The sequence below is a fragment of the Manis javanica genome, unplaced genomic scaffold (genome assembly GCF_040802235.1).
Source record: "Manis javanica isolate MJ-LG unplaced genomic scaffold, MJ_LKY HiC_scaffold_24, whole genome shotgun sequence".
In the NCBI taxonomy this organism is placed as follows: Eukaryota; Metazoa; Chordata; class Mammalia; order Pholidota; family Manidae; genus Manis; species Manis javanica.
Window position 1 is genome coordinate 1,829,289 of NW_027332170.1, and position 144,179 is coordinate 1,973,467.

The 144,179-nt window shown below is 36.7% G+C and overlaps 1 protein-coding gene across 1 annotated transcript; it reads right to left on the reverse strand.

Moving 5' to 3' along the window:
• Positions 1–25,053: 25,053 nt before the first annotated feature.
• Positions 25,054–94,753, reverse strand: LOC108396645 (ALG13 UDP-N-acetylglucosaminyltransferase subunit). Its single transcript, XM_073228310.1, is given in 31 exon segments — positions 25,054–26,432; positions 29,252–29,435; positions 30,976–31,016; positions 35,028–35,270; positions 41,946–42,111; positions 42,579–42,650; positions 45,953–46,008; positions 48,270–48,390; positions 48,755–48,911; positions 49,101–49,190; positions 49,661–49,895; positions 50,584–50,711; positions 51,553–51,653; positions 51,994–52,058; positions 53,187–53,295; positions 54,288–54,363; positions 55,962–56,121; positions 56,321–56,402; positions 60,515–60,587; positions 61,984–62,030; positions 62,760–62,810; positions 64,786–64,869; positions 65,434–65,649; positions 65,651–65,728; positions 65,730–65,771; positions 65,774–65,807; positions 85,580–85,718; positions 93,084–93,246; positions 94,121–94,161; positions 94,164–94,206; positions 94,688–94,753. Coding segments are annotated over 31 exon segments (3,426 nt in total). The 3' UTR covers positions 25,054–26,169.
• Positions 94,754–144,179: the final 49,426 nt, after the last annotated feature.

The window sequence follows — 144,179 nt, forward strand, 5'->3', positions numbered from 1 at the left end:
TTAGAATCATCTAGTTTGATTTTTGTTATTTACTACTATAATGGTTATTTTGTAGAGAAAACAAAAGACTCAACACACCATTGCTTATTGGTTATATCACAGATTCATGCCTGGAAGACCACATCAAGTAACACGCTCCAGAGTGCATAGAAACTCCCAAGTATAAGCAATAGAGTGACTCGGATTTGTTTCCCTTTCTGAGGTCAGACGTATCTAGGAAAGAACTCCAGGAATTAACATCACCTCCAGTGCCACAGCTAGGAGAGACCCCCAATTTATCTTTCTGTTGAACAACTGGGTTTCATTTATTGAGTTCACTTAAACTGAGATAAACCCATGCAGGAATTGCTACATGCTTATACATAGTACCCTCTGAAGCTCCCATAACTGACTTTCAGTTCTCCCATAAGTGTGACTCTGATTAGTAGGAACAGTGCATTTTAAAAGCCAACTAACAACCCTGGAAGTTCTGTCTTAATGTGCGGTGTGTCATTTTCCCTGACCCCATGTTAGCCCCACACTCCCTTAGTGGATATCAGGAGTTCTGAGAGTAAGTGACCAGTAAAGCTCTAAAAGGTTTATCTTGTGGGTGTGGTTAGGTTGGTTTTCAATCTTCAGTGAAGTAGAAAATTACCATCTTTTATAAATATTCTAGGTAATATTTCCTATTTTGTTTACTTAAAACAATTATTTAGATCCAGAATATAGAACATTTTTGGAAAGTTGTGTTGCAGATAATGAGAAAATAACATCTACTCCAGAGACACTACTAGAGGAAATAGAAGCAAAAAATAGAGAATGAATAGTTAAGTGGGCAGGAGGAATTAAAGCATTATTTTTCCTCTGAAGACCTGTGTGACTCCCACTTCCATCCTAGCTGTGTGGCCACGGGGAAGGCGCTAAGTTCTTTGAAACTGTGTTTCTTCCACTGTAAAATGAGAATGATAATACCTGCCTCACAGGATTATGAGAGTGCATTGATAAGAGGAGAGAAATTCTCTGTGACCTTTATTTAGTGCCACACAAATGAACATAAGTGTAAAAAGATAAGAGACTCACGGGACCTTTAGATTTTGGTAAACCTTCGAACATCAATTGGTTTTTTCTAGTAATAAACATTCCTAAAAAAATTTTTTTTACCTGAAAATATCAAAAAATGAAATTAGGTACTGCAAATTGAAAACCTCTTAAGAAATTCTAGTTTGGATGTTGGTTTCTAAAACAGTGCTGCTAATGTATCAGCTCTAAACATAAGCATAGCCTCTGACGCAGGATTTCCTCTCCTAGGAATCCATCCAAAGGAAGTGTGTTTTCAAAACGCTAGCTCTGAGGCTAAATAGCATTGTTCAGAATATTGAAAAATGAAATAAATATTATTCTAAAACTTGGTTTTTATTAATGGATGCATAGTATAAGCGTATGTCTAATATTACAATATATTTCCAGAAATGGAAAGAGGTGTCAAAAGGATATTTTAGTCCCTTCCTCCAGTTTCTTCCCAGTTGAACAAATTTATAGTGCCATCTGAGAAAAACAATGTCCTTTGCACCTAACTCTCACTGACACTGGGAATTTCTCTTTTGAAATATTGTTCTACTGTTTTCATATGAATTTCTTCACTTTTTCAAAAGTATTTTAAGCCTTCACAATTGAAATAGAATACGGTAAGACATCTGTTCGACAGTATAGCCATGAACTTTCTGTTAAAGGGTCTTATTTACCCAACTTGGTGGTTGGCAGGGAATGTCAGAAAATGGAATCCTTTCTAGGGGTTGATAAGCATTATTAATAATCTGTTTAGATTTATATAGCTAAAAAGACAACCCCACATTTGAGTTTCCTGAAAAACAAGTAGGTAAACCTTTTGTTTTTATAGTTTTCTCAATACTTTTATATAGTTTGCATTCTGTAAATGTAAGGGCATTGGGATCCTATAGGAGAAATAGCTTCTTTTTCTACCATTATTCTGTAAAGATTTGGCTCATTGGCTTCACTCTCTGGCCTTTTCCTTCACTCTGGTTGTTGGACCAGGGATTCACTCTGCAAACCCAGAGAGTCCAGACACTCTCTTGATTTTCTGAAAATTTCTGGAAATAGCGCAAGGCAGCAGTAGGAGACTGACACCAGCAGGCCTTGGTCTTAATTCTCTCTCATGTTCGGAATGGGGTGGGGAGGGGGTAAAGGAGGTAGAATGACACTTGTAGAGCATAGGAAGGAAAGATGATCCGTTTTAGTGGCTGCACATACCTTTGGGATAGAGGTTTTGGTGGTGATTATCTTGTTTGAAGGCTTGTGTTGATATTTCTTTCTAGAGAATGAGAGAAAAAAGAAGAAAGGAGGATATGAGAAATAGAAAGAGAAAGACAAAGAGAAGAAGAGAGGATGAACTGGAAAGAAGAAGAGAAACAAAAAAGGAAAGATAGAGAAAAGTTAAGGAAGATTGAGTTTCAGAATGGGACGATTTAAATGATGGATCAAAGATTAAGGTATGAAAATAACTTAAACTGAATGCATGTTGCTGAAAATTGCATGTATTTACTTCTTTAAATACGTATGCACCTTGTATTGGTGTAAATAGTGTTTTGGTTTTGGTTTTGTCTTTTGGGGAGGGGGGAGTAAACCAATAGAAATCTTTCCTATAACATTCTTTTTTTTAGTTAAAGATAATTTTAAAGGATTAAGTAGTTCAGATATTAAGTGCAGATCTGCATTATTTTTACCATTGAAAATACTCTCTTTTTGGATTATTGTTCTCTGTTCTTCATAAATAGAGGCTTAGGGCTGGCTGGCATGAATTACGTGTTTTTATTCAGCTTTTCCTTCACAGTTGATACATGAAGTTGCCTCATCTGTTTGTTTTCCACTGTCTTCAGGTACACAGCTTCTGTTACAAGCTGTGAATCAGAAAAATGTAAGGACCAAGTACATGATACAGAGCACCTGCTATCATGCCTCACACCCAGGTCTTAGTAAAAAACCCTTTTGGTGTTGATGGTAGTCTTACCCGTAGAAAACCCATTCTGACTGACTTGAGTCTTCTTAAAAGCTGAGCTGTTACAAATTTTTAATTGAGAGAAAGCCCAGATGACTTCCTGATGTGCTGTGTACCCAAAAGCTTCACCAATAGACAGCTAGAGGACAACCATGCATACACAGCTCTTTGTCTTCTGTTTAAGCGCCTATCATAACTAGCTGCCCTGTGGGAATACTAGGGATAAATATCCTGCATTCCCTGCTTTCTCCACTCACGATTCCCCACACTATCTTCTTGCATCTACCTGGGAATCTGTGAGCAGCAGACTCTGAATAATGCATTGCACGTAGGAAGGGAAAAACTTGTAGAAAGCTCCCAGCCTTACTGCTTCCCTTCTAAGGGCATGGCTTAGGCAGCTCTTGCTCCAATAAATTTCCTGGGGAAGTACTAAGACCTAGTATGTCAAAAAATGAAAAAGTGCCACAGAGATGGTAACAGGGTCTCCTACCTTCTCAGAATATAGTTTATGTGGCTAGGGTTCCCCAAGGCTCTCCAGGACTCGTTGGTGGCAGGGTGCGGAGGTTCCCATTTAATTCTTTCTAGCAGTCGCTCTGTCTGCCGTGCCACAAGTGACCTGACTTGCTATTCCTAACCATCAGCAAGACAGAAGGTAGAGCCAGCCATGCTACAGATGTTTATTAATGTTCTTATTAGCGTAATGAACATCTTGGCTTCTAACAAAGATGTTCATTACAGAAATAAGAACACTTCCAGTGAAACCTGCACACGGTAGCCTCACCTTACAATGGTGCTTTTTTAGTGTTGGACTCGTCATTTGCAGTGGCTCTACTCAAACACCTCGTGCTTAACTCTTGTGTGCTTTGCCTTTTGCTTGGTGACTCATGTGAAGCCTTCACCCTGAGATGAGCCTATGTATGTATGTATGAAGCCTTCACTCTGAGACATGATATTCTTTGATTTTGCGTAAGAATCTCTCTGAATATCCAGCACTTGGGGGTGTTCTAGAGAGATTTAGAGCAGTGGAGTGAGAAAATTTTTCTTAGCAATTTGGACGTTGTAAACCATATTTACTTTGGAATTTCATTTTGTAATATCTGTATGACACTGAATATAGAGTTCCTGCTCAGTACTGATGGGACTTCACTGTTCAGTTGTTGAGGTATTTGAATTTTTAAACCAAATGCCAAGTAATTCTTGCTGTTCACCTCTAATAATACAATTGTGCCACCATAAGTATGTTACTCTCAGGCTCAAGGCAGAATTATTCTTGCAATGGATCACTCCTTTGGTGACAAGGTATTTGTCATTTCAAGTACAACATAAAAACAATCTCAGAGTAGTAACCTGCCCACCCTTTTAAATTTGTGGCATATTTTTGCCTCAAGTTATAGAAACATGTTGGTTTGGAACAGAAGCCATACTTGGAAGTGTCCCTTGGTTCACTTAAAGGTTAGCACACTTCAAGCCAAAGGAGTCTTGATCCTATTGCCACAAAGTGATTAAACCACTTCATTTGAGTGGGTAACACTTTCACATTAGCAGCGTCCTTTTAGTGAACTACTGCTCTTGTGCACTAGTTGTTCACCTGAAAGTTTGAGTACCTGCACAGATAAAGGCCTTCAGTAGCCTAAATTTAGAATATTTAGTATACTGTTCTCTTTGGTGGAGTCGAGAGTGTTCCACCCTTCAAAATAAAAAATTTGTTTTTCTTTAAGCTGCTTAAGACATCAGAAAAAGGAGATGAAAAAGAATTGGACAAAAGAGAAAAAGCCAAGAAAGTGGACAAAGAGAATCTGAATGATGAAAGAGCCAGCGGGCAAAGTTGTACACTGCCCAAGGATTCTGATGGCCAACTTAAAGATGAAAAGCTTAAAAGGTCATTAGTAGAGGGCTCTTTGGTACATTTGTTTCCATGTTTCTAGATACTAGTTTTAGTGCTATGTCCTGGACTTGTACATGAATGAAGATACTCTGTTTTACACAGGGTAGGGGGTCATTGAGAAGGAAATATTTCAAATATTCTAGTATCTTAATATGGGTGAATGACTTTTGGGTTTTGTTACTGTTTTTCAAAACATACGGTGTTTTCACTGTGCTCCAAAAGTGCATGCTCATTTATAGTTGCCAGGTCAGAATGAGTGTTCCTGCATTTGGGATTAGAAGATCTGTGAGGGTACATTCTCAGATTTGCTTTTCATGCAGATGAGAGTAGTAGAGACTACAGGGATAGGGAACGGGTTTATGAACGAGATCAAGAGCGCATACTGAGGGAAAGAGAGAGGCTGAAGCGGCAAGAGGAAGAACGCCAGGGGCAGAAGGAGCGCTATGAGAAAGAGAAGGCTTTTAAAAGGAAGGAAGAAGAAATGAGAATAGAGAAAGACACACTTGGGATAAAGGAAAGAAAACCGAAAGCAGAGAATCAGTAGGCAGTGCAGAAAAAATTGAAAAGAAAGAGGAGGTGTTTAAAAGAGATCGCATAGAAACAAGATGCTGCTTTTTGTTATGCTTTTTTATTTTCAAGACAAATTTTTTTCCTTCCTGCAAGTGTGAAGGATGGGCTAGCTCACTCTTTACATAGAAATTTGAAAGGGGAACTTTTATCTGCAGGATTTTTCAGTCTTGGTTTGGTCATTTTATTAACTTACAGAAATGTCACACATACACAAAAGTAGGGAGAACAGAGAATAATATGATGTACACATCACCCAGTTTAAAGAGTTACCGTCTTGCGGCCAACCTTCTTTCCACTCTGTCCAATCCCTGCCCCTACTAGATCATTCTCAAGCAAATCCTAGGTACAGAATTTCTATAAATGTGACAGTTTTAGAGATAAGGATTCTTAATAATGTAACCCTAATAGCATTTTCACACCAAGAAACCCCTTAATAATTCCTTAATGCCTACCTACTCAGTGTTCAGATTTTCCCAATTTTCATTATCTTTTTTACGTACTCTAAACAAGATCCACAAATTGCTTTTGCTTGAAATGTCTTAAGTCTCTTTTAATCTGACAATTTCTCCTCTTTTCTTTTCTTATCATTTATTTGTTACAGAAACCAATTGGTCAGGTAGAACTTCAAATGATCTGTATTGGCGTATTACATACTGTGGCATCATTTAACACATTACTATTTTCTGTGTTTCCTTGAAAACGGGGTCAGCAATTTTTTTCTGTATGGGCCTGATGGTAAACATTTTACACTCTGTGGGCCATACGGTCTTTGTTACAGCCACTAAGCTCTATAGGAAAGCTGGCATAGACAATTTGTAAAATAATGAGTGTGGCTGTGTGCCAATCAAACTTTATTCACAAAAGCAGGTGGCTTTTTTGGCAGGGATACTTACCAGATCGTGGTGTTCCCTTCCTATGGCATCATTAGGAAGCATATGTGTTGGTGACCTTTTTTAACTCAAATATTGTTGATATACAATCTTATGTTGGTTTCAAATGTACAACACAGTGGTTTGTTATCCATATTATTAAATCCTCACCCGCTGTACTGTGGTTACTATCTATCAACATAGTAAGATGTTAGTGTGATGTTAGGATCAGTAGCAATTGCTAGGCAATGGTTATGTAACAGGACATCCTTGTTCTTAGCATATACAAGGGATGAAGTGTCATGATTTCTGCAACTTACTCTTAATTCTGCAAAAATAATGTGTATATATGTGTGTGCACACACTAGAGACAAAGTGTTCATGTGACAAAACGTTAACGATTGTGAGTCTAGGAGGGTATTGGGTATTCACTGTACAAGTTTTGCAACATTTCTGCAGATGTGAGCATCTGAAATCAACTTTACCAATTGCACAATTCCTTCAATGGCCAGCCCTGCCTACAGTTACTGATATTTTTTTGTGTGATGGAATAATGTGAGATTTTCTGGTAGCTCTGTACTTTATGGTTTGGTATTAGGCAAAATCTGGAACATTCCAAAGGATACTAAATGTGCCTATTTTGAACAAAATTTGACCAAGTTTCTTAACATAATGTGTGTTCTCTCCTGCCCTACGAATTAAAACAGGACTTCCCCAGCTTTCGATATGAAGTGCTTGACCTCTTAGGAAATAGGAAACACCCACGGGGGCAACACTGAACTCTCTCAGAGGGATGATACCAATGATAGTGGTGGGGCGCGGGCCAAATCCAAGATGTCGTTCAACTTAAGCTGCAAGAAAAGGCCTGCCACGGGCCACCTCTCATCAGAACCATGCCAAGAGTCAGTGGTACTCAAGGGAAGTCAAAAGCTGAGTCACTGAGCAAGCGCTCCTTCATGGGTCCTCCTCTCAAGAAACTGGGTCTCCTGTTCTCCATGTTTAATGGTCATATGTCCGGACCCAGTTCAGAACCAATGTACACAATTTCTGATGGATTGTTCAGCGGCGCTGTATGTGGCAGAACATCAGATATTCTCAGAAGGAGAAAGGGAAAGCAGAGGCCTGTTCTCAGAGTGAAATGAATCTCAGTGAGGTAGAATTAGGTGAGGCCCAGGGTGCTTCTCAGAGCAATGAATGCCCTCTAGCGTGTTCCAGCTCTCTGCACTGCATATCCAGCATCTGCTCCCCGAACTCTAAACGTTTAGACTCTTCAGAGGATGTACTTGAAACTTGGGGAGAGGCTTGTGACCTGCTCATGAATAAATGGGGTTATGTACAGGAAGAACAAGTTACAACTCCGCTCTAAGTCAAGCCCCTATCATCTGTTCTGGAACTCAGGAAGAAATTTGTAATTGCCTTGCTCTTGGAGGTGACATAGAATATGATTCCCTTACCGCACGCCCCCCCCACCCCCCAAGAAAGGAGAGTGAAACTCCTCTTATTTTCACTGTCTTTTATAGCCACATTCTTAATTTTTGTTCTTATATTATTAATTCTATTATTTGCCTTTTTATACCTATAAACACTAAGTCCATTTCACCACCAACTGAAAGGGTGTTTGCCCCTAATCAGCGGAGGTGCAGTCGGGTGCTGAGCCCTTTGGCTTTGCTTTTCACCCTTGCTTCCTTGAAGCACCAGGTGCCACTCTGCTACACAGGTTGCTGCCACACAGATTCCTGACCTTCCTCAGGATCTCACACCATTTCCCCACACGGCTGAAGGATGTGGTCTGCAGTCCCCACCAGCTATCAGATAAAGCAAACTAACCTGCCTATCTCTGTTGCTCTCCAGTGCTCTATGCTGCCCATTCTGGTTCACTGAACAGACTCCAAAAATTGTCAACTTGTGGTTTCTAGGTATAACTGGCCATCTTGAGTTTTTGTTCTTAAACACTACAACTTCTTATTGTGGTGGCTGTGACTTTTGAGTTTTTGTTTCTTAAGGATATGTTAGTTTCCAAATGTGTGCCAATGAATATTTACCCATAACATATGTCTTATCTAATTAGTGAATTCCTCTCCTGTGTTTCTGTATTTCAGTTAACTTACATTTTAAATTTTGATAGCATTGAGACTAGTATTTAGGATGTGTACTGTTTTTAAAAACTTCTGTACTCCAACCAATAGTCACTACATTTCATAAAGTGGCAAGAAAAAATAACTAGCTGATATATTTATAGGGTCCTATCTACTGTTGATAGTTTTAATCGTTATTGCTTTCAAAAGCATTTATAAAAGCCTGGATTTGAAATTTTTTTATAAGAAAAATAACATCCTGTTGAGGTATTGAAATCTAAAAAGAGCATCTTCATTTTAGTTAATTGCTTTCTGATAAAAACAACAACACAATTTTTCATCTAGATAACCTGATTCAGGTTGCACTTTTAGTGTTCATTGGAGACAGTGGAATTGCACGTGTAAACTTATGTTACATATATGACAACAAAGAACCCTATGTTCGTATTGCCTTGTGGGTGAGACTCAAATGGTTTGGCTAACTCAAGTGGTATTAAGTGGCCCAGACAACAAAGAACCCTATAGTTCTAAACCCATGTTTAGAACTATAAACATGATCCAAATTCAGTCTTCAAAGAATTCTGCATTTATACATCCAAACAAATTGTTTTCTACAGCTTAAGAGAACCTCATCAGTATACAAAAATGCAGGTTAGAAATGAAGTCTGTAATGTGTATGGTCATCACATTTAGACCTAATAACAACTGTGTGATGACCTACTGAACAGGGGTGGCTTTTCCAACGTTAGCACAAAAGTATCCCCAGTTTACACTCTAACATTTGACCTGAAACAGCCCTAGGTCTGGGATCTGGGGATTAAATTAATAGTGTAAAGCTGAGAAGAGTAGGAAAGCTAGATGTAACTCTGTTCCTGTGAATGTAAACAGCTATAGAAATCCATCTAAGTTCATGTGTACTTTCTAGTAGGAGAGTGAAATGAATCATTTTAAAACAATGTAAATATGCCTCCAAACATATTTTTTGACAGTGTAGTTTCTGTTATTTGAATTGATTCTCATTTCCAGCCCTAGCTTCATCTACTGATGGTCAAAATAGTGCACATGAAAAAGAGACAAATTGGGCAGGGGTCGGGGAAGAGAGGGAGTTGAAAAATAAAGCTCAGATCTATCCAGGGAAAAGTTGTTAAGAGAACAAGCTGAATCAAGACCCATTTGGCAAGAGATGGTCCCAAAATAATTTCTTGCTCTTATCTGAATGATCATTTATTCAAAAATACAACTTTTCTCTTGCTTTGCTAAGTACGGCTATCATAAATTTCCCTGACATAAAAAACAGATTACTTTCCAGAAGGAAGTTTTCTAAAGTAACAGATCCAACTTTTCCAACTGGCAAATTCACTCTGAATAATAAATAGAATCTGGATTACATTTCTAATATTGATGGCACCAAAACCTAATACATGGCCCTATTTCATCAAAAGAGAAAGATGAGTGTTTCTCCTGACAGCAATATACTTATGATAACCTAAGTATAATTGTTCTGGCAGCTTATCAACTTGTCAGGAAAGAAGGGCAGCTAAGTATACAGTCATGCTCCCAGTTATGTTCTAAAGAGAGAATGTATACAAATCACAGCAGCCAGTCGCTACTACTGAAAGAAAGCAGTGCCATATTTCATGGGCAGTACATTCCTTTTCAGATCTTCTCAGGGTTATCTTTGTAACTTGGGATTAAAACGTCACTAGCTGTGTGTAGGTCTAGCTATGTTGGGGGCTGGGCCAGTTAATTGTTAAAGCTGAACAGCTATTGTCCTAACTTCTATAAAAAGAATTGTAAAGTCCTTATTGAAAAAGTATTTGATTATTATTTAAGTCATTCAAAAGGCAGAGGGTCTAGACACTCGCCTCCCAGTTATGTTCTAAAGAGAACATGTGTACAAATCACAGCAGCCAGTCTCTACTACTGAAATAAACAAGTGCCCTATTTCATGGGCAGTACATTTCCTTTTCAGATCTTTCTCAGGGTTATCTTTGAAACTTGGGATTAAAACTTCACTAGCTGTGTGGAGGTCTAGCTATGTTGGGGGCTGGGGCATTAGTTGTTAAAGCTGCACAGCTACTGTCCTAACTTCTATGTTGGTGACACCAACATTTTTATTAACTCTAACTCAGTAAAACATAGGCAGGGAAAGAGATTTGTTCCACTCTCCACCCTCTTGATCAGCTACTATCAAGAAAGGTATTTCAAATCCAATGCTTAAGTATGTCCTCTGACCCCAGATAGAGTATAAGCCATCTTGAGAGTAAATTTATAAACAAAAAATTAGAGCTAAAAGAGAACCTTAGAGACGATCTACTCTATTTAACCTCTTCTTTTACAAATAGGAAAAAAAAAAACACCCAGAGAAGGATGACTTGCTCAAGTCACACAGCTGCCAATAAATGCAAATCTCCTATATCATAAACTTATACATTAGTAAGCCTATATATTTTATACATAGCAGATGTGGAAATGGGATGGCCAACACATATATTTTTGTTCATTTGTCCAAATGCTGTGAAATGCACGAATTTCAAAATGACATATGCATTTAAATGCAAAATTAAAAATGTACTCCTCCAAATATAATAGTAAGTGGCACAAAAATTATTTACTATTTGTCTAAATGTCTATAACATGGTTCACCTCCATTACTGTTGGCTTTATCACTTCTAGACACCTGTATTCATTTGCTTCCTCAAAGTCTCCCTGATAATTAGTAAAGGTAAAAATGCTACAGAGAAAATGTCTCAATTATATTAGAAAATGGCCATTGTTAAAATATCTCCTCTACTTTTAAGTCCTGTGGAACACAAAGGAAAGACTGCAAACTCAAAATCATTTTTGGAAGAAGCCAAAGTTTACAGGGAGATAAACACTCCAGGTTATACTTCTGTCCACTTATATGGGAATCTTGAAAATTTTCTGCTTCCCATACTCACTTTTCATTCCACTCTGACCTAATTTACGCTATTTCAACGAGGTCCTAAACATCTAAGTATCTACACAATTTGATTAAACAACTTACAAAAAACTAGACCGTCTGCCTTTTGAATGACTTAAATAATAATCAAATACTTTTCCAATAAAGACTTTATAATTCTTATTACAGTGAAAAACCTCCCCTGCAAAGCTGAGAATTTCAGTGAAAATTAAGAGTTGATACATTAGCAAGAAAAATAAAATCATTTGAAATTCATATTGCCTTGTGGGTGAGACTCAAATGGTTTGACTAACTCAAGTGGTATTAAGTGGCCCAGACCTTAGATTGTTAGTTCATCTGTTAAAAAGTACTTAAGAGCAGATGTATTTTTCCTGTTAAAAAGGACATAAGAAAAGCTGATATTATTTTGGTGACAGAGTTTTCAAAACAGTACTAATAAACATTGCTTGTATAGACATAGCCAATATAAGCTGATGTGATTGTTCACATCATTTAAATAATCCCAATATACCAACTTGTCAGCTCCCTCCAATCCATGCTGTGTATCTGGGCCTCAAGTTTATGGGTATTTTAGATGGTTTCTTTGGCTTGCTTTATCTATAAAAATTTCCAAAAAATCCATTTCTTTGGTATAGAACCAGCCATTGGGATCCAAATGCCCAATACCCCAATTCAATGTGGACATACTTTAGTACAGATAAATGCTATCTTCACGGTATTTCTGGTGATCTTTTCCATCAACTTTTCCAACAGGTGTGGGTTTGCATTGATTTTTGGAGGATATTTGTAAAAGTGAGAACTCACTCAATGAAACTTGATAGAATTTGGTTGCTCTGGCCATGGCCCTTCATAACTTTTGGTAACTACAAGATCATTTTGAAGGGAGCAGGAGCAGGAATAACTTCAATGGAAAGAAACTTCACAAGATGTAAGGATTTGCTAAAATAGTCATTACAGCATCCCCTGTGGCACAAGTGCTAATATTGAGAGTTCCCAGGACTTGGGGTACCTGGTTTGAAGATAAAATGACCAGTTAGGTCAGAAGAACCTACCTGTAAAAATATAAATACTTTTGGAGAATTAAGTCTGCATACTTTAGGCTTACTGCATACTTGAGATATTACGGTATGTATGCTGACATGTGGCCTAGGATTTCTATCTGTATGCTGCATGGTGGTCCAGAGAAAAGGGAGCTGGTAGGGGATTTTGAAAATGGAATATGCAAGAAGAAAAACAGTTAATTACTGGAATGATTCAGGCAGCAGACCAGGATGTTCTAGGATTTTTTTTTTATATTATGAATCTACAATTACATGAGGAACATTTTACTAGACTCCATCACCAACGCCCCTCCACATACCCCATAACAGTCACCATCCATCAGTGTAGTAAGATGCTGTAGAATCACTACTTGTCTTCTCTGTATTGTACAGCCTTCCCTGTGTCCCCCACCCCATTACACATGCTAATCATGGTGCCCCCTTTCTTACCCACCTCCTTATCCCTTCCTTCCCACCCATCCTCCCCAGTCCCTTTCCCTTTGGTACCCTTTCCCTTTGGTAACTGTTAGTCCATTCTTGGGTTCTGTGATTCTGCTGCTGTTTTGCTCCTATGGTTTTTTCTTTGTTCTTATACTCCACAGAAGAATTAAATAAATTGATACTTGTCTTTCTCTGCCTGCCTTATTTCACTGAGCATAATAGTCTCTAGCTCCATCCATGTTGTTGCAAGTGGTAGGATTTGTTTCTTCTTGTGGCTGAATAATATTCCTTTGTGTATAAGTACCACATCTTCTTTATCCACTTATATGCTGATAGACACTTAGGTTGCTTCCATTTCTTGGCTATTGTAAATAGTGCTGTGATAAACATAGGGGTGCCTATGTCTTTTTCAAACTGAGCTGCTGCATTAATAGGGTAAATTCCGAGCAATGAAATTCCTGGGGCAAATGTTATTTCTATTTTGAGTTTTTTGAGGAACCTCCATACTTCTTTCCACAATGGTTGAACTAATTTACATTCCCACCAGCAGTTTAGGATGGTTCCGTTTTCTCCACAACCTCACCATTTGTTGTCTTTTGGATGGTGTCAGTCCTTACTGGTGTGAGGTGGTATCTCATTGTGGTTTTAATTTGCATTTCTCTGATGACTAGCGATAGGGAGCACCTTTTCATGTGTCTGTTGGCCATCTGAATTTCTTCTTTGGAGAAGTGTCTGTTCAGATCCTCTGACCATCTTTTAATTGGATTAATTTCTTTTTTTTTTTTTTTTGGTTGAGGTGGGTGAGCTCTTTAAATATTATGGATGTCAACCCTTTATTGAATCTGTCGTTTATGAATATCTTCTCCTGTACTGTAGGATGCCTTTTTGTTCTATTGGTGTTGTCCTTTGCTGTATAGAAGCTTTTCAGCTTGATATAGTCTCACTTGTTCATTTATGCTTTTGTTTTCCTTGCCCGGTGAGATATGTTCATGAAGAAGTTGCTCATGTTTATGTCCAAGAGATTTTTGCCTATGTTTTTTTCTAAGAGTTTTATGGTTTCATGACTTGCATTCAGGTCTTTAATCCATTTCAAATTTACTTTTGTGTATGGGTCATACAGTGACCAAGTTTCATTCTCTTACATGTAGCTGTCCAGTTTTGCCAGCACCATCTGTTGAAGAGACTATCATTTCCCTCTTGTATGTCCATGGCTCTTTTATCACATATTAATTGACCATATGTTTGGGTTAATACTGGTACTTTCTATTCTGTTCCACTGATCTGTGGGTCTGTTCTTGTGCCAGTACGAGATCGCCCCTGCTTTATTCTTCCTTCTCAGGATTGCTTTGGCGATTTGGGGTCTTTTGTGATTCCATATGAATTTTAAAACTATTCCAGTTTTTTGAAGAATGCAGCTGATTGAAGAATGCTGTTGGTATTTTGATAGGCATTGCATTGAATCTGTAGATTGCCTTAGGCAGGATGGTCATTTTGACAATATTAATTCTTCCTAGCCAGGAGCATAGGATGAGTTTCCATTTTTAGTGTCCTCTTTAATTTCTCTTAAGACTGTCGTGTGGTTTTCAGGGTATAGGTCTTTCACTTTCTTGGTTAGGTTTATTCCTAAGTATTTTATTCTTTTTGATGCAATTGTGAATGGAATTGTTTTCCTGGTTTTTCTTTCTGCTAGTTCTTTAGTGTATAGGAATGCCACAGATTTCTGTGTATTAATTTATATCCTGCAACTTTGCTGAATTCAGATATTAGTTCTACTAGTTTTGGACTGAAGTCTTTAGGGTTTTTTATGTACAATATCAAGTCTTCTGCAAATAATGTCAGTTTGATGTATTCTTTGCCAATTTAGATGCCTTGTATTTCTTTGTCTAATTGCCATGGCTAGGACCTCCAGTACTATGTCGAACAACAGTGGGGAGAGTGGGCATCCCTGTCTTGTTCCTGATCTCAGAGGAAAGCTTTCAGCTTCTCGCTGTTCATTATGATGTTGGCTGCAGGTTTATCATATATAGCCTGTATTTTGTTGAGGTACTTGCCCTGTATACCCATTTTGTTGAGAGTTTTTATTACAAATGGATGTTGAATTTTGTTGAGTGGTTTTTCAGCATCTATAGAGATGATCATGGATGATCATGTGGTTTTTGCCCTTTCTGTTTATGTGGTGGATGATGTTGATGGATTTTCGAATGTTCTACCATCCTTACATCCCAGAGATGAATCACACTTGATCATGGTGTATGATCCTCTTGATATATTTTTAAATTTGGTTCAAGGGTGGCTTCTTTACTGTCTGTCTAGTTTAACTCCCTTATAAAGCTATTATAAACACAGTCTGATGATTCTTTATTTTTCTTTCTTAATCCTCCTCTTCCATTCTTTATGTTATGTTTTATTCTGTTCTCTTTTGTGTTTCCTTTGACTGCTTTTGTGAATAGTTTATTTTACTTTTTTGCCTTTACTTAGTACTTGGTTGATCCTCTTTCTTTGCTGTGATTTAATTTTCTCTGGTGACATCTATTTAGCCTTAGTAATGCTTCCATCTAGAGCAGTCCCTTTAAAATATCCCATAGAGGTGGTTTGTGGGAGGCAAATCCCTCCAACTTTTGCTTGTCTGGGAACTGTTTCACTCCTCCTTCATATTTAAATGATAATCATGCTGGATACAGTGTCCTTGGTTCAAGGCCCTTCTGTTTCATTGCATTAAATATATCATGCCATTCTCTTCTGGCCTGTAGGGTTTCTGCTGAGAAGTCTGATTATAGCCTGATGGTTTTTCCTTTCTAGGTGAACTTTTTTCTATCTCTGGCTGCCGTTACTACCCTTTCCTTGTCTTTGATCTTTGCCATTTTAATTATTATATGTCTTGGTGTTGCCGTCCTTGGGTCCCATGGTTGGAAGATCTGTGCGCTTCCATGTTCTGACAGACTATTTCCTGCCCCAGTTTGGGGAAGTTTTCAGCCATTATTTCTTCAAAGATACTTTCTATTCCGTTTTCTCTCTTTTTCTTCTGGTACCCCTATAATGTGAATATTGTTCTGTTTGGATTGCTCACACAATTCTCTTAATATTCTTTCATTCCTGGAGATCCTTTGCTCTCTCTCTGCCTCAGCTTCTCTGTATTCCTGTTCTCTGATTTCTATTCCATAAATGGTCTCTTGCACCTCATCCAGTCTGCTCTTAAAAGTCCTTCCTGAGTCTTTTATTTCTGTATTCTCCCTCCTAACTTGTTCCTTTAGCTCTTGCATATTTCTCTGCAGGTCAGTCAGCATGGTCATGACCTTCATTTTGAATTCTTTTTCAGGAAGATTGGTTATATCCGTCTCCCCAGGCCCTCCTCTCTCAGGGGTTGTGTGGGTGATTCTGGACTGGACAAAATTCTTCTGCCTTTTCATGGCGATAGACGTAGTCATAGGCAGATTGCGCATGTGTTAGCTGGGAGAACAAAGTCCTTTCCTGCTTGCTGGTCACCCTGCCCCTCTGCTGCCTGCTTCAGTTCCCCACACACTGGGAGCAGCCCTCTGGGTATCCCAGAGCCCTGCGGGGAGAGGAGGTGCACCAAGTGTGCTCTCCTGCCAGAATGGCACCCCTTTGTGCCTCTGTGCTGAGAAGCTGCTCACCACTGGCAGCCCCAGGACTGGCCTGGGTGGCTGCTCTGACTGTGGCTGCTCTCAGGCTGCTCACCTGCTGTGGCAGGGCCATGCCAGAGGGGGAATGAACAGCAGGCTGCTTTTGCTGTGAGGGGCTTCAGGGCTGCATTGCCTCCCAGGGGGCTGGGGTGCCTGTAGTTCCTCAGGATTCCCAGGTGTGCCATGACAATTCTGTCCAGCTGTGAGGCCCCTGTCCCTTTAAGACTTTCAAAAATCACTTGCTTTACTTTTATCCCAGGGGAGCCAGCTGCAGGGACCCGCTCGCAGATTTTACTTTTCCGTTTCCCTAGTATCCAATGCACCATACATTGTGTGTCTGTATTCCAGGTGTGGATTACTATGGCTGGTTATTTAGCAGTCCTGGGCTTCTACTCCCTTCCCACTCTGACTCCTCTCCTCCCGCCGGGGAGCTGGGGTTGGGGAAACGTTCGGGTCCCACCAGGCCGCAGCTTGTATCTTACCCACTTCGTGAGATGCCAAGTTCTTACAGATGTAGATGTAGCCTGGCTGTTGTACTGTGTCCTCTGGTGCCTCTTTTAAGAATAGCTGTATTTTTTGTATTTTCAAAAATATGTATGGTTTTGGGAGGCGATTTCCACTGCCCTACTCATGTCACCATCTTGGCTCCTCCATGTTCTAGGATTTTCAAGCTCATTATATTTGTTTTATTCCCACTCTAGAGTGGATTTGTATGTTTTCATTTATTGTCCGTAAGTTGTGGTCTTTTTCTGAAGCTATACCATCAGTGCTTATGGTATTTGAGACATGAACATATTAATAATTATGTTTAAATATAAAGGTAAGTGAAATGCCTTCATACCAAAAGGTAGTTTTCTTGCCTTGTGAAAACTCTGTAGAAGCGTTCTATTACACAAATGAAAGGCAATTTATGTAATAACAGAATGTGCCTGCAACTTCTGACCATAATCAACCTTCATAAATCCATGATTGTTGCACATCTGCCTTACCCTCATCACTTACTGTCAAAGACGTTACAATTCCAAAAAACCTTGCAAAGCCAAAAAAGATGAAATGAAGAGGTAAGAATGGCCTGCAGTGTGAAGGTCATTTTCACCAATTTGCAGCATATTTTGCCCTTTGACCTTATCTATGAGCAGTTTTCAGGGCAACCTAACATCCCAGGAGCTGTACCTCAGCACATGCACACACACATACAAAGGCATTGCCCGTAGTGGCACTTGAATGAGTGTATGGCAGTGTGACTTTTATTTTAGCATCAAGTGGCCAACCACTTGCACATACATTCAAGAAAGGCTGGGCCATTTTATGTCTTTTCCCACAAAGTTCATTATATTCCCAAAATACTCACTGCCACTGGTTGCCTTCCAACCTAGAAACCCTCTTGGCAGTTCTCTGGTCTTACTCAACCTTTAAAACTAACCTATGGAATATAAGATAAAAAAGAGGCTTTGGATGTTTGTGGGTGAACTTGAGGTACTTATGTGGTGGTAGTAAAGAAACAGAAAAGCTTTCAAAGTAAGGACAAGTATGGATAGGCACTTTAAAACATAAGGCCACCAAATTGTCAAACATTTTAGCTGACCAAATGAGATGGAGGGGAAAAAATGTTTCTGATAAGAACATTATCAACATCATTATCCCCCTCAACAAAACCCAGAAGTGTAACAGTATATAAAAACTAGCTATGAATTGTAAATATTTAGGTTGAATTTCATATCATAGCAAGTTCTCCCCTAGTGATCACATATTCCTTAGTTGAACACATCAGACACATAATACGATTACATTTTAAACTATGCAATATTGACTGGCTTTTCTAAATATGCACATTTGAGCAATTACTGGAAGGACTGATTTCTCCAAATTTTATCTAATAAATAAATTTGCCAAAACTATGATAGGAAACAAAAGGGAAAATTGGTTGGTATGAGAGAAATCTAGATTCTGCATCTGGTGTCATATTTTAACCTCACATATTTGAAATAAACACATGAAGTGAGAGTATAAATGAGACTGATTATTTTCATAAACATTCCCAAATGAACGTTGTTCTTCAGAGCAGTTTACCTGAAGCTGTACCCATATTCAAATTCTGGCCTTAGTCAAATCACCATGGACTTCTGCTTTTGCGAGGACTTTCAAAATCCACAAAATAACCTCTGAATATCCTCCATGGTAGAAAATCATCATCTTATAATATTAAATTTCTAGAAATGGTCAAAAGTAATTTTAGATCCATATTAGGTAAAAATTTGGATGATCAAAATGAGTTCTACTTTTTCTGGCTCAAGTGATAATACACAAAAGGCATTTTGATAGGCACAACTATAAAACAGTGAGACATCCAGTCCTTTTTTTCTCAATACTGAGAAATCAACTTATTTAACTTACTGGTTACAATTACCTTTACCCATTAAAAGGGTATAATTCAGTGAATTTTCAGTTATATATATCCCTGGGATCACCACAAAAATCACAATACAAAAATTTCCAACACCCGTAAGAGTCCTTGTTCCTCTTTGCAGTCTGGAATCTAGCTAGTATCAAACATGCTTGAAATGTGGGAGCCTTACTAGCGTTAAGTTTATAGCCTCCCAAGGAGGACACATGAGAGAACATGGTGTTTACATATAGAGCCTCCACTGATTTGGGAAAGACCGAGTAAACCCTTGAAACATCTGTTTAAACAGTAAAACACATTCCCAGTTTCAAAGGCTTACGTTGTAAACAAACCCAGAATTGGCAACCCAAAGCTTATTTGATCCATAAGATATGACACTGTAACTAGACTCCAGCAGGAAGAAAAGCCCAGCTGTCAAAGAAAAATGGAAGGGAGAGTTTTGGACTCAGGAGTCTTTGGTAGCAGAAGTAGGCTGCTGCTCTAGTAGGAGGATGGCAGCAGCTGAATTTTCAGGTCATTTGAAAATCACATGTTTGGACTAGGTATTTCCTGTATAAGATTTAGTCACATGAAAGTACAGCTTGATCACTTTGTGGACACACCTTGTAGGATTTTCTTTTACAACATATATTAAGTGATCAATTTAAAAAGCTAAAGCAATGTAGCCTGTAGTCCAATAAGCAGAGTGGTAGCTGTATTTAGTATACTTGGTCAAGAGAAGCAGAATTCTCAAGTGTCTGATAGGACCAATGGAACCAAAGGCACTTAAAATGAATGTTGTATCAGTTCATGAGGAAACCTCGAATCCCAAAGGGTTAACACATTAATTAGTCTGTGGTTTTAATGTTAAAGGCAATCCAACTTGACAAATCATTCATTTAAAAAATTTTTACTGTTCAAATTACTCTTTTAGGATAGTAAAAGTAAAGCCGTATGTTCTCCTATTTCAACCTAAACACAAAGACTTTTTCAAGGAAATTTTAATTCAGACAAGGATAAACAAACACACCCTTCTCAAGTGAAAGAATTTTGTTCTTCTTATAAGAATGTGCACCAGTGGTAGTATTCAAGAAAATATCAGTATTTAAACTTTTCACAGGATTGTTTCAAATATTTCTCAACAGGGTTGAAGTTGAGGATGAAGAGTTTCTTCCTATTTGAACAAACAATGTAGTTTGGAGGTGACATCTGATAGACGATAAAGAACAGTAGAAAACCAGTGGTGTTTCATTCACTTTCTTAGCCTAGCTGGAGGCCTCAATCACAAATCACCATACAGAAAATGTTTGCATCAAACTTAAGGTTAAAATTGTATCTCCTGAGCTTAACCATGAACATGGAAAATTTCAAATGTATTTGTGTAAATCACACTTTGGCTTTGCAGAATACCATTTTGAAAACTAAAACCTCCTTGAGTAACTATAACTTTAAATACTTTCTGTAAGAAGTGCAAATTCAGTGTCATTCTTAAATGTGTTCAAAATATCTTGTTCAATAAAATTATTTTGTGCATTTTTAGCTTCAGTATAAACAGAAATAGAGCATTTCATTTTTTCCCCTGAAATGTATGGCTGCTCAGATTAAGGTGTTTTGTTCCTTTTCCAATGTAATCATTTATAGTCACCTATTATTAATAAACACTTATAAACAATGCATTTTACACTATCATTGAAACAGCAGAAACACGTAAAGGAGACCTCCCCATTCCAATATATTTGGAAAAATAGATGATTGAAAATAGTATCATTCTAACTTGTGTTTCCCATTAAACCAAGCTGTGACTATTGAATATTTAAGCATTGATTTAATAAGCATTTATAAAGAACTTGGAGATGATGATGACAGGACCAATACAGCCATAAAGCTATAGCTTACAACATGGAGAAAACTTACAGGCCTTCTCCTGAAATTTCTTATGAGAGTACCCCAAATATGACACATGTTATACACAACAGTTTGAATCTGAGAACACATGTAAACTGGATCAAGCTGATCATTATTAAACTAGTATAATTTGGGTACATTTGGGCAATATTTCCTCAAGTATCAGTTGACATTTCTTTTTAAGATTTTGTAGTAATAGACTTTTCAGCAATTAGCTTTCCCCTCATTAATTTAGATTCCTTAAGTTTTACTCTTTTATTTTACTAATCAATATTAACTTTTAGGCCACCAGAGCACTGGTTAGCATACCAGAATAGCTTATTTCCCTTTCGGTCAAATAACTTACTTCCAAGTCCTGGCCTAATTTCTTTTAAGCATGATTGGGTATGTAACATTTATATATTGGTTAGATAATTCAGGACAATTAAAAATTAATATCTGAAAAAGCTCTGCAACGAACATACACAAATAACTCCTGTAACTCAATAATAGAACACAATTTGAACATACTTCAAAAGGGAATATATACAACTAGCAAATAAACAAGTGAAGAAATGCTAAACACAATCAGGGAAATGCAAATTAAAACCATAACAAGATATCACTTACTACATACCCACCAGAACTGCTAAAACCAAAAAAAAACTGACACCACCAAATCTTGACCAGGATGAAAAGTGGAACTCTCATACATTGCTGGTGGGAGTGTAAACTGGCACAACCACTTTAGAAGAATGTTCTTCAGTTCCTTACAAAACCAAATATACACCTAACATAAAGACCAAGCAGTTACATTCCAAGAGGAATGAAAACAATTGCTAATAGAGACTTGTACAAAAAGGTTCAGTTTTATTCATATCTAAAAACTGGAAATGTCCCAGGTGTCCATCAACAGAATGGACGAACAATGGCATATCTTTACAATGAATGCTGCTCAGTAATAAAAGGGAAATAGTGACACAACATTGATGGGATTCCAAATACATTATGCTGAAAGAAGCCTTATACAAATGAACACATACTCTGATTCATTTACATACACTGTGAAAAATAGAATCTAATCTATGATGGGGGAAGTATCAGAAGAACAGTGGTTGAATAGGGGTGGGGATCACGGAAGCAGGGATTGAGAAGGAGCATGGCAGAATTTTCTTGAATCATGAAAATGTTACCTTGATAAGAGCTTGGGTTCACAGATGTGTCATTTTGTCAAAATTCACTGCATCAAACACCTATTCATGCATTGCACTGCATGGAAACTTTACAAGAGCAAAAAAAAAAAGACCCTTTTAACACTGCCTTCTAGTTAACAAGATGCATGCTGAAATATTTAAGGGTGAACTGTACTTAAGTTTGCAATTTTCTTTGTAATGCATCAAAAATAAGGATTTATAAGGCAGGTATAGTAAATGTTAATTGTAGAATCTAGGTGGTCGATATACAGATGCTCATTGCACAATTATTACAACTTCCTATTATGTTTACATTTTTTCAAAATAAAACACAGGAAAATAAGCAGTGAGCATAGGAAAGGAACTAGGTTAACAAAAGCCAAATCTACATTATGCTTCAAAACAACTAGGAGGAAAACTTTCTGGGTAGCTGAAACTATTTCAGCAAGCTAAAGGAATGAAAGAAAATTGAAACAAAGTTCAACTGCAAAAGCAACCAAAACATCGGAATATAAAATGGTGGAGTTCTTTTTGGTAGGGCTATACATGTGATAGAACATTTTATTTCTATTGTGGTAGGAACAATTACCATGAGAGCTACCCTCTTAACAGATTTTGAAGTGTAATACAGTATTGTTATCTATAGACAGAAATTCGTACAGCAGATCTCTAGAACTTATTCATCTTACATAACTGAAATTTATCAGGATAAAAATCGTCACTTTGATCAGGCTAATATACCAACAAAGAAACAAAACATTAGGTTTTTTGTTTATTAAAGTATCACTGACATACAATCTTACGTTAGTTTCAAATAGACAACACAGTGGTTCAACATTTACCCATGTTATCAAGTCCTCATCCCCCTCTAGTGCAATCGCTATTGGTCAACACTGGAAGACATTACAGAATCATTAATTGTATTCTCCATGCTGTAGTACTGTTCCTGTGACCAACCTATATTATGATTGTGAACCATTGTGCCCCTTGGTCCCCTTCCTCCAGCCACACCCCCATGCTCCCCAACCCCTTCCCCCTTTGGTAACCATTAGTCCCTTCTTGGTGTCAATGAGCCTACTGGTATTTTGTTTCTTCTGTTTTGCTTTGTTGTTATACTCCACAAGTAAGTGAAATCCTGTGGTATTTGTCTTCCTCTACCTGGCTTATTTAACTGAGCATAATACCCTCTATATTCATCCATGGTGTTGCAAAACACATTAGTTTTTTTTTTAAGTCTAAAACTTTACTACCCTATTACTAGGACAGAAATTTTTCTATAATTCTGTAAACAATGTGAAAAGCCTGTATTACATAGTTTGAAAAAGCCAAAAGGTCTCCAAGAAAAGATCTGCCTGTTGATTGGGTACAAGGACTGACCACTCACTTAACACCAATAAATCAATATTGTTAATCAGTAATATCTGGCTAAAATAGATCTTTTATTGACTGGCCTGAATTCATAAGAATTTATTCAGTTTAATATTGTTGAAATCACTCCATTTTCACAAAAGGTTTAGTCAGTGGCAAGAGCCACATACCAAGAAAGAGTTAAAATAAATAAAAAACAAAAAGCTGTTCAACAGTAAAGGATTTCTTGGTTTCCAAGCTCTAAACTCTAGTCTGGCAACATTAGAAGAAAAGTGAACTCAGAGTGGTGGTGATTAGAAAACACAATGAAGCAGTAAGCCTAAAATGGTTTGCTCACTTCAAATAGTTTTAACTACAAATAAATGTCATGGATTCAAAAAATTTAATTTCTACATGTATCTAGTGAATATTCTTGAGAATTACAGAATTTACCAATACCTGCCTACAGTATAGGGTTGCCTTAACCCCCAAGATACATGAACAAGGTACTTACCTATAGACATTCCATGTCACCCTCTCTAAAATCTTATGCTTAATTTTTTTAGTATTCAAACCACCTGATGATGTACCTGGCCTGTTGCTGGGCTGCTGCTTCCACACCTTTAGGCAGTAAGCTATAATTGCGTTATATAGAGAGCTTGGCCCAGTGCCCTGAGTGGAGGCAGAGATGCTAGTGCTCGACCTACCACCAGAGAACAAGGCGGGTAATAAACCCTTTCACCCCAGAGAACGTTTTGCTGTCAATTTCTTTGGTCACACTGAATCCACAGCAAACCTGCCCAGGGCTGAAACCCACTGGCAAGACAACAGGTCACCTCCATCTTCCCTATCCCCAAAACAATAAAAGGATCAGTGTATACTCCTTGACTATTTCTCTGAGAAGACTGTAATACATAAACAAGTGTAGACTGTATTTGTATGATTTAAACAGACCATAAATATTGTGGACTTCAACACGGGTGACAGTAACAATTAAGCTGATCTAGTAGACACCACTGATCCCTGGTTTTTAATTTAACAAGCATCTCATCAAATTGCATTATAGTAACAGACCACAGTCCTACAAGTTTAAAAATAAAAACAAACCAAGTGGAAGCCTAAGACAAGTGTGCTTGTCTTAAAACCAGTTTCCAGGCCCACGTTCTCAAGACAAGACTACAACCCTCTAAAACACCCCTTAGAAGCTAATTTAGTGAATCACTGACAGTTCAAGGTACAGGACAATTCACTTGTTGAAAATCATGTGTATTTCAGAAACATTAGCATAGAAAATGTTAGAAAGAGACTGCTCCATGTTTGAAGCTTGACTAAAGTAAATCTTCCCTTAAAACATAAAACAATTTGTACCTGTATAAAACAGGATATTAGCAGAGAAGCTGAAACACTAATAGACAAATTGTTATGAAGCCAGTACACTCACTGCCTTCCATCTTTCTTTACTAAAGTTGTCACATACTGGTACAACAAGGATTTAAGATCAAGGATGCAAAAACAAAACACAAGCAGTTCCGTGTCTCATGAAGCACAAGCCTTAACTAGGTCACTGATTTGGAACTCATTAATATCATTCGTCTCAAGAACAGCACATTGAAGATATGACACCTTTTTTGAAATTGATTCCAGTTCAGTTCTTTCAGCTGTTATAGCACCTCAACTCCCAAAGTCTCAAATATTTTTTGCCTGGGGTATAACTCAAGGTTGGAAAGGACAAGCATTAATGATCTTAATATAAAGACTTTATTAAGACAATATAAATAACTTTTGTGGCAACCAAAGAATACACTTTAAATAGATGTCTGTCAGGTGAGAAACTGCAAAGCATTCATGCTCAATTAGTCCTCAGAGAACTGACTCAGAAGAATCTGTGGTCTTTAGGTAGATGAAAGGGAGAAGGCAGAAAGACTGATGAAATACATCTCACAAAGTCAGAGACAAGGCAGTCCTGGAGAGATACAAGTCTAAAAACAAAAACTGAAAGATATAACAACAGCTGGAAGTACAGTACAATGAAAAAGTAAGTCTAGATCAAAGTTCAAGAATGAAGTAAACAGATGTAAAAAAATGCAACCTAAAAAGAAACATTCTCAAGGGAAAACAACCAGATATCGTAGTACAAGCATTGCAGTATCTTACGATTGAATAACATTTCAACTGGTCCCATCAATTCTTGCCATAAATTTGTTGTTTTGCAACCAAAGTACAAGTGGAAGAAAACATATTGGAACAATCAAATGTCTATTATCTTTGCTGCCAGGAAAAACTGAAAAGAAAATCACACTAATTTTAGCAATTTTAAATGCTAATTTTATTCACTGCTAACTGCAAAGAACACCAATTCAGTAGTGTGCCGTAAAACACTTACACAAATCCAGAATTAAACAGAGCATATGGGATAAATCTAAAGCACAGCACCATGTGCCTTTGAAATGGTTATCACAGAACACAACTCAGTTCAGACCATTAAGAATTCAATACTGCTAGTTACCCAGAAGCAAAATGCTCTTGGTTTCATAAAAAAGCAGTTGTTGCACTTTTCATGGTTTAATATGGTATGTAATATCTGAACCAAGGATATAGTTCATGTGATTTATTCTTTTTGTCAGTTGGTACCATCAGCTAATACAAAGTTGACAAGCCTGCTGAAAGGAAAACAGTTGAATACAATGAAGTATGCTCAGTATGTGGCTCAATTTCCTTAACACACCCAGAGTAATACTCCTTTATTTTAAAGTACTATTTTAAACCAGAAGATAAAACAATTTTAAAGACAAATATAATAGTAACCACTCTCACCACCTAATTCAAACACTAACATAAAACAATTTTTAAAAACCAGAACAGCAAGAAAAATGGCAGTGTTAAGAATGCTTCATACTGCTGAATCTTACATATTCTGAGGTACATGATGAGAAGCTAATGGAGATGAAGCAATATAGCCATCTGGCCCAGGTCTCATAGTACCATGAATATGACAAGAACCACCACATGCTGCACCAACTGGATGCCAAGGGACATGAGGCAAAACAGGGAGGCAGGATTCAAAACCAAGCAAAGACGGCTTCCCAAAGGGATCTGACATCACTGGATATCACTGACATCACTGTGCTCCATGAGGCACAGATGCAGGGTCAGCATTTGGAAAAGTATCTGAAATAAAGAATGTGAACAGTATGCTTTATATACAAAGATACACAAAACACCAACATAAATGGATGATCTTACAGGTAAAAATAAAATTTATCACTAACTATAGGAAAGATCACAACAATTATGGTGGGAGCACTTTAGATATCAACGTTGGTAATTTAGGACAGGTTATCAGAAGATTGTATGAAAATTTCCTTAAAAAATTTGTGTTGTGTGTATATAATGTGTCAAATATATTCTACCTAGAGACAACTATCTCTCTGGGATCATTTAAGTACCAAAACAGACTAGATGCTACATTCTCTAGAGTCCTTCTAGTCAATTAAATTATTTTAAGAGTCAGTTGCAATTAAGTGATTCAACAGCTTTCAGTTTAACACATATCATCCAAATGACTATTCTGTATTTCTTAAGCAATTAAAACTTCAGGTGTCTTAAAGTAGTGACTCTGTGGCATCTTACTTCACTAATGGACAGTGACTGCAATGGGGTATAGGGGGGACTTGATAAAATGGGTGAATGTAGTAACTACATTGTTTTTCACATGAAACCTTCATAAGAGTATATATTAATGATACCTTAATAAAAAAAAACTTGGGTGTCTATACCATGTAGCCTATACTTTAAGGTACAGGTCTAAAGAGCATCCTAAAAGACCAACAATTTAAGTGTCATGTCTTGAATGTCATAAAGATATTAGCATAATTTTAGTTTTACAGCACTTTAGCTACCTTAAGTCAGTTTTAGTGGACACAGATGCTGTTCTGACCCTGCTATAGTGACTATATAAGTAGTAAACAAAAAGGAGTCCTTCATTACTTGGGATAACATAGATTAGCTCATTCTGTGAAATTAAGACTTCCAGGGTCTCATGGTTTACTACAATTGAAAATTTATAAATGGTACATGGTACAAAAATACATGAAAGGTTGAAACTTTTTAATTTTATTACCACAGGGCACATCACACCACCAGACTAGGAATAAGATTCCATAAGGCTAAAGTTCCAAAACCATTAGTATGTTTTAAAATAAAAAGGGAAGGAAGGATATTCATATTCCTCACATGACCCCGACACAGTATACTTATGCGTTTGGTATATACAGTGTATCTATCTCATTTAGTTCTTAGAATAATCCTGGCAAATCAAGTATTTCCCATTTTACAGATAATTAGGGAGGTTAAGTAACTCAGCCAAGATCGCAACCATCAAGCGAGCAGTGCTGGATGGGAAACAGATTTGGTTAGGTTAGTCTACATCCTTTATTCCACCTTCTGCTGACTCTTTCCAAGGGCGGTCCAAAGATCCTGTTGTAAGTCCTTCAAAATGCCTCCTCAACATTATACTGTGAACTCACAGACAGAGCAACCATCTTTACGGTGTGGTACAACAGTCTGAGGATTCCTTTATGTATTTAAAAATTGAGGATCTGAAATAGCTTTTGCTTATGTGGGTTATAACTACCAATATTTACTGTATTAGGATATAAACTAAGAAAGTTAAGAATATTTAATTCATTTAAAAATAAGCCCACTATTGGTAACACAAAATTTTTACAGAAAAATATTTTCCAAAACAAAAATTGAGACAAGTGGCATTGTTTTACACTTGTGCAAATCTCTGATGTATGGCTGAATATAGACAGCTGGGTTCTCTTATCTGCTTCTGCATTTAATCTATCATGATAATGTTGTTTTGGTTGGAGTATATGAAGAAAATCTGGCCTCATACAGATTTGTAGTTGGAAAGAAGGGAAGTCTTTCAAATAACTAGCCTTTCCAGATAATTGTAGGTAACTTCTGACACTACACCCAAACTAGGTAAGTGGTAGTTTCTTAAAGGTGGGTAGCAATGTGGACTTTTTGTACTCTGTCAGTATTAAAATACAGTTTTATCTTGTACTTTTGATAGATGTTACAAAATCATGCACAGGTGACATTATACATTGGTAAAAGAGAAAATATTATTTCACTGAGATAATACAGAGCTCCCAAATGTTGACACACTTCAATATACAGTGTAAAAAAACTACATTCATTAATAGACCCATCTATCTTATTATGACAGTTAAGTACTAGGAAGCTGTCAAACTCATAGTGGCAGACAAGTTTTCAAAAATTTTAGTTTTTATTCAAAAACTGTAATTGTTACCTTGGACAACAAATACTACCAGTAGTTTTACTTGAAATGACAGGCTCACATTGTTCATTTGAGAAAATGTCTGCCAGATCCCCAAGTCTGAATAACCATAGTCAGTCCATCATTTTTTCAAGTCAAAATAGTGTTCTATGAAAAAAGCTAGTTCAGCTCAGAACTCAGCCTCACAAATCCTTTTAAGGTAGTCATCAATATGCCGAGTGCTTATTACTACTTACCATTTTGTTACACAGAATAAGTACAATTAATCAATGATAAAGATTTAATAGAAATAAGAGTATCTTTGATGAAACAAAAAATAAAACTGGCATTTTTTTGTACTATGGGGTGTGGGAATGGACAAGATACTGATTACTAGCACACAGTTTCATTGCTCCTGCCTTAGTTTGGGGCTTAGGCACCAGCAGTTTTACCCACCACTGATTTTTGCACCCTCAGTGCAAATGTAACACAGTGAAAGAGACAATTAAAATCTGTGTATGATGATGAATACTTTGGGCCTCATGGATCCCTTAAAAGGATCTCACAGACCCTAAAGGACACACATAGCATGCTTTGAGAAACACTGCTCTAGTATATAGACCTAATGAAATACCTGAAGACTATTATTTACAATAAAATCTAATCGTCTTTCTTGCAGGCAATCTTACTATATACTCACCACTTGCTGATGCTTCTGCCTGTGTGCCATCTTGACTCTCCACCTCACTGTACAACTGAGAACTGGTTTGGTCTGCCAGAGAAGGTGTCTCAGTATAGCCTGGGTAATTCTGTACATGAAGCTGCTGCTGCTGGTGCATATATGGCACATAGACCAAGGAGCACCAGTAGTTGTGGTGATAGCACTTTTAGATAAGAGAGGGAAAACACACATGCTTACTGTTATCTCTTGGTAAAATAGTATGGCTACTCACTTAAAAAAAGGTTGGGCCATTATTTTTAGGTGGGGTAGCAATGACTTTCTGACCTAAAAGACATGACATTTATTAAATCTGTTCTCTATTATATTATAACTTTTAGGATATTTTCCAGCATCCCAATCTCATAGTTGGCCCTAGAAATTCTTTTAAGAAAGCATCCTAACTAGAAATACACACAATGACCTGTATACAAAGATATCTTTTATAGCATCATTTTTAAAAGCAAAAAAACAACAAACAACACAACTCTTTGACAACAGGAAACACAATGATGAATTCAAATAGAAGCAATATTAAAATGCTGTAATAGAAAAAAAGTGCTCACATTGTTAACTTAAAAATTTATAAGATTATATAGCAGCGCATATTTTGTAAAGTAAGTATATAAGCTGTAAGGAAACATCAGTGTACAGAAGTTATAATTTGGCTGTTTTAGCATTTTTGAGATTTATGACAATGAATGCTATTACCTTTAATATGAAAAATCTTTAAAATATCTATTCTGCATTTATTTGCATACCGATTATGTGAAATGCAGAATATTTTAAATGCCACACCGTGTGGAATGAGTTACATTTCCATATGTGACTATAATAAACTAACATAACTGAAGGGGAAAATAGTTTATTTTTCAATTCTTGAAACTACATTTAAGAAATATAGTCTTGAAGAACAAAACACCCTCTACTACTCAATTTAAAAATGTGTGACAGTTGGAGAATATAGTTTTCTGGAAATGGTATGTCCAAGGTTTTAGAGGAATCCATGTTTGGGAATACAAACTATTCTGAACATTATCCAGGAGACTGGATCATTCACCAGACCTTAAGATGTATTATTCCTTTTCAGGAAATATGCCATCTTGTTGTATCAGAAGTCAAATATATTTCAGGGAGAAAATGATGGCTGAAATGATAAAAGAGGTATCTCCTGAAATCAGAAACACCTGTCAGTGACATTAACGTATCTGTCAGGAACCCCCCTTAAACAATTCAGGGCAGTGAAATCAGTGTTTGACATTACCTATGTACATGAACACTTTAAAAATAACAGAGCTCCTTAAATGTCTTTGAATTAGACTGATTACTTTTCCACTGAAATGCAGAAATGGTCATAAAAATGTTTTAAGTATGGATAAATAATCCATTTATTATTTTGAGACAGAACAACATAATGAAGGATTGGCATATATTAAATGTGGAGGCCAATATATGCCAAAGCTGGGGTGCTTAGAGCCCCTACTCACCATAACTTAACAACTATTTTTAAGAGAAACTGAAGCACTATGAGGCTAAAGTAGAAAACTGACCTGTATACATTATTCAGAGATACATTATTAAAGACAGGAATAAAACTTTTAGGCCCCTGGCAGTATTCTTGGCTATTAAAGTTCAAGAGTCTGATTATCAAAACAGCTTCATTTTTAATATTGACTTTATCAAAGCAATTTTAACATGACTCTTACCTGCAATCCCAGATTGAAATAGTACTGCAGAACTCTCACATCTAAAATGAAAAATTTTAATTTTAGTGATTACATGATATAAGCAATTAGAACACTTAGAAGCTTTCCTTTGAGTATTAAGGTAGATACATACCTTATCACCATATTAACATCACCCTCAATTCTCCCTTAGTAAATGTAAATGACTACTTACCTATCACTATAGAGACCATTTTCTGATCCAAAGTTTAATTTACCAAATACGTATTTTATTTCTATTCTTAATATTAGGCAGACATTACAGGAATGCCACTTTGGCTAGTATTTAGAAAAAATCCAGTAGAGGTATTTTCTTGCTTGTCTCAAGATAAAATTTTACTTTAATACAAATCTACTACATAAGCAATCATATTGGTCCTCTATTAGTGGAGCTCCACACTGTACAAATGAATGCTCTACCAATGCTAAGATTAGTGATGCCTATTGAGACAAGTGTATGAAACAATTCATGCTGCTTTTATTTAACATGACCAATTTACAACCCCTAGAACTCCAAAAAGAGGAGGCAATTAAGAAGGTAACTCAAAAGAAGTTATACCCTAAGGTGATAAAATTTTTCCAGACACAGAACCTAAAATATTTCACAAGTGAACAAAAACTAGATGTATGGTAGGAGGGGAAGCAGTCATAGCATTCCCATTCTCTCTCTGTATTTATCTTCACTGACTGACCTGGGATACATACACATTCTCATAAATAAGGTAACATCTTCCAATAACAAATGAACTCTCAGAAAACAACTTTCTTAAGATGAAAACTCTAAGTAAAAACATACACAACACCACTTTGAAGAATCAGCTTGTATTTTGACTATTTTGTGGGAGTATAGTATAAAGCCTAATGCTCTAGCTAAAAAATATGAAAAGATAATAGCAGGAAATTCACAAATGGCATGAAATTCTACTCCTCAGCATATATATATATATGTATATATATATATATATATATAGTCTATATATATATATATATATAGTCACCCAGAACTTGTATACAAATATCCTCAGCAGCAACAAAATAAAAAATGAACAAGCGGGACTACATCAAACTAAAAAGCTTCTGTATGGCAAAGGACACTATCAGAAGAACAAAAGGGCATTCTACAGCGTGGGAGAATATATTTGTAAATGATTTATCTGACAAGGGGTTAACATCCAAAATATATGAAGAGCTAGCATGCCTCAACACCCAAATAATAAATATCCCGATTAAAAAATAGGCAGAGGATCTGAATAGACACTTCTCCAAAGATGAAGTTCAGATGGCCAACAGGCACACAAAAAGGTGACCCACATAGGTAATTATCAGGGCAATGCAAATTAAAACCACAATGAGGTATCACCTCACCAGTTAGGATAGCCAACATCCAAAAGACAAGAAACAACAAACACTGGTGAGGATGAGGAGAAAGGGGAGTCCTCCTACATTGCTGGTGGGAACATAAACTAGTTCAACCATTGTGGAAAGCAATATGGAGGGTTCCTCAAAACACTAAAAATAGAAATACCACTGAACCCAGTAATTCCACCCCAGGAATTTACCCGAAGAAAACAAGATCCCTGCTTCAAAAAGACATATGCATCCCTATGTTTATCGCAGCACTATTTACAATAGCCAAGATATGGAAACAAGCTAAGTGTCAATCAGCAGATGAATGGATAAAGAAGATGTGGCATATACACAACAGAACATCTTTCAGCCATAAGCAGAAAAGGAATCCTACCATTTGCAACAACATGGATGGAGCTGGAGAGTATTATGCTCAGTGAAATAAGCCAAGCAGAGAAAGACAAGGACCAAATGATCTCCCTCATTTGTGGAATCTAACAACAAAGCAAAACTGAAGGAACAAAACAGCAGCAGACTCACAGACTCTCATAAAGGACTAGGGGTTACCAAAAGAGAGGGGTTGTGGAGAGTGGGTGGACAGGGAGAAGGGAATTAAGGGGCACTATAATTCAGTCACAGTATAGGTAGGTCATGGGGAAGGCAATACTGCATGGAAAAGACAAGCAATGACTCTACAGCATCTTACTACACTGACAGACAGTGACTGTAATGGTGGGGGTTGGTGTGGACTTGATAATACAGGTGAATGTTGAAACCACAATGTTGTTCATGTGGAACCTTCATAAGATGGTATAACTATGATTCTTCAAAAAAATATCATGAGCAGTATTATTATATCAATAGCAAAAAAGTGGAAACCCAAATGTCTATAAACCAATAGATAAAAATGCAGCATATCTACATAATGGATTATTCAGCCGAATAAAGTAGGTGTTCTTGTAAAGTAGGTGCTAACGTTCAAGTTTGGGGAAAAAAGAAAGTAGGAGGAGATAAGGTTCCACTATTTTACACAAAACTAAACAAACACCTATCTATGCCCCATCAATTCCACTCCTAGGTATTGACCCAAAGGAAATGAAAACATGCTCACAAAGACTTTTATGAGAATGCTCATGGAAGGTTTATGCATAAAAGCGCCAAACTGGAAATAGCCCAGATGTCCATTAATAGAATGGACAACCTGTGGAATATCCATACAATTAAATTATACTGGTAAGCAATGGTCAACCACTGGTACATATGCAGCAACATGGAAAAACCTTAAAAGCATAATGCTGAGTTTAAGAAGCCTTCCACAAAGGGCACATACTGTATGATTATATTTACATGAAGTTCTAAAACAGGTAAAACTGGCAGAAAAAAAAGAACGGTGACTGCCTCTTAAATGAAGTGGAGCTAGGGGTGGGGAATGACTAGAAAGGGGCATGAGGGAACTTTGTAGGATAATGCGTAGTATTTTCTATCTTGACCAGGATTTAGGTTACAGAGGTGCAAGTATCTATTTGTCAAAACTCAGCAAGTGTACATTTAAGATCTGTGCATTTCATTATATGTAAACTTTACATCAGAAGAAAAAATAAATATCAAACTCTAGTTAAAGATATGTATGCTTAAGTTTTTATGCAATAGCACATTGAAGTCTACAATTTACTTTGAAATGCACCAAAAATAAGACGGATTGAAGGGAAAGATGGATACATGAAGTAGAGTTAAATGTTAATGATAAAATCTTGGTAGTGGATATATCAATGTTTATTTTAAAATTCAACTTTCATGTATGTTTGAACATTTTCATAAAATGCTGGAATATGTATAATTAGCATTATGTGCCAACTGAGTAGATCCTGGGCAGGGGTAGGTAAGTGAAAGGAAGGAGTAAGGGTTTAGATACTGGGTAAATTGGTGGAAATGACACATTATTAACAAAACAGGAAACCAAGAAGAGTCAACGTTTTACATGGCCTGGAGAGAAGAAAAAAGGGAGATAACAATGAATTTCATTATAGACAGACTGAATTTGAAAGTAAGAAAGCCAAATGTAGCAAGGGGCTAGACACAAGTACCTGAAAATTCAGAGGGCAGGGCTAGACAGATTTAGGAACCATCTATAAAAAGGTGATAATGAAGTTTTAAGGTAAAGAAAAAGAAAAGAATGGAGCTGAAGATGATCTTGGTAACAACCATAGGGGCTAGGGAGAAAAAAAAAAAAAACAGAACAGAGAAGCAGCTAAAAAAATCAAGATAACGTTACAGTAAGGAAAGTATAAATAAGCTACAATTTTCAACTACAATGCTCTTTTGAGAAACACTGCCAAACAGAGGCGTAAAAGAATTTCCTATGGGAAACTGCTCTTTACTTTGATGGAGGAAACAACACATGGCTGAAATCAAGACAAATCAGACCCCCAATTCCTCCAAACAAAAACATTCTCCAAATCTTTTAAATTAAGTTGGAATTACATCTAGGTATGTAATCCTAAATCCTAAAGAATACAACAATTTCATACACTTATGGTAGGAACTTAAGAAATGAAGAAAATTTGTTATCGACTCCTGCTTTTCAAGAAAAACAGTTGAGAAATCAAAGATACTCAGTTGAGAATCTTCTTCAGGGACAAACATCTCAGACCTGAATAACCCTCACCCAAGTCTCAAAATCTACTTACCTTGAGGCAGATCATTGCCACTTGGATCACAGGAATAAGGTGGAGGTGGAGGTGGTAAATCTGAAGCCTCTCCCACCTCAAGAGGATAAAGAGAATAGGAAAGATAAGAAGGATATGAAGGATGAGGAGGAAAAGGAGGAGGAGGGGGAAGAAAAGTAGGAGGAAGAGGAGAAACAGGTGGTGGTGGTAGATAGGCAGCAGGAATAGGAGCAGAGAGGTATGGGCAGGATGGTGAGGTGATCACTAAAAAAGAAACAAAAAGTAGCAATGCACAACTTACAAGCAATAGCTCACTGTCTACTACTCTTCCACCCCCAATATGGTCAAACAACTCTAATTCTTATGTTTTGACTTAAAATCAAAAACTTGGAAGGTAAGTTGCCCATATTCTCTTAGACAAGCCAGTTAAAAACTAGGATTTATTACAGATTAGTTTTAGTTATGTAAATTACTTGAAATTAAGAGAAAAAAAAAACTGAAACCAAAGAACTTTTACTACCAAAGACTTTAAACATTAGCTAACAGGTACATAAATAAAATACCATTAAAGCAAAATTTTTACTTAGCTTTATATAAAATTAAGGATGTTTTCAGACATCTGCCACTCTTAGATCATTAAGAAGCTAGCTAGTAAGAGAGACTAAATTGCACAGATTACAGATAAAGTAATCCTTGAAGGTTTCTAGTTGTAGCACTGGAGTAACATAAGGAACTCTAAATCATGATATTTCCATTTCTAAGCATGTACAGAATCTAAAACAGGCTAGCTGAAATACCTTATCCCTTTAACTTTCTACACCTTTTACTACATTTTAAGAACAATATTCATATAGGAGTCAGTTTTTGACAATTAAAATACAAATATGTTCAAATATGAATACATTTCTCTATGATGATAAAGGAAATAATTCAGTTCCAACCTAGTAAAAATATCCCTATATATACATAGTATGCCAGAAAATGTGTTACATTTTTGACAAAAGGGGAGTGACAGAACCTTTCAAGTTTAACTGAATCATTTTAGCTGACTTAGAAAGTCAAGTACTAAATTTTATCACTGTTACCTGCCAGAAACAGGTATATATAGTATGCCAGAAAATGTGTTACATTTTTGACAAAACGGGAGTGACAGAACCTTTCAAGTTTAACTGAATCATTTTAGCTGACTTAGAAAGTCAAGTACTAAATTTTATCATTGTTACCTGCACTTTAATTTTAATCCTGAAAAGTATAGAAAATTTAGTCTTGTTCCTCAATAAAGGTTTAAATTCAGTTTTAGAACACTTAGTTCAACTAACAGTCCACACAAGCTGTATTTGTTATCCTAGTAATATAATGAGGAATAAGGCCAAGTATTAGAAGTAAACCACACTGTTTTCATTCACTGACATAAATATTAATAACACACTTATCTATACTCTTTATACGGTTACAGGCTAATAGTAATAGGAAATCTGTGTCTTAGGGCAATATAAAACTTGATGAACAGCTCTTTAGGGGTGATGAAACCTCTTTTTTGGTTGTGGTGTTATACAACTCTATGCACTGTCAAAACTTAACTGGGCACCAAAAGACAAATTTTATTGTTTCTAAGTTAAAGTTGAAAAACTTGCTCCTGTCTTGGAGTTTTGTTTTGCATAAAGAAATATCCACTTGTACAGTTTTAGAAAAGGAATCTAATTTTTAGAACATCTCCAAATGCTTTGAAGACCTCATGGATTTGTTTACTCTTATTCCTCTTAAACTAGCACTCAAATCACACCATTTTAAAAAAGCAAACGGAGGAAATTCACTCAGCTGAAGACAGAATGTGGTGATGATCACTAAATAAAAACCAAGTATTAGACACAGAGGTAGCTAAGTAAGTTCTCATGGGCTTGAGAGGATCAAGGGCAGAAGAGATACGGAGGTTAACTTTATCTGAACTCACCTTACTTGTAAATACATAATGTAATAAACCCCCTAAGAAAAAGCTTTTATAATTTCTAGCTACTCTCTAGAGATCCATGAGAATTCTCATTCACAGTTTTAATAGGGCTCTATAGGCTTAAAGGGTATATAATTCAAGAGGTAACTCCAGGACAAGGGAACTTTTCTAAAGTATTAATGGAAACCAATGTAATGTACTAAAAATGCTTTCCCCCTTGTCTCTGTAGGTGCAGTCTGCTTCAGGACATTTCTGGGGAGAATATGAATATGCATAGTAAGATTCGGCTTCTTACAGATCAGGCCTGGACCTAGGTGTAGCGAGGTGCAAAACTGAAGGGGCCACCAAGTTAACACTCAAAATAACCCATGGTAAGTAAAATATAAAAATTCTAAATTAAGACAGGATCCAAGCCTGCACCTGCTTGAACCCCAAGAATGAATGTCTCATTCAACTCACCCTAAGCCTGACACACAGATTTTATATTTAAAGTTTCAATACTTTATCATGGATATGTTCTGCATTAACCTTTATTTTTTAAATACTGCATTAAAGTACTATCTTGATTATTGTGGGTTTTTGGCACTTCCTTAAATCTTGCATCCAAGGCAAATGAGTCACTAGTCGCAGCTCTGACAAGCACCTTCGAAGTTACCACAACTCAGTTGACAGGATTTAATGCTTATGAGGAGACTAATGTTAAAAGGCAATCATAGCATCTAGTAGGTAAGAAGTGGCTTAAAACAGGATGGAATGGGGTGCCAGAGAAACACATAACACAATGCGAAATATGATTTGTTTCATCTAGAGGACTGACGGGAATGATAAAGAATAACTAAAAAGCAGCCATGAACTAGTAGACTTACAATTGAGGTTCCTAAGTGACACAAAAAAACAAAAATTAAAATAAATGAAGGCAGTATAAATTTTTAGAAATATCTACATAGAACACAATTTGGCATTTAAAGAGTAAGCATTCCGTGACTGTAAGTGAGGCATTACAATGTTTAATTCAGCTGTTACTTCATTTTCTTTCAAGCTCATGCATCTGCTAAAAACAGAGCGGGTTTTCCTTACAATTAGCACAAAGTAGTAAATCAGGGTCTACTTTAACATCTGCAGTGAAAATTTTCTATGGTAATTAACATATACTGCATGGTTCTGTTCTAGGCACTGTGCTAAACAGTTAATTTTTAAGTTATACATAAAGAAAACACATCAAATGAATTATTTTAAAGTGGACACTATGAAGATCAAGTAAAACTTTGCCAGCCATTCAAGAAAAATTCCATGTGCCCCAGCTCAATCATAACCCTCCCTTTCCCACCATAATTAACTGTTATCCTTTCATAATATCATTTCCTTATGGTCTTAGGGGTTTTGTTATTCAAATATGTATCCCTAGATAGTTTTTTTAAGTCCACGTCTTGAATCTCTTTTAAGTCTGTTGGTCCATACTCCACCTCTGTCATTTCCTTTCAGTTTTTTATTTTGAAGAATCTGGGCCCTTGGACCTGTTAAATTTCCCAGTCTGGATTTTGCTGATCACATACCCTTGGTGCATTTCAACATGTTCTTCCACATTTCCTGCAATTGGGCAGTTGGATCCAGGAGGCTGGATCAGACTCAGGATTAATTCCCTTGGTGCTTCTGTAAGTAATACGTGACTGCCTCTGCAATCTCAGCAGCTATTTCTGCTTAATACCCATCCATTCAGTAAGGACTGCAAAATGATTATGTTCTGCCCCTTTTATTCAGTGATTATATATGTGTGTGTGTGTGTGTGTGTGTGTGTGTGTGTATATATATGTATATTAGTATTCTAACTATACACACACACACATACACACAAAAACATTTGCCCTCAACTACTATTTGGTTACACATTGGTTCAGTTCATACAAGGCAAGCAGGATAAATGCTTCTTTCACTTAATTTTGCAGTGTTCAAGAAAATGAACTGGTTTCCTATCATCCTCTTAAGGTAATCAATTTAAAAACATTAAGAACTTTAAAATTTAACACATTTTATTTGTTCTAATCTACTGTAATTATCATTGCTGAGGCTTAAATTATTCCATTCTTGGCCAGTGGGAACCTGTTCAAGACAGCTCCTAAGTCGTTTTGACATGAGTCCAGTAACTCTTCCTAGGTATATCTGCCATGACAGAATGATCCAGGCTCATCTTGAACATTTCTTGCAGCCATTTCTCCACAAAACCCCCACCTTTTTTCTAAGTGAGGAATAGTATTTCAAGACTACAGATTGAGTGCTAAGGTTATTCATCATTTCTAGGCCTTTTCTGTGGACAAAGCTACAAAAAATACACATATATTTAAAGATAAAATACCTTAAGTTTATATTGATACCTTCAAAGGACCACAGAAGCTTTTACTCAGCCTCTTTATCACATCTGTATTACCTTTCTTCCATATTGAGACTCCTGGTTTGCTAGGACACGAGGGGATAAAATCAGAATATTCCATACTCACTCTTGTTTTAGCCAACATTCGTTCTGAAACAACAATCTGAGTGAATTTGATAGGATTCCTGAAAGCATTAAAAAATGCTTAGCACATGGTCTCTCAACTCTTACCATTTTAAAAAATACCTATGCTGTATCTACAATGTCTAAGTATACGGCTGTTGCTATTAAACAGTAAATTCTCAACCTCTAACCTGTTTGTCTCAATTCTTCCAGTAATTATGTATTTAATACCATCAGATCTTATGCTGATGTTTCTAATTGTTTTAGTAGTCTTAAAGTCAAAGCTCATTCTCTAGTACACTGATGTCCATTCAATGCAACTCTCTGTGATGGCAGGAATAGCACTTCTGGGCTGTCCAATATACGTGCCTCTATCTCCATGTGACTCTGAGCAGTTGACATGTGGTTGGTGACTGAGCAACTGAAAGCTTATTCAACTATAATTAACTGAAATTTAAATTGTCACATGTGGCTAGTGATTACCCTGCTTGATGGCATGGCTTTAGTAGGTTCTTCAGGAAGGGCTCATGCAACGAACATTCTCTCAATTCTTATATCTGCCTTTAGGCCTGATATTCAGTTTAATTAGATATAAAATCTTTGGTTTACATTCTTATTTATTATCTCAAATGTTCCTCCATTTTCTTCTGGCAGAAACTATCAAGTTTGATGAATTGCATTTCATTTTTTTTTATGTCCCATAGGCTCTTTCATCTAGATTACAAAAGGACTTTTTCTTTAAAGTCCAGACACTAGAATGTTCTGGTGTTGCTTGCTCCAGGTCAATATTCTCAGGTATGCAGAGTGCTATTTCAGTATACAGTTTTAAAGCTTTTTCAATTTCATAAAAGTTTTCTGAATTACAGGTGTTATCATTTGTTCTTTCTCCTTACTTTGGTTTTCCTCTTCAGGGAGGACTTCTACAGTGCTTAGTCTCTCTGCCTAACTTTAATACATCACTTGTGATTTTTTTAATCTTCCTTTTCTTCATTTTAGATTTCCCTTCTTTCTTACATCTTTCTCTTAAAGCATTATCTGTTGTATATTTTTTGGTCATGTTTGTTATAGTTTTGCCTTCATTACTGAAATTACTTTCTTCCATTTCTAATGCTTTCCTGAGGTCTGCCACATACGAATTTTTCTAACTCATTTGCTATTTTTATACCATTTTATTAATGTCTTTAGCTCATTCTAAAATAGTTAATTAAGTAAGCATATTTCTGACATCCCTCATGCCTTTAAGGATATTATTCTTTCTTTACCCTCAAAATATCTTTGTACAGAATTTTATTTTGCACTTTTCTTCCATTCATTTTTAAGTGAAATTATTTTTCATGAACTTTAGAATGAGTACAGGAAAGCTTTTCTAACTTCATAGGACTTTATTTTCTTGTGCAGTATTAAAAACCATGAATGCTTTCTAGGATGCTTGACTCTGTTCTCAACTTTACTCAGGACCTGCTCTTTTTACTATACTGATCAATTTTGATTGCACTCTCAGCAGTTTCTCCTTGGCATGTCAGTTTTGAGTGTTCTTAGGGGCTAAATTGTTCCAAGCCCTTCAATTCCTTTACCATGTACCCAAAGCACTCACCCAGTATTGGAGAGGTCAAATCCCTTCCCAGTCTTAGCTGCTCCTTCCAAACTGGCTACCTCACTTTCCCATGAATTATTAGCGCTTTTGTAGTTCTTCTGTTCTCAGGTCCATCAGACAACAGCCCCAGTGCTTCTGTTTTCTTGCACCCACACAGACCTGATAGCATGCAAGTCTTGTGACTGGTGGTTTGTCCCGACCTGCTTAAATCTGGGGGGCTTCAGGGTGATGCCTTGGTCACCTGGTTTTGTTGTAAGTATTGTCCATGGTTTGGTTTTGCTATTTCCATTTTTATTTGGGGACTCAGATTGAAAACCTATGCTGTTGACATCACCTTTCCAGAATTCTGAGAACTTTCAATTAATTGACTCACTGGAATTCTACATTTGTAAGTTGTTACTATCAGTATGCCCAAATTCACAGATCAGAAAGGTTCAAATCCTACCCAAAATTACATAGCTACTAAGTTGTTAAACCAAGATTCAAGCCTAGATTTCTTAAATTCTGGAACCCATAATTATTTATTACAATGTTCATGGGAAAATGATTCATTATATGGCAAGTATTTTATAGAAAACTTTTTAGGAATTATCTGTGAAGGGTGAAACATCTCTAATTCCTGTACAATAAAACTTGACTCAAAGTCTAAGAAACTTGTGAAGTCCTCTAAACTCTCAATGGAGTAGCAAAATAGCTATAAAATCATATCAAAGCCAAATCTGCAAGAAAAAAACTGAAACTCTGCCTCTTAAATATCATGGATTCCTCAACTATAGAACATACTTTATTAACTAGCTTAAATTTAATACTGGATATTAAAGTAATCCTATCGAATCAGTGGAATTGTTGTATGTGCATGTTCATGAATAGCAAAAGAGGTTTCCAAAGTAGCAACCACTGACAACCTACCTGGCCTGCCTTGTGTAGGTGGAGATACAAATAGAGGCTGCATAACATTCTCTGAGGGAACTGAAGTGGTATTTCCAGCTTGATTAGCTGCTGCACAGTTTGATAGGACTGAAGCTGGAACATTACTGGCACAGGAAGCTGCAACTGCTGCAGAATTTACCATCACCTGTAAGTGTGGAAGAAAGTTTAAAACTCTAAGTTCAATTTTTCAAACAATGTTGGTCTCTTACCTGAACCTAAATTTCATGAAATAGTATTCTGACAACTAAAACATCGAGAAGTCAATCTTTATGTAAACCCTGTATGGGAAGGAAGTTTTGGGAAGTTTTAGTAAATGACATAGACTTGACAGGTAATTTGTATTAGCTTACTCATTATACAAGAGATCCAGAGTAGAATATGAGTGTAGTCTAATGCCAGCACACAGAACAGTGTCTGGATCACAACAGATGCTCAATTTGTTGAATGAATTTACTACTCATTGTGCCAGGCACCACAAAGTACAATAATACTTAATATAGAAATATAAGCAGCTTCTTGAAAGTATGATGGAGGACAAAGTGAACAAGAGGAAAAAATTCGTTTTCCTCTGTTCAGACCATTGCAACTGCTTGATAACACAATGAAGATTACCTTCTGGGGGTAGTTGTATGAGGTAAATGTGTCCTGAGGAGACATAGAACATGGTCCTCTGTCCTGAAGAGACTTTAATGAATACAGAAATATAGTTACATAAATGGAAATCAAGAAACCAAACAACACATTAATAAAAAAATCTGCTGTGTTTCAACATCTCCTAAAATTAAGTGAATATTGTATACCCTCAAAGTATTAAAATTTGGAAGTGACTACTAAGGTAATATTCCAGAAGGTATCAATCTGCTGCCTGACTGAGGTGACTGCTCTATTTCTGATCTACAGAGATCCTGATCATATGCAACTCTAGTCCCAAAGTAGATACTAAAATAAAATGGAGGACTGTAATGTAAACACTTTCTTAGTGCCTTTCCTTGCCTTAAAAGCTTCAACATCAGTAGGAACAGCAACAGTTTTGCTAGAAGAAAGCATGCCATTTGAAGATGCAACTTAAGACAAAGGTAGGTATCTGGTTGTTCAGCCACATCCTATCCAAGAAGGATGTGGTATAGTGCAAACGCTGCTCCCCTCTGGTTCAAGACCTTGTCTTTGTCAAAGTAAAATGATTTAAAAATGATCAGTTATGCATGACAAATTGTCATGACAGAAAGAAAAACTAGCAGTGGAAATTGGTAATAATGATAATGCAGAGGGAATCAAGGGAAGTAATCACAGGAAACAAGAGGAATCACACTGTGACAAAGGTAAGCCTAACTTACATGGACATAAGATTGCATGTTTCTAAAGTCTGTTCAACTACAGACAAGGCACCAGCCGAAAAGCAATCTTTGGCCCTGGCTCTGAAGATCCAGTATCAATGTTTAACTCTAGGAAAATATTTAGTTGAGAACTGGGCATGGAAATAAGATGTAAGAATAAATGTTCATGGTTTTTCAGAAGTTCTGGGCCCAGAAATCTCTTAAGTCCTGCATTGGTCCTCTCCCCTCAGAATGCTGTGAAAAAATTACTTAGGAACTTGCTATGGATTTGGTGACTACAGGGTAGAAGTGGAGCACATTATGAAGAGATTGAAAGCCACTGGTGATGTATGATAAAGTAAATTCAGAACAAAAAAGAACATGTGGCAAGTGAAATTACGTGAACAGAAAGAAATGTCTACTCTTATTGTCCCTGATGTTAAGATTTTTACTTGTTTTTTTCACTTTTTTGTGCAAGTCGCTATTTTAAGTGAAAGGCTATTTTAAGAGACATGTGATATGAGACTACTAATGAAGGAGGGGGAAAAACCAATTTCTCTAGATGGGGCAAAAAAAGGAAAGGAGAAGTAAGGGGAAAAGACTTGCACATCATAGTTTTCACCTTCCTAAGATGGCCTAAACAGTAAAAACAAAAATCTTGTTCCTGAAGCTATCAAAGTTAAAACTAATCAGTTAGAGAACAGAGGGTAGTTATTCAAGTTATTCACAAATATTCCAGTTCTCCTGGGTACATGGTACTTGCTCTTCTGGCCTCATCCTAAAGTGAGGTATGGCCATGTGACTTGCTTGGCCAATGAAATACAAGCCAGTGTTCAATTTCCTATCTTTAGCCCTGCCAAGGTGACTTTGAAAGCCCAAGTCCAACAGTCTGGGTCCCTGAGTGACTATGATGAACAAAGGCCTGCAACTAACCTGCACTGGACATACAATATCAGCAAGAAAACTGTCCTGTGTGAAGCTGCTGAGATGTTCAGAGGTTGGTACTACAGCTAACCTGACTAAACAGTAGTTGGTAACTAGAAGTAGGGTGCAGCTGTAACAAAAACCTAACTTGAGAAGATTATGAACTTGAAGCTATTAGGGGAAGAGATTTAGAAAACAATGTAAGTTTCATATTGTGATTACTAGTAGACAAGTTTAATAAGGTATCCTAAGACAGACATGTATATAGAAGTAGTTTGCAGGCAAAAATGAAAGGGAATAGAGTCCTTGAATATAGAAACTTGTACGGTATAGATAAAATTGATAGATGCTCTGAACAACAAAGAACAGTTAAAACTTGGCTTCAAAGCAAGAATCCAAACTAAGTATATAGCACCCAATGAATCTTGAACTTGAACAAAATGGCTCACGAAAAAGCATCCAAAGATGGCTCTTCCATCAATTCCTGATAAGCTCAAGGTATCTGCAGTTAGGTAAGAGAGAGACATAGGAATAAGAAAGCAAAGAATTATAGCAAATCTAAGTAGTATATCTATTAAAAAAAAAAAGAACTGGCAGTATGGCTATTGGCACTTGAAACTAACAGGAACCAAAGCAGCAGCATAGTAAATCAGTTGAAGAATCTATAACAACTAAACTGTGCAACTGAGACAAAATGTCCCTTGGGCCCCCAATTTCCTGTAAGTAAAAAGTAGGTTGAGTAACCAAGAGTTCTAGAAAACAGTGAACGAGGGAGCCCCTCTGGGGAGCAGTCCCTATGCCTCAGCTGAGGGTCCTCACAATGTCTGTCTATTGTAACAAACTTGTTACAAGCAGGTAATGTTTCTCCCATTTTCCCCAACTGGGAATTTTTACTGCAATTTTTTCAGTCCCCACTCCCCTGTTATAACCTGGGTGTGTAGGAGGTAAATTACTTTGTCTCTTTTAATTTTAGGCTTCCAGATCAAGAGGAGCCCCATCTGGACACAATACAAAAAGTACTACACATTTCCCAGAAACCTTGGGCTGAGTTAATTACACTGAACAGGATTTTGGGGTTGACACCCTTGAGGTAAAATCAAGTATTCTGCCTATAGGAGGGAGTTTGAGTTGAACTGTTTTAGTCCTTAAGTGCTTTTAAAATATTTCCAACTTTCTGACTTCCAGGCACAGAGAAACTAGATTCTTTAGTGGGACATACTCTGGCTGATGAAAAAGAAATGCAAAGAAAGTGACTCATATCATCTCCAGGTGGAAGCTGTAAGAGGCAGTGCACCATTCACTACCTTTTGGTTCCTGCCTTGGCAATCGTGGATGGAGCTTCCATCAGCCTGAGTCCCTGAGCAGAGCCCTCCTGCAGACCTCCACTGGACATGCAGCATAACCAAGAAGCAAACTTGCATTATATTAAGTGAGATTATGGACCATTCCTACTAATACAAAAAGCGTGATAAAATCCTCTAAAATATCATGCCTGATGTTTTAATTTCCTCTTGTATTGAAATGTATTAGGAATATCTCTAAACAGATTAATTTCAGAAAAGAGGTGTGATCTTGAATGAGTTACTTAATTTCTGGATCTCAGTGTCTTCATCCATAAGATGGGAATGATACCCTAAATACCTTATAGGATTGTTATGATTAAAATATATTTATATGTATAGCTGTTAGAACAGTGCCCTAGTACATAGTAGGAGCTACAGATGCTGGCCATTATTATTAAATACCTACCAACTTTGCTGTAGATTCAGCTGTGCTATGAACATCTGAAGTTTCGTAGTCTGGTTCTAGAGAATATAGCCAAAGTAAAGTAAAAAGTGAGCATTATTTTAGAGTTTGAAATTTTTTTAAATAATGATTAATGTCAGATTACATCTAGATCTCACTGACCTGAAGGATACATATATTCTTTGTATTTATACGTAAGACAGACGGAGGATGTTCGTGTAGGGCTTTTTAGCTCAGCAGAGCCAAATGGCCAAATAAAACTTGCTTTTTCTCAAGTTTTATTGATACGTGTTCAAAGCCAAAATGTATACATCCTTGAAACAAGTGATTTGAGATATTAAAGCCAGAAATTGGCTGTAAACAGTACAAATCTCTCCTCTGAAAATTCCCTTAGTTCTTGGATGTCAAACAGCGGATATAAAAAGAAAAACAGCTATGTCCAATTTTTCCAGTGATTAAGTTCATTGCTCTAGAGTTAGGACTGTCTAGATTTGAATCCTGATTAACTGTATTACTTTAGGCAGATTATTTAGTTTGTATCTCAATTTCTTCACCATAAGACATGGATAACAGTACCTAGCTCATCAATAGGTGGGGATGGGTGAAAAGAACACAGTGCTTGACATAAGAGTAAATGGTGTACAAAGTAATCTGAGTATAACCCACAGTTTGCTAAGGTTAGACATTACAGATATGTCATGCCTCATCTGTTTTTTCCACCTGTTTCAGGTAAATAATACATTTAAAATCGGTTTGTTCTCAAAGGATGGCTTAGTGGACTCAGGTACTGACTCAGGTACTTTGCTTTAAGATTGCTATGCCACTGAAATGCAGAGAAAGTCAATCTTCAACTGGATAGTTTTCCACCAAGCAAAATCCCACAGGTCAAAACTGGATTTGATTCTTAAACACATCACTTATCAAACACGCATGCATGCAACCACTCCAAACATCAGGATTTAAGGTGAGAAACAAAGACTGTGTTATGCCACTACAAGTGAGCAGTACATCTGAAGGAACCCACCAGGCTAAAGAGAGAAGACAAAAGGACCATGCTGAGTAAAAAGAGCAGAGAGTACACATCCTTAAACACATGCACCTAAAAAATCTTCCCAGATTGATCCTGTGCTAGATGTTTTTGTATTAAATTTCTAGAAATATCTATTTCCTTCTACATAAGTAACAGAAAGAGGATCATCACAAGAAAATGAGCAACTTGACTGGTAAGTCATTCAGACTCCTTTGCATCTCTTTAATCACCCAATTCCTCCAGAAATGCTACAGCTGGCATGCCACCTTACAGTAAAATGGTAAAAATAAGCACACTTGTGATGAGAGGCACTGTAACAACTGTTAAGGACATATATATAGAATATACACACACACACACAAGTTTTAGAGCCAGACAAACCTAAATTCAAAATTATCTCTGCCAATCACAAAGAACCACAATTACATGATTCCATTTACATGACATATCCAGAATAGACAAATCCATTAAGACAGAAAGCAGACTGGTGGTTTCCTAGGGCTGGGTGGAGGCAGATGGGGGGAAAATGGGGCGCAGCTGCTAGTGAGTACGGGGTTTCATTTTGGGATGATTAAAATATTCTAAAATTGATTGTGCTGATGGTAGGTATGCAACACTGACTATACTAAACACCACTGAATTGTATGCTTTAAATAGGTGAATTGTGTGGTATGCAGATATCTAAATAAAGCAATTATTAAAAATATAAATCTCTGCCACTTACCAAGGGTATGACTTTGGCCATTCACTTACCCTTTCTATCTCAGTTTCCTCACATACAAAATGAGGACACCACATCCATCAGAGGGATAAAGTAATTTATTAAATTATCAATATACTTACTTAGTACAGTGGATGGTCAATAGGATTCAGTGAATAGTAATGTTCATAAAGTAGATTACCTCGGATGAAAGAGTTATCTCACAGAAGTCTCGTAAAATAATAGCTAGTCATATGAAAAGCCTAAGGTAGTTATACAAATTGTGAGGACAACATGAATAGTGTTTTACTAATAAGGAATAGTTGTTTTCCATACAGGAGTCCCACCAAATCAAATTCACTAAAGACATATGCAGAGACCTGAAAATAAGTTATAACAATTTAGTGGCCTACAGAAATAGAAGTCTGTTCTTCTAAGAAATACCAAAACATCTTCAAAAACTTAAAAAGCTCTAAGACAAGAACTGGTTAACTTTCAAAAACCAGAACAGATACCCGCAAAACTTTGAATCTACAATGCCACAGAATCATCTTCAAAACAAAACATTTATTTAATTGTAACTGACTCACCATTGTCATTCTGGTCATTGCCTTCCTCTGAATTCAAAGTCTGTGTGCCTGAGCTACATCCTTGCCTTGCAACATAGTATCTCGAAGGAACAGGAACCATTGTAGAGGGTCCTCCATGATTCTGTACCAAAGACACACACACACACATAAACATACACATGCAGTTCTCTCCCTCTGTAGTCAGAAGAAAAGAGCTATAAGTATTTTAAATGTACTTGACATTAGAAAAATGAAGAAATAATAATAAAGAAAACAGAAAATACTGCCCAAATTATTTGTCCACCTCTATCAACAAATCTCTAAGCACAGCTTCAAAAAAAGTTTTTCACCTTTAAAAGCTCTAAGATGCAAAACTCATGTTTTCCAAAAGGGCTTTATTTGGTTGTTTGTATAAAAAGCTAAAATACATCCACATAGCCTTTATTTTAAAAAAAAGGAAAAGGGAAAGGTAAACAGCTTTTTGAGTAAAGCTTTGACCTACTTACAGGTAGAGTTGGATAAGCAGTCTCACTCTCTTCTTCAACTTCACAAACAGTAATGGTTTCTTCCAATCCCCTGGGCATCTGTCCATTCTCGGGAGCAAAGCTATTCTCACTCTCCTTATTCACACAATGCATTTGGCGTTGACTACGCCTAAAGGAACTTCAGTATTTCAGAGTATGAGAAGGAGAAAAAAATGACAGAACATGGTAGTATCTTGTTTCTAATTTCTAAATAACAATTCAAACATCTCAATGTTGAAACTTTAAAAAAATTTAGATCACGTATTTGTTACTTAGCAATGAAGCCAAACTTACCCATTTTCTCTCTCAACACAGCATATTCACTTACCGAGATCTATAGGAGAAGTTATCATAGCTCTGGTAGCACCTTTTATCTGGGCCAGGGTGAAAACCAACTTTAGGGCCCTCCATATTGTGCCTATTTATAAAGCGAGATGAATCCCTCAGAACAGAGGGAAGGGAAAATATAATTCTTTATTTAGTAGTGCTTGAGAAGTCAGTTCTTGAAGTTAAACAGAATAAACAACATCTTTCTAAAATCATCCAAATACAGCTTTGCTCTCCTCACTACTGGTATTAGGTCTATCCATCATGCAAGAATATAATGCCACATTTATGGCACTCACCTTGATAGCATTCTATCACCTAGCATCTCTTCCAAATGCTCCATATTTCCCTAGACCCTGAGAATACTTATCTTCCAATACATCTATTAGACAAGAATTTAAGTATACATAACTTCTATCTTCTATGCTCCCTTTAGGCAGATATTATAAGAGAAATCTAAACTATTAAGATATTTCTAAATTCTACAGTAATTCTGTCCAGGAATGATTTACAGTATTTAAATAGAGATGTACATTATTTTTAAAGTCAGTAAAGCCTTACCTGGGCATCCCATCTATCCAACTGAGTCTCTGAGATGAATGCTGAGGATGAGAATGTTCACTAGACATAGTATTGCCAGCTTTCTGTGAGTGGTCATGCCCGTAACGCATACTCCGCTGAAGTCTTGGCGGGAAGGGAGTGTCTCCCTTGCTGTAAGCCATAGTCATATGAATCTCTTTTCCTCTATCTTTCTTGACCGTCTTCTTCCGTTGCTTCATGCTCACGTCTGACGTAGCTTTCAGGCAAACCAAGAAGCAGCAAATAAACTTCATAACCAAAGCAAAAGATGTAGTGTCTCCTCCCATCTCTCACAAATGCCTAAGACTCTCAGATTTTTTTTTAACAAACCAAATAAATACAGGGAGGGAAATTTTGTATTTGGATGGAAGAGCAAAACCAGCAGGTAATCTCTATCAATAGATACCTCAACTTTATCTTTTGTATAGGCAACTTTGCTCCTCAAAAAGTCATTCTCATCGCTTACATTAATATTACCAAGAAATTATGCCTATTAATATCCCTGGCTGCTTCTGTGAGGTGTTTTTCCTCATTCTTTTGAGAAATCTTGTCTCTAAAATCTATTTCAGCTTAACTTTATACAAAATCCCCTAGGAACCTGATTTTCAACTAGGGATAAATTTGCTACTTGGGGCACATTTGGCAATGTCTGGAAGCATTTTTCGTTGGCACAACTGGGGGAGAGGATGCTACCAGTATTCAATGGACAGAGGCCAGAGATGCAGGCAAACGCCCTACAATGCATAGGACCACGTCCCCAAACAAAGTGTTATCTGTCCCAAAATGTCAGCAGTGCTGAAGTTGAGAAACTCTATCTTAGAACAAGACTTATGTTATACCTTAAAAAAAATACAATATAGACAAGTACAAGAAGGGGAAAATAATAAAACCTTCAGCATACAAACCCATTTCTGGGCCATAGATCCCCGAAGTTTTCTGGTAACCTCTTCCTTTCTGAACAGGCACAGGATTCCAGACAGGAACAGGTGACACTGGGGTAACTGGTTTTAAGTTAGCCAGTGGAACAACATGCCTTAAAATTGTAAAGATGTCACCATGAAGCCATTGCAACAAGACTGGATTCTTAGTAGTTACACATATCCCAACCCCTCTTGCTTCATTTTCAAGTGTATTCTACTTAAAACATTGACGCTAGCTATCCGTTAAGGTTTTCTATTCAGACTAGAAAATCTAACAATAGTTTGTACGATTTCATAGCTCTTTATAGTATGTATCCTGTTCCAGAGGAGAGATTGTGGTAGAAAAGTTTACAAATACTTGTTCCCTCTCCTTGGAAGAGGATTGTATTTTCCCACCCCCATTGACTTCAGGCTCATCTGTGTAACCCACTTTGGCCTATAAATGTGAGCAGATACCTGAAGAACCTGCACATGATTTGTCCTGGTCTCATTCCCTAAGTGTGATCATGGGAACATATGCCTAGATAGAGCCTTTGCTGGACTGGGTCCTCTTTGCTGACAGACTGTAAACATACTAAACAAGAAATGAATATTATTGGTTTAAGCCTGAGATTTCTTTGGTTGTTAGGACAGCATAATCTAGTTTAATGTTCTCAACTGGCAGAGGCTCAGTTAGCAAAGCCGCTTTCTAATTCATCTGAACAGTTTTATACCAGAATTCTGTTGTATTAATATTCCTAATAAGTTTGCTAATGCCTAGGATTTAGAAACTTTTATACAAGTAAGTATACCGAAACATCATACTTCAGCATATGCTTTTACAATTTGAAGTAAGTTATCTTAAGCTTCTGCCAGATATAACTTTGGTTCTTTTACTAGCATGCTGGTAATTCTCAACAAAAAAGCATCAAGAGCCACAGATTTTGGTAATTCAACAACTTATTATATTCTCACTTTTCTGCCAGTTCTTCAATGAAGACTGTTACTGAATGGTTCTCATTTCCAAGTTCCTGAATATGAGCATCATAGTATCTTCCACCTGAATCCAAGTGAACCTGAAATGGGAAGAGACAGTAAGAATATATCTAGTCTCAGGTTGACAGACATTATCTGGCTTCTGCCAAATAAAAAGATCACTTCTCCCAAATGGAGTTCAGATGTGTACTTATTAAACCAGTTGATAATCAACACTGGCAGTCTGGTTCAATGGAGGCAGCACATGCTGAAAGAGCCTTATATCTAATCACAAACATTTGTAATTAAAATTTAACACAAACATGAGAAGGCACATTTTTCTAGCACTTTGTAAATTAGTTTTCTAAACTTTATGTTAGTAACTAAAGCCACAAATTATTTGGAGGAACATATTACTAATTCTTTAAAGAAAGAACTAACCTGACACTTGTCTCCCAAATAGTACAGTCTCCCAGCATACTCCATGTAATTAGATTTTTGAAGTTCTATTAAAAAAAATGAAGATTCAAGCTCAAGTGCTCTACATCATTTGATTTTGTATATTTTATCAGTGTCTTTGATAATGCTACCACCATAAGCTAAGTTTCTTTTAAAAAGTTTTAATGAGTCATTCTATTCCTCTTCATGGGTTTTCCTCTAAATCAATTTAAGGAGACCTGCCAGAATATTTTTGTTCTACAAAACACAAATAGGTGGAAACTGGAGGTTGTAATCTTAGAATTGGTCAAACACCAATAAGGTACCATTTAAAAGTAACACAGCTCAATTAAAGAAAAAAAATGTAAAAAAAGTATCACTACACAGCTTCCTCATGCAGTCTCTTATTGTTAACAACATTTTGTGTTCCATGAGGTCATAACCTCATTCTAGATTATTAACTATAGCTAGGTTCATCAAAGTTCAAGTTTTTGAATATTAAACATTAAGGGCTACCTTGAAGGCAGAACTTAAGGCTTACTTTGATCAACTTAGCTACCAAAAAAGGAGAAAACAACGACCTATTTTAAGGGTTGGCAACATTTCTCTGTAAAGAGCCACATAGTAAATGTTTAAACCTTTGTGGGCCACAAAGACTGTTCCAGCTACTCAACTCTGTCATGAAATTTGGATACTGAAATCTAAATTTCATTTAATTTTCATGTGTCACAATACACTGTTCTTTCATGTTTTTCTGCCACTTAAAAATATAGAGACCATTCTTATCTCATGGAACACATAAAAACAGGTGGCAGGTCAGATTTGGTCCACAGGCCATGGTTTGCAGACACCTGATGTATTATCAATGAGGGAAGTCTTAACAAATTAAATAAGCTTATTTCCAGTTTTAAGTTTCTGGTACTCCTAGCTATCTACACACTATCACCACACAGTCTTTTCAAAGTTGATGTCCCAGATAAACATCAGATTCTAAGATCCATCCTCACTTCTAAGTCTATTTGTTTCCTCTTTTAGATTTAAACCACGTATTAAGCTAAAAAGTTCCCGGCTGTTTTTTTTTTTTTTTAACCTAACAGTACATTGACATCTAATAACATCTCTTGTTAGAAACAATCTGCAAAATTATTCTCCTGGATCTGTCAGGATTCAAAAGTATTCTGTTGACATGTCATTACCTTTTTTGCTGTCCAACCAAACATCAAATTCTACATTATGATAGATTTCCGGATCCAGGGCTCTGAGCACCTTGTAAGGGAAGGGCATCTTTGACTGGTTTCCTGGAGACTAAAATAAAAAATAATCATGCTACAAACTCCCCATCCTTAGCTTGAGTCTTCCTTCTATGAAGAAGGAAGAATCAGGTTCTTTTCTTCCTTTTCTTTTTTTAAAAAAGTATGTACATGTGGCTTCCTTTCCTTCTTTATTAAAAGAATAAATGTATGCCACAATAAATTTTATTTATTGCATCTGAAAGGTGAGGAGACTAAAGAAGCAATTACGCAAACGATCTAAAAATATGGCATAAGGGAAATTTTGTCTAAAGCAGCCAACAACTCAAGACATGACACATATAAATCAATGCAATACAGACCAACATTAAAGATTCAATCACAAATATTCAACGAGTCTCATTTTGATATGCACACAGAGGTGCAAGTGTTTCTATACCCTAAAATAACTGGGAAAAAATCTGAAAAGTTTGCTTTCGTCAAAATTTGTTACGATTTCCAAAGGAATTGCCTTCTTCCACTCTTCTACTTCCTTTTGTTCAATTATTTCCCCAAATTATCAGCACTTGAAGCATACACAGTGATTACTGTAATAATGTCCTACATAGCTAGCTTCAAATGGAAGGTCTGCTTGATTTTATGCCTATACAGATGGTAACATTTCTCCTGTTTCTTCAACCATGATTATCAACCATTTTCTTTGCAGAACAGGGTTATTATATTTTTTAATGACAAAAAGAAACCTTAGCATCAGAAGACTGATTACAAACTAATTATCTATTGGGTTTGAAATATAACTTGAAAAGAGCTGAAATTTCTCAAGGGTTTGGATTACTTTGAAAAAAAATCTACAATTCCTGAAGAATAGAAATAGAGAGAACATTAAGCACGTATTTTAGATTTTCAGATTAAGACTTCCACAAAGGAAGACATCAACTTTTCCACCACCCCGTTTAACTAGAATGGACTTATTTGACCTTAACTAGTTTAAGTTATGATGCCATATGCCAAGAATATGAAATTTCTTTGCCCTAGAAAATCTCAAACCTTTGCTTCATCTGTTCCTTCACTGTACTCCTCTGGTATATTTTCAGCATCGCAGCAGGCACCTAACTCTTCAGTCCTAATTAAAAAGATTTAGAACAAAGAGCTTCATATAAATGCAGAAGCTAAGAAGTCTTAAGCCTGACATCTGTACCACCACCTAGTGGTTAAAGTAGCTCAGTTCTAAAAATGAGGCAAATACTATTTCATCCCAACATTTACCTTTATGCTTCCTTTTTTGAAAGTATACTCAGCAGATTACCTCCTATAATCTGTGGGGAATGGCCCCTATAATCATGCCCTTGTGTGATCCCCCTCTCCCTTAGTTTGCTTCTAACCAATAGGATGTGTATCATTACATTAACATAAGAATGTAGTGACTATGTTGCTGGTAGCTCTATGACTCTAAGAAAACAAGCAGCCATGTTCTCCAGCCCCATGTAGTAAAGAGCTGAGGGTTACCTCTAGCTGACAGCCAGCAAATAAATCGTAGTCCTACAGCTGAAAGGAACGGAATGCTGACAAGAACCATGTGAGTAGGGGAGTGGATCCTTCCAGTCAAAACTCCAGGTAAGAACTCAATACTAACATCCTCATTGCAGACTAGAGTGAGACCCTAAGCAGAAAACCCAGCTAAGCTATACCCAGACTCCTAACCCACATAAATTGGGAGATAAGTGTGTTATGCTAAGCTGATGAGTTTGTGGTAATATTGTTATGCAATAGATAACCAATATACCTTGACTTCCTACTACTGTAGTTTCTGTAAGCCTGAAGCCCTTAAGACAAAATCAGTGAAAAGAAACTTTCACCCTGATATATGGCAGCTACCTCCTGCATTCCCATATAAGCTTTAAAACAAACACCCAAAAAACCCTCTTCTACCAAAAAAAGAAAATAATCGCAAGCATTAAACATCCAAGAAATAGAACTTCATGACAAAAAGACAATGTGATACCTGACTGGAACCAAACCTCTCTGAATTTCCAGACAGAACTAGGAATCAAGAATATAAAACTACAATTTTAAATGTAAGTTTTTGACTAAATCTGTTTAATGGCTGCCTCAATCTACATACTTAGGGAGTACGAAAAGCAGACACTCAAAAGCTTCTAAAACTAGTCTTACCCTGAGAGATTCTTTACTAGATGGATGTGTGTCAAGTAACCACTCTGAACCTCAGTTACCTTCTACAGAATGATGGTGGTGGTTCTGAATCAGTTTTTGTCAATATGTGGTCCACAGCTTACCTACATCTGAATACTTGGGTATACTTGTTAAAGGAGCAGATTCTTAACTTCACTCTGACATCAAATTTTGTGAAGGTAGGCCCAAGAATCTGCCTTTCTAACAAGCACCCTAAATATTTTGTATACAACTGAAGTTTGAGAATCATGGGATTTGATAGTTCTAAAGTCTCTTCTAGCAATAAAAAAACTAGATTCCAACTTGCACCAAACCCCACAAAGCCTGAGCAACTCACAGTACAGGCTGCCTTTTTGGTAAAACTTCTCTTTCCTCATTAAAAAAATGTATATCCTTATAAATACACATATACATACATTCATATGTGTAGTCTAAGTCATAAGCTTCCAGGTCCCTTCCACTTTCAAATGATGATGCATAGAAACATGAACATAACGATCTCGTGATTGACTTCCCCTTTCCCTTTATTACCTATCCTGAGCTGAACTCTTGTAGTCAATAAGGTCATCCTCACTGCCAGTCACATTGTTTCTGTTCTTTCTGGAACTACTTCGAAACAACTGAACTGCAGTCTTCAACTTTTCTTCATCCACAACAAACACATCTTTATAGAGAATTTCATACAATATAGCTAAAGGAAGAAATGACCAAAATGCAAATTATCAAAATAAGGTGGTTCTATAACCATGTAAACAGCTATTAACCAGTATACAAATTCAACAGGTGTCAGCAGGGTTTTAAAAGAGCTATTCATGGTGGGTCCTTCAATTTAAAGATGGCCAACAAATCACCTGAAATCACACCAGAACATTTATAAAGTCTTCAAGTACCTTGACAAACAGCAGCACTTGACTGAAACTGTTTTGAGTATACTGAATCATAATGCCCATTACTTGAAGAGCAGAGTAGAATCTGAAGAAAAAAGCACACAGAAAACAATTACGTGAATGTTACACATCTTACAACCATGAACTACTTGAAATTAAGTTGCTAATCAGAAACTGTTTTTTAAAAACAGTGATTTCTAAATTATACATATGAGTGATATCATACAGTGTTTTTCTCTTATTTCATCCAGCATAATGTGGCAATTGTATCTCAATAAAGCTGAAGAAAAATGATTTTTAAAATTTACATATAGATAAATGCAAGCTATACCTCAGAGATTTTCTGGACAGTGACTTTTAAATGCCGAGGTTAAAATTAAAACGCCTGCTAAGACTTCACTGTAAGCCTCGATCACATTCTTGTAAATACAAGAAACAAGTGCTGATGTACAGATTTGCAAAACATGGGAACTTCTACAAATTGGGTAAATAAAACAGAAAGTCTACCAAAAGTTAAAAGACTTAGCTTAACTTCTAAAAACGACTGGAAAAATTAGGTCAAATACTCAAATACCCCAAACCCAGAGCAGAGGGGATTGGGAAGGGACATCAATTGTATTAAATATGTTTTCCACTGTACCAAATAGCAATATACCAAGCTATCAATACTACTAACGAGACTTACTTAATGAATTAAGGCACTGAGATGGCTAAAGAATGAGTTAATTTAATGTTGATTCCTTTGACTTCTAGTTTTTCCCAACACCAATTCAAAGGCCATGTTCACTAACTAAATTATTTCAGTAAAAATGCCCCCTGGTTCCATGTTAGGAAATATGTTTATAAACTGCTCCAAAACCTTTCTGAATTTTTGTTCAAAACCCTGTGTCTTGTGTAAGAGATGTAATCCTTAGTGATTTAGCCTAATTTGAAGATATCTCTGGTTATCAGCAACCTGAAGTACCAAAGGTGGTTCTACGGGAAGATGTTGCCACCAAAGCTCCATGGCAGGAAATTATCTTTTTAATTTTTTTAATTTTTATTTTTTACTTTTTTTCTACCTTCTTACACTACCCTGGGCAAACTTCTCCCAATAATCAAATTCTCTGATTCTAGATTTTTCATTCTTCCCTAGCCTTTTGTTTGAAATCACAACTTTAATCCCATCAGTATAATCCAATTCAGAGAACTGAGGGTAAGTGTCAAGCTAAAGTTACTCACAGAAAAGTCTAACTTTTTAAGTTTTACCCACCCCAAGGGGTATTTACAGTTAAGAGGGGTTTTTTAATACACAAGGAACAGTAAGCAGATTTGAGCAGAGAAGCCTCTCTATTTTGGACTAGAACTGGGAACTCAAACTAAGAAAGGTTAATAACTGAAGGTAGTTGTTAAGGAGTAGTTGAAATAAAACTAAATGTAATAAACTAATAAAACATAATGAAAACGTTGCCAGTTCCAAAACTGATGAACAAGCAGGGAAGAAGAAATATGACTGTACAATTTCTCTATTCAAGTAGCAATGAGTTCAATTTTGACAGAAGAGGCAAAACTAGGCATGATGGCTTTCATGTTGTGGGTGGCATCCCAACATAAAATAATTCTTTCATATAAACTTGTGGGTGGTCTGTCTGTTGGGGGTAGGCGGGTGGGATGTAATGGCAGTAAAGTAGTGAAAAAATGAAGTAGATCCGTATTATTGATGAGGATAGATATTTGAAAAGATATTTGAAAAGAACAGAATGTTAAGTTGAGCCCATCCACATTTAGAAAATAAACGCAAAGAGAATGATACAGAGGGATACTCACCCAAACTAGTTTAAAGCATGAGACTTAAGAGCATGAACGGGGACTTGATTTTTTACTCTACACGCCCAGGTTTAAGTTTTATTTTGTTTTAAATATATTAATTTATTTCTATTCTTTCTAGTTAGACCAATATGCTGAGTGAAGATGGCTAGTTTCCAGTAGCATTTTCTCTGATACTGGATAACTATGTAAAATACAGAGTTAAGTCAATATAGATGATGAAAGGAACCAAGGTGACCATTAGGCATTTATTTCAGAATTTGCTCTAAAATATATTTTATGGAAGGCTCACTGTTTCTGATAGTCATTTTTGAAAACCCAAACAATTCAAATACAAATCTTAAGAGCCTAAAATGAGATACAGTACAAGTTTAAGGCAAATCAAGGTGTCACCTAACAAAAACACTCTGCTGTCACCTGGCTTTCCCATTCTTAAGTTTCAGAATGTACAATCACACTTATACACTCCCAAATTAGACATATATACACAATCCTTTGCATGTAAATACACAAATGCTGATAAGTATTAGCTCTCTCTATGTAAGCTAATAATAGTCTCATCAGCTCAAGGATGAGATTTATACATGCTATTCTCATGGCTACATACTCAAAAGACCTTACATTTTTGTAGTATCATGGCTCCCAGTGTATGATGCTTTCCCCTTAATTAGTTCAATAATATCTCTAAGATGTATAGGACTCATATGAAAATAGAGCTGTGTAACTGTAGGAACTAAGGGCTGGGTATATGGATATTCACTACTCAACTCTTTCAAAACTTTTCTCTATATGAAAATTTTAAGAATAAAATATCCAGGAAAAAAATGAATTGCAGGTCTAAAGAGTCCTAATAAAGATCTAAATGTCTAAATCTCCTCAGGCAATGCTGTGTAAAATTGCTAAAACCAAAAAGCTAACACTCCTTCTCTTCAGACAATTCAGAGTATGTCACACCTTTGTTTAAAAACTGTTTAGGGGCACTTGTACTGATGTATTTTAAGTACATTTCAGACACCAAAAATTAAGTTGGACTGGTAAACAGAGATGGGATAGATATATGATAAAGCAAGGACACGAAATACTGACAGCAGATTAGGTGGTGAGTATATAGATGCACACTGTAAAATACTTTCACGTTTTCTGTATGTTTTAAAAGCTTAATAATAAAATAGTAGAAGAAAACTTCAATTGACTATTCTGTACAATAAAAAGCCAAATTCTTAAGATGGCCTTCTAACACCCCTCATGTAACTCTAGCCTGTCTTTTCAGCATTGACCTCTCCCCACCCAATGATCTCTTGCTTCCATCCCTTTGCGTATGTTTCCTCTAAACAGATTGCTTTCATACTTGTTGGATTCATTTTTTGGTATTCCCCATAAATGTCACAACCACCATGAAACTTCCTAAACTCAAGGAGAGTGAAGGGCTTTTTTTCCTATGCTCTTTGTACATACTTCTTTATAAAATGTATTACTTTGCTGTAGTTAACTATTACATGTCTGTCTTGATAACCCCTTAAGACCCCTGGCAAGGATTTTGTTGTATTTACTTTGGTATCCCCAAAGCCCAGTAAAGTGTCTGGTACACTACAGAGGATTAATGTTTGCTGAGTAAAACAGATGGAAGTACCATTAGTAAAACAATGCGCCCCAATTTATACTTATTTTCCAAATTATCTCTTGCAGCCCACTTGGCCTTCCCCTATTCCTAATGCCAAGTGTGTAGTTCACATCTTTTATCTAGATTACTTAAACATCTTAACAGTTCTCTCAGTGTCTGGTCTTCTCTCACCATAATAAAAACGTTGCCTGAATTTTGCTCCATGGAACAAAACAACTTACAAAACTCAAATACTGTGCAGTCTATATTTACTAATCAAATAATCAGGATAAAAGGGCTTTTCTTAAAATCTGTAATCAGGACAAAAGGCTGTTCTTAAAATCTTTTTCAAATAAAAATTGTATGCTGAAGAACAATTTGTTTACCTGTTGAGAGTTCTCAACCAACAAAAGAACCTACTATTTTACAAGCACCCTACTGATTTAATAGTAGCACACTCTTCAGACTAATGAGATCATAGAAATGAAAACAATACAATGTGATAAATATTATAATTACTTCAGGTCATGTTAGAGGAAATCAAAGGGAGGAAATAACTCCAGGGGAGCTGGGAAGGTTTCAAAAGAACTGACATTTGAGATACAAAGGAAAACTATCTGGAAGCATGGAGGACTGACTGGAGAGGAAAAGGCTGGTAGCAGAGAAAATTCTCATTTAGACTATGCTTATTTTTTCCATTAATTAGGTAAAAAAAAAAAGGATTTCCGATGCCCTGGTAAGCCAGCAGTATCATTCAGTTTATTTTAGTAAACACTCACTCATCTTCTTACCTTGTCTTCATAGCCATTATCTGTGACATAAATTGGAGGCTTTCCGGGATAGCAATAAAGAATGAAATCCCGTCTACGTGAGTAGAAAACAATGGTGGGCGAGAACAGGTAATTTAGTATATAAATGAGAAACTTCTAAGAACAAGTATTTGTGCTTTTAAACAGCATACTTCATTTATATAAAATAATCCAAATGTTTAAAAGACTAAAGAATGCTAAATTAAGGTAGGTCAAGTCCAGTGGATTGCTTAATATATGTATCTTAACATGGGAGAAAGAGCAAAGACAGATTAACAAGTGTATGTATGTTTTTGAGTTTTGGGGGCTCCTATTTATTTAAGGTAGGGGTTGACAAATTTTTTTCATGGTAAAGACCAGACACTAAGCATTTCAGTTTTTGCATGCCATATGGTTTAACTTTGACATTGTAGCTCTGAAAACAGCCAGAGACAATGCACAAATGCAGATAACTGTGTCCCCATAAAACTTTATTTATGCAGACTGAAATTTGAATTTCATGTAATTTTAACATGCCATGAAATAGTCTTCTGATTTCTTAACCATCTAAAGAAATTTTTTAAGCATTCTTAGCCTGAGGGTCACACAAAAACAGAAGCAGGCCAATTTACAAGCTGGGTGCCAGTGAGTTAAAAGCCAACAACTGACATCAGCCTGCCCAATGCCTCTTCAATACTACTTATTGCTGGACTTACTAAGAAAGGAGCAGATTGCAAAATACTAACTTGAATAACTCCCCAAAACAGGGTTCTAACCCTACCAAAGTTTATGCCATCTCACCATCTTAAAATTTTTTAAGGAGTCAAAACAGATTAAACTTCTCAAATGAACAAGATTTCCACACCTACAACCTACATTATGTAGCTATTTTTCAAAATTGCACAACTTTCAAAAATGCTTTTTCAGTTCTGAAGACCAAAATAGAACTTGCAAAAGCAGTAGGGCAGTGTTTCTCAAATTTCCCATTATCACCTCCCTAAAAAGCCTTTTTAGGCTTTTCTTAATTTCCCTATGAAATTTTAATACCAGATACACTGTACACTTACGTATTGTAATTCTTTGAAGAACCACAAACCATCATTGTAATACCTAATATTTTTGTCCTTAAGAACAAATTTATTTTAGAAGTGATACTGTTCCACTGAGGATGCAAGCAAAAGAGGCACAAAGTTAAATACATAAAAACTCTAAGATAAATATTCTGACTTTCGACAGGAATAATACCAGCAGTTCTTAAAGTCCTTTATTCTTCCATTCAAATGTACAAAATGCTAGAGGTTCTCCACCCCAAAATTGTACCAACTGACTTTCCTTAGGTTTCTTCATTCTATATATCAATACATCAAATCTCAAATTTTCCCAATACTAAGGGGACTTTAATAGAAATCTTACACACACACACACACACATACACACATTTTCTCTTTTTGAAAAAAGGAGGTTCAACTTACTTATAAATTAGAGAAAGAGCTCTTATTTCCAGCTGGCCAGCACTTTCCTAAACATAAACAGTGCATAAAGTTTTAAGAATGTTCTGCAGCTAGGAGGTAGTTTTTCCAAGTTTAACAATTGTTTTTTTAGATACTTAGCACTACTTTAGATGAAGAACTTCTATAACTTGCTTTGAGGCTTGGGATATTGTGATAGTTAATCATTAACATAAACTTAGTCTGAAAAAAGTAGACCTAAAGACAACCTTAGTTAGTTATTAACAAGGACAATTATTATGGAAGATTTAAAAGGCATAATAAAAATGGAATTAGCATAAGAATATGAAGTCAGCAGGGTATTTAGCACAAGAGTTTTAAGTCCACAACTATGGAACTAATCACATAAATTATTTTAAATAAATGTGTTTATGGATCTTACGCCCACATAAAAAGATAACTACAAATCAGAAGAGTTCTAAGAAACAACCTGCTAGTAACATTCATTACCAGTCCCCCTCCCCGATTAGAGTGAAAAGGCTTAGGCTTGTCCTGTTGCCAGTGTGTACTCTTTCACTAGTCTATGGAGGATAAAATTCTTAACACACAATTCTCACTATTCGACACAATTTAACAGTTCTGTAGCCAGATTCTAACCTTTTGCAAGAACTATTTGATTCAAATCAGCTGGCTACTTAAGAAAATAGGTTGAGTCTAGCTAAAGTGACACAGCTGAATGAATATTTAGGTTACTATTCCAAATACTCTGAAAAGTGTAAACCCCCATGTTTGAATCTTACCTTGGGATCTCCCAACTGTTCCAGGTATTTCTCAAAAGATCCCTCTACATACTTCAAAAATAAAAAAAATCTTGACTTAAACAATTACATATTATTACCAAAATCTGATTATATTCTTCAATATTATCCTCCAATAGATTTTTGTTCAACTCAACAATCTCAGTATTCAATTATGACTTTGCACAGCATCTCAAGAAGGTTTGCACATACACAAAGTTTTGAGTGGAGAAAAGATGGACTATACAATCATCTTTGGAACTGATCCTGGCTTATTCACCTACCTGTGCATTTCATCCAATAGTATGCCTTTTAGTTTTGAAATTCCTATTTAAGTAACCTGACATTTTCATGAATCAAGCAAGTCCAATAATTAGAATAATTTCATACTTGACAGGAGACATGCATTTACCAAGTTAAACTGAGGAATCTTAAAGGAAATTTATTTCAAAAAAGCCCAGGGCACAAGTCAACTTTCTGGGGTGATGGAATTGTTCACTATCTTGATTACAGTGGCAGTTATATGACTGCATATTATTGCCAAAACTAGTAACACTTAACTTAAAATGGCCAATTTTACTGTATGTAAAGTACCTAAATAAAAATAAAAATTCAAGGACTATATGACTAGTCCCATGCAAATATATCACAAGATGTGAAATCAAATTTTAATTTTTCCTCAAACCCTTTTAACAACTTTTTGAATCACAACTGACATATAAACTGCAAATATTTAAATGCAGTTAAGTTTTGACATATGTACACAGTCATGAAACCACCATGATATCTTGATAGTGAATATTAAGTTTCCTTTTGCACCTCTTTAGCCCCACCGACCCAAAAGCGATCACTGATCTGCTTTCTGTCACAATAGATTGGTTTTCATTTTCTAGAGTTTTAATAAAGGAAATTGTATGGTATGTACTTTGGTGGGAGGGTGGTTCTGGCTTCTTGCACTTGGCATAATTATTTGGAGATTCATCCTCATAGTTTTAAAATTTCACACACACATCTCTGTTACTCAAAATGTCATGCACAAATAAGAGCAAACATCACTTGGGAGTTTAACTATGCAGAAATTATGGGCCCTGCTCAGACCTACTCAATCAATCTGTATTTTAACAAAATCCCCAAGTGATTTGTATGCACAAAAGTACTTGAGATGCACTGCTTTACACCATCGTCTTGCATTTAAAGTAATTTCACGAATAATCCTTCCCCAGGTGGGGTGAAGATAGTGATTAATTTCAAGGTAATAGCTTTAAAGTAAAAAAGCCTTTATGTAGTTTTAAAATTCACCAAAACCTGTTGAGAAAATTAAGAGTAAACCTCAAACAGCAGGTAAATACGCAAAATTTGGTCAGAAGAAAACAAATAGTACTGGAAAAGCTAAACACAGTAAAAAAAACAACACAACACACAACAGCCACACAAGACACACTTCAAAAAACGCCTTGATAAAACCTAATTTTGTTCCAAGAATTCAAATGCTTCAACATATACAAAGATGTCTTCTAAGTTGTTTTAAAGTCAATCATTAGTGACAGTGCTTCAATTACCAATTTGTCACATGAAAATAGGTTTCCTAATTTGTTTCCTTACAATTAAGTTTTATAAGAATAAGTTGGCTGGCTGAAGAGCATTGTGCACAGAATTAAAGCAGAGGAGGTTTGTATTTGTATATATTTTTAAATATACAGTTGCATAGCCAAACCTTTGTGAACTATGATTAATTGTTCAAGAAAACAGTGGTCTGGATAATAAAAAACAGCAGTCTTTGGGGAATTTTTGGTGTGGGGGAGAAAGTAGTTCAAAGTATACAGATTAACTGTTTCTTCTCAACTTTTAACTGGAGTACAAAACAGTCTAATTACAGAAGGAGGTCCAGCGCATGGCTAGCCAGGGGGAAGGAAGCCAGCTGGAAATTAAATATTTGCTATTGAGAGAATGATGTAATTTTCATACATAGAAGCTCAAAATTCATTTCCCACCTGCTATATACTCTCCCTTGGGTATGTATTCTACTTACAGACTCAAAAGGTTGTGGATTTTCTCTCATATATGAAACACAAGCCTTCCTGATTTCCAAATGATGGACCTGGCTGCAAAACAACTAAAAGAAGAGAAAGACCAGCTCACTGTCAGCAGTAATTTGACACAGAAGCTTCTAAATTAAGACTATGAACTGGACACTTCATTATCCCTTAATCAGAACGTATGTAGGAAATTAGGAAATTAAGTCCTCACTAAAATCTGTGATTCCTTTAGTGAGATGAGAATGAGGGGAGATGATTCTGTCAATGCCCGCCCCCCCCTGCTTTTCTACTCTGTCGGGGAACAGCCTATAAATTTTTCCTTAGGCATAAAATTTAGAAGAAGTGGAACGTTGCTGAAAAGGATCAAGATACACTTCAAAATATTGTTTAACCGCATTATCTTCCTTACATTCTAAAGTGGCACTTAGAAAAGTTAAGATAGCAAAAGCAAGCAATAGATTTGGAATAATGAGTAAAGGCACACAGCAAGGTAATAACTGGCTTATACACCTGATGTTTTTACTAGGGAAGGGATAAGGAGTTTTGTTTTGGTGGGCTACAGGTCTTCTAGTTACAGTACCAAGCCATGTCTCAAACTTTGAAAATTCAGTACAGGGAAGACACATTTGTTTTCCTTTTACCTGCTCCGAAATAGCCCGAAAGAGGCAAGAGGCATCCTTGACAGTCAGCTTCCGAAACAGCCCTAAGCTGCCTAAATATTCATCCATTGATGCCTCTCTCAGAGACTTCTGGGCGTAGTACTTTTTCCATCCTTTATACATCGTGCATGAGAGGGTGGAGGTGGGAGGGAAGGATAAAGGAACAGGGTGGCAAAGAGGGAAAAGGGTGCAGGTAGGAATGGGGAGCAGTGACAAGGGCTTGCTTATGCAGGTATCTGGAAAGCAGCCCAAAGTCTAGGTATGAGAAGGCAGATGGGAGTCCGCACTGTAGAATCTTGGCACTTCTCAGGAGCAGGAGAAGCAAAGGGCTGGCTTGCCCAGGACAAGTCCCGACCCTGTGAAAAGAAGAGGAAGAGCCAAAGCTCCTAGGTATAGAGAATTAGACTTGAGAAGATGTGGGAAGGGGAAGGTACTTGCACAGCTACCTTTTTGGGGAAGGGCAGAATTAATCCAATCAGCCCAAGGTTGAGAAATATGCATAAACAGAATTAATCCAATCAGCCCAAGGTTGAGAAATATGCATAAACAGCTGAGCTTGGACCAAAAAGAAGCGGAGTTTGCTTCTTAACTCAAGGCAACTGCTGCAGGAGGCAGCAAAGGTCTGCAATAAGGCTCAGGTGTGTCATGACGCAGCCTGGCCCACATTACATTGCTTTAAGATCTCTGCCCAAATTTTCCACAACAGTCTCTGCCAAGTTCCCTGTTCTATCCATAGTTTCATGGAGATGAGGAAAAAAATTGGAAACTAATGAACTAGTAAGCTTTAATATTAAGAACATCTTAAAAAACAGAGAAACTGACTGTGGTTGGGGAAAAGGCTCTCTTAACCTGAAGGGGCAGAAATCACAGTTCAGGCAGAGTGCCAAAAGCAAGCAGCTGGAGATTTCAGGTATGGGGTTTATGTAATCTCCTTTCATTCTCCCAGTTAATAATAACCCTCTGCTAGCAACACAGAAATTAAATTCCTTAATTATGCTAGGAAATGCTGACAGAATTCTGAACTACTGTCTCCAAACTATTGTACAGCACTAACAAAGAGTAAATACAAAAAAAGGGTGTTTCCAAACAAACAGAAACAATGAAAACTTCAACTGAAGCAGCATGAAGGAAACATCGTGCCCACAAACTTTCTAAGAAACTATGTAAGAGACATGTTTCAATGTATCAGGGCACTTTTCGGAAAAACTAGATTCTGAGAAAACCAAAATAAAATATGACTGTGCTTTGTAGGGTTCAAAGCCAGGACCGGTCACTTGTATCACTTGATTTCATTGTCAAGTCTCTCGTTTTTATTTAAATACAAAATTCTAATTCCTTTATTGGTTTAAGTGTTAAAAAATATAGATCAAAGCTGGCTTTGGAGAAGTTACAAAATTAAGCTGCTTTTTGAAAACTTTCACGTATCTGTGGATCCAGTGGTAATCATGACTGCCACCTAGAGGAGAAGTGTCAGTAATCAACCTTATAATTAAGGGATGAATTAAAGGCATTTTAGAAAAAAGAGTGAATTCTTGACTCCCTTCAGCATAACAATTTGAAATTACCGTAACTAATTTTTTTTTAAAGGAACTGTAACACTGGGAAAATGACTCTTTTTGCAAAAGTTCTGAAACATGGTTTGGGAAGAGGGACCACCATCTTTCTTCAAGGCCACAAATTCACTGAGAAAAACTAATGGTTATAATAAAAAGTTAATCATTTCTGGTATTTTTTTTTACCTGAAGAGAAAGATACAATTCTGCATATTTATAGCTGCATATATAAAAATTAAATTAATACTAATCAATATATTTCACCATGAGGAAGATAATAGGGAAAACTGGGAGATGGAGAGAGAGTCTAATAGGAGAGAAGAGAACAAAGACAAGAAAAAGACAAGCAGACAAAAAGAGAGGAAAACACAGAGAAAGCACAAAAAGACCCACACAAATACTGTCAATTTATTTTTAACAAAGGTGCAAGAGCAGTTCAGTAAGAGATGATAGTAGTTTCAACAAATGTGCTAGAACAATTGACATCTACATGCAAAAGAAAAAAAATGATCTTCAACCTGCACCTCACGTCCTGTACAATAATTAACTCAACATGGATCAAAGAACTAACTGTAGAACTTTGAAACTTTTAAACACAAGCATAGGAGAAAATCTTGTGGACCTTGAGTTAGGCAGATTTCTACAATACAATGTAATAAAAAATTGATTGGACTTTGTCAAAATTAAAAACTGCTCTGCAAATTACAACGTTAGAATGAAAATAACAAGCCACAGCTGGAAGAAAACATTTGTATATCACATATCTGACAAAAAAAAGTTTGTGCCAAAATATATAAGGAACTATAAAAAGTCAACAATAACAGTTTTTAAAATGGGAAGTTTTACCACACATTTTACCAAAGATATAGGAGTGGCTAATAAGCATGTAAAAATATATTCAACATTAGTCAGTACGAAAATTCAAATTAAAACCACAATGAGACCATCACGACACACCCACTAGGATGTCTATAATAAATACAAACAGTACAAGTGTTAGCATGGACATGCAGAAACTGGAACCTTATTAAGAGAAGCCAGAAACAAAGGAGTCTGATTCCAAAAGATAAATGATTCCACTCACATGAAATATAACAAACAGACCAATCTGTAGAGACAGAAAATCACTGGTTTCCTGGTGTGGGATGTTAATAGTTATTAATTACAAACAGGAAGAAAGGATCTTCTGGGGTGACAGAAATATTGAAAACTGTTTTGTGGTAATGTTTGCACAGTTCTATGTATATTTACTAAAAATTTAATTATACATTTAAAACTAGTAATTTTAACAGCTTTGAAATTCACAAATCACACAATTCGAAGCATGTAATGGATATTTAAGAGTTGTGCATTCACCACCACAATTTTAGAACATTCTCATTACCCCAAAAGGAAACCCCACACACCCACTATCATCAATCTTTAATACCCGTATCCCTACCAATTCCAGGCAACCACTATCTACTTTGTCTCTATATGCCTATTCTGGGTATTTCAAATAGAATCACACAGTACTTAGTCCTGTGTAACTAGACTCTTTCACTTGGCATGAAGTGAAGTTCAAGGTTCACCCATGCTGTCGCATTTACCAGTACCTAAACCCTTTGTATAAACTATGTTTAATTATCTATTTATGAGTTGATAGACATTTGGGTTCCTTCTACTTTTTGCCTATTATGACTAATGCTATTATAAGCCATAGACAAGTTACTGTTTGGACATGTTTCCATTTTATAGGGTAATACCTAGGAATGGAGTTGCTGAATCACATAACTCTACATTTGACTGTTCAAGGAACGATCAGACTGTTTTTCCACAGCAGCTTCACCATTTTACATTCTTACCAGCATTTTGAGGGTTCCTGTTTCTCCACATCCTACCAACACTTACTGTTATCTCTTTAGCCATCCTAGTAGATATGAAGTGGTATCTCTTTGTGGTTTTGATTTGCATTTCTCTATGGCTAATATTGTTGAGCATACTTCATGTGCCTATTGGCCACCTGCATATCTTTAATGAGATACCACTACATACATCATAGAATGACTAAAACACATTTTTTTAAACTGATAGTACCAATTGAGGTGTTGCCAAGGATGCAGTGCAACTGGAACTCTCATATGTTGCTGTTAAGACTATAAATCAATACAGGACTCTGGAAAAATAGTTTGGCAATTCTTATAAAGAGAGAGTTACCATATGGCCCAGCAATCCCATTTCTGGCTATCTGTTCAAAAGAAATAGAAAACTGAAGTCCACACAAAAACCCATGCATCAGTGTTTACAGCAGCTTTATTCATAACCATGATTCCCCTAAAACAACAATCCAAAAACACTTCAACTGGTAAATGGACAAACTATGGCATTCATATAACAGAATACTCCTTAGCAATAAAAAGTTTGGTATGGATATACACAAGAACATGCATGAATGTCAAATGCATTGTGGCAAGTGAAAGAAGACAGATTCAAAAGGCTACACACTTTATGACTACATTTTTATGATATATTGGAAAAGACAAAACCATAAGAAGGGAAAACAGATGAGTTGTCACTAGTTAGGACTGTAGGGAAGGGCTGACTAAAAAGGGATGGCAGAAAGAACATAATGGAGTTATGAACCTTGACTACAGTAGTGGTTATACGATTATGCATTTGTAAAATCTTACCGAACTGTTAAAGAAAAATACTTTGTTATATTTAAATTTAAAAATAAATAACATAGGAGCGAAGATGGTGGGGTGAGTACAGCAGTGGAAATCTCCTCCCAAAACCATACATATTTTGGAAAGTACAAATACAACTATTACTAGAAGAAAGACCAGAAGATACAGTACAACAGCCAGGCTACATCTACATCGACAAGAACTCAGTGCCTCATGAAGGGGGTAAGATACAAACCGCGGCCCGGTGGAACCCGACCACCCCACCCCCCACCCCAGCTCCCCCGCGGGAGGAGAGGAGTCAGAGTGGGAAGGGAGTGGAAGCCCAGGACTGCTAAACACCCAGCCCCAGTCATCCGTACTGGGAGCACAGACACACGTTGCGTGGTATGCTGGATATTAGGGAAACAGAACAGTAAAGCTGCAAGCAGGTCTCTGCAGCCGGCTCCCCTGGGACAAAATAAAAGCGAGTGAATTTTGAAAGTCTTAAGGGGACAAGGGCCTCACAGCTGGATGGAAGCATCCCGGCACACCAAGCCCAGCAGTTGGGAATCCAGGGGAAATTCAGGCACTCCAGCCCCCAGGGAGGCAGCGCAGATGTGAAGCCCCTCATGGTGACAAACAGGCTCCCGCCCATTCCCCATCCGGGCAGTTCTGCCATAGCAGGTGAGCAGCCTGAGAGCAGCTGTGCCCACAGCAACTGCCCAGAGAATCCTCTGCAGCCACCTGGGCCAGACTCAGAGGCCCGCCCCTCCACGGCATGCACAAACAGAGGAAGCCGAGACAAGGCACTAAAGGTTGCAGTTCACGCAGCAGAGTGTACCCAGCGTGCCTGCAACTCCCCGTAGAGCCTGGGATGCTCTGATGCCTGCCACGCCCATCACGGCTCAGGAAATAAAACCGGAAGCTGCTACCTGTGGGTGGCTTAACAGCAGAGGCAGTGAGGAGGGCAAGGCGACCAGCCAGCATGAAGGGACTTTGTTCTTGCAGCCAACACATGTGCAAACTACCCACAACTACCTCTACAGCCGTAAAAAGGCAGAAGAATCTGATCCAGTCCAGAATCACCAAGACAACCCCTGAGAAGGAGGTTGGGGAGATAGATTTAACCAATCTTCCTGAAAAAGAATTCAAAATAAAGGTCATAACCATGCTGTTGGACCTTCAAAGAAATATGCAAAAGCTAAAGGATCAGGTTAGGTGGGAGAATACAGAGGAAAAACAATCTCTGGAAGGACTGCAGAGCAGACTGAGTAAGGTGCAAGAGGCTGTTAATGAAACAGAAATCAGAGCACAAGAACACAGAGAAGCTGAGGCAGAGAGAGATATAAGGATCTCCAGGAATGAAAAAAAACTAAGAGAACTGTGTGACCAATCCAAACGGAACACTATTTGCATTATAGGGGTACCAGAAGAAGAGAGAGAAAAAGGGATACAAAGTGTCTTTGAAGAAATAATTGCTGAAAACTTCCCCAAACTCGGGGAGGAAATAGTCTCTCAGAACATGGCAACAGATCTTCCAAGACAAGGGACTCAAGGAGGTCAACCCCAAGACACATAATAATTAAAAGGGCAAAGATCAAGGACAAGGACAGAGTATTAAAGGCAGCCAGAGAGAGAAAAAAGGTCACCACCAACCAAGGAAAACCCATCAGGCTACCATCAGACATCTCAACACAAACCTTACAGGCCAGAAGAGAATGGCATGATATATTTAATGCAATGAAGCAGAAGGGCCTTGAACCCAGAATACTGTATCCAGCACAGTTATCATTTAAATATAAAGGAGGGATTAAATAATTCCCAGACAAGCAAAAGTTGAGGAAATTAAGCTCCCAGAAACCACCTCTACAAGGAATTTTAAAGGGACTGCTATAGATGGAATCACTCCTAAGGATAATAGATGTCAGCAGAGAAAATAAAATCACAGCAAAGAAAGCAGAACAACTAAACACAAACTAAAGTCAAAAAATAAAATCAACTACTCACAAAGCAGTCAAAGGAAACACAAAAGAGAACAGAATAAAACACCTAACATATAAAGAATGGATGAGGAAGAGTAAGAAGGGATAGAAATAAAGAATCATCAGATTATGTTTATAATAGCTTAATATGCGAGTTAAGTTAGACAGTGAGGTAGTAAAGAAGCTACCCTTGAACGTCTGGTAACCACTAATCTAAAGCCTGCAATGGCATTAAGTACATATCATTCAATAATCACCCTAAATGTAAATGGACTGAATGCACCAATCAAAAGAAAAAATGTAAGAGAATGGATAAAAAAGCAAGACCACTCTATATGATGCTTACAAGAGACCCACCTCAAACCCAAATACATACACAGAATAAAAGTCAAGGAATGGAAAAAGATATTTCATGCAAACAATAGGGAGAAAAAAGCAGGTGTTGCAGTACTAATATCAGACAAAGTAGACTTCAAAACAAAGAAAGTAACAAGAGATAAAGAAGGACATTACATAATGATAAAGGGGTCAGTAAAACAAGAGGATATAACCATTATAAATACATATGCACCCAATACAGGAGCACCAACATATGTGAAACAAATACTAACAGAATTAAAGGAGGAAATAGAATGCAATGCATACATTTCAGGAGTCTTCAACCCAACACTCACTCCAAAGGACAGATCCACCAGACAGAAAATAAATAAGGAAACAGAGGCGCTGAACAACACACTAGAACGGATGGACCTAACAGACATCCATGTAACACTTCACCCCAAAGCAGAAGGATACACATTCTTCTCAAGTGCACATGGAACATTCTCCAGAATAGACCACATACTAGGCCACAAAAAGCGCCTCAGTAAATTCCAAACGATTGAAATCCTACCAACCAACTAGTTCTACCAAACTAGAAATAAACTGTACAAAGAAAGCAAAAAGGCTCACAAACACATGGAGGCTTAACAACATGCTCCTAAATAATCAATGGGTCAATGACCAAATTAAAAGAGAGATCAAGCAATATATGGAGACAAATGACAACAACAGCTCAAAGCCCCAACTTCTGTGGAATATAGTGAAGAGAGTTTTAAGAGGAAAGCATATAGCAATCCAGGCCTACTTAAAGAAGGAAAAACAATCCCAAATGAATAGTCTAAAGTCACAATTATTGAAACTGGAAAAAGAAGAACAAATGAGGCCCAAAGTCAGCATAAGGATGGATATAATAAAGATTTGAGAAGACATAAATAAAACTGAGAAGAATAAAACAATACAAAAAACAATCAATGAAACCAAGAGCTGGTTCTTTGAGAAAATAAAACAGACAAGCCAATAGTCAGACTTATCAAGAGAAAAAGAGAATCTACACACATCAACAGAACCAGAAATGAGAAAGGAAAAAACAGGATGGACCCCACAGAAATAGAAAAAATTATTAGAGAATAGTATGAAAATCTATTCTAACAAGCTGGAACCTAGAAGAAATGGGTAACTTCCTAGAACAATACAACCTTCCAAGACTGACCAAGGAAGAAACATAAAATATAAACAGACTATTAATTACCAGCAACGAAATTGAAGCGGTAAATCAAAAAACTACCCAAGAACAAAACCCCTGGTCCAGATGGATTCACTGCTGAATTTTATAACACATATAGACAAGACATAAAACCCATTCTCCTTAAAGTTTTCCAAAAAATAGAAAAGGAGGGAATACTTCCAAATTCATTCTATGAAGCCACTATCACTCTAATACCAAAACCAGGCAAAGACCCCATCGAAAAAGAAAATTATAGACCAATATCCCTGATGAACATAGAAGCAAAAATACTCAACAGAATATTAGCAAACTGAATTAAAAAATACATCAAGAGGATCATACACCATGACCAAGTGGGATTCACCTCAGGGACGCAAGGATGGTAGAACATTCAAAAATCCATCAACATCATCCACCACATAAACAAAAAGAAGGACAAAAACACATGATCATCTCCATAGATGCTGAAAAAGCATTCAACAAAAGTTAACATCCATTCATCATAAAAAATCTCATCAAAATGGGTATACAGGGCAAGTACCTCAACATAATAAAGGCCATATATGATGAACCCACAGCCAATATCATATTTAACAGTGAGAAGCTGAAAGCTTTTCCTCTAAGATCGAGAACAATACAGGGATGCCCACTCTCCCCACTGTTGTTCAACATAGTACTGGAGGTCCTAGACAGGGCAATTAGACAAAACAAAGAAATGTAAGGAATCCAGATTGGTAAAGAGAAGAAGAATCAAACTGTGACTATTCTCAGATGACATGATATTGTACATAAAAAACCCTGAAGACTCCACTGTAAAACAACTAGAATACCTGAATTCAGCAAAGTTGAAGAATACAAAATTAATACACAGAAATCTGTTGCTTCCATATACTTACGATGAACTAGCAGAAAGAGAAAGCAGGAAAACAATTCCATTCACAATTCATTCAAAAAGAATAAAATACCTAGGAATAAACCTAACCCAGGAAGTAAAAATCTATACCCTGAAAACTACAAGACACTCTTAAAGTAACTAAAAAGGACACTAACAAATGGAAACTCAACCCATGTTCTTGGCTAGGAAGAATTAATATTGTCTAAATGGCAATCCTGCCTAAAACAATCTTCAGATTAATGCAATGCCTATCAAAATACCAACAGCATTCTTCAACGAACTGGAACAAATATATTTAAAATTCATATGGAACCACGAAGACCCCAAATGGCCAAAGCAATCCTGAGCAGAAAAAATAAAGTGAGGGGTCTGGCTCCCAATGTCAAGCTCTACTAAAAAGCCACAGTAATCAAGACAATTTGGTACTGGCATAAGAACAGATGTGCAGACCAGTGGAACAGAACAGAGAGTCCAGATATAAATACGGTCTGTTGATACATGATAAAGTAGCCATGGACATACAAAGGGGAAATGACAGCCTCTTCAACAGCTGGTGTTGGCAAAACTGGACAGCTACATGAAAGAGAATAAAACTGGATCACTGTCTAACCCCATACACAAAAGTAAATTTGAAATGGATCCAAGACCTGAATGTGAGTCATGAAACCATAAAACTCTTAGATAGAAAAAAACATAGGCAAAATTCTCTTGCACATAAACATGAGCAAATTCTCCATGAACATATCTCCCCGGGGAAAGGAAAACAAAACCAAAAATGAACAAGTAGGACTATACCAAACTGAAAAGCTTCTGTACAGCAAAGAACACTACCAATAGAACAAAAAGCCATCCTATAGTATGGGAGAATATATTCATAAATGACAGATCCGATAAAGGGTTGACATCCAAAATATATAAAGGGTTCACGCACCTCAACAAACAAAAAGCAAATCAACCAATTAAAAAATGGACACAGGATCTGAACAGACACTTCCCCAAACAAGAAATTCAGATGGCAAACAGACACATGAAAAGATTCTCCACATCACTAGTCATCAGAGAAATGCAAATTAAAACCACAGAATTAGGATTGCCACAATTCAAAAGACAAACAACAACAAACGTTGGTGAGGTTGTGGAGAAAGGGGAACCCTCCTACACTGCTGGTCAGAATGTAAACTAGTTCAACCATTGTGGAAAGCAGTATGGAGGTTCCTCAAAAAACTAGAAATAGAAATACCATTTGACCCAGGAATTCCACTTCTAGGAATTTACCCTAAGAACGCAGAAGCCCCATTTGTAAAAGACAAATGCACCCCTATGTTTATCCCAGCACTACTCACAAGAGCAAAGAAATGGAAGCAACCTAAGTGTCCATCAGCAGATGAATGGATAACGAAGATGTGGTACAGATACACAATGGAATGTTATTCAGCCGTAAGAAGACAACAAATCCTACCATTTGCAACAACAGGGATGGAGCTAGTGGGTATTATGCTGAGTGAAATACGCCAGGCGGAGACAAACAAGTATCAAATGATTTCACTCATCTGTGGAGTATAAGTACAAAGGAAAAACTGAAGGAGCAAAAACACCAGAAGACTCACAGAACCCAAGAATGGACTAAGAGTTACCTAAGGGAAAAGGACCAGGTGGGAAGGGAGGGAATGAGTGGGGAGGGGGATAAAGGGGGCATTATGATTAGCATGTATAATGTGGGGGGGTTTGCACGGGGAGGGCTGTATACACAGAGAAGGCAAGTAGTGATTCTACAACATCTTACAACACTGATGGACAATGACTGCAATGGGGAATGTGGAGGGAACTCGGTGATGGGGGGAGTCCCGTAAACATAATGTTCCTCATGTAACTGTAGAGTAATGATAACAAAATAAAAAAATGTAATTTGTTTTCATTTCTATTTCTTCTTTGTAGGACAACATATGAATACTAGCAGTTTTAACTCTCAGAACACCCCTTCATATTTCAAACAAATGAGGTATATGCTTGGAATATTTCTAAAGCATGTATTACTTATAATATACAAAGTATAGTTGTAAATGTATATGGCACATGATGCTCTTGAATTATTTTAGTTACTGAGAGGCATCATGGTACCATGAAAAGAGTGTTATGAACTTGATTATGCCACTTTTATCTCTCTGGGTCAGTTTCCTCATTTGCAAAATAAAGGAGATGGGCTGCATGATCTCTAAGCACCCGTTCAAGTCTAAGGAACTCTGATTCTCTGTGATTCAATGATGGATAATAGATTTAGATGGTCAAATGAATGATCCACATTAACCATGAAAATAGGCTACAGGGGAATTAACATTCTAGCAAAATGTAGGGTTACCTTGGCCACAAAAATGAATAATAAATCTTGCATTACTAAATGAAAGAAATGGGCCTAGATTTTTAAAAAGACAACAAAACTTGTAACTGTGTGGTGATGGGTATTAACTAAACTTACTATGGTAATCTTTTTTCAATATATACATATACTAAACCATTTTTCTGTACACCTTAAAAATATGCAATTGTATAAGTCAATTGTATGTCAATTGTATGTAAATAAAACTGGTAAAAAAAAGATAACAAACACATGTACATAACAATTTGTGGCAGAACCTGCTGAAAAGACAATCGGTATTTTAGAAACTAATACTAAACCATTTATTTTAATTATTTTTAGCACCAAAAAACATGGGGCCAATTCGGGGAATACATAAACTCTATAGATAACTTATTTTTAAAGTCTTTCATTAATGAAAAATATTATGGTAAAGTTCTTTAAAAACACTTTTTAACAGCACCCTCAACCAGAACCCATCACTTTCTTTCATGGTAGACATTTAAACAGAATTAGTAAGGCACTATTTGTAAGGGAACACAATGGTTCTACAAAAAATATGGCCACCCAGCCCTATTCAACCTCCTCCTCAGGTTTAATGAAGACAACGAAGACAAGCAAGAATTGATTTCCAATAAAGCAGTGATGCTTCTCAGATATATGAAACAGAAGAAACATTACCAAGAACTACTTGCTTTCATTTTCTTCTCTTCCCCACTTCCACCTGAAGCATGCTAATACAGATAAGAAAAAAGGAAAATGGTACTTGTTTAAAAATATATCATATTTACACAGAAATACTCAGGATTTTTGTTTTGGTTTCATTTTTGATTTATGTTATTTGCAATGTCTCATCACTCTATAGACAGACAGGGCACTGAGGAAAGAGAGAATAAAGACCAGACCATTCTTTTCTTTTGATGCGCTGGAAATACCCATTAACTTTAATTTTCTATAACCCCAACCAGAGACAGAATATGAATTTAACAATGAAATTTGGTGTCAATGAGGACTTTGCTTTCTGTATTACTTAGGGCTGTCTACTGTGAATTCTAGGGAACTATCTCTAAGACTATTCCTATTTCTTAAAACAAAATCTCTTAACCAAGAGAAAATGTCTTATTTTGACATTTATTTTCAAACTTTCCACATAAGTGGTTTTATATCTTAGAAAACACCAGTGAAGGAAGTTAGTTTTACTAATTCACAAATGGGGAAATTAAGATCCAGAATATTAGTTAGGCTAAGGATTTAGGAATGTTTTTCACTCCTAAATTCTATGCACTTATTATCCACCCACTTCCTACTGGCAGTGGAGAAACAACCAGTACGTTCTGTACAAAAGAGAAAATGAACAGTAAAAAAGATGCACTATGTGGCTTCTCACAGACAGCTCCAACAGTGACTACCAGCTCAGGAAACAAATACTTTAGAACCACACTGGGCAGTTAATAACTAAATCACTGTACAGGTTTACCAAATAAGCTAAAACTAATTACTAAATTCCATTTGGTTCCTTTTACCAATTAGAAACAGTGCTACACAAGCCATTAGGGGTTATAAACAATGGGTTAATAATATGAAGGTTAGTTTCAAAACATGTTGTTTGGTTATGTGTTAAACTTGATGAGAAAAGTTCATAATTTGCTATATTATTTTTAAAACTGGGAATTACTAAAATTAAGTGTACTTAACAAAAGTATTTAATTATAAAGGAGTCTAATAATTATAATAAGCAATGACCTATGACTCCTACAATCAGGAATGAAGTTACTGAAGTTGCCCTTAGTCTAAGGATTCTTTACTTAGGGTCTCAAGGCATCTTTAAACTCCCTGAAATTTCATTCACTGCAAAATGTGTATATGTGCCAGTAGGGAGAAAAGCAATAGTTTTAAATATTTTGAAGGGCTGCACAACCCAAGGAAGCTTAAGAACTACTGCCTTAAAGAATAGGACTGTAGCCATTAAAATAAAATCAATGTTAATCATAATAAATAATTTTGACCAGATTGTGGTAAAATTCATAAAGATAATAAAGATCTGAAAGTTTCCAAAATATTAAAATAGATGGTGTATAACAATATATAAACATCTCAAAATATTTTACAGGAATCAGTATCAATCAAGAAGAATATATTCTACATTCCTGTTGGAAGCTAACTAGATTTGCTCGCCTTTTGTCTAAACACCTACAAAAATTATAAGAATTAAAAGACCATACAATATTAAGATTGTGCTAAAATATTTCAGGAATTTACCAACTAACAGGGAACAAAATTAAATGTCATTCAAAAGTTATCCTTAACCTTTCTTACTGGAAAACACTATAGCTACTACTTTTAATAAAACTAACTTACATCACATTTTACCAAAATATCCCCAATAAGCAACATTATGACAGACCCTTAAATACCATTAAGACATTACACAGGATAAGCACTGCTACATTTTAGATGCTACTCCTATAAATGCTTGATGCTACAAACTCACCATACAATGTGAGGGTCACAACTTCCTCCTGAACAAGAGACATAATACTTTGGAGTCAAGTCAAAGACTGTATGAAATGAGTATGTGTGTGATGACAGTATTTCCTAAAACCAGTACCAACTCCTAAGCAAGATAATGAAAAAAGAATACTAAGTTACAAAAGTACACTTATCGTTTATGGAAAGCCTAAAGAGTTTCAGGCAGAGGCTTCAAGAATGAGTAAAACAGTTCATCCTCAACTACACTGTATGAGCATTCCTCCAGGGCAGGAATCCTGTCTTGAGTCCTGTGATACAAAAAGTAAAGTCTTACTATGCATTTTTGTTAAAAGACTAAATAAGGAAATAAATGGGCATGAGACACTTAGGAAGTAAAGCTCTAAATACACGGTGACCAATACAGGGTTGAAGAGTAAGAGTTAAAGCATAGGGGAATGACTAAATGGTGACCCCATTATTACCACTAAATGATGATAAGGATCTCAGAAGGATGAAACGGAGAAATATGATTTTAGTTTGGGGCACATCAAGTTTAAGGTGCCTAGAGAGTTAACAGACAAACAAGACCAACAGGCAACTGGATGGAGGAGTATAGATAGAGCAATCAGTAGTAGAAGCTGTGGAAGTGATAAAAATACCAAGGAAAAATAATTACATTAAAGAACAAAAATAGAAGCTAAAACATAAATATTTAAAGAGCAAACAAAAGAAACAGTAAAGAACTTGCAACTATGTAAACCTACTGGGATAATTTCTCTAAATTAATTTTATGATTATAAATAGCAATGTAAAAACTGAAGTATATTAAATACCTGTGGCTATCATACAATCAAAATTTCTTGGATTTCGAATATTCTCTTCTTATCCCCACAAATGGTGGAAATATAATTCAGTGTTCCAATTACAATTCCAAAGCCATCTTTTGGACAGTTCATTTAACATGAAACTCCTTTTTCACATTATGATCTGAGCCCATTTTCCTCATTTGTAAAATGAGATAATAGTAACTATTTCATTGGGTTATTGTAAAGATTAAATGAACTCATTTGTCTAAAGTGCTCTGAATAGGACCTGATACATTTCTAAGCACACAACAGGCATTATTTTTCTTTCCCTACTCCCCCACAGAAATATGCAACTAATTGTACAGCAGAAAATTGATTACTGCATAGCTATCAGGCCTACTCATTCCAAATTGTTCTCAAAAATTAATTTCTAATAATTCACCAATACATGTCATTTCTGAGACTGTGTAAAGATTTTTGGTCATCTCTGCAAATTTTATATGTGAACAAATCAGTGGGATTAAATGATTATACCATAATAAAGGGCCAAGAAAATTACATAGATCACCGCTAGTCATTAATGACTTAGTCTGAGGAAGAGTTTCTAAGACTAAAAATGTAAGAATTAACATATTTTTACACTGCCCCGTGTGTCTGCATTATTTGCCATTAAAGGCATACAAGGTAGTGCTCTAAGGTGCCTGAAATTTAAAAAACCTGATAGTACTTTCATATACTCTTTCTTACCTAACACCAAATCCTACCAGCTCTTACATTTCATCCCAAATTGTAAGCACAGTAATCTAAATTCTTTCCCATCATCCTATAACCTCACATCATCTTTTATCTACTCCAACATCAACTTTCTATTACTTTTCCACCTCTGAACCTATCCACGATGCAAATTTCTCAAAATACTAACCATTCTCTATTGATTTCTTATTCCTGGAACTTGAAATATGTGCAGCAGAAAGCTGCTATTAAATAAAGTGCACTCCACTTACGCACTGCTTTCAAGAACCTGAAGCTCTGTCTTGTAATAACACCAAACTGATTTCACTCCACTGAGCAAATTATTTCTAACAGAATTTTGATTATCATTAATTTTTTCATGAGGACCAATGCCATGTAAACTTGGCAATTAATTCATCTTTGCCTCTTTTCTTATATGTTAAATGAGTGGTTTGCATCTGGTATATTTAAAATTCTCTTCCAACTCCAAAAATCTAGTTATTTGTCTTAAAGCCTTCACTCTTTCAATCTAGTACCAATCCCACTCAGAGCATCTTGCTAGACTTCAAACACTCAGGAATCACAGAATTCTAATTTTGAGGTAAGGTTGTCATACACCAACAGAAACTTAAATACGCAAAGTGTTCAATTACAACTGAAAAGAGCTGAACAGCTTCTGGAAATGAACAAGTTTCCTCTGAAGAGTAAAGTAACTAAACACTAAACAAACATAAAGAAACAAAAAGCTTCACCATATATTATGGTAAGGTAGAAAGAGCACAGGAGTAGGAGTCGAGAAGCTGCTTCTAACGGCAACTCTGCCAAAGGCTGTTAGACAAGCCATAACCTCTGACGTTCTTTCTCAACTGAGAAGATGATGAGATTGGACTAGACGATCTTGAGGATTCCCGCCAAATTAAATAGATGCAAAGATATCCTTTGATTTTTAAACCCCACAACTGATATAATCTCACAAATATGTAATCAGAGGGATGTCATTATACACAGTCTACACCATTACTCAAGCTTCTTTTAAACAAAAAAATTGAATCTGGGTTATGTATTCTTAGGGAAGGAGAGAAGCCAAGGTTGTGGCGCCCTATGTTGCTTTTTAGCTGATGTTTTAAGTAAACCCTTTCACTTGTTCCTGTTTCTCTATGGTTAGTCCTTCATGACATAAAATGATTAAAGATTGAGTAAACATAAATTTTAAGCCACAATTGGTTTTCTCAAACTAGAGAAACACTTTAAAAGCCCAAAAGTCAAATTCTCCCCATATATTTGAATAGGGCCTTTTCTACAACATGAGCACATCGAAATACTATACAATTATGATTATGGTGCTGTGAATTCCTACCCATACAGATGCAAATTACTCACTTTTAAGCTTATTCTCAATAAAATTGTAATCCAAGTTGGCTTCCTCCTGCTACCCAGAGTACTTCTTAGCCACCACCTTCTACCATTACTAAGACTTTATTTTTAATAAACATTAGCTCAAGTAAAACACAATCAGGAAAATAAATCTACAAAAACATCACATAATGCATCCCCAGTCAAATATTTAAAATATTCAACATTTTGGGATAATAGAGTGGAAAGTAGGTCTTCATAGTGAATGCTCTTTTTTTATGAATGGATTATACCTAAACTTTCCACCAGGAAACTATGAACACTTATGGCTAATCTGGTTTACTTTTTGGTCTTAAAAGTAATCTCTGTTCATCAGAATTCCTTAATATATGTCTATCTTGAATTGTGTGAACTCTAAAAGATGTATTTAGGCATTACACACATCAGATCACTTACACATTTGGACAACTAATTTTCTAAGTACATAAATTAGGAATTTCTCTGATGTTACAATAAATGTTTCAATACCACTGCAAGAGAGGGCCTTAAAAAATAACATCAAGTCCTATGGGCGTAAGTCTTTTCTGATTTACTCTTCTCAAACCAGTAAAGCTTTGATATCAAGCAAGATTATTTTGTCACTTTCCATTTGTTATTTTAGGGGAAAGTGAACAAACACATCCACTTCACCCTTCCGGATAAAAAGAGTTTCTCCAAGTACAATACATCAAATGACTTGATACTTATTCTTGTTCATTTCTTTTAGTAACTATTGAGCTTTTTATTTCAGAGCACAATCCATCATTTTTGCTTGTCTCTTTAAAAAAAATTGGTTCCTTGGATTAAGAAGCTAAAGGTGCTCTTTTTTTTAGTTTGTTACTATTTCATTTTTAAAATTCAAACTAGTAACTATCTTTGAGGTTCTTGTCCAAGATTTTAAGTTTTGTTCATTTTTTCATGATTATAAATTCACTTAGGATTCTAGGATAAAACCTATGAATGCTTATAAACATATTTCTTTTACTAAAAGATGAGAAAAAAATCTAATCAATTTATTAAATTGTAATTAGGATTTGGACCCAAATGCTAATATTTACACCATAAAATTTTCTATACATCATATAAATGTAGGAAACTTATTAATTTATATTATTCTGCAAACATGTATTATGTATTTAATTTGACTTAACCATATTCCATATGCTGGATTTGGAGGGTGTTTTTAAAGTGTTCAGAGTTTTAAGTGTTTATTTTGTAATCCAACAACTTTATCTGAATATGCAGAAAATTTTTCTGGCAAGCAAGGAGGAAAATATTTCAGTGTTGATAAGTCCGTTGGCTGTTATAACCAAGGAAGTGTGCTAAAACAATAGAAGAAAAATATTAGGTAACATGGGAGATAATCCCATAATTCATCTGCTACCCACTTGATGACTGAATCTAACTTCCAAGCACACTGTGATGCTTCTCAAACTGCACATGAAAAAGTATTTTAATACTACAGATATACACACCAAGATTAAAGCAGTATGAAGAGACTATATGTCAATATCAATCCAACACATACTTTTCTCTTATGTCAACTAAAATATTTCAGAAATGTTATTTCATAGAAGATGTGGTCACATGGCTTTGGAACACTTCTCAGGACTGGGCATATGTAATTGGAAGTAAAATTAATTTATGAAAACAGAATAAATGCTACCAGATAAGAACAATAAGCTGGGGAGACGACTAAACCATGCATGAAGATTGTGCAAAAACTTTTTCTGACAATGATTTTCTAACATAAATACATATACGATTAAGCAATGCACAGCCACCATGCACACTGGTAATAAGGTTCCAAATCACAACATACAGCTATTCAGAAATTTAGTTCAACCAGTCACTTAAATCAGAATAGACGTACAACCACCCAGCCCAGATTTGGGGGCAAATAAATGATATACCTAAAATAAAAATACAACCAATTACTGGTTCTTATGGCATTAATGTGTATGACTTTCTTGAAATTAATATAAGAAGAGATTTCTAAAAAACTGTAAAAAATGAATAAAATGGAGACTTGTATAGCTTCCTCCTCTTCAACCAAAGTATAGGATATGTTTATGAAATCAATGTTTTCTCTTTTTTAATGTACCAACATAAATTTAAGCTGGTTCAACATTTAGAATGAAAATAAACATCAAAAGTGACTGGGAAAAACTGATTTGCATAAACCAATTAGGAAGGTGACAGTTTATTCTCTTTAGAAATGCCTGTTAACCACTAATAATCTAAACTACCCAGGGACAGATATGTCCATTATCTGACGCCCACATAATTTTGATTAACTAGTTTCTCCCCTGACTCATAATGCTTTCTAGAATGGCTTCTATTATTATAAAACCACACTGAAATTCCCTCTTCTCCATCATTATAGGGAATAGGACACCAACAACTGCTCTTGAAACAATCAATAAATCTGTCTCCACTCCATGAGAATAGGAATCTTGTTTTGTTCACTGATGTATGCTAAGTGCCCATAATAATGCCTGGCAGATAGTAGGCATGCAATAAATATTTAATGATAAACAGGTGTTTATTTTTATTTTAAATTGCCTAAGAGACACATAAAATTAAAAGAAAAGCTCAATATGTTCTAGCCAGTTTCTTCTAAGATTCATATATCTTATTTTAACTTAAAAATTATCTATTTTGTAATACTTCACTGAGGTCTTTACTTTTTAAAACATTAAATTAGTATAGCTTTTAAACTCAAACAATTGGAAATTACTGACCTGACCCTTTATCAAGCTTCTATGGTCTCAAGAAGCATTAGTCAGGAAAAAAAACAGCAATTTTCTTCATCCTTCTATCATGATGTTATCAGTTCTTGCAGAATTCTAATATATTTCTAGAAAATAATACTCCTTACCATAAAGTAATGCCTTTGCTTAAAATATTCCAACGGCTTCTGTATTGAACAGAATAAAATCAGAACTCTTACACGAGCTGTCCCCACCCAGTCTCATCTTACACTACATTCTTCCTTGTTCACTATACTTCTGTCACACTAAATTTCCATGTTCCTCAAATGCACCAAACTCCATGTTCATTCCTAACTTAGGGACTTTTGCAATTGCTGCTGTTCTTTCTGCCTCTAGAGCTTCCCATTACTAGTTCTTCCTTGTCACTGAGGTATCACCTCAAATGTTACATACCCAAGTCATGGCTTCCCTGAATTTATCTAATTAGTCTTCACCCACCACAGCCATTCCATCATTCTGCCTCACTTTCTTCATAACACATTTCACCATGTGAAACTATCCTGATGGCTTATTTATGAACTGTTTACTAACTCCCACAACTAGAACATAAGCACCATGAAAGAAGGGACTTTTTCTCTTGTATTTCCCCTGTATCCATAGCACCTAAGGTAATGGATGCCACTTATTAGGTTTAGTTGAAATAATGAATGAGTAAAAACTTAATTTAGGGATTCCAGTGCATTTACTGAAGGTAAAACTTCAATTAATAAGCAAATGCATTCCTTGGATAACGAAAATCTAAACAAATTCAAAAACTATATTCTTGTGACTTGCCATGTTCAGATGAATATACGTACATGGGCACACACACAAAAACACACACACATACTTACATGCAATGAAATTATACTTGAAAGAAATACAACACAAAATCACAGTTGAAGTGGGAAAAGGTAGGAGGTCAAAAAGACAGAAAGGTTAGACAGGTAGGCAAGAGCTACGGAGAGATTAAATAAGTAAAATCATCAGTCTCTAGCATACCTGCACGTACAATAGAAGAGATGTCCGTCTCTGTAGAACTGCTTTGTCAATTCCAGCTGATGATTGCTTATCAATTTTTCATTTACAACCACTACAAGTGGCTTTCCTTTTTCAAGAGTCTCCAAACAACTTCCTGCACCTACAAAAGTAAATCAAATGTGTTAATACAGTTGTAAAAAAATTAAGGTGTTGCACCAAGCTTTACAGCTAGAACTCAAAAGATACAAAACTTGAAGAAGAGCTATTCTGATGGTTAAAGATGGCGGAGCGAGAGACAGAGGCTTCCTCCTAAAAATGACTACAATGAGAAAATTTAATTGGCACAACTAATCCTGAGAGAGCAACAGGAAAGAGGACGGCATCAGACTGCATACACCTGGAGAAAAGAGCAGACCTCACGGAACAGGGTAAAGCACCAGAGCTGTGGCTCTGCGGGACCCGAACCCTTCCCCCACCCCAGCTCACTGGTGGGAGGAAGACAAACGGAGAAGGGAGGGAGTGGAAGGCTTGGGACTGCTGAATACCTAGCTCCAGAGATCTGCTCTGGGAGTACAAACCTACATTTCATGGTGCTTTCATGAGACTCGCATGACTACCGGGTTGGAAAGTTAATACACACAACAGTTCCTGGAGAATAGGATTCTGGCTACTTGTGGAAAGCAGGGATCCATATCCGGCTGCTCTGGGACAAAAACTTATACCTGTGTGCCGGGCCCACTGGCTCAGGCAGTGGAGACAGGCACAGGAGCCGGGAAGCGGGGAACAGCTCTTTCCTCCCCCAAGGCACTGGTACCGCTCCCCTGCGACCCCGACATTGCTTCAGAGGCTGAGCAGATCCAGAATACACCTTCCGGGCACTAGAGGGCCCCATATACAATCACAAAACGCCAAAGGAACCTTGCCCAGAGTAAAAATTTTAATACAACTCCCAAGAAAGATTTAAATGACATGGACCACAAGACTCTTCCTGAAAGGGAGTTCAAAATAAAAATTACCAACATTCTAATGGAGGTACAAAAAGACATCCAAGAACTCAGGAATGAATTCAGGTTGGAGATTGAACTGTAGAAGAGAACGATGGAGGGTATTAAAAGCAGGTTGGATACAATGGAGAAGACAATAAATGAAATAGAAACTAGAGAAGAGGTATACAAAGAAGCTGAGGCACAGAGAGAAAAAAGGATCTCTAAAAATGAAAGAATATTGAGAGAACTGTGTGACCAATTCAAGCAGAACAATATTTGCCTTATAGGGTTACCAGAAGAAGAGAGAGAGAAAGGGACAGAAAGTATCTTTGAGGAAGTAGCTACTGAAAACTTCCCCAATCTGGGGAAGGAGATGGTCTCTCAGGCCATGGAAATCCACAGATCTCCCAACACAAGGGACCCAAGAAAGACAACACCAAGACACATAGTAATTAAAATGGGAAAGATCAAGGATAAGGACAGACTGTTAAAAGCAGTCAGATGCAGAAATAAGATCACATACAAAGGAAAGCCCATTAGACTAACATTAGACTTCTCAGTAGAAACCGTACAGGCCATAAGGGAGTGGCATGATGTATTTAATGCCATGAAGCAGAAGGGCCTGGAAACAAGATTACTTTATCCAGCAGGATTATCATTTAAATTTGAAGAGGGATTAAACAATTTCCACATAAGGAAAAGCTGAGAGAGTTTACCTCCCACAAACCATCTCTGCAGTCTATGATGGAGGGACTGCTATAGATGCAAGTGTTCCTAGGCTTGGGTAGCTGTCACTTGAGGTAGTCAAACGAAGGAAGGGAGTGTGGAGCAGCTGATTGCAAGGCAAATGCAAAATTAAACTGATTATCCCCAAACTCAATCAAGGGACAGACAAAAAGTACAGAATTTTATACATAATATATAAAAAAATGAAGGAGGAAGAAAAAGGAGGAGAAATAGAAAAGAACCTTTAGATTGTGTTTGTAACAGCACACTAAGTGAGTTAAGTTAGACTCTTAGATAGTAAGGAAAGTAACCTGGAACCTTTGGTAAACATGAATCTAAAGCCTGAAATGGCAATAAGTACATTCCTATCAATAACCACCCTAAATGTAAATGGACTGAATGAACCAATCAAAAGATACAGAGTCAGTGAATGGATAAAAAAAAAAGACCCATCTACATGCTGCTTACAATAGACTCACCTCAAACCCAAAGACATGCACATACTAAAAGTCAAGGAATGTAAAAAGATATTTCATGCAAACAACAGAGAGAAAAAAGCAGGTGTTGCAATACTACTATCAGACAAAATAGACTTCAAAATAAAGAAAGTAACAAGAGATAAAGAAGGACATTACATAATGATAAAGGGCTCAGTCCAACAAGAGGATATAACCATCACAAATATATATGCACCCAACACAGGAGCACCAGCATATGTGAAACAAATGCTAACAGAACTAAAGGAGGAAATAGAATGCAATGCCTTCATTTTAGGAGACTTCAACACAACATTTACTCCAAAGGACAGATCCACCAGACAGAAAAGTAAGGATACAGAGGCACTGAACAACACACTAGAACAGATGGACCTAATAGATATATACAGAACTCTACAACCAAAAGCAACAGGATCCACATTCTTCTCACATGCACATGGAACATTCACTAGAATAGACCACATACTCAGCCACAAAAAGAGCCTCAGTAAATTACAAACAATTGAAATTCTACCTAACAACTTTTCAGACCACAAAGTTATAAAACTAGAAATAACTTGTACAAAGAAAGCAAAAAGGCTCACAAACACATGGAAGCTTAACAACATGCTTCTAAACACTCAGTGGATCAATGACCAAATTAAAATGGAGATCCAGCAATATATGGAAATAAATGACAACAACAACACAAAGCCCCAACTTCTGTGGGACGCAGTGAGAGCTGTCTAAACAGTAAAGTATATAGCAATCAAGGCATACTTACAGAAGGAAGAACAAACCCAAATGAATAGTCTAACATCACAATTAGCAAACTTGGAAAAAGAAGAACAAATGAGACCTAAAGTCAGCAGAAGGAGGGACATAATAAAGATCAGAGAAGAAATAAACAAAAATGAGAAGAATAAAAGAACAGAAAAAATCAATGAACACAAGACCTGGTTCTCTTGAGAAAATAAAGTAAATAAGCCTCTACCTAGATTTACTAAGAGAAAAAGAGAATCAACACACATCAACAGAATCAGAAATGAGAAAGGAAACATCATGATGGACCCAACAGAAACACAAAGAATTATTAGAGACTACTAGGAAAACCTACACACTAACAAGCTGAAAAACCTAGAAGAAATGGACAACATCCTGGAAAAATACAACCTTCCAGACTGAACAAGGAAGAAACACAAAATCTAAACAAACCAATTACCAGCAAAGAAATTGAAGTGGTAATCAAAAAACTACCCAAGAAATAAAACCCCGGGCAAGATGTATTTACCTCGAAATTTTATCAGATATACAGAGAAGATATCATACCCATTCTCCTTAAAGTTTTCCAAAAAATAGAAGAGGAGAGAACACTCCCAAAATCATTCTCTAAAGCCAGCATCACCCTAATAGCAAAACCAGGCAAAGAACCCACCGAAAGAGAAAAATTACAGACCAATATCCCTGATGAATGCAGATGCAAAAATACTCAACAGAATATTAGCAAGCCAAATTCAGAAATATATCAAAAGGATCATACAGCATGACCAAGTGGGATTCATCCCAGGGATATGAGGATAGTACAACATTCGAAAATCCATCAGCATCATCCACTACATAAACAAAAAGAAAGACAAAAACACATGATCATCTCCATAGATGGTGAAAAAGCATTCGACAAAATTCAACATCCATTCATGATAAAAACCGTCAGCAAAATGGGTGTACAGGGCAAGTACCTCAACTTAATAAAGGCCATGTATGATAAACCCACAGCCAACATCATACCGAACAGCGAGAAGCTGAAAGCTTTTCCTCTGAGATCGGGGACAAGACAGGGATGTCCACTCTCCCCACTGCTATTTAACATAGTACTGGAGGTCCCAGCCACAGCAATTGACAAAACAAAGAAATACAAGGAATCCAGATTGGTAAAGAAGAAGTTAAACTGTTACTATTTGCAGATGATATGATATTGTACATAAAAAAATCCCTAAAGACTCCACTCCAAAACTACTAGAACTGATACTGGAATAGAGCAAAGTTGCAGGATACAAAGTTAACATGCAGAAATCTGTGGCAATGAACCAACAGAATGAGAAATCAGGAAAACAATTCCATTCACAATTGCATCAAAAAGAATAACATACCTAGAAATAAACCTAACCAAAGAAGTGAAAGACCTATACCCTGAAAACTATAAGACCCTCTTAAGAGAAATTACAGTGGACACCAGCACATGGAAACTCATTACATGCTCATGGCTACGAATAATTAATATAGTCAAAATGGCCATCCTGCCCAAAGCAGTATACAGATTTGATGCAATCCCTATCAAATTACCAAAAACATTCTTCAACCAACTGGAACAAACAGTTCTAAAATTCATATGGAACCACCAAAGACCCCGAATAGCCAAAGCAATCTTGAGAAAGAAGAATAAAGTTGGGGGGATCTCACTCTCCAACTTCAAGCTCTGCTACAAAGCCATAGTAATCAAGACAATTTGGTACTGGCACAAGAACAGAGCCACAGACCAGTGGAACATATTAGAGACTCCAGACATTAACCCAAATATATATGGTCAATTAATATTTGATAAAGGAGGCATGGACATACAAAGGGGAAATGACAGTCTCTTCACCAGATGGTGCTGGCAAAACTGGACAGCTACATGTAGGAGAATGAAACTGGATCACTGTCTAACCCCATACACAAAAGTAAATTCAAAATGGATCAAAGACCTGAAGGTAAGGTATGAAACCATACAACACTTACAAAAAAACATAGGCAAAAATCTCTTGGAGACAAACATTAGCAACTTCTTCATGAACATATCTCCCCGGGAAAGGGGACAAAATGCAAAAATGAACAAGTGGGACTATAAGAAGCTGAAAAGCTTCTGTACAGCAAAGGACACCATCAATAGAACAAAAAGGTACGCTACAGTATGGGAGAATATATTCATAAATGACAGGTCCGATAAAGGCTTGATATCCAAATATATACAGAGCTCACGCACCTCAATAAACAAAAGCAAATCATCCAATTAAAAAATGGGCAGAGGAGCTGAACAGACAGTTCTCCAAAGAAGAAATTCATGTGGACAACAGACACATGGAAAGATGCTCCACATCCCTATTTATCAGAGAAATGCAAATTAAAACCACAATGAGATATCACCTCACACCAGTAAGGATGGCTACCAACTCAAAGACAAACAACAACAAATGCTAGCAAGGTTGTGGAGAAAGGGGAACCATCGTCCTACACTGCTGGGAATGTAAATTAGTTCAACTATTGTGGGAAGCAGTATGGAGGCTCCTCAAAATGCTCAAAACAGACTTACCATTTGACCCAGGAATTCCACTTCTAGGAATTTACCCAAAGAATTCAGCACTCCAGTTTGAAAAAGACAGATGCACCCCTATGTTTATCACAGCACTAGTTACAATAGCCAAGAAATGGAAGCAACCTAAGTGTCCATCAGTAGATGAATGGATAAAGAAGATAGGGTACATATACACAACTGAATACTATTCAGCCATAAGAAGAAAACAAATCCTACAATAGCAACAACATGGATGGAGCTAGAGGGTATTATGCTCAGTGAAATAAGCCAGGCAGAGAAAGACAAGTACCAAATGATTTCACTCATCTGTGGAGTATGAGAACAAAGGAAGAAATGAACGAACAAAACAGCAGCAGAATCACAGAACCCAAGAATGGACTAACAGTTACCAAAGGGAAAGAGACTGGGGAGAATGGGAGGTTAGGGAGGAATAAGGTCAGGGAAGAAGAAAGGCAGTATTATGATTAGCATGTATAATGTGGGGGCTGGGGGAAAGGGGAGGGCTGTGCAACACAGAGAAGACAAGTAGTGATTCTACAACATGTTACTATGCTGATGGACAGTGACTGTAATGGGGGTTTGTGCGGGGTACTTGGGGTAGGGGAGAGCCTAGTAAACATAATGTTCTTCATGTAATTGTAGATTAATGATAACAAAATTTTTAAAAAGTAAAAATATAACTTAGTTGCAACACTACAATCCAGGCCTTTTAATTATATACCTTTAAAATGACAAAAATGTAATCATCAGTTGCTCTCTAATGAAGTGTTATAAAACTTACTTGGAAAACGTTCTTTGCCACTGATGACCCATGACTGAGTGCTTTGCCACCTGCCCTCTAGTACTATGCCCGAAGTATGAGTCTTGAATCTAAATCAGACTCAGGTTCAACACACTGTACATGAAACTGAATGCACTTTCATTCAAACATAAGTAGAAGAAGCAAGCCTTCAATAGGAAGACACACCAATAAAGAAAAATTTTTAACACTGTTTATGATTCTGCCTGTGAGGTACACCCTAAAAATTGTCAAGAACAAATCTCCACTAATGTTCATATGTACAATACTTGGGTTAATTCAACTTTGAAATCTAAAGTCATTTAGCTATTTTAAGTGGGAGCAAAGAGACTGATAAATGACTAGGCAAAATCTTTAGATGCTAGGGTAGTAGTTAAAACAAACTCTAAAAGCAGACTGTTTAGCATTTACTAACTAGACAAGTTACTTAACCTCTGTGTCTCAGTTTCTTCCTGTGAAATGCAGACACTACAGTTCATAGGAGTGTTTGGGAGAATTCAACAAGTTATATACACAAATCATGCAAAACCATACCAAAATCTATTACTATCGTATACATTTCTAATCACCAAATCTGGTAGTAATGTCTATTCTGAAAGACCTCTCTTCAAACTAGGCTTTTTAAAAACCAAGAAACTTACTCCCTCACTTTTCCAGCAGTCAAAATTACAATCCTCCCCAAAAACAGTTCTTTTGAAGGTACTGGCAGTCTAACTACAACAGGATGGTTCTCTAAAAAGCTAGCAATGAGTTGTTACACGGTATGTGATTGTTAAAGAACATTTTTGAAAGCATTCATTTCACACTCAATTTTAACAAATATGCACAAAATCTTTCTAAGCTAATTTCTCCATGACCAATCCAACCAACTGGCTGGCTGAACACTCCTGCTTAAGCCCAAATAGTAATTTCAAGTTTGACAACTCTTTGCATGTGTCATCAAGTAAATTATTTTTTCCCTCTGTGTTAAGGGTTTCTTAAAGTTGGGTTGGTGATTTAATTTTTCTCATGCTTCTATCACCCAGAAATAAATTCTCTCCACTAAAGTTCTCAATTGTTATATTCAAGCATTACATTCAAAAGGGCTACAGTGAGTTACTCTAGCGATTTTACTGTGCCTCAAAAGGTTCAGATTTGTTACTGTCTACCAAAAACCGAACTCTTTGAGATTCTAAAACACTTTTACCTTCACCACTAATAACAAGATCTGCTATCCCAAGGTCTTCTTCCAAGGAATTCTTGTACCTGTAAACATCCAGAGTAAATGACTCGGTACTGAATGGCTCAGGTACCACCTTCCCTCTACCTATTTGCAGGACAAGCCGGTTGTAACCAGGTCTCTTGATTATCTGAACAGAGAAAAGAGAAAAAAAAGCGGGCTTTTTCAACAGGCTACTGTGAAAACAGCAAACAACGAACCCTCCGGTCGGTGTTCAGGCCAGAGCACGGGCTGTCAAACAATGTCCGAATTCAGCAAGTTTTCCAAAACGACTTTTCCCTGTACTGGGCACAGCAAGTTAGCTCACTTGGCCGGGATGGACGTAAGCGACCTGGTTAACCAAGCCGTGAAAGAACTGGCCACTCGAGGGGCATGAGATCAGGCAAAGACTCTGAAAAGGGTGTCGAAAACTAGTGAGGAGACAAGGTAATTGGCCCGCTCGGCCTCCCGGATGGGGCTGCGCGAACTATGCGCCTGAAGAGAAGGCGCGCTCAGGAGTCACCGCGAGCCCAAAAACGCGTGCCGCGAGGGCGCCTGAGGCGGCTGGCGCGGACGCGGCTCCAGCACGGCGGGCCTGAGCGGAGACGACGCGCCTGGCAGGCCCAGCGGAGCGCGCGGAGGCGGCCGGCGCCCACCACGCGGCCCAAGGCGAGCCAGCGGAGGAGCCGGCGAGAGCAGCCCCGGCCCTCAGGAAGAAGGGGCGAAGTTACTGGGCAGAGAGGCGGAGGCGGAGAATCTGAGGAAAAGAGCCGGGGGCAGGGAGAAGGCGCCGGAAAAGGGCGGGGGAGCGACCCGAGGAGGCAGCGGGCCCTGAGGGGCGAGGGAGCCGCAAGAAGGCCCCGCCGCGCGCGGGGAGGAGCTAGCTAAGCGGGCGGCGGCACCTGCGTGAGCGCTGCGATCAGGCCGAGGTTTCCGAGGCTAGCGGTAAGGCTGGTGGTGGCAAGCTACAAGCGGTGAGCACAGCGCACAAGGCCGCTGCCCGCCTGCTCGCCCCCTCAAGTCACTTGCCGACTGGCGTGCGCCGATACGCACGCGACGAGGTCGTAAAGCTGGTGGTCCCTACAGCAACTTCGTCGTGCGGGCTCGTTCCCTGAACCGCAATGGCCGGATATGACGTAGGAGAATCCAGGAGCGCAGAGGCCGTGGGGAGTGCGGGAGGCGGAAGTACGCCACGGCCGCCATAGGGCGATGGAAATCAGATCTTTGAGGCGGGGAGGGTGGAGTCAAAGACTATTTATGGCCCACCTGCTGGCCACTAATGATAACCCTTTGCGTGTAAAAGTCAGGGCAGCCTCACGAGGAGGAGGAGGAGGAGGAGGAGGGAATTGACAGGCTTAATTTACCTCTTAAAACGTCGTAGTTAAGAAAGAACAGTGAAGCCTCATGCCCTATCCTAAGAGTTTACGTAGTTGGTTGGATACCACAAATCTTCTCAATGATACTAAGGTTTGGGATTCTTTATTTGCGAACATGTTCTGCCCATATACATTTCAGTGATGGTTTTGCCTCAAGTCTGTTGACTGCAATCCAAAAATAATGCCATTTCAAAATAATTGGCAATGGTCTCTTACAAATGTGATTCTCAAGAAGCCAGAGCGCTTATGGGGTCCCTGGGAAGCTGCAGAGTCAAACTCCATTAGCACGTTTTGTGTGTAAAATAAGAGGCATTAAGGCCTGAACCCTACATCTATAATTCATTGAACCCATCCATTGAACCACTTAAAATGCAAAGTTATGATAAAGTATGATGAAATTTAAAGTTATACGTTAGCATGAATAAACACCACTCAGGTAGCCAAGTACAGAAGTGATTTCTCAAGGCTTCTACCAGCATTAGATCATCACATGCTCTTTTTCATTCTAATGTCTTATTTATTTCCTGATTAAAATCTCCCTTTAAACCGTATTTATGCTTTGTCCTGCCTGATGATATACAGGAAGAAAGCTGTGAGAAGAAATTATTTTGAAAGAGAAAGAGGATTGGAGGTGAATTAGGGCTAAAACATATGCTGAAAAAACCTAGTCTATTTATGCTGTATTCTTTATATCTTATAGCTTGTTTAATTGCATTTTTGAGGAGTGGTATTTTGCTATCCTTTTCTTGATGTCAAATTTCAAGAACTAATGATGCAGTGCAGCTAAGGTTTGTAATGACAAATGTATAAAGTCTGTGGTCAAATAGTAAAACATAGGCATACTTATATTTTCGGCCCAATAAGAGTAATAAACTATGAGTACTTACTAAACTATAAAGACAACAAATATTCCAAAGTATTCTGAAAGTCAGAAAGGCCTTTACCTCTTGTGTCTGTAAGATTTTTTCATATATCTGAAAAATATTAAAGGAGACCTGTTTTAATTAGCTCATAGAGTGAATAAACATATATATAAATCAAATAGATTTAAATTTCCAGAAAATAAGAAAATTGAACTTATAATTTAAATGTGCTAAACTTAAAACATCTTGCACAAGGTGATCCACAAATGTTTTAAGAATCCAAGATTACATAATTAATGGAAAATTTTAGAAAGTCTTTTCTCTGTTATATTAGTGTTAAATATAATACAAGCATGCATTTTATTTTACTTGGTTTTTTTTCCTAAACTCATACATGCTTACTGATCAAATAAATTAATGTTACTTTGAAAATGTTTATAATTTTGAAAAATAGAAATTTGTTTTCAGCTACATTAAATCAGTATTCTGACTAACTTTATTTCAACAACAACTCTTCTATATTATACCAGCTTGAGGATAATTTCCAAAATCTTTAAGCAACTAAAAGTTTTGGCCTGACATTAAACTGAGTAAATTAATAGTTAATCATTGCACAGCTACTTTATAAGTAAAATGTTGAAACACTGGTTTATACAAAGCATAATGTTAAATTGATATCCTTTTGCTTCATACTTTGAAATGCTATAGAGAAGCTATATCTTGGAGTTGAGGAATGTGTTCATTTTCACCATTATAAGAAGTTATGAAAAAGATTTGATGGCTATAGAAAATTTTGTCATGTACATTCTAAAGCTCTGCTAGCCTGTTAAAATGCTTGCATAAATCAGACAGTTCTCAATTATCTACCCTGCACTTTTCATTTTATAATAAAGGTTAGTGTAACTCCAGGGAGATGATATCCAAGGGCAAAATACCTAGCTGAAACCGAAATCAAAGGGAGAAATAAAGTTTAAAACCTATTTATTGTTTACAAACAGCTTTCCGGGGTAGCCTCTCTCCTGCTCCATCAGAAGGAAGCAAATACCCATCCTCTCCAGCCTCTCAGGTTCAGATAAGCCCTGGGTTGCCCACGTAATTACCCATTAATATGGAGATGAACTATCTCTCTCTCCACCCCTTAGGAACCCCTGTTGATATGGAAATGTACTAAAGCCAGGGGAAAGATTCTGGAAATCTTGCAATTTTACCCACAGTTAGTCACATTAGTTAAAATTTAGAATTAATATAGATGGTTGAGGGTCTTCAAGCAGTAACAGTGACAGAGAAGTGCAACAGTATATGTGTATGTACTTTGGTTTTTCAAGGAAAAAGAATAGTTTTTTTTCTAAAGCAGAGTTTTGGTTTCCAGACTCCTTTATACTCTTAAAAATTGTTGAGAACCTCAAAGAGCTCTTGGTTATGTGAATTATAATATGAGTTATAACTATTGATATTTACCATATGATACTAAAAATGAGAATGTTTAAAAATATTGATTCATTGGAAAGCAGCAATGAACACATTGCATGTTAATTTAAGTGACCTAATTTTCATGAAAAATAACTATATTTTTCAAACAAGAATTTTTCTGAAAAGAATAGCATTGTTTCACATTTTTTGCAGACCTCTTTACTATCTGAGCTCACAGAAGAGAAATGGATCCTTGTATCTTCTTCTGCATTTAATCTATTGCATTATCATAGCCTCTGGAAAATACAGTACGCTCATGAAAGGGTGAGAGACAAAAAGAGAAATAACATTTTAGTATTATAATGAAAATCATTGTGACCTCACAGATCCTCTAGAGGAATACGAGAGAGTATGAAAAAGGACAGTTTGGAAAGTGAATTTTATTTGCTTCGGTTTATAATACGTGAGTCTGAAACAAAGCTATAAAATATATTAAAATGTTTACAGTACTCCCTCAGTTTAAATAGTCTTATTTCCTTTATTTAGTATTGAATGTTTCCTCCTACAGTATGAAAGGTCATTCTTTAAGTGTAATCTTGCCTAGATAGAGATTCTATGTCTTACAGGAATAATTTTCTATGACTTAAGTTGCCTTTAAAATCTACAAACAAAACAGAATGAACATATCAGTAGTAGACTTATAGACACTGAGAAGTGGCTGGCGGTTATCATGGGAGAGGGGCTGGGGTAAGTGGGTAGGGTGGGTGAGGGGTGTTAGGCTGGAGGAAGGAAAAAGAAGAGCATGCAAACAGAACAGAGAGATGCCATAGGGGGAAAAACAGGCCAGACCTCAGGGTCCGTGCCTTATATGGAAAGGGGAGAACTCTTCCTGAATTCCATCCATCTGATGTGCCAACCAAGACCCGGATGTCAGCCTCCTCCCTCTTGGAAGGAAAAGAGTTTCTAGTTGTCTATTATGTCACCTGTAGCCAATCATACCTCTCCATGCCCCCTAGGATAGTTTGCCCACTCCTCCCCATCCTAACCCCTTATAAGCTCCCACCTCCCTGACCGGGTGTGACTTCCCTGTCCGGTGACAGGAAGGCCACGGAACCTCGCCCGGGACATTCAAATAAATTACCTGGCCCTTTGTTGCCTCTCTCTGCCTGCTTATTTCAGCTGAAATTAATCTTACAAGGGGGATAAAGGGGCACCAAATCTCAATTGTAATATAACTTGGTCAAGGGGATGAAAGTGAAGCATGGAGAATGGAGGCAGTGGTTCTGTAACATCTTTCAATGTTAATAACTGCATTAGTTGGGGTGAGGATTTAATGTGTGTAACTACTGAATCACTGTGTTTTATACTTGAAACCAATATAATATTGTATATCAACTATACTTCAATAAAAAATTAAAATTAAAAAGTTACCTTTATCGTGTCCTTAATAATTTAATGGTAAAAAACACCAGAGCACAGAGGCTTTTCACTTACAATAGTGTTTTCTTCTGTTTCTTCTCAAATCTTTATTTGTACAGTAATACCCATCTCATCCATGGTTTCACTTTCTACAGTTTGTTACCCACTGTTTACTATGGTCCAGAAGCAGATTATCCTGCTGACATATCTTTAAGAAAGTAGGTACCCTAGCCTGAACTTTTAAAATATCATTGAAATAAAAATATTGATTAGTAAAACATAGAGGAAAAAATCCTTTCTGTCCCTTTATCTTTCTAGGTTCTCCACCTGGAACCTTGCAAATTTAGACTGGCAAAAGACAGATCAACAAGACAAAAGCAAACAGAAGTTTATTAATATTTCCATTATGCCTACATTGTTCTCCTCACTTCATCTCATCATCTAGGAATTTTATCATCTCACTTATTGCAAGAAGGGTGAGTACAGTACAATAAGATATTGTAAGAGGAACCACATTCACATAACTTTTATTACAGTATACTGTTATAATTGTTCTGTTATTGTTAATTATTGTTAAGCTGGACCCTGCCTAATTTATAAGTTAAACTTTATCATGGATATGTAAATACAGGAAAAAACAGTATATATAGGGTTTACTACTGTCGAGAGTTTCTGGCACCCACTTGAGGTTTAGGAATCCCCCACCAATAAGTGGGACTGCTGTGCTTTGATTAAATTGGTTTTTCACTCATGACCCTGTCTAATAAAGTGCTCAAATCTCTGGAAACTCTTAATTCTGCCTTCCCAAAATCAGTTCCTAAATTTAGAACAAAGTTTTCAGGGCATACTTTATACCTAAAATGAAATTTTATACATAAAACCATGAATACTTCTCAGAGGGCCTCTGGAATCACCGAGATTTGCTATCCTTATAAAGAGAGATATTGGAAAAGAATTATGTTTGTTTAATGTATTACTACTATCAAGTTGCATGGGAAGAGCTATCAGATCAAGAGACAATCAACCTCCCCAAAATTAAGTTTATTTTGATAAAATATTATTAAATAAACATTTCAGAAATTATATGCTTTATGGGAAGTCCCTGATGATTTGTCAGTGCCCTCCCTGTTCTTCAGAGGTAATACTGTTTTGCCTTGAGGGGTAACCCTCACCTCATCAAAACTCTTAAGAAACTGTTATATGCTGTACTCCAATGCTGAATTTAACTTCTCTCTATTAGTATAGCTTTGGAAATAGGTATAAATTAACTAAAGCCATCAAATCTGTTAATGTTATTGTTTACTCTAAAACTTACCTGATGCTTCTACCATAAACTACTAGAATTTGTATCTTCAACAAAGAACACTTTCAGAACCTCATAGAAAAGAACCATACCAAGTACTTCAAGGGATTGGAACTTCAAAGAATAGACTTGGGGTTCAGGGTTCTGAAATGATTTTGTTAGGAAGGAAAGGACTCGGCTTGGTGTCGCTGGGGAATCAGATATAGTGAAATGAGAGACCAAAGTTAAGAAAGCAAAGTTTCAGTGCATTCTGCATAGGGTAACAGAGCAGGCCTGCCTAAGGTGAGACAGGCCAGGATGCTCATTCTGAGGCTTCTTTTATGTGGTTTTGGCAGGGCAGAGAGGTCCTTGCTTCAGAGCTGTTGGCTTTCTAAGGTTGTTCTGATTGGTGAAATGGGGGCTGTGCTGTGCCTGTGCTTCTGACGTTTCTTATCTGGGGGGGACCCTGGACATTTCCTGAATCACTCTTGGATCCTATGGCTTCATCTGATTAACTCTCTGCATCATTTTTTCTTTCTGGTTCTATTTGATGAACTCCCTGAGTCATCTTTGGGGGGCCATTTCTTCTTTGCATCCTGCTCATTTCTGTCTTTTTGCCTAACAATATCACTTAGATAACATTCAGAGCATACCAGTGAACTGAGGCAACATTTCCAGGGCTCTTTCAAAATCCAATAAAAGACAGAAAGCACTATAGAATCAGATAACCAGGCAGAAAGTTGCATGTTGTAAAACATTTGTTTTTAATCTCTGCTTTGTGGATCCATTATGTTCTTTAAAAGTTGCAAAACTTGACTCTTCCTTTCCTCCCCCTCTTCACAATTGTTGATGCCAATTATCTTACTTTTAGGGACACCAAAATAATTATTTCATGGCTACACAAGTTAAATCTTGGATTAAAATAATACTACAAAATTATGAGTCAATTGTGGGAGAACCATAAAGAAAATGGTTTAATTTTAAAGGGTAACAAAATACCCCACACCAAAATGTGGTGCTTTGAGATAAGGATTGTTTTAAGCTGAAGGCTATTGGGAAGAAGCAGATACAAGAGAAAAACACCCTGCTTACCTTTATTTGCCTAGAAGTAATCATAAAGGTGTTCCCTCCACTCTACCAGGAAGGAAGAAGATAACCACCAGAGATAATTCTACATAGGAATACCATAGGAACCTACATATCTACATAGCAAACTTCACTAATTAACCCTTAGGAGCCATTTCTACCATTTGTTTTCCTTCCAACAATTTGCCACCCAGGAAACTCGCAGCACTCTTCCTTTGTCGGGTCTCTTCTTTTCTTTTTTACAATGTAAATTTTATTTTAATGAGATTATGATGAGGTGTAGTTTGGGCAGTTGTTTCCTTGAACCTTATCTTCCCCTTCCTTGGCAGCACAACTATTTTTTTTTAAATTTTGATACCATTAATCTACAATTACATGAAGAACATTATGTTTACTAGGCTCCTCCCTTCACCAAGTTCCCCACAAATGCACCTTCACAGTCACTGTCCATCAGTGTAGCAAGATGCTGTAAAATCACAACCTGTCTTCTCTGTGTTGCACAGCAATCCCCATGCACCCCTACACTATACATGCTAATCATAATGCCCCCTTTCCTTTTCCCCAACTTTATCCATCCCTTCCCACCCATCCTCCCCAGTCCCTTTCCCTTTGGTAACTGTTAGTCCATTCGTGGGTTCTGTGATTCTGCTGCTGTTTTGTTCCTTCAGTTTTCCTTTGTTCTTATACTGCACAGATGAGTGAAATCATTTGGTACTTGTCTTTCTCTGCCTGGCTAATTTCACTGAGCATAATACCCTCTAGCTCCATCCATGTTGTTGCAAATGGTAGCATCTGTTTTTTTCTTAGGGCTGAGTAGTATTCCATTGTGTATATGTACCACCTCTTCTTTCTCCATTCATCTACTGATGGACATTTAGGTTGCTTCCATATCTTGGCTATTGTAAATAGTGCAGCAATAAACATAGAGGTGCATCTGTCTTTTTCAAACTGGAGTGCTGAATTCTTTGGGTAAATTCCTAGAAGTGGAATTCCTGGGTCATTTCTATTTTGAGCATTTTGAGGAACCTCCATACTGCTTTCCACAATGGTTGAGCTAATTTACATTCCCACCAGCAGTGTAGGAGGGTTCCTCCTTCTCCACAACCTTGCCAACATTTGTTGTTGTTTGTCTTTTGGATGGTAGCCATCCTTACGGCTGTGAGATTATACCTCATTGTGGTTTTAATTTGCATTTCTCTGATGACAAGCGATGTGGAGCATCTTTTCATGTGTCTGTTGGCCATCTGAATTTCTTCTTTGGAAAACTGTCTGTTCAGCTCCTCTGCCCATGTTTTAATTGGATGATTTGCTTTTTGTTTGTTGAGGTGTGTGGGCTCTTTATATATTTTGGATGTCAAGCCTTTATCGGATCTGTCATTTATAATATATTCTCCCATACTGTAGGGTACCTTTTTGTTCTATTGATGGTGTCCTTTGCTGTACAGAAGCTTTTCAGCTTCATATAGTCCCACTTGTTCATTTTTGCTTTTGTTTGTTTCCCTTGCCAGGGAGATATGTTCAAGATCAAGTCACTCATGTTTCTGTCTAAGAGATTTTTGCCTATGTTTTTTTCGAAGAGTTTTATGGTTTCATGACTTATGTTCAAGTCTTTGATCCATTTTGAATTTACTCTTTTGTATGGGGTTAGACAGTGATCCAGTTTCATTCTCTTACATGTAGCTGTCCAGTTTTGCCAGCACCATCCGCTGAAGAGACTGTCATTTCCCCACTGTATGCCCATGCCTCCTTTATCAAATATTAGTTGACCTTATATGTTTGGGTTAATGTTTGGAGTCTCTATTCTTTTCCATTGGTCTGTGGATCTGTTCTTGTGCCAGTACCAAATTGTCTTGATTACTGTGGCTTTGTAGTAGAGCTTGAAGCTGGGGAGTGAGATCCCCCCAACTTCATTCTTCCTTCTCAGGTTTGCTTTAGCTATTCGAGGTCTTTGGTGGTTCCATGTGAATTTTTGAACTGTTTGTTCCAGTTCATTGAAGAATGCTGTTTGCAATTTGATAGGTATTGCATCGAATCTGTATATTGTTTTGGGTAACATGGCCATTTTGACAGGAGCATGGGATGAGTATCAATTTTTTAGTGTCTTCTTTAATTTTTCTGAAGAGTGTCTTATAGATTTCAGTATATAGGAATTTCACTTCGTTGGTTAGGTTTATTCCTAGGTATTTTTTTCTATTTGATGCTATTGTGAATGGAATTGTCTTCCTAATTTCTCTTTCTGTTATTTTATTGTTAGTGCATAGGAAAGCCACAGACTTCTGTGTGTTTACATTGTATCCTGCAACTTTGCTCTATTCCAGTATCACTTATAGTAGTTTTGGAGTGGAGTCCCTAGGGTTTTTTATGTTCACGATCATGTCATCTGCAAATAGTGACAGTTTAACTTCTTCTTTACAAGTCTGGATTCCTTGTATTTCTTTGTTTTGTCTAATTGCCATGGATAGGACCTCCAGTACTATATTGAATAACAGTGGGGAGAGTGGGCATCCCTGTCTTCTTCCTGATCTCAGAGGAAAAGCTTTCAGTTTCTCGTTGTTCTGTCTGATGTTGGCTTTGGGTTTATCATAAATGGCCTTTATTAAGTTGAGGTACTTGCCCTCTATACCCATTTTGTTGAGAGTTTTTATCATGAATAGATGTTGAATTTTGTCGAATGCTTTTTCAGCATCAATGGAGATTATCATGTATATTTTGTCTTTCTTTTTGATGATGTGGTGGATGATGTTGATGAATTCTCAAATGTTGTACCATCCTTTCGTCCCTGGGATGAATCCCACTTAGTCTTGGTATTAGTGTGATGTTGGCTTCATAGAATGAGTTTGGAAGTATTCACTCCTCTTTTATGTTTTGGAAAACTTTAAGGAGCATAGGTTTTCTCTGTATGTCTGATAAACTTCGGTGGTAAATCTATTTGGCTCAGGAGTTTGTTCTTGGGTTGTTTTTGATTACCACTTATATTTCATTGCTGGTAATTGGTTTGCTAAGGTTTTCTGTTTCTTTCTGGGTCAGTCTTGGAAGGTTGTATTTTTCAAGGAAGTTGTCAATTTCTCCTAGATTCTCCAGCTTGTTAGCATATAGGTTTTCATAGTACTCTCAAACAATTCTTTGTATTTCTCTGGAATCTGTCGTGATGTTTTCTGCCTCGTTTCTGATTCTGTTGAAGTGTGTTGATTCTCTTTTTCTCTTAATAAGTCTGACTACAGGCTTATCTATTTTGTTTATTTTCTCCAGAAACCAGCTCTTGGTTTCATTGATTTTATTCTACTGTTTTAAACTTCTCAATTTTATTTATTTATTCTCTGATCTTTATTATGTCTCTCCTTCTGCTGACCTTAGGTCTCATTTGTTCTTCTTTTTCCAATTTGATAATTGTGACATTAGATACATTCCTCTTAAAACTAATTTCACAGCATCCCACAGTAGTAGGGGGCTTTGTGTTGTTGTTGTCATTTGTTTCCATATATGGCTGGATCTCCATTCTAATTTGGTCGTTTGTCCATTGATTATTTAGGATCATGTTGTTAAGCCACCATGTGTTTGTGAGCCTTTTGCTTTCTTGGTGCATTTTATTTCTAGTTTTATACCTTTGTGGTCTTAAAGTTGGTAGGTGGGATTTCAATCTTTTTGAAATTACTGAGGCCCTTTTGTGACCTAGTATGTGGTCTATTCTGGATAAAGTTCCATGTGCACTTGAGAAGAATGTGTATCCTGTTGCTTTTGGATGTAGAGTTCTATAGATGTCCATTAGGTCCATCTGTTCTAGTGTGTTGTTCAGTGCCTCTGTGTCCTTACTTATTTTCTTTCTGGTGGATCTGTCCTTTGGAGTGACTGGTGTCTTGAAGTCTCCCAAAATGAATGCATTGATTTCTATTTCCTCCTTAATTCTGTTAGTATTTGTTTCACATATGTTGGTGCTCCTGTATTGGGTGCATATATATTTATAATGGTTATATCCTCTTATTGGACTGACCCCTTTATCATTATGTGATATACTTTTTTATCTCTTGTTTCTTTCTTTGTTTTGAAGTCTATGTCATGTGATACTAGTATTGCAACACCTGCTTTTTTCTCTCTGTTGTTTGCATGAAATATCTTTTTCCATCCCGTGACATTAAGTCTGTGCATGTCTTTGGGTTTGAGGTGAGACTTTTGTAAGCAGCATATAGATGGGTATTGCTTTTCTATCCTTTCTGTTACTCTGTGTCTTTTGATTGTTGCATTCAGTCCATTTACATTTAGGGTGATTATTAAAAGATATGTACTTATTGCCATTGCAGGCTTTAAGTTTGTGGATACCAAATGTTCAAGGTTAGCCTCTTTACTATATTGCTGTCTAATTTTACTCGGTTATTGAGCTATCATAAACACAGTCTGATGATTCTTTATTTCTCTACCTTCTTAGTCCTCCTCCTCCATTCTTCATATGTTGGTTATTTGTTCTGTGCTCTTTTTAGGAGTGTTCCCATCTAGAGAAGTCCCTCTAACATACCGTGTAGAGGTGGTTTGTCGGAGGCACATTCCCTCTACTTCTGCTTGTCTGGGAATTAATTGTTTAATCCCTCCTTCATAATTAAATAATAGTCATTCTGGATACAGTATTCTTGCTTCAAGGCCCTTCTGTTTCATTGCATTAAGTATATCATGCCATTCTCTTCTGGCCTGTAAGGTTTCTGTTGAGAAGTCTGATGATAGCCTGATGGGTTTTCCTTTGTAGGTGACCTTTGTTTTTCTCTCTGGCTGCCTTTAGTACTCTGTCCTTGTCCTTGATCTTTGCCATTTTAATTATTATGTGTCTTGGTGTTGCCCTCCATGGGTCCCTTGTTGTGGGGGTTCTGTGTGCCTCTGTTGTCTGAGAGGCCATTTCCTCCCCTAGTTTGGGGAAGTTTTCAGCAATTATTTCTTTAAAGACACTTTCTATCCCTTTTTCTCTCTCTTCTTCTTCTGGTACTCCTATGATGTGAATACTCTTCTGTTTCGATTGGTCACACAGTTCTCTTAATATTCTTTCATTCCTGGAGATCATTTTATCTTCTCTGTGCCAGCTTCTCTGCATTCCTTTTCTCTGATTTCTAGTCCATTAATGGTCTCTTGCATCTCATTCATTCTGCTTTGAAGTCCTTTCAGAAATTGTTTTATTTCTGTATTCTCTATCCTCAGTTCTTGCATATTTCTCTGCAAGTCTATTGGCATGGTTATGACTTTTGTTTTGAATACTTTTTCAGGAAGATTGCTTAAATCTATCTCCACAGATTCCATCTCAGGGGAGGATGTGGAAGTTGTTTGGGTTAGTCTGGTCTGGATCATATCTTTTTGCCCCTTCATGTTGACAAATGAAGTGGTATGCTATTGACTCATCTGTCACCTGGGAGAGCTAAGACCCTTTCCACTTGCTCCTGGCCTTTCTATACTGGGATCCCATACTCTGGGTGTCTGCACTCTGGGTGCAGATGGATAGGGCTGGCTATTTATCAGTCCTGGGCCCCCCACCCTTCCCGCTCTGACTCCTCTCCTCCTGCCAGGAGCTGGGGTGAGGTGTGCTTGAATCCCACCAGGCTGGTGGGTTATCACACGGGTGGATGTAGTCTGGAGTTGTCATGTATCTTCTAGTCTCTCTTTTTTGGATAGTTGTATTTGTTGTATTTTCAAAAATATGTATGTTTTTGGGAGAAAAATCCCACTCTCCTACTCACACCACTATCTTAGCTCTGTCACTCATGTCTCTTCCTTAACATGAATTTTTTGGTTGAGATGCCATATAAGCTCAAGTTACAACTACTCCTTTAGGTACTCATCATTGAGTACTCCTATATGTGTGCATAATGCACATATTAATAAACTTCTGTTTGCTTTTCACTTATTGATCTGTCTTTTGCCAGTCTAAATTTGTAAGGCTCCAGATTGAGAACCTAGAAATATCAAAATATTTTTTCCTCTATGTTTTACTAATCAATATTTTTATTTCAACAGTATTTTAGAAGTTCAGGCTAGGTTACCTAGTTTCTTAAAGATACTAGTGAGTAAAATGAAGAACTTCATTTACCCAAGAGTGTGCAAGAGAGCTAATAAAATCCAGATTCAGGAACATATTTAAAAATATATAAGAAGATGGAGCCAAGATGGTGGTATGAGTAGGACAGTGGGAATCTCCTCCCAAAAACATATATATTTTTTAAAATACAACAAATACAACTAATCCTAAAAGAGAGACCAGAAGACACAGGACAACAGCTGGACTACATCCACACCTGCGAGAACCCAGCACCTGGTGAAAGGGGTAAGATACAAGCTGCAGCCCAGCGGGACCCAAGGCCCCTCATCCCAGCCCCCGGCAGGAGGAGAGGAGGTGGAGTGGGGACAGAGAGGGAGCCCAGGACTGCTAAACACCTAGCCCCAGCCATCCACAGCAGAGCACAGACACAGTGCATGTGTGGGGTGCTGGATACTAGGGATGCAGGACAGTAAGACCTGTGAACGGGTCCCACAGCCGGCACCCCTGTGACAAAGCGGCTGCTTTTTGAAAGTCTTAAAGGGACAGGGACTCCACAGCTGGACAGAAGCATCCTGGGTCACAGTCCAGCAGCTGGAACTTCCAGGAAACTCCTGGTGCACTAACACCCTGGGCAACAGCTCTGAGACCCCTCACAGAGGTAAACAGCTGAGCAGCCCACCATCCATTACCCATCCAGGGCCCCGCCATAGCAAAGCAGCTGCCTGAGGCTGGCCACGCCCAGGGCAAGGGAGCTTCCTCCATACCAGCCGGGCAAGATATAGAGACCCAATCTACATGCAGATTCCCACACAAGCAACAAGGGGTTGCAGTTGTCCCAGTAAAGAAAGGCCAGGGGCCAAGTGGAAAGAGTCTTGACACTCCCAGCTGTTAGATCGGTCAATAACATACCACTGCACCCATCAATATGAAAAGGCAAAAAAATTTGATCCAGAAAAAACTAACCCAGACAGCTTCGACAACTACATCTTCCCCTGAGAAGGAACCTGGGGAGATAGATTTAACCAGTCTTCCTGAAAAAGTATTCAAAACAAAAGTCATAACCATGCTGATAGACTTGCAGAGAAATATGCAAGAACTAAAGAGGGAGAATATAGAAATAAAACAAGCTCTGGAAGGACTTCAAAACAGAATGGACAAGATGCAAGAGACCATTCATGGACTAGAAAACAGAGAACAGGAATGCAGAGAAGCTGATGCAGGGAGAGATAAAAGGATCTCCAGTAATGAAAGAATTTTAAGAGAACTGTGTGACCAATAGAAATGTAACAATATCCTCATTATAGGGATACCAGAAGAAGAAGAGAGAGAGAAAGGGATAGAAAGTGTCTTTGAAGAATAATTGCTGAAAACTTCCCCCAACTAGGAGAGGAAATGGCCTGTCAGACCACAGAGGTACACAGAAAACCCATGACAAGGGATCAAAGGAGGGAAACACCAAGAAACATAATAATTAAAATGGCAAAGATCAAAGACAAGGACAAAGTATTAAAAGGCAGCCAGAGAGAAAAAAAAGGTCACCTACAAAGGAAAGTCCATCAGGCTATCATCAGACTTCTCAACAGAAACCCTGCAGGCCAGAAAAGAATGGCATGATATACATAATGCAATGAAACAGAAGGGCTTTGAACCAAGAATACTGTATCCAGCACGATTATCATTTAAATATAAAGGAGGGATTAAACCATTCCCAGATAAGCAAAAGTTGAGGGAATCTGCCTCCCACAAACCACCTCTACAGGGTATCTTACAGGGACGGCTCCAGGTGGGAGCACTCCTAAAAAGAGCACAGAACAAAACACCCAATATATGAAGAAGGGAGGAGAAGGAATAAGAAAGGAGAGAAAAAAGAATCATCGGACCGTCTTTACAATAGCTCAATAAGAAAGTTAAGTTAGACAGTAAGATAGCAAAGAAGCTAATCTGGAACCTTTGGTAACCACAAACGTAAAACCTGCAATGGCAATAAGTACATACCCTTCAAAAATAACCCTAAATGTAAATTGACTGAATGCACCAATCAAAAAACACTGAGTAATAGAATTGATAAAAAGGCAAGACACATCCATATGCTGCTTACAAGAGACTCACCTTAAATCCAAAGACGTGCACGGACTTAAAGTCAAGGGATGGAAAAAGATATTTCATGCAAACAACAGAGAGAAAAATGCAGGTGTTCCAATACTATTATCAGACAAAATAGAATTCAAAATAAAGAAAGTAACAAAACATAAAGAAGGACATTACATAATGATAAAGGACTCAGTCCAACAAGAGGATAATAATAAAGTGGTCAGTCGAACAAGAGGATAGAACCATCCTAATATATATATGCTCCCAACACAGGAGCACCAGCATATGTGAAACACTAACAGAATTAAAGGAAGAAATAGAACACAATACATTCATTCTGGCAGACTTCAAAACACCATACATTCCAAAGGAGAGATCCACCAGACAGAAAATAAGTAAGGATGCAGAGGCACTGAAAAACACACTAGAACAGATGGACCTAATAGACATCTACAGAACTCTACATCCAAAAGCAACAGGGTACACATTCTTCTCAAGTGCACATGGAACATTCTCCAGAATAAACCACATATTAGTCCACAAAAAGAGCCTCAGTAAATTCCAAAAGATTGAAATCCTACCAACCAACTTTTCAGACCACAAAGGCATAAAACTAGAAATAAATTTTACAAAGAAAGGAAAAAGGCTCACAAACACATGGAGGCTTAACAACATGCTTCTAAATAATCAGTGGATCAAAGACCAAATCAAAATGGAGATCCAACAATATATGGAAACAAACGATAACAACAACACAAAGCCCCAACTACTGTGGGATACAGCAAAAGCAGCCTTAAGAGGAAAGTACATAGCAATTCAGGCATATTTAAAGAAGGAAGAACAATCCCAAATGTATGGGTTAATGTCATAAATATCAAACTTGGAAAAAGAAAAACGAATGACGCCTAAGGACAGCAGAAGGAGGGACATAATAAAGATCAGAGAAGAAATAAATAAAATTGAGAAGAATAAAACAATAGCAAAAATCAATGAAACCAAGAGCTGGTTCTTCGAGAAAATAAAAAAAAAATAGATAAGACTCTAGCCAGACTTATTAAGAGGTAAAGAGAGTCAACACAAATCAACAGAATCAGAAAAGAGAAAGGAAAAATAACAATGGACATCACAGAAATACAAAGAATTATTAGAGAGTACTATGAAAACCTATATGCTAACAAGCTGGGAAACCAAGGAGAAACGGACAACTTCCTAGAAAAATACAACCTTCCAAGTCTGACCCAGAAAGAAACAGAAAATCTTGACAGACCAATTACCAGTAACGAAATTGAAGCGGTCATCAAAAAACTACCAAAGAACAAAACCCGCGGGCCAGATGGATTTACCTCGGAGTTTTATCAGACATACAGAAAAGACATAATACCCATTCTCCTTAAAGTTTTCCAAAAAATAGAAGAGGAGGGAATACTCCCAAACTCATTCTATGAAGCTAACATCACCCTAATGCCAAAACCAGGCAAAGACCCCACCAAAACAGAAAACTACAGACCAATATCCCTGATGAACGTGGATGCAAAAATACTCAACAAAATATTAGCAAACCGAATTCAAAAATACATCAAGAGGTCCATGACAATGTGGGATTCATGCCAGGGATGCAAAGATGGTATGACATTCGAAAATCCATCAACATCATCCACCATATCAACAATAAGAGAAAAACCTCATGATCATCTCCATAGATGCTGAAAAAGCATTCGATAAAATTCAACATCTATTCATGATAAAAACTCTCAGCAAAATGGGCATAGAGGGCAAGTACCTCAACATAATAAAAGGCATATATGATAAACCCACATCCAACATCATACTGAACAGCGAGAAGCTGAAAGCTTTTCCTCTGACATCGGGAACCAGACAGGGATGCCCACTCTCCCCACTGTTATTCAACATAGTACTGGAAGTCAAAGACATGGCAATTAGACAAAACCAAGAAATACAACAAATCCAGATTGGTAAAGAAGAAGTTAAACTGTCACTATTTTCAGATGACATGATCGTGAACATAAAATCCCTAAAGACTCCACTCTGAAACTACTAGACCTAATACAGGAATTCAGCAAAGTTGCAGGATACAAAATTAGCACACAGAAATCTGTGGCTTTCCTATACATTAACAATAAACTAATAGAAAGGGAAATCAGAAAGACAATTCCATTCACAATAGCATCAATCAGAATAAAATACCTAAGAATAAACCTAACCAAGGAAGTGAAAGACCTATACCCTGAAAACTATAAGACACTCTTAAGAGAAATTAAAGAGGTCACTAACAAATGGAAACTCATCCCATGCTTCTGGCTAGGAAGAATTAATATCGTCAAAATGGCCATCCTGCCCAAAGCAATATACAGATTCAATGCAATCCCTATCAAACTACAAACAGCATTCTTCAATGAACTGGAACAAATAGTTCAAAAATTCACATGGAAACACCAAAGACCCCGAATAGCTAAAGCAATCCTGAGAAGGAAGAATAAAGTGGGGCAGGGGCGGAATCTCATTCCCCAAATTCAAGCTCTACTACATAGCCACAGTAATCAAGACAATTTGGTACTGGCACAAGAACAGAGCCACAGACCAGTGGAACAGAATAGAGACTCCAAACATTAACCTGAACATGTAAGGTCAACTAATATTCGATAAAGGGGGCCATGGACATACAATGAGGAAATGACAGTCTCTTCAACAGATGGTGCTGGCAAAACCGGACAGCTACATGTGAGAGAATGAAACTGGATCACCGTCTAACCCCATACAAAAAAGTAAATTCAAAATGGATCAAAGACCTGAATGTAAGTCATGAAACCATAAAACTCTTAGGAAAAGCATAGGCAAAAATCTCTTAGACATAAACATGAGTGACCTGTTCTTGAACATATCTCCCTGGCAAGGGAAACAAAAGCAAAAATGAACAAGTGGGACTATATGAAGCTGAAAAGCTTCTGTACAGCAAAGGACACCATCAATAGAACAAAAAGGTACCATACAGTAAGGGAGAATATGTTTATAAATGACAGATCCGATAAAGGCTTGACATCCAAAATATATAAAGAGCCCACACACCTCAACAAACAAAATGCAAATCATCCAATTAAAACATGGGCAGAGGAGCTGAACAGACAGTTTTCCAAAGAAGAAATTCAGATGGCCAACAGACATGAAAAGATGCTCCACATCGCTTGTCATCAGAGAAATGCAAATTAAAACCACAATGAGGTATCACCTCACCAGTAAGGATCGCCACCATCCAAAAGGCAAGCAACAACAAACGTTGGCGAGGATGTGGAGAAAGGGGAACCCTCCTACACTGCTGGTGGGAATGTAAATTAGTTCAACCATTGTGGAAAGCAGTATGGAGGTTCCTCAAAATGCTCAAAATAGAAATACCATTTGACCTAGGAATTCTACTTCTAGGAATTTACCCCATGCATGCAGCACTTCAGTTTGAAAATGTCAGATGCACCTCTATGTTTATCGCTGCACTATTTACAATAGCCAAGATATGGAAGCAACCTAAATATCCATCAGTAGATGAATGGAGAAAGAAGAGGTGGTACATATGCACAATGGAATACTACTCAGCCATAAGAAAAAAACAAATCCTACCATTCACAATAACATGGATGGAGCTAGAGGGTATTATGCTCAGTGAAATAAGCCAGGTGGAGAAAGACAAGTACCAAATGATTTCACTCATATGTGGAGTATAAGAACAAAAGAAAGCTGAAGGAACAAAACAGCAGCAGAAGCACAGAACCCAAGGATGGACTAATAGTCACCAAAGGGTAAGGGACTGGGGAGAATGTGTCGGAAGGGAGGGATAAGGGTGGGAAAAAAAGGAAGGGAGCATTATAATTAGCATGGATAGTGGGGGGGGGCACAGGAAGGGCTGTGCAACACAGAGAAGACAAGTAGTGATTTTACAGCATCTTACTATGTTGATGGACAGTGACTGTGAACAGGGATGTGAGGGAGACTTGGTGAAGGGAGGAGCCTAGTAAACATAATGTACTTCATGTAATTGTAGATTACTGCTACCAAAATAAAAGTTAAAATATATATATATCCCCGAAGAAGCAGACACAATTCAAATAAATTGGATCCAAGTGTTATGCTTCGGTTGAAAAAGTATACAAGTATAAAACTGGGTTTTTAGTGGGACGTGATGAATGACAGCTGGTTGCAACAATGTGGTAGGGCCAAGGACATGGGACAAGCATTATAATTAACTTTTCCTGGCCATGATGAAAAATGCTGAGATATAAACAGTATAGTAAGAACAGGAGTGACCCCTTCTTAATACTAATATTCCATTTTCAAAAGCAGAGAGTTAAAAAGTAAAATTCCTAACATATTCTCTGGTAATTAGACAATAACCCCACAGTCTACCTCAAGGAAGGGCAAGCAGTCTTAACTGATATGTCCTCACAGCTTGAGAGTAACCACTGTCTTGGAGAAGAACAGGATAAATAAATCCCTTGTGTTGGTTTTATTTAGCAGAATTAGCTGGAGGACTGATAATAAAGGAAAGGAGACATGGTGTCTCTCACCAAAGACAAACACCTTAAGACCACAAGTCAATTCTATGCCCAACAACCACCCCCCCTTCCCTTTGCCACATTACATTTCTTTTAAACTTAGTTTTGTAAAGTTTGTTCTGTAGAAGTTGACGTTTCTCCTAGTGCAACAACACTACTTGAGTACATGTCCTTGTATGGATGACTGATATTTTTAACCTCCTGCTGTGTAAAAAAGAGTGAATGCCCAAACTTTCAGTGTGCCTCCTCTCTGACAATGCCTGCATTTTCCTTTCTTTAATTGCATACTTTCAAATAAAGGTTTCTCACTGCTCAAATGATTGCGATTTATCTCTTTGCTATTTCATTTTATTTCCAAGTCTTCATTCTGTTTCCACTTTACTCCTATTAAGTAGGAAGGGAGTGCTGAAAGCTCATATTTGGACCTGCATGTTTCTGTCGCCTGGGTGACCTGGATGGATGAAACTGCAAATCTGCTCTTGGTAGCTGACCTGGAAATCTCCTTTTTTGGGGAAGTTCTCAGAACATAGTCTCACTCCATCCTGTGTTCCATGGCTCCTCCAAACCCTGGAGTTGTAGTGGCTAGTCCCCATGCCATGCAGACCCAAGGGGACACAGGATGCCAGATGATTTGGCTTCAGGAGTTGGCAAGGGAAACTACCCTAAGCCGAGAACTTTCTCTCTGCATTTTCCTATTCTCTGCTGCCTGCAAGGCGGCTGCCCTTCCCTGCTGCTCCTGTATTAATGAATTCCTTCCTAACCTACACTCATCTGACCTGCTTGAGAATTCTTTCTCGACCAGAGTAAAAAACCCGCCCTCCTCCAGGTTCAGGTTTCTCCAAGTGCTTTGCCTAGTGCACAGGGAGAGAGCTTTCCAGACACAGCTGTTTGGCAACAACACTAGTTGAGTTATTAGAGTCAGGGAAAAACTAATTTTTGCTGAACACTCCTGATGTGCCAAGCATGGTGGTAGACACACTACAGGTCTGATCTCTTTATATCAGGCTTAAATTGTAAGATTTTTAAAATCCTATCTGTATGTCAGTTTGCTGCTTATAAAAAATTACTGTCCAAATCATACAAAAGCTACAATATTGTTAAAATAATTTAAATGAACCTTTCTTATTTTCATTTCATATTCCTTCTCAGGCTACAAAAACAATGATCAAAAATTATGAAATCAAACCAATTACCAGCAATGAAATTGAAGCGGTAATCAAAAAACTACCAAGAACAAAATCCCTGGGCCAGATAGATTTACCTTGGAATTTTATCAGACATACTCATTCTGCATAAAGTTTTCCAAAAAATAGAAGAGGAGAGAATATGCCCAAACTCATTCTATGAATCCAGTATCACCATAATATCAAAACCAGGCAATGAACCCACCAAAACAGAAAACTACAGACCAATATCCCTGATGAACGTAGATGCAAAAATACTCAACAAAATATTAGCAAACTGAACACAAAAATACATCAAAAGGATCATACACCATGACCAAGTGGGATTCATCCCAGGGATTCAAGGATGGTACAACATTAGAAAATCCATCAACATCATCCACCACATTAACAAAAAGAAAGACAAAAACCACATGATCATCTCCATAGATGCTGAAAAAGCATTTGACAAAATTCAACATCCATTCATGATAAAAACTCTCAACAAAATAGGTATACATGGCAAGTACCTCAACATAATAAAGGCCATATATGATAAAACCACAGCCAACATCATACTGAACAGCGAGAAGCTAAAAGCTTTTCCTCTGAGATCGGGAACAAGACAGGGATGCCCACTCTCCCCCACTGTAATTCAACATAGTACTGGAGGTCCTAGCCACAGAAGTTAGACAAAACAGAGAAATACAAGGAATCCAGATTGGTAAAGAAGAAGTCAAACTGTCACTATTTTCAGATGACATGATACTGTACATAAAAAAACCCTAAATACTCCACTCCAAAACTACTAGAACTAATATCGTAATAGAGAAAGTTGCAGTATACAAAATTAACACAGAAATCTGTGGCTTTCCAATACACTAAAACTGAACTAATAGGAAGAGAAACTAGGAAAATTCCATTCACAATTGTATCAAAAAGAATAAAATACCTAGGAATAAATCTAACCAAGGAAGTGAAAGTCCTATAGCCTGAAAACTGTAAGACACTCTTAAGAGAAATTAAAGAGGACACTAACAAATGAAAACTCATCCCATGATCCTGGAGAGGAAAAATTAACGTTGTCAAAATGGCCATCCGGCCCAAAGCAATCTACAGATACAATGAAATCCCTATCAAATTACCAACAGCATTCTTCACCGAACTGGAACAAATATTTCAAAAATTCATATGGGACCACCAAAGACCCCTAATATCCAAAGCAATCCTGAGAAGGAAGAATAAAGTGCGGGGGTCTTGCTCCCCAACTTCAAGTTCTACTACAGAGCTACAGTAATCAAGACAATTCCATACTAGCACAAGAACAGAACTACAGACCAGTGGAACAACATACAAACTCCAAAAATTAACCCAAACATATATGGTCAATTAATATATGATAAAGGAGCCATGGATATACAATGGGTAAATGACAGTTTCTTCAGCAGATGGTGCTGGCAAAACTGAACAGTTACATGTAAAAGAATGAAACTGGATCATTGTCTGACTCCATACACAAAAGTAAATTCGAAATGGACCAAAGACCTGAATGTAAGTCATGAAATCATAAAACTCTAAGAAAAAAAATAGGCAAAAATCTCTTAGACGTAAACATGAGCAACTTCTTCATGAACATATCTCCCAGGCAAGGGAAACAAAAGCAAAAATGCACAACTGGGACTATATCAAGCCGAAAAGCTTCTGTACAGCAAAGGACACCATCAATAGAACAAAAAGGTATTCTACAGTATTGGAGAATATATTCATAAATGACAGATCCAATAAAGAGTTAACATCCAAAATACATAAAGAGCTCACGCACCTCAACAAACAAAAAGCAAATAATCCAATGGGCATCCAAACTTCTTCTTTACGAATCTGGATTCCTTGTATTTCTTTGTTTTGTCTAAAAAATGGGCCAGAGGAGCTGAAGAGACAGTTCTCTAAAGAAGAAATTCAGATGGCCAACAGACACATGAAAAGATGCTCCAAATCACTAGTCATCAGAGAAATGCAAATTAATACCACAATGAGGTATCATCTCATACCACTAAGGATAGCCACCTTCCAAAAGACAAACAACAACCAATGTTGGTGAGGTTGTGGAGAAAGGGGACCCCTCCTACACTGCTGGTGGGAATGTAAATTAGTTCAACCATTGTGGAAAGCAGTATGGAGGTTCCTCAAAAAACTAAAAATAGAAATACCATTTGACCCAGGAATCCCACTTACAGGAATTTACCCTAAGAATGCAGCAGCCCAGTTTGAAAAAGACAGATGCACCCCTATGTTTATCACAGCACTATTTACAATAGCCAAGAAATGGAAGCAACTTAAGTGTCCATCAGTAGATGAATGCATACAGAAGAGGTGGTACATATACACAATCGAATATTTTTCAGACATAAGGAAACAAATCCTACCATTTGCAACAACATGGATGGAGCTAGAGGGTATTATGCTCAGTGAAATAAGCCAGGCAGAGAAAGACAAGTATCAAGTGATTTCACTCATCTGTGGAGTATAACAACAAAGAAAAAACTGAAGAAGTAAAACAGCAGCAGACTCACAGAACCTAAGAATGGACTAACAGTTACCAAAGTGTAGGGAACTGGGGATGATGGGTGGGAAGGGAGGGATAAGGGTGGGGAATAAGAAAGGGGGCATTGCGATTAGCATGTATTGTGTGTGGAGGGGCACAGGGAGGGCTGTACATCATGGACAGACGAGTGGTGATTCTACAGCATCTTGCTATGCTGATGGACAGTGACTGTAATGGGGTTTGTGCAGGGGACTTGGTGAGGGAAGAGCCTAGTAAACATGGTGTTCTTCATGTAATTGTAATGATACCAAAATAAAAAAAATTAATTATGAAATGCTTTTTGTAAGTAAAATCCAATTTAGTGTGCAACAAGTCACCTAAATGAAGCATCTAATTCTTTTTTTTTGTTTAAATTTGGGTAAATACTCTTTTCTTAACATCAGAGATAGCCCAGATAGATCTTTTCTTCAGGCTTTGAAAGAGCCAGGTGTTGAGAGAGACCCACTGTAAGAAATACACTGACCACCATGACTTAGCATACATATATGTTTACATGAAACTGGAACAAAAGTAGCATTTAATTTTATTATAATGACTACAAGGCTAAGTTATACATCTCATTACCAATTATTTTAGGAAGATGGAAAAGACATTTATGTGATCCTGATTATATGAATATATGCCTCATCTTGATTACTGATATTGTTAATCCTCTGTTGTATAAAATTATCATAATCAGCTTAAGTACAAATAAATGATAAAATGCCTTATTAAAGGAGACTTTACAGAGTAAAATGTAATTCCAGAAATTGCTTATCATCTATTGTATAAAAGAGAGATAATGATTACATGAGGCCAAAGGTGTTAAGACTTGGATTTTTTTAAAAGAACTTGGTGAAAATTAAAGGGAAACCTTACTGATACGGTGTTGGGAGGCCAGCAGGGGGAGCTCCTGGGCCCATCACTTGTCTATAATTACAGACCCAGTCTGAAGAGAAGAAAGGGACCTTGCAAGACAATACTGCTTTAGCTACTACTTTACTGCCCAACAACATCCTAGCCAATTAGAGACTGTCACAACTCAGACAGTGAGAAGCCATCATACTTAGAGCTCCCAGTTTACTCCAGTGAACTTTTTGTTTATAACAGCCCCTCCCAAGTCCGCCCTTTCCTCTATAAAAGAATATTCCCCTCTGTTGTCTGGACTTGCGTATGCTTTTGCTGTTGCTTGCAGGTCCTGAATTGCAATTCTATGCTATTCCTGTATAACCCCTTTTTGCTAGTAAAGTAAGGGTCTTTTTATTTTTAAGGTTAAAAAATTCAAGTTTTCAAAAGGTCTGAATTGTATTATTTTCTTTTTATTTAACCCTTTTTGACTAATTTTTGCTGCCATATGCAAAAACTACAGAATATGCCATTGTTTATAAATGTCAGAGACATAGATACATCACTTAAAAACAGACTCATTACAAATGTTCATTGAGCACTTTTATATAAGTCCCTCTGTTAAACACAGACACACTAGACAATTTATAGTCTAGTGAAAACAAAAACAGATATACACGTATGTGTTTACAAATTGTGATAAAGTGCAATAAAAAAGAAGAAATGCAACAAAAAATAACAGGAAGTGTGGATTTGGCTTGGGGACCTACTTTAAATTCAATGATTGTAAAAAACTTCTCTACAGAAATGACATTTAAGCTGAGGTTTGAATGATAAGGAATCAACCAGAAGACTGGGAGAACAGTCTTCCAAGCAAAGTGAATACACTACAAGCAGGTCATCAGGAAAGGTGCTTTCTTTCTTTAAACAGAGAAATCAAGAAGGACAGTGTATATAGAGCATAATACACAAAAGATCCAGTGGCATGCAATGAGATTGGAGAATTCAACAGGTACAGGTCATGGTAAGGATTTTTATTTGTTTTCCTCAAAAACTCAGTGGCCAATATACTAATATTTTTTAAGTATATAAAATATTTAAAAACTTAGTGGCAAATATACTAATATTAATAAAATATGAGGATTTTTACCTGTTTCAAAAATTGATATCTACATTAGAACATGCACACAATGCATCACAGAAGAAATTAAGCACAAAAATGTATTGTTCATAGGAATTATTCATTTTTAAATTAAAAATTTAATTTTTATTAATACCGTGTACATAGATTTTTAAAAAACAGTACAGGAAAAAAATAAAGTCCCCTTATCCTATCCATCCCTTTCCTGATTATCCTTTCTGAAACATAATGACTTTAAACAATTTTAGATATTCCCTATAGTATTTACTACCATATTTCTATGTAACATACTTATATATATGCTATTTCTTGATTACTTTTAGCTTTTTAGATAATATCTATTTAATCTCTATCATGAAAGGTGGCAATTTGGCTCTCTTATGCACCAATAAACACACACTTCTCCCACAATTTTTAGTGAAATCAATATTCAGTGATTATATTTCTATGAATTTGTAAACATTCAGAGTTTAACCATACAGAGTATATTATTCTATTTTATGTCCTATAAAAATTTTGTTTTGCCACATTTTATTTAATTTTTATTTGCTTAGGATTTTATTAAATGAATATATCACTTGCTCATCCCATAACAGGTCTTCCCAAGAACTATATACATCTTCCTGTATGTTCAAATACATCAGATTTTCTATAACTTTAATTTTTTAAAAAGATATTTGCAACGGGAATTTTTATACTTCCGTTCCAATCTGAACTGGTTAGTCTTTCTGCATAGCTATCTTCCTGGGTTATCATCTCACCCTTATCCTGAAAATGTCTTTTGCCTGTCTCTTGTGTTTGATCCTATTTTCTGGACCCTACTTTTCCCTCATTTTTGCTTTAACTTCCTCATTTTGGTGGACAAATACCTCTGATACCTTTATGACAAAGATGGCAAATTTTCTGAGATTTTTGCATGTCTGAAAATACCTTGCTCTAATATCTCATTTGATTGTTAGTTCAACTGATATAGAATTCTAGGTTGGTGTATTAGTTTCCTACTGTTACTATAATAATGTATGCCAAACTTCGTGGCTCAAGGCAATATAAGTTTATTCTCTTTCAATTAGAAATCTGAATTTAATTTCAATACACTAAGGCCAAGGTGTTCCTAAAGCTAGTTCCCTTTGCAAGCTGTAGGGGAGAATCATTTTCCTTGCCTTTTAGTTTCTATTGCCACCTGTACTCCTTGGCTCTGGCTCCTTCTTGCATCTTTAGAGACTATCACTACAACTCCCACTTCCACTTTTACATCTCCTTTTTCTAACGTTGATCTTCCTGCCTCCCTGTTATAAGAACCCTTTTGGTTACATTAGCCTAACCAGGAAACCCAGAATAATCACCACATCTCAAGATTCTTAACTTAATCAAATCTGCAGAATCCCTTTTACCATGTAAGGTAACATATTCACAGGTTCAAGGATTAGGACAAGAACATCTTTGTAATAGGCATTGTGGAAAAAGGATATAAAAATGTCTAAGATGCTGTTCATTTTATCAATAAGCTCATAGTCTAGTGTTGACTATAAGACATATGCAAAATAACTACTATATGTGACTCACGTAAATCATACAAAATATTTTTATTTTTGTTTTGTCATCTTGCAATATAAATAAAATGAATTATGTAGATAACATTCCAAATATATGTGTTTCTTTGTACAATATATTCATGCATGCTGTCCTTTGACAACAGCTGCAAACATTAAAACCAGATAAGATACAGAAAGTCTAGAAAAAGAGCTGCACTCTTAGCACACTAGGGGAAGAATTACTGGTTTCAAAGAGATATGTGTATATGTTTCTTTTAATATGTTTCTTATAACTTTCTGTTTACTAGACTCCATTCAACCAAGTGGATTAGGCATATTTTATTTAATTTTCACAACAATTCTGTAAGATCAGTACTATTTTTATACCCATTTTACAGATGAAGAAACTGAGGCTTGGAGAAACTAACTTGTTCAATGTTACACAGCTGGTAAATGATGGAGTTAGGAATTGAACCCAGTCTTTTTAAATTCCTACTCTGCTCTCTTAACCATTTGGCTCTGCTGTCTCTCTTGTGGAGCATGCTAGTGGAAATGTTTATATCTAGTCTGGAGTTCAAGAGAAAAGGTTAGGCTGGGGATACAGATTATGTAGTCATCAGAGTGTGTTAAAAATCATAAAGCATAAGAAGACATCAATAAAATGAAAAAAAGATTTTCTTGTCAACTGGATTATAAAAATTTTTAGGCATATAGATGAATGATTAAAATATCTACTTATGGCATTTAAAACTTCACTTAGTAAAATAACTAAACCTATATTATATAAATAAATTAATTTAGCTGTATTGCTTTCCCTCCCTCATATTTCAGGAAATAAGTTTAATTCTTCTCATGTATTTTCAGCATTAGCCTTTGCATCATCACCAGAATCTATTCCTGTCATCTAAATTTTCCAGAGCACATTGTCCTCACTTCTATATACAAAACTATTTGCATCATCTTACTGTCAAGGAAATTTTATCTCAAGTCACAAATACCATTGTCATAACATCACATTTGCAACTGTGATATTGTGTCCCCAGGAGTAGTCACTACATTTATATTAATATTTGTGTTAGATTTTTATTTACATTTTTATGTATATGTAAATGTAAGTATTTGCTTGCTCATTTACATTTAAACTGTCTTTGATATAGCTTATTTCATACAAATTTGGTGTTGTTAATTGAAACTTATAGAGTGGAAAAAAAGATAGGGCTCCATTGGGGGTAAAAGACATACACTTTCAACATGTAGAATGTCTAAAGGCAACAAAATACGTACATTTCTAAAAGAGACTTCCCATATGTATATTTTGGTGTTGTTGGATGGGATATTCTATATATGTTGAAAGTGGCATACTAAAGTCCTGTACTATTGTTTTATTGCTATTTCTGAACTGACCCCTTTATCACTATATAGCAATCTTTTTGTTTCTTGGGACTGAAAGTTTACTTCATCTGATAGAAGTATAGCAACTCCTGTTCTCTTTTGGTTACCATCTGCATGGAATATCTTTCTCATCTGTAATGCTGGGGGGAAAAATCCCAGGAAAAAAATACCTTTGAAACCAAAATCTGTCAAAGGGAGAAATAAAGTGGGAGAAACCTATTTTTTGCTTACAAGCAGTCATCTGCTTCTGCTCAACCCTGTCTCTTATGACCCTACTGCAAAAAGGGACCCCACCCAACCTCAGGTCCAGATATGCCCTTGCTTGCCCTTATAATTACCTATTGATATGGAGATGGATTATTTCTCTTCACCCCTTGGAAACACCTATTGATATGGAGATGAACCAAGGTCAGGCAAGAAATTCTGGAAATACTGCAATTTTACCCACATCATCCCACATTTACTATCTTTTAAATTACAAACTTTAGTGTACTTGCTTTCCTGGTAATTTTTTACTAATACTTAAGTTACAAAAAACAGGTACCTAACCAGTGTAAATCATAAAATGGATATGTCAGGCAGAAAAATAGACATGAGTGGTGGAAGAAGAATAAAGCCAGTGGAGCCCACCAAAAGGGACCCAAAGAGCTAACCAGATAAAGCCAGACGGCCAGAAAGGACTCACAGAATTAATGAGTTAATTAGTAGAAGTTCCAAAAGCCAGGAATAACTTGGAATTCTGGGATATTCCCCAGATAAAGAAAAGTATCAGAGCACAGCCCATGCCTCCATTGTATCAATTAGATTATACCATTGTAAAACCTACTTCGACTGTGAAAAGGCCCAGTTTATTCTTTAACTTAACCTATATGCTGTTTTTTCCTCTTCCTACAGCCCCTTAATCAAGTTACTTTGTAACTAGGGCAGGGGACAGATCTCAAAGTGTAAATAAACCTACCTGGACAAAGAATGCTGAGATCTAGGCTAACACAGCCACTTAAATAACCCTATCCTTTTTTAAAAAGTATTGTTAATATAAAATTTATGTTGGTTTCAAATGTATATCACAGTGGTCCAACAGTCCCTGTGATCCACTTACCTTGTGCCCTATTATCACCCATCCCCTTGGTAACCACTAGTCACTTCTCAGTGTCTCTGAGTCTAATGCTGTTTGATTCCTTTGCATTTACTTTGTTTTTATATTCCACAAATAAGTGAAATCATATGGTATTTGTCTTTTTCTGCCTGCCTTATTTCATGAGCATAATACCTTCTAGATCCATCCATATTGTTGCAAATGGCAGGATTTCCTTTATTTTTATGGCTGAATAATATTCCATTGTATATATGTACCACTGTTCTTTATCCATTCATCTATTGATGGACATGTAGGTTGCTTCCATATAAATAAACCTATTCTTAAGACAAAAGTTCAAGGGAATTATAAACCACCTGTATGCATCATGCCTTATACTGACTTCTACCCAAAAAGCACTATAAAAATCCAGTTCCTAAATACTTAAGCACTTCTATCCTCTCTGAAGTTGCCCACACTAGCCATTCTTTGAGTGTGTCACTCTCTCTGTCTTTCTTCAGATAAGTAGGGAGTGGCTGCTGAGAGCTCTGTCTTGGGTTTGCGAGTTCCCATTGCCTGAGTGGCCTAGACTGAACTGTGGCTATATGATCATGCTCCATAGAAGCGTGTCTGAAAATCTTTCATTGCCTTTGTGAAGTTCTCAGAGCATAATCTCATTCCATCCAGTGCTCTGAGGCTCCCCCAAATTCTGGAGTGGTAGGGACTTAGTGTCCCCATGGTGCACATTCAAGCAGTCTCTGGATGCCAGGTGATACTGGCTTCAGGAGTTGGCAGGGGATTATGCCCTATGTCATGTAGGAGTTCATGAGCTTCCCTTTCCTCCCTCTGTTTTTCCTTCCTCTCTGCTTTATTCAAGTAAACCTGTGTTTTGTCTACCTTGACTCTAGTCTGCTCCTCTCTTGGAGTATATTTGAATCAAAACTTTCATTCTGGTTCACTACTGTGTCTCTGCCCTCCAATTTTTTTGTTGTGGCAGGGACACAAACCAAGGAAAACAAGCTCAACCCCCTGCAGATTAAAGAAATGTTAAACTACATGTTTTCTAAAAGTGGCATTTGCCTACCTACAAGAGGATTGCACTGCTTATGCCTATAAATGTTAGCTTTTATTTAGAGAAAATCCACCAGATGGTAACGTCACATGCATGTGAAACATGATGTGCAATCCCATTAAATAAATGACTGATTTTTTTAGTGATCTCAGTAAATGGATACTAGGTAGTCACTTGGCATTGGCTGTTGGAAGGTGGGAGATGTAGATAGTTGAGACATATCCAGCATGAAGCATGAGATATTTTTAGTAATGTTCTTTTTTTAATACTGAAAATAAAAATAATAGTATCTATGTCCATGTTGTGCTCTAAGCACATTTCCTATTTGGAGCTAAAAGGAACCATGTTCATTTTTCCGGTGTATGAAGCTGCAGACACTATATTTTCTTCATGAAACACAAGTTATTCTAGTTGGATTCCTGAAACTTAATGGCAATCTGGTAGCTAGATGGTTTATTGTTTAAAATGCAAACTGTCTTCCATATTTTTAACCCTTATAGTATGCAAAGAGTACTGCTAGGGATATTTAACTTCTCCTTTATTGTTTTCTGTTTACAAACAGCCTACCCTGTGGTACTAATTAGGTGGAAGTTATTGTATATACTTAACAAATACTATTGTGTTTTTCCATAGAAATAAATCTGTGGCTATGGTGAAAGTCATTGATGAGTTGGTCACAAGAGCTGCAAATTTCTGAAAATACGTATGATGGCAAATTTTCCAGAAAAAGAAAAAAATGGATTTGTCGAAATTTTAATTCTTGGATAGCTAGAGTTCTAATTATAAATGACACTTCATTAATAAATCCATTTCTAAAGTGGCATGTTCCGTATACAATAAAGCACAGCTGTGTAAGACATCTGTTTGAATTAAAAACCTATAATACCTAACAGATTGCCCTTTTCAACTCTAATTGACTTAATTTTGCATCTGTTTATTTTCCAAAATCTATATTTTAAAAATATGCTTTTCTCCCTCAGTCTCCTCAGTATTTTTAATAACTTTGTTGAGGCATATTTTATATATCTTAAAATTCATCCATTTCAACTGCACAATACAATGATTTTTAGTAAATTTAAGTATTCCTGGGTATTTTTGAAATAGGATAGCTGTACCTGAATGTTTCTCATTACATGACAAAGTACACTGAATTTTGGCAGCTCATTAATTTTTGGTTCCTAACATGTCTGCTTTTAGATGTCGTTTACATAGAGCACAATCAGAAAATCTGACTCTGTGTGTCTGAAATTTTGTTACTGTCAGTGTCTCAGTGCCCCATCATCTAGACTGGGGAGTTGGAGACACATACCACATCACAGAGTTAGAATTTGGCTTCCCTGTTACATAGTACTAAGAAATCTCACTTGCAGTACTATCCACACCAATGGAGCTGGTGACTATTACTCGAATTTAATACATGTGTAATTCTGATATTATCTTAAAACATTTTACAACACATAAAGACTGCTTTTGCTTTTGAAAGATTTACAAAATAATCGAAAAATTGATGTAGGTATAAAAGACCTTCAGAATGATTATTAGACCCTGTCCATATTATCCTCTATCCCTTTCTTTTCTAATTTCTCTTTATCATCCCCCAGATATATGACCTTCTGTTCTCTTCTTCTGACATCTAGATTTGCCTGCATGTCTTCAACTTCAAATCATCTCAGCAAAGTGGGCATCATAATTGATGTCCACATTCTATAAATATTAGTTGCATTCTATATGTTTGTGCCAAAGGGTGTATTGTAAAATAGTAGAAAAAACCTTCAGGTCGGTATTACTATTATGTCCTGCATTGATGGTGAACAAGAACTGATGACTCCCTCATTTGGAAAAGTGTCTTTCACCTTGATGGAGGAAATCCTACTGTATTTGAGTAAATATATTCCTGAGTCTGGGGAATTTATGCCTAAGTACATAGCAACTAAAAAGCTGAACAAATTCAACCCTCTGGAAATTGACCAAAGGATACAATGAACAGGGAATTTCTGAACTTTGGGTCAGAACAGAGCGAGTCTCATGGTGTTCTTGCCTGGGTGTAGTGGTTAATTTTATGAGTCAACTTGATTGAGCTAAAGGATGCCCAGATAGTTGGTAAAACATTATTTCTGGATGTGTCTGTGAGGACATTTCTGGAAGAGATTATTACTTGAATCAGTAAACTGAGTAGCAAAGATCCCGTTACTAATGTGAGTGGATATCATCCAATCTGTTGAGAGCCAGAAAAACAGAAAAAGGGCAAATTTGCTCAGCTTGTCCTGGGACATCCATCTTCTGCCCCTGACATTGATGCCCCTGGTTCTCAGTCCTTAGGACTCAGAGTGGGAGTTACACCATTAACTCCTCCGGTGCTTAGACCTTCATATTTAGGCTGGAACTATGCCCAAAGGTTGACTGGACCTCAAGCTTGCAGGCAGGAGGTGGTGGGACATCTCAGTCTTCATAATAACGAGTCAATCACTCATAGAAAGTCTCTTTCTATATAGCTATGTTTTATTGTTCTGTTTCTCTGAAGAATCATGACTAATACAATGGACTAACTTCAACTTCCCACTTCCCACCACCACTACCACCCGCTGTTAGCACAGTGTTTCAAGCAAGGTGAGACAGACTGTAAAATAAACACCAGTGTTTTGTTGCTGCTGCTGCTGCTGTTGCAAGAAACTTTCTTGATGTAAAGTACTGTTGATTAAAGTGGTGATCTCAGTGGCAAGTGGACAGGAATGGCTGCCAGCCTTAGGTTTCAGGACTGTTTGGAGCAGGCAAGGAACTAGCTGGAGCTGTTACAGCGAAACACAGGAAGTAAGACAGCCATGGGACTCAATAAACAATCTACATATACTATGCACATGCTCACACATACCTGGCCTACAATGCCTATATAAATGCACAGAGGAGAAGCAAGGCACATCAACAGTAAGTAAAAGCTAGAACAGACTTGAAAGCTATTTGAAGTTTGAATGTGTTCCCCAGTCCACACACAAACCCATCAGCAGATAATGGATGATTAGTGGCTAGAGGTGTTTGAGCAAAACCTTGGAGCAATCTTTCACTAAACACTAACCTATGGAGACACAGAAGCAACCCATAGAAATATAGTCTTTAAGAATAAAAGCAAGTGATGCCAAAGAAATAATCAATCTTCCCATGTTTTCTTCCGCCTGCTACTTCTATAGCTTTTCTTCTTCCCTCCTAATTACAACCCATAAATAGAATTCGTGCCTCATATCGAATTTACCGTGTATCACAATTCTTCCAAGTGGTAAAGATACCTCAAGACAAATGCTGGGTATAGAAGCCACAGGGCATAAATATGCAAAGAAGTAAAAAACTAACCTTTTCAAAGAATAAGGCTTCTCTCTCAATTACCAACTTTACATTTCCCTGTATGGCCCCGGAAGATGACTGGTTAGCCAGAGACGGGTAAGATTCCTCAAGGGAGGAACAACCTAAGACAGGCACAGTCGCAAGGGGGCCATCAGGTGAGAAATTGGGGATCAACAGAGGTGAGGCTCCCCCCCCCCACACGTTCTGAGAGAAATCTGCTGCATCCATGGATGTTTTATTGCCCTTGTCTAGCTTGTATTAACACATAGTCTACAGGCACACACCTTATCATCTACATTTGCTCTCTTATAACACTAAACTATGTTTTCTACCTTTATCTCGCATCTACCTACAACTTCAGCATTTTATTAAAAATAATAATAAGAGAGAAATGTGGTATCTACATATAAATCAAGTATAAAAATCAAACAAATATTCATATTTGAACTGACTGTTTATAGTTCATAATGCGTGATCAGAACCAAAAGTTTCTGTGATGACTGCCCTTGTACTGTTCACCATGTAACTTATTCACTATGTAAGAATTTGTTCTCCATGTTAGAACTTCTTCATTATGCATCAGAAGATTGGAGACTGACGAGAATTAGGCTTGGGGTTGATTAATGATTATACATTGAGCATTGAGTCCCCTATACAGTCAACTACCCTTCAATAAAAAATAATTGTCTAAAAAAAAGAATAAAAGCATTTGATCCCTATCAAAATACCAACATCATTCTTCAATGAACTAGAACAAATAGTTCTAAAATTCATATGTAACCACAAAAGACCCTGGATAGCCAAAGCAATCCTGAGAATTAAGACTAAAGCTTTGGGGATTACACTCCCTAACTTCAAGCTGTACTACAAAGCCACAGTAATCAAGACAATTTGGTACTGGCACAAGAACAGACCCTTGGATCAATGGAACAGAATAGAGAGCTCAGATATAAACTCAAGCATATTTGCTCAATTAATGTATGCTAAAGGAGCCATGGATATGCAATGGGAAAATGACAGCCTCTTCAATAGCTGGTTTTGGCAAAACTGGACAGCTACATGTAAGAGAATGAAACTGGATTATTTTCTAACTCTATACACAAACGTAAACTCAGAATGGATCAAAGACCTGAATGTGAGCCATGAAACCATAAAGCTCTTAGAAGAAAACATAAGCACAAATCTGTTGAATATAAACATGAGCAACTTTTCCTGAACTCATCTCCTCGGGCAAGGGAAATAAAATAAAAACTGAACAAGTGGTACTACATTAAACTAAAAATCTTCTGTACAGCAAGGGATACCATCAGCAGAACAGAAAGGGATCCTACAGTATGGGAGAATATATTCATAAATAACTCATGTGATAAGGGATTAACATCCAAAATATATAAAGAACTCATACACCTTAATACCCAAAAACCAAATAACCGAATTAAAAAATGGGCAGAGGACCTGAACTGACATTCTCCAAAGAAGAAATACAAATGGCCAAGAGGAACATGAAAAGATGTTCCACATCGCTACTCAGGGAAACGCATATTAAAACCACAATGAGATATACCTCCTACCAGTTAGGATGGCCACTATCCAAAAGATAAGAAATAACAAGTGTTGGTGAGGTTGTGGAGAAGAAGGAACCCTTCTACACTGTTGGTAGGAATGCAGATTGGTGCAACCATTGTGGAAAGTAATATGAAAGTTCCTCAAAAAACTAAAAATAGAAATAGCAATTGACCCAATAATTCCATTCCTAGGAATTTACCCCCAAAAAACAAGATTCCTAATTTGAAAAGACATATTCACCCCTATGTTTATTTGCTACATTATTTGAAATAGCCAAGATATGGAAGCAACCTAAGTGTCCATCAGTAAATGAGTGGCTACAGAAAATGTGGGACATAGACACAATGAAATATTATTCAGCCATAAAAAGAAAACAAATTCTAACATTTGGAACAACATGGATGGATCTAGAGGTATTATGCTAATGAAATAAGCCAGGCAAAGAAAGGCAAATACTAAATTATTTCACTTACACATGCAGTATAAAAATAAAGCAAAACAGAAGGAAAAAAAGAGCAGTAGACTCATAGACACAGAGAAGGTATTAGTGGTTACCAATGGGGAGTGGGGAAAGGATTAAGGTGCACTATTATTCACAATCACAATATAGGCTGGTCATGGGGATGGTAGCACAGGACAGAAAATACAGTTAATGTCTCGGTAACATCTTATTACACTGATAGATAGTGACTACACTAGAGGGAATGAAGATTGAATAATATGGGTAACTGTTGAACCACTGTGTTGTTTATTTGAAACCAACATAATATCAATGATAATTTAATTTAAAAAAAGAATAAAAGGAAGGGGAAAAATATGAGCAGAGAGATCCACAGGAACTCATTATAGTGGAGACAGAGGTCATGATCTTAGCTCTTGCAAGTTAGTAAAGAAACAAGCAAACAACAACAAAAAATAATAACAACTTTCAGATGGAAAAATCAGAATCCAAACTTGTTAAAGTTGTGTTATCTAAAATGTCCAATGTTCACCAAAAAAGGAGAAATGCTTTCCAACTTCTTCTATAAGACCGATATTATTCTCCAAAGAAATATATAAAGATATTAGAAGAAAAGAAAACTAAAGACTAATATTCCTCATGAATATAATGCAAGAAATCTTAAAAAGTATTAGCACACTGAATATAGCAACATATAAAAGGATTATAAAGCATGAGAAAGTTAGAGTTGTTCCAGAATTTCAAGTTGGCATATATACCATATTACTAGAATAAAGAGGAAAAAAACACGTATCATCTCAATAGGCACAGAAAAAGCACTTGACGAAATTAAACACCCTGTCATGATAAAAACACTCTACAATCTAGATTAGAAGGTAACTTTCCTAGCCTGACAAAGAGAATCTATGAATAGCCTTTAGCTACTATTCTTTGTAATCATAAAAAACAGAATACTTTCCCTCTAAGATCAGAAACAAGACAAGAATGTCCACTGTCATCACTTCTATTCAACATCACACTGAAAAGTCTACAGTGCAACAGCAACAAAATTATTTTAAAGCCATTCAGATTAGAAGGGAAGAAGCAAAGACTATCTTCATTTACAGTCATGATCTTACACTTAGAAAATTTTAAGGAATGCACACAAATGCACACACAACTACTAATCATAATAAGTGAATATAGTAAGGTTACAAGATACAAGATCCATAGGCAAATATCAACTTATTTCTGTATACTAGCAATGAGCAATCCAAAAATGCACTTAAGAAAACTATGTGGAAAGCATTCCTAATAACATCAAAAAATAAAGTAATTAGGAACAAATTTAACAAAAGAATTACAAAACTTGTATACTGAAAAGTACAAAACACTACTAAGATATATTCAAAAGATCAAAATAAATGGAAGAGACACTTCATGTTAATGGATTGGGAGCCTCAATATTGTTAAGATTACAAGCTTTCTCAAATTGACAAGGTAATCATAAAATTTATATGGAAATGCAGAGGTCCTAGAATAGCCAAAATAAATTTGAAAAATAATAACAAAGTTGGATATTCTTAGTATTCTGTTTCAAATCTTATAATAAAGAACATTGATTGAGACATTGTGGTAGTGGCAGAAGGACAATTATGTAAAATAATGGAAAGAAGTTGGGAGTCCAGAAATAAATCCATATGTTTATGATCAAATGATTTTTCCCCAAGGTTCTAAGACAATTTAATAAGAGTAATATAGACAAATGATTCTGTGTCTGACTATCCATATTATGCCAAAAGTTAATTTAGTTCTTTACATTACAATATGAACAAAAGATAAGTAAACAGATCATAGACTTATGCATTAAAATTAAAACTATAAAAATTCTGAACTAAAATAAAGGAGAAAATACTTGTAACCTTTAGCCAAAGTTTTCTTAGATATGATACAAAAAGCGCCAGCAACAACAAAATTAACTGTTCTATATTAAAATGAAAAACCATTGTGTTTCAATGGATACCACCAAAAAAATTAAAAGACAATCCACAAAATGGGAGAAAATACTTGCAAGCCATTTAACTATTAAGGGACTTAATCTAGAATATATAAAGTACTCTTACAACTCAATAATAAAACTACAAATAAAAAATGGGCAAAAGACCTGAATAGACATTTCTGCAAAGAAGCCTTACAAATAAATGGCCAATGAGCACATGAAAAGGTTGTTCAATGTAATCATCATGGAGATGTTAGTTAAAACCACAATGAGATACCTCTTCATACACACTAAAATGGCTGTACCCAAAGAGGCAAACAATAACAGTATTGGTGAGGGTGTGGAAGACAATCTTCATATATTTTTTATGTGAAGGTAAAATGGTATGGTCTCTTTTGAAAACAATTTGGTAGTTCTACAGAAAGTTTAATATAACCTTATCATATGATCCAGCAATTCCACTCTTAGGAGTCTTCCCAAGCGAAATGAAAATATATGCCACACAAAGACTTGTATGTAAATACTTATAGCAGCATTATTCATAAAAGCAAAAAAAACTGGGAGCAATTCAAAAGTGCTGTGTTTGTGACTGGATAAAATAAAAAGGTGATATATCCATACAATGGAATATTATTCAACTATAAAAAGAGTGAAATAATGATGCATGGCACAACATGGATGAACCTGAAAAACATGCTAAGTGAAGGAATCCAGACACAAAGCCCCATATTGCATTATTCCATTTATATAAAATGTTCATTAAAGTCCATTTATAGACTCAAAGCATGTCACACTGGTAGCTTGGCTTGGTGGAGGGACTGGAAATTGACTAAAAAAGGGCCCAAGAGAATTTTTAAGTATGATGGAAATATTTAAAAACTGGATTTGGTGATGGTTGCACAATTCTATAAATGGGCTAGAAATCATTGAATTGTACACAATAGGGCTATATTATGGTATATAAATGATTGAGGAACATTTAGGGAGTTTTCAGGTTTTGACAATTATGAATAAACTGCTATGAATATTTATGGACAAGTGACTTTATGAATATAAATATTCATTTCTCTGGAATAAATGTTAAAAGTACAATTGCTAGAACATATATTAAGTCCACTATTAGATTTGAAAAGAACTGCCAAACTATTTTCCAGAGTGACTATCATCTTACATTCTTGCCTGCAATGTTTGAGCGATCCAGTTTCTCTATATCATTGCCAACATTTGGTGTTATTATTTTCTATTTTACTCAATCTGATAGTCGTATAGAGATGTCTCATTGTAGTTTTAATTTGTATTTTTCTAATGGCTAATGATACTGAACATCCTTCTATGTGTTTATTGCCATCTCTATATCTTCAGGTGAAATGTCTGTGCATGTCATTTGTCCACTTTCTAATTGGGTTGTTTGTTTTTGTAATGTTGAGTTTTGAAACTTCTTTCTATACATTAGATGAAAGGTCTATATACATATCAGGTACATATTTTCAAATTTTTTACCCCAGTCTGGAATTTGTCTTTCATTCTGTTAATAGAATCTTTGACAAATAAAAAGTTTTTCATTTCAATAAGGTCCAAGTTATCAATTTTTAATTTTATCCATTGTGCTATTTGGTGTCAAATCTAACAATTTGCCTAGTCTTACCTGGTCCCAAAGATTTTTTTCTCATATTCTCTTCTATACATTTTGTAGTTTTACATTTTGTGTTTATGTACACTATGTATTTAGAGATAATTTCCATATAAAGTTTGTCATAGTTCACTTTTTTGCCAATGGATATCCAGTTTGTCCATCACCATTTTTGAAAAGACTTTTCTTCCTCCATTGAATTGTTTTTGCTCATTTGTCAAAAATTATTGGACATAATTTGTAGACATCTATTCCTGGTTTCTAGTTTCTATTCTCCTGATCTATGTGTCTGCATGTTTATCCCTCTACAATTTATAATTTTAGACTAGTTTTGTATTAATATAATATTAGCAGTAAAATTTCACAAGCTCTTTTTTTCTTATGAATAAATACATCAAAACTGAGCCAAACCTGAGCAAAATTTTAGCACATATCATTGCATCTTTTTAGATTCAGCATTATAACCAAGAGAAAATAAAATTCTCCTTCTGAAAATACACAATTTTGTGTAACCATTAAGGCTTTGTCTCTCCCTGCCATCTTTTACATTCTGGAATAATCAGATGCTTTAAAGAAAAAACAAGTGTCTTTTTACCTTGATAAACAAAAACACAAGTATTATCTTATATACCCAGGCTGATTTCTCTGTTATTGTTGTTCTATTAATTATATATTAATAGTCATACTAATTATCACTTTTAAGCAGTAATTAACATCTTTTTCACAGAAAACTAGGAGATAAGTAATTGAGAACTGTTATACACTAGAATTAAACAGAAAAGCAACGCTTTTGAGTATACAACTTTCTAGTCTCATAAATCTCTTTTATACATCAAAGTGTCAAAAAATAATCATATCCATTAACATGATCAAAAACATAGCCATTCTGAAACATAAAAAATAAGCAAATATATGTTAGTTTGAAATTATGTTTAACCATTTTTTCAGTATTTCATTTCACTTAGAAATTATCTAGCTATCAAAGATTATTTAGTAATTAGCTTTGTTATTAATCCAAGTGTTTAATTGACCTAGGGATCTTGAAAATTATTTTCAAGCTACAAAAAATAATTACAGTTGATGTAAAAAGTTTGTCAGGATAATGACGAAATTTACACTTTCCACAATCTTAAAAATAATATAGGAATTTTCACTACCCACTAAGCCCAGACAACCAGTGATATGCTTTCTGAATCTATAAATGGAGTTCTACGAACATTTTGTATAAGTTTAAGAAATTCACATTAAGTAAATCTTTTCATAGAAGACAAAAATTTATAAAAATAAAATGTGCACTTTAAAGACCAACAGCTATTTTTTCTTTCTTACATCTGAACAATCAAACCAATCTAAATTGTTCCAAGAATTAATTATGCAAACATGAAGTTTTAAAATATTCCTTAGCTAACCATTTCTGTAAGGATTCTATATTTATATAGCACATATAAAGTATTAGAAGTTCATTTTAAAATTTTCTGTCATTTATAGAAATATTAGTTTTGTAAAGTGCTAATTTATAAATAAATTATAATTAAACTCCTTAAAGAGGTATCATAATCTAGTTTATTATTACCCTTCATAGGTAGGAGACTATTTCATATCCACATGAAAAAGAAATAAAGGTCTTTCAATTTACAGAAACACAGATAAATGGAGAGCTGATAGCTTCACTTCTCCCACTTCTCCCACAGGTCAAGAGTAAATACTTAAACAAAAAAACTCAAAGGTCTAGATAATGAAAGACTTTCATATTGGGCACAAAGTTCCTAATCGATTTGGATTCACAAATAGACATACAAACAGGATTCTCTGTTTCTCACCAGAAAGAGGATAGCTGTCATCATCCATACAATAGAAACCCCCAAATAGTCAGACAATAAAAACAAATGCCCAGTCATTACTTTCACCAAGGAGGAATAACTTTTTGTCATGTGTAAACAAGAAACAAAAACACAAAAATCAATAGAGAGGAGAAAATAAAACCTAAAGGAACAGAATAACCAAAGTTCAAGGTCTGTTGCTGTTTCAAATTCCCGTTGACAAACAAGAAAATGTCCTTGGGCTTAAACAATCTAGGAAGTGCATTTCTCCCATAATGGTTGACTTGGTTCTGTCAGGTGAGTCAATCTGAGCACATCCATGGATCTTCCAAAACAGTCAAATTATAAGTTTTGAACAAGTAATATTATAACACTCAGGCAAATATAAAATGAACACATATCTACAATTTTATCTAGCTCATTAATTAATGAAGGAACCATTAAGATGTCATGACTGGATTGAAGAACATTTTAAAAGATAGTATTGATAGGACAATTAGAGAGGAACAGGGTAATGTCCAATAGGGCCATAAAAGTTTGGAGTTTTCTATCTACAGACAGAAGTTATTTGCATTTAGATCAGACAAAAATCCACAAGTCGGCATGCAATTTCCCTAATTTTGAACTTTAAAGAAATAGTAAACACTGAGTTGAAAGAGTTCTTATCCTAGCTCCCCTAGAGCAGGGGTTGGCAATTATAAATTGTGGGCCAAATCTGGCCACTCTCACTTGTTTAAATATGGTGTGTGTGCTGCTTTCATCCTACAGTGGCAGAGTTGAGTACCTGTGAGACCCTATGGTCCACAAAACCAAAAATATGTACTATCTGGACCTTTACCAGAAACATTTTCGAATTATTGCCCTAGACATTCCTTGGTTTCCTTCACTTTCTTATGGTATTGAAAATATATGGCCCCACTCTTTTTGCCCTATTTCTAAGTTTTGAATAATTTTTCTGATACTGCTCTGATTCTGTTGTCATGGAAATTGCTCTCCCTCTTTTGTGTTCACATATTTATTTGTGTCTGTCTTCTCATATTATACTATGGTATTATGATCTTTTATTTACTAGATTTAAGCATATTGAGAACATCTCATTCATCTTTGTATCTGCACTTAGCACAGTGCCTTGCAAACAGTAGATATTCAACAAATATTTGTTGAAATGAATTGAATCAAGACTAAAATGTGAATGTGAAAGCTCAGGGAAGCCTGGAAGTTGTGATTGCTTAGGGAAGAATGCAGGGATGGCTAACCTGAGAGGTGAATGAAGGCCTGTGTAAAATTATATAAATGTAAAATATTATGAATTCTTCTGCTAAATTTATTATCTCTAAGTACCAAATCACTTACCTATAATGTACCATTTTCTTCATCTATGCGGATAGTATTTGTCAGTTACTTAACTGGATAAGTATTATTTGGAATGTTCCTTAACCTGGGATAAGTAACTTGCATTTTATTAGCACTTGTTCTTAACATTTGGTCAATAAAAGTTTATCCAGTATTGAAAATAGAAAAAATTGTTGAAAACCATATGTTTATATAATAAACATGTTGTGACAAAAAGTTTCTTTGTTACTTGCATGTGTAACATATGGACTAAAAGATATAGTTTGGATGATGAAATTTTGGGTTTTCCAGGGCATTTGGATGGTTCATATAGACAAGCAGACTGATTCTTACCTTTACTACCCTAAAAATTTCAGATTACCATGTAAATTGTATCCAGTAAATATCATCTGAATTAACTTGAAATAAGGTTTTATCCTGCCATAGAAGGATAGGAAACAGCTAAGCTAAATATGTCATTATTTTTATCTTACAAATGAGTTCAAGTATAATCTTACTGCCACTAGCAGGCTTCAACCTTGACTCTTTCAACATTAGACTAAACCTAAATCTTTCTGCTAAGAAAACTTCAAAATATGGGACATTCTATTTCATTTTGAAATATTTGTAAAATATGTGATTTTTTCTAAAAGTAAATTTAAGAATATTTCATATACTCCACTGTCTTTTCAAGTTTAATTCAACCTTTATTTTCATCTGAAGAGTTTCAGAATTTTGCAACCAAAGGGATTGTTCAGTTAAAGTCAGATGACTAAGTCTTTTTAAAAAAAGGAATTAAATGGGCCAGTCATTTCAGATATTTAAGTGAGAATGTGATTTACTTGATTTCACAGTTAACAATTTAACTTCATCAGAAAGCAGCTCCTACTTTTCTCTATGGGCTTCTCTAATACAAATGAATACCAATTAAAGTACAATCTTCCCACCGTGATTTAGGCCATCTATTTTCTAATGATGTTTTAAATCTCTCAATGGAAAAAAAAACCCTTCATCTGTAAAGAATTAATTCCCAACAGAAATCTTATATATTATAGAACACCAATTATTATATATTTCTCAATACATTTGCCAAAGGAGGCAAGCACCAGTCAGTGCATTAAAATAATGGAGGTTAAGGGAAAGATGACTACATTGGGAACAAATAAAAACACTGAGTATATAAAATAATTCACTTGACTTCATCTAATCTTGATTTTGCTTTACTAAATTAGGAAACGTTTTAAAATATGTTTTATGATATTGGGCAAAATTAAATGAACTTACTTTATTTCATAAAGAATAATGTACTATTGCTCACTCCCTTTTAGTTTGATGTCTGTATGAATTGATTATAGTTCATGATTTAATTTGTGTGGTGATATAATCTAAGCCCCTAAACTATTGGCTAGGTTTACATGTTATGATTTAAACAGACATTAATAAAGCCATTTTATTCACACTGATCATAGTGGCTAATTATTTGTGTGGTAATTTGTGAAAATTAGTTGGCAGAAATGAATTTATCTTCTTGCTGTAATTCGTTCATCTCATTCACTTAGACATTTAGTATGAGTTTCTCATGAGAATGAAAATATGTCATATTTATTTTATTTAATTTTTAAATTTTATTTTGATCACATTAATATACAGTTACTTAAACAACATAATGATTACTAGGCTTCCCCTATTATCAAGTCCCCCCCCCACATACCCCATTACAGTCACTGTCCATCAGCATAGTAAGATGTTATAGAATCATTACTTGTCTTCTCTTTATATACTGCCTTACTCATGTTCCCCCACCCCTGCTACATTATGTGTGCTAATTGTAATGCCCCATTTTCCCCCTTATCCCTTCCTTCCCAGCATCCTCCCCAGTTCCCTACACTTTGGTAACTGTTAGTTCATTCTTGGGTTCTGTGAGTCTGCAGCTGTTTTGTTCCTTCAGTTTTTTCTTTGTTGTTATACTCCACAGATGAGTGAAATCACTTCATACTTGTCTTTCTCTGCCTGGCTTATTTCACTGAGCATAATACCCTCTAGCTTCATCCATGATGTTGCAAATGGTAGGATTTGTTTTCTTCTTATGGCTGAGTAATATTCCATTGTGTATATGTACCACATCTTCTTTATCCATTCATCTACTGATGGACACTTAGGTTGCTTCCATTTCTTGGGTATTGTAAATAGTGTTGCAATAAACATAGGAGTGCATATGTCTTTTTCAAACTGGGCTGCTGCATTCTTAGATTAAATTCCTAGGAGTGGAATTCCTGGGTCAAATGGTATTTCTATTTTTAGTTTTTTGAGGAACCTCCATACTGCTTTCCACAATGGTTGAACTAATTTACATTTCCACCAGCAAAGTAGGAAGGTTCCCCTTTCTCCACATCCTTGCAAACATTTGTTGTTGTTTGTCTTTTGTTTGGATGGTGCCCATCCTTACTGGTGTGAGGTGATATCTCATTGTGGTTTTAATTTGTATTTCTCTGATGATTAGTGATGTGGACCATCGTTTCATGTGCCTTTTGGCCATTTGAATTTCTTCTTTGGAGAATTGTCTGTTCAGACTGTCAGCCCATTTTTTAATTGGCTTATTTGCTTTTTGTTTGCTGAGGTGTGTGAGCTCTTTATATCATTTGAATGTTAACCCTTTATAAGATATGTCATTTATGAATATATTCTCCCATACTGTAGGATGCCTTTTTGTTCTACTGATGGTATCCTTTGCTGTACATAAGCTTTTTAGTTTGATATAGTCCCAATTGTTCATTTTTACTTTCGTTTCCCTTGCCTGGGGATAAATGTTCATGAAGAATCTGCTCATGATTATGTCCAAGAGATTTTTATCTATATTTTTTCTAATATTTTTATGGTTCCATGACTTACATTCAGGTTTTTGATCCATTTTGAGTTTGCTTTTGTGTACATTTTTATACAATAATCCAGTTTCATTCTCTTACCTGTAGCTGTCCAGTTTTGCCAACACCAGCTTTTGAAGAGGTTGTCATTTCCCCATTGTATATCCATGGCTCCTTTTTCATATATTAACTGACCATATATGCTTGGGTTTTTATCTGGACTCTCTGTTCTGTTCCACTTGTCCGTGGGTCTGTTCTTGTGCCAGTACCAAATTGTCTTGATTACGTGCTTTGTAGTAGAGCTTGAAGTCAGGGAGCATAATTCCCCATGCTTTATTCTTCCTTCCCAAGATTGCTTTGGATATTTGGGGTATTTTGTGGTTCCATATGAATTTTAGAACTATTTGCTCTAGTTTGCTGAAGAATGCTGTAGGTATTTTGATAGGGATTGCATTGAATCTGTAGACTGCCTTAGGCAGGATGGCCATTTTGACCCATATTAATTCTTCCTAGCCAAGATCATGGGATGAATTTCCATTTATTAGTGTCCTCTTTAATTTACCTTAAGAGTGTACTGTAGTTTTCAGGTATAGGTCTTTCACATCCTTGGTAAGGTTTATTTCTAGGTATTTTATTCTTTTTAATGCAACTATGAATGGAATTGTTTTTCTGATTTCTCTCTCTGCTTGTTCATTGTTAGTTTATAGGAATGCAACAGATTTCTGTGTATTAATTTTGTATCCTGCAACTTTGCTGAATTCAGATACTAGATACAGTAGTTTTGGAGTGGATTCTTTATGGTTTTTTTATGTACAATATCATGTCATCTCCAAACAGGGACAGTTTGACTTTTTCCTTGCCAATCTGGATGTCTTTTATTCCTTTGTGTTGTCTGATTGCCATGTCTAGGACCTCCAGAACAATGGTGAATAAAAGTGGGAGAGAGGGCATCCTTGTCTTATTCCTGATCTTAAAGAAAAAGCTTTCAGCTTCTCACTGTTAGGTATAATGTTTCCTGTGGGTTTGTCATATATTGCCTTTATTATGTTCAGGTACTAATCTTTATACCCATTCTGTTGAGAGTTTTTATTATGAATGGATGTTGAATTTTGTCAAATGCTTTTTCAACATCTATGGAGATTATCATGTGGTTTTTGTCCTTCTTTTTGTTGATGTGGTGGATGATGTTGATGGATTTTTGAATGCTGTACTATCCTTGCATCCCTGGAATGAATTCCACTTGTTCATGATGGATGATCTTTTTGATGTATTTTTGAATTCGGTCTGCTAATATTTTGATGAGTATTTTTGCATCTATGTTCATCAGGGATATTGGTCTGTAATTGTCTTTTTTGTGGTGTCCTTGCCTGGTTTTGGTATTAGAGTGATGTTGGCCTCCTAGAATGAGTTTGGAAGTATTCCCTCCTCTTCTAATTTTTGGAAAACTTTAAGGAGGATGGGCATTAGGTCTTCACTAACTGTTTGATAAAATTCAGCAGTGAAACCATCTGGTCCAGGGGTTTTGTTCTTAGGTAGTTTTTTCATTACCAATTCAATTTCTTTCCTGGTAATTGGTCTATTCAGATTTTCTGTTTCTTTCTGGGTCAGCCATGGAAGGTTGTATTTTTCTAGAAAGTTGTCCATTTCTTGTAGGTTATCCAATTTGTTACCAAATAGTTTTTCATAGTATTCTCTCATAATTCTTTGTATTTCTGTCTTGTCCATAGTGATTTTTCCTTTCTCATTTGTGATTCTGTTTATGTGTGTAGACTCTCTTTTTTTTCTTGATAAGTCTGGCTAGGGCTTTATCTATTTTGTTTATTTTCTTAAAGAACCAGCTTCTGGTTTCATTGATTCATTCTACTGTTTTATTCTCCTCAATTTCATTTACTTATGCTTTAATCTTTTTTACTTCCCTTCTACTGACTTTGGGCTTCATTTGTTGTTCTTTTTGTAGTTTCATTAATTGTGAGTTTAGACTATTCATTTGCGATTGTTCTTTTCTGAGGTAGGCCTGTATTGCAATATATTTCCCTCTTAGCATGGCCTTTGTTGTGTCCCACAGATTTTGTGTTGTTGAATTATCATTGTAATTTGTCTCCATTTATTGCTTGATGTCTGTTTTTATTTGTTCATTGATACATTGATTATTTAGGAGCGTGTTGTGAGGCCTCCACATGTTTGTGGGCCTTTTCGTTCTCTTTGTGTAATTTATTTCTAGCTTCGTATCTTTGTGATCTGAGAAGATGGTTGGCACAATTTCAATCTTTTTTAATTTACTCAGGTTCTTTTTGTGGCCTACTATATGATCTATTCCTGAAAATGTTCCATGTGCACTTGAGAAGAATGTGTATCCTGTTGCTTTTGGATGAGGTGTTCTGTAGATGTCTGTTAGGTCCATCTGTTCTAATACGTTGTTCAATGCCTCTGTCTCTTATTTTCTGTCTGGTTGATCTGTCCTTTGGAGTGAGTTCGGTGTGTTGAAGTCTCCAAAAATTAATGCATTGCATTCTATTTCCCCCTTTAATTCTGTTAGTACTTGTTTCACCTATTTAAGTGATCCTGTGTTGGGCGAATAGATATTTATAATAGTTATATCCTCTTGTTGGGTTGACCCCTTTATCATTATGTAGTGTCCTTGTTTGTCTCTTGTGACTTTGTTTGTTTGAAGTCTATTTTGTCTGATACAAGTACTGCAACCCCTGCTTTTTTCTCCCTATTAGTTTCATGAAATATCTTTTTTTCATCCCTTTACTTTCAGTCTGTGTATGTCTTTGGGTTTGAAGTGAGTCACTTGTAGGCTCTCACATCCCGCCATCTAGAGTGACGGCAGGAGAACGATCACAGAAGGCCTAGTTTGTTAGGAATCTTTATTATGGGCGTCTGAGCATCCATCTAGAGAAAGGCAGAAGCAAAAACAACAACCACACCACTTCCTCCAGGGCAGCAGCTTATGTAGCATATCCCAACCAATCAGCTGACTGATCACACGCCAGGTTCAGTCTTATTGGAAGCATGTGAAAAGCATGCTATGAGCACGAGCACGGACATGGGGACAAGCCAATCATGGAGGCTTCCTTATGCGCTGAGCTGTAGGGCCAGTAAGGGTGGTGTCTAGGAAGCAGGCGCCATCTTTAGGGCGTTGTCCAGCTAGAGTGGGGCTCAGCCTTGGCCATAGGCTGGGCGCCTACATCTCCCCCTTTATTATTTTATAACCAAAGGGCTGTCGGGATCATGCCTGTCTTAGGTCGTCCGGAGTCTGCGGCATTCTTACCCGTCTTCAGGCAACAGACAGCTTAGGTCTGCGCCCTGTCTTAGGTTGATATGCGCAGCTCCCAATCTTACCCATCCTTGACTACTGATCCAGCATAAGCCATACTCTAGGGGAGATGCCTTCCTCTAGGGCTGCCATGGCCTGCCACAGGACCTTCTGTTCTCCCCATTGCTGTTTTTGTAACAGACTTTCCTCCCAAGCAGGAGGAGGCCCACAATTAGCAATATTCCTATGACACCTACCCCTGACCAGGCTTTGGTGGCGTTTAACATCTTGCCTAATTGTCTGGACAAGTTGGCAGCTTTAGAATAATTATGAAAAGGAATACCAGTAATACACCCTCGTATAAGAATGGACGCAGCCCACAGACAAAACCTCCCCCAAGAGGTCCAATTGTTCTTGAAGAAGGTTCATGTGTTGGTTGACCAAGGCCATCCCATTCTTAAAATGGCCGTTGATGATGTTCTGCGTTGTCATTACCGAGGCAGTGGCCTGGGACATACCATTCAGCGTCTCTGCCATAGGAATGGTGATAGTCAGTGCAGCGGTGGCTGCAGTTGCAGCTCGGCTCCACCGTCGCCTGCTGTAGGATCCACGGTAGGAGCAGAAGCAGTGCGGTCATCTTGTACCTCCACTCCAGGGTTTTCCACTCTGCGTATCAGACATTTAGGCACCCAAATGGGGTTCTGCTGGTCCTGTGGAAAAACACAAACCGAGCCTTGGGTCCAGATTATCACTGGGTCCGGGCCTTTCCATGTTCCTTCCAACACATCCTTCCACAAAACTTTAGGCATGTGTTTTGGATTGGATTGTTGGCCGTGCTGCTCTCCTGCACTGCGGCCATTTTTGTCCAGTGTTAAAAAGTTTAAAATGAATAATATGATGTTCAATTTGTCTCTGGGGGATCTAAAGTCTTCTCCTATTCCCCCTTTTTGTTTATATAAGGCATTCTTGAGGATGAGGTGGATGCATTCCACCATACCCTAACCCTGAGCGTTGTCTCTAGCTCCCTGCTGCTCTCATGACACGAAAGGATGTATGCCTTAGGCAGGGCCATGGGCAGTGGCAAACCCAGTTGTATTGAGCCCATAAGCACCATCTGCTTATATACAGCTCTAAGGTCATGTAAAAGCCTCCACTTCCCTGTTTTCTTTCTTATCCAGGGGGAGGTATAGGCCTGAATATGCTTGGCAGCAAGCTGCTCCTGTACTAAAGTGTGGGCTGCTTCCTTCTTCTCTTTAGTAAGGGGCCACTGAGGAACCCACACAGGATTCTCAGATCACCACTGAATCTTTATTTGCTGTTCTCCTTCAGTGGCCCAGAGGAAAAACTTAGCCCGGGCCCTCCAAATTGACTGGGCATAATGTTAGACAAAGGAATGGACTTTTCTCAACCCGACAAGTTCTTCCCAAGTCCACCTGTCCCGGGGTAGCCCTGTCTTTTCATAATGCAGTTAGACTGTTCACTGTAGAAATTTTCCGTGGTCAATTTGAGATTCATTTGGGTTAGTACATCTCTTCCCCAGAGGGACATGGGTATGTTTAGCATGAAGGGTTGAATTTCTCCTTGTGCCCTTCTTGGTCCATCCAAGACAGTGAAGCAGCACTACATAGGGGCGCTTGGGCTATCCTGAGTCCTCTTATGGTTTGTGCAGCTCGATTTAAAGGCCATTCCTTCGGCCATTCATCTTACTATGGTCTGCTCCTGTGTCCAGCAATCCTGAGAAATGCCTACCTCTGATCTCTAAGGTGTGCATGGGCCTGGTTCCCAAATCCAATGTAAGACAAGCCAGCAGAGCCCCAGAAGACCCAAACCCTTGCTGTCCTTGAACAGCATTTTTATGAGCATACAAATCATGTTTGCTAGGAAGCATAAGAATTTGAGCAATGCGATCTCCTGGGCTAATAGCCATGATTCCTCGTGGGGAGGAGACCA